Here is a 136752-nt window from a genome sequence, read left to right as displayed (position 1 = left end):
GGGTGCATGTGTTTTCTTTCCCGGAATAATGATAAAGAAAACACAGCCACAACAGGCAGCAGATGGCTGGATGTTTGAGTTCAGATTTTTCATCAAAGAAAAGTACATGTCACATCAGGTGTTTTGAGTGTGGTTTGATCTTGTCATAGTTTTCACTGGACATGGAGGTGTTGGAATGCAGAAAGCATGTCATGAAGAAGCAAAATGAAAATTGGCCCTGTACCAGAATGTATTGCACTTGGATTCTGTTGCATGAAATCCAGTTGCTGGGGTTGCAAATGTTGTGAGCAGTCTTTTGAAGGAACATGCACTCAACATGCATTGAGTTGCTGCCATGTGATTGGCTGATTAAAGAGGAGTTGAACAAGTGTGCCTAATAACTGTGCCGGTGAGTACTTCTATTTCATATATGAACTTTTTTTTAATGAATTAACAACTGCACTGTTAGTCTGTGCAAAGTAATGATCTGTTTCTCAAATGTGTGCTCGCTTGATAACAGAAGAGAGAAAGCTTGAAGTGTTTATTCACTGGCTGAATTGACCACTGAGCACAAAGAGACATAAAATCAATGGCGGCAATGAGAGTAATCAATAATACACATACGGACTTCGTGGTAATTAGATCACAAGATTTAGAGGCTTATTGTGGCTAACCTTATTGACATTTCATTAGACATCCTGTAACATCAATAGTTACGCCCAGTGTGTTCTGCACAGCACTGAAACACCTACCTGTCACTCACCTGAACATCACTTTTTGAGGATAAGCCTTATTTTGTCATAAACACTATTTATTCCAGTGATGGAGTTAGGAGTTTGTCGGATTTTCATTTAATTCAACTGTATGTTTCTTTTTTTTCATTCACTCAGCTGTGTGTCACTTTAGTGCTCGTTTGTTATTATTCTTTTACTAGCCTGCAGCACTTTTTTGCTTTGCTCATGTATGGCACAGATATGTATGGTTAATTTAGCTTGTTATTCGGAATATCTTTGAGATGCTACTGTATATAGTCAGATGACAAAAACTTGTCTGTTTATAAGCACTTAACAATGGAATGATGTAGACATGCACAGTGATCTATCTATCTATCTATCTATCTATCTATCTATCTATATATATATATATCTATATACATGTATATTTATTCATCTTCTTTGCACGCTACAATAATATAATATAATCAAGCTATATAGAAACTTGTAGATCTTGCATTTAACATTTACAAGGTAGGACCAGATTATTTTTTACTATGTCCTGATATGTAAAACCTTAGAGGGTGTTCTTTTTTCTTACTGAGACTGCATATCCATTATTTATATACAGATAATAAAGTAAGTAAAGTAACATTTTATTTGTATAGCACCTTTCAAGAGAAAAATCACAAAGTGCTTCACAGAAAAGCTAAAACATAAAAACAGAAATCAACCAAAAGCAAGTTTAAAAAGATGGGTTTTTAGCTGTTTTTTAAATGAAACCACTGAGTCCACAGATCTCAGGTTATATAGGAAGGGAGTTCCAGAGTCTGTGGGCCACAGTTACAAACGCTCTACCGCCTTTCGTTTTCAGCCTCGTATGTTGGACGACCAGCAAGCCCTGATCACATGACCTCAGGGACCTGCTGGGGATGTAGAAGTGGATTCTGAATTTCATGGGGAGCCAGTGCAACTGGAGCAGCAGGGGTGTAACGTGGGAGTATTTAGAAGATTTGGTCAGAAGCTTTGTGGCAGCATTCTGAACAACTTGCAAATGATCCACAGAGGCTTTACTTAAACAAGTGAACAAAGAATTGCAATAATCCAAACGAGATGAGACAAATGCATAGATAACCATTTCTAGTCCTGAGCGTGAAACAATGGGACTCAGCTTAGCAATATTTTTTAAATGATAAAAACAGGAGTGAACCAATAAATTAGCACGAGTGTCCAAAGTCAGAGCTGAGTCAAAAGTTACACCAAGGTTCCTGATAGAAGGTTTGGCAAAAGTAGCGAGAGGGCCCAAGTTTTCCATAACCACAGGTACCAATTTTTTGAGAGAACAAAAAAGGACTTCAGTTTTCTCCTCATTTAGCTGAAGAAAGTTATCAGCCATCCATCCCCTAATGGAATCTAAGCACGTATGCCAAATCAGTAGTTTGGAAACATCTACTGCATCTAGAAGCATTAAACGGGCTCAGTTATGAACTATTATGAACTGACATTAACCAGAAGCCTTCTTCTTGACAAGGCTCCCCAGTGTTACTAATGTGTGTATTAGGGAAACCAGTAGTTTGCTCAGTTGCCAAAGTGACCACCAATTCCTGTGTGTCAGCTACCAGCACCTCAGCTACTAGTTTGTGACATTAGATTGGCGTGTGAGCAATATCACAATGCTTCACTTCTGGGTGAAGCCAAGCTGCACATACCAGCAGCCGACATTTTAGGATAAACGCTGTTAACAAGGGTTAGACACAACTGACAGGCTTCGAGTTCTTCAAAACCGCAGACGCACATAAATAATGAGACATATTATCAAGCTAAAGGTATTCTGAATTAGGAAGAAAATTCACTCAGAATTCAGAGTGGATTTGGAAGGCTCCAGCACTGAGCACTTTTCTTAATCCATTACCCAGTGCAAAATGCACCTAAAACTGCCTTCAAGAAACTAAAGGAGAAGAAAAAGAACTGATTTGTCAAAAGCAACAGCTCGGAGCTGAACATATAATGTGAAAGCAAATTTATGTTGTTTCAGTAACTCATAATGCAAGTAACAAAAACATATCAATCAGATTTATCAGAACAACCCTGGAAGGTATGAAGGTCACAACTCATGTTCACCACAGAGGTGTGATGCTTCACCGAAGACTGACAGCCCTCAACAGCTCCTTTGTGGGGCTGACCCCAGCATTTACTGCAGGTTTTCACCTTTTTATAATGTAGTCATACAAAAAGCATAGTGGAGTGGGAGTAAAACCTGAATATTGTGGAATTAATGATCGTCTCTGTGCATATTTTTGCAGGAATTTAAATATATTACCTCTGACTTTTTACACTTAATTAACATCCTACACATTACTTATTCAACGCAGGAAGAAAAAAAATTCCCACAACATTAAGCCTTAGTCAGATCAGCTCCTGAAAGCCTGCCAGTGGCCAAGATTTAAGGGAAGTGTGTTCAGTAGCTCTTAATAAATAATTGGTTGCATTTTTCTAAAGACAAATAGGTATAGATCAAGTAGTGAATATTATAACATTAAGCTATTTAGCTTACAGATGTGCCCACTGCTCACACAGCTATACACAGTTACACAGCTACTATGTTTGGATGCTGACATTGCAGTAGGTTTGCAATGTCAGCATCCAATGAATTTACAAAGAAGTATGAGAAGTAGTCACCAATACCTAGAAACTACATTTGTAGATTTGAGGCTACATTAACCATTATTATCATAAAGCCAATGATAAGTTCTACTGCTTCAATTTTGATGTTAAAGTACCAAAACTTTTGTTTGGGATAGCCGATTTGATGTTTGGCAGGAGTGAAGACTGACCAGTTTTGGAAAAAGGTCACGTTTTTATGGTCGGTTAACTTAATTTATGCATCTCTGAAACATTAAGGCTAGATAGTGATGAGTATCAATCAACAATGGTCCAAAGAAGGGACACAACACGAGCCAGCATCAAGTTGTTGAAAGATGGGCATCCTTCAGCTCCACCCTTTTGGAGCCCATTCTTCGGAATGTTGGAGCTGTTTTTGTGACATGCGAAGGATGGACACTGCAAACCAAGGTGGTCGTGACTGAATATCATAGACATTTGTTCTGCTACATTATAAATGACACCTTCATAGAACACCCTAACCCATAAACTTAGAATTTCTGGCTTGCAAAAAAGATCAGACTTTAGACTTTGGACCAGTCTGAAATGGGTAACGTTGTGTCTGTTTTTTTCTTTTTTTGAGGAGTTCTAACTAGAATCGTCAGCTGGAAAAGTACAGCCCGCTGACGAGCACGAGTAAGTCTCATCATGGATAGATTAGTTTTATCAAATACTGGCAGGCAAGGGCATTCATAAGGTCAGTGACCTCCATCTAAGCCAGGTGCACATAAATAAAGCAGCTCAATGTCTGCAACTGACAACTGAGCAAAAACCTGTATTTACGCATTTATTATCTATGTGAAATTTTCATTACCCTTTAGATAGGGTTTCAATTTTCTGGGGATTCACCTCCAAATCATAAAGCAGGATTTATGTGTAAATACTAGGGGTGCAACGATACACAAAATTCACGGTTCGGTTCGGTTCGATACTTTGGTGTCACGGTTCCATATTTTTTCGATACAAAAAAAATGTTCATGCCTTTTTAATTTGTCATTTATTAAAATTATAAATATATATTTTAACTCAAAAGTACAGTTTTTAAATTTAATGTTGCTGAAACAAAAGTAATTAAAAAAATAAATATATCTCAGGGCTCTCAAAATTTCAAAATCCCTGGTAGCCCTTCGGGCAGGGACTCTTCAGTTTTTGGTAGCCCAAAATAAATGTAAGTAGCCCGAATAAAAAAGAGAGCAATTTTTTGATTGATGTTTTGTTTCCTGTTTTGTTTCCTTTACAATATTATTAAAGTATAATATTGTAAAGGAAACAAAACATTAATCAAAAAATTGTTGAAAAACAAATTACAACATTGTATAAAAATTACAATCATAAACTCAAATACTTGGTTCTAATTGAACAGAAATTTCTATGAACTTGTAAGAACTGTGTAGGACATGAATCAGTCTGTGTCAGATCCTGAATTTGAAATTTCCGCTGAAGTCACGGGTAAGAGACAAGTGGAACCAAGATCTAGGCCATTTGCTTTTTGAAGTTTACAAAGGCTGCTAAATTGTGCCAGTGGTAGTTCACTCTTTGCAACATAGTACGCTGTTCTAAACAGATTTTTCAGGTTTATTTTTAGTATGTTATTTGCAATTGGTGTTTGTTCTGGGAAAGATATTGCAGACTGAGCAATAATGCATTTCTTGCATTTCTCATGGCTTCTAATGGGGGCCTTTCTTAAAATGACTGGTCCCAGTAACAAAGGCGCTTGTCGACTCAGAAATCGAGAGAAAACCAACAACACACCCGGCAGAACATTATGTTATTTACACGGGTGCACATAAGTGGTCCGCATGTGCGCATTCGCTGTCAAAATAAAAGACGCGCACCAGATAAGAAGTTGCAACGCGCGTTTGCGTCCATATAAAAAGCACTGTTTTTGTCCGCTAGAGTGGGATTTTCACGGCACATTCCGCACCACATCTCTGTGCGTTCATCATTTGTTTGAAGCCAGCTCACCTCCTGCAACCACTTTTCCGAGAATACGCGCTTCTTTTGTGGTTCGGACTCCTTCTGACATTTCTTTGGAGGTAGAGGAACACCAAAGTAATTGCTTAAAGGAGCTTCTTCGACATCTTTAAGAGTTTTAAACAAATGTCTGTCCTCCTCCAGAAAATCTTATGTATGCAAACACGAGTTGCAACTTCATTTCTTGTGCGCGTTTTCTTGTTTTTTTTTTGACAGCGAATGCGCACCTGCGGACCACTTATGTGCAGCCCCGGTTATATAGCTCGTCATATTGCAGCCACAGAAATTCTTTTGTCCATGAAACCATAAAGCTGCACTTTTTTGCCTTATAGTCTGATTTGTCATAACTTTTCCATTTTGTGGTAAGCTTTTCTTTGGCTGTCACTTCTTCACCCTGACCTCTCTTATTTGGCTCAGCAGAACTAAAATATATATCCTGCTGCTTTTACACACACACACACATAACGGTCAGCGATTCTCTGCGCGATCAACCTCTCATATGTTTAAGCTTGCTGCGGGAGATTTCACTTGTCATGTTTGCATAGTAAGCTAACGATTGATAAGACGATGTCAGAGGAATTGGTGCGCAAATTATCATCACTCACCAATCAGTACTGTGGCTCTCTATACACAGTTCGCGCGATTGCAAAGTGAAAGCAAAAAACAAGCGCAAATTCAAACGCGATTTCAATATGTCACATATTGACAGTGGCTCATCGATGCCAATGACATAATTACCCAGCTACATTTCCGAAAGAATGCAAAAGCATTGACATATATTTTTCCTTCCTACAATAGCCCGACGGGCAGGGAAGAGATAGATTTTGGTAGCCCGACTGGAAAAATCGCTAGCCCCGGGACGTCGGGCTAGCGATTTTGCAAGCCCTGTATCTGATTGAGGAATCACTCATCTTTGGAAAAGAGAGTTTATTACAGAGAAATGGCTCTTTCCAAAATAAAAGCTATACTATACGCTTCTTCTGGGCTATATTCTCAGCAGCATATTGTAGCGGGTCAGGGCTGTTCGGGGTTCTGTTTGTACAGTTATGTTTTGTTTATGTTGCCATAGTGACGGGTGACGCCCTCTCGCTGCGACGGTGTGTCCTTCCGGGGTCAGAGGGCGCCTTGTGTGTTGTTGTTGTTGTTGCTGTGCGGTTGCCGCGCTGAGCAGTTAGCTAGCGGCAGTGTTCTTCTGCAGATGTCAATAAACGGCTGTGCTCCCTGGCTAGCTCACGGGAAGCAAGACCAAACGACACCTCCGTCTCCTCCTTGTCTGAGCTCGCCACATTGGTGTCAGAAGTGGGATGATGGTGGCACCCCATGTTCTGACCCGAGTGACTTTTCCCCCGCCGGTCGTGACCGGCCGGTGCGCCAAAAGAAGGCACCTGGACATTTGCAAAGTGAAAGCAAAAAACAAGCGCAAATTCAAACGTGATTTCAATATGTCACATATTGACAGTGGCTCACCAATGCCAATGACATAATTACCCAGCTACATTTCCGAAAGAATGCAAAAGCATTGACATATATTTTTGCTTCCTACAATAGCCCGACGGGCAGGGCAGAGATAGATTTTGGTAGTACGACTGGAAAAATCGCTAGCCCCGGGACGTCGGGCTAGCGATTTTGCAAGCCCTGTGTTACAGGCATGGCCCTTTAAGGATGAAGCCTGATGGGAAATGTATTCAGGATGTGTGTAGCGGGACTGCCTGGTGTGTGTGTGAAGAGAGAGAGCGGAGAAGGGGAAAAAGTAACGGTTAGCTACAGAAGAGACGAAAAGAAAATAAATAAAAGGAATATAATAACTCCCTCGACCGCCAGAGTTGTGTCGGCGATGCTCGCTGTGAGTAAACTGTTTCAGCCCACTGTACGCGGTGTTCGTGCCTTAGAGAAGAAATAAAGTTCGGTGAAGCAGTTTCCTACGCCTCCTTCGATCTTTTTGCTAGCGGAGTTGACCTGTATAGTAAGCTGTTGCCGGCTACGAGTCAGTTACGGAACCTTCAAGTAACTGCCAGAGGTTTCCTTACTACGGTTCGGGGCCGCGGATCTGGCGCGGTAACACCTGTATCTGATTGAGGAATCACTCATCTTTGGAAAAGAGAGTTTATTACAGAGAAATGGCTCTTTCCAAAATAAAAGCTATACTATACGCTTCTTCTGGGCTATATTCTCAGCAGCATATTGTAGCAGGTCAGGGCTGTTCGGGGTTCTGTTTGTACAGTTATGTTTTGTTTATGTTGCCATAGTGACGGGTGACGCCCTCTCGCTGCGACGGTGTGTCCTTCCGGGGTCAGAGGGCGCCTTGTGTGTTGTTGTTGTTGTTGCTGTGCGGTTGCCGCGCTGAGCAGTTAGCTAGCGGCAGTGTTCTTCTGCAGATGTCAATAAACGGCTGTGCTCCCTGGCTAGCTCACGGGAAGCAAGACCAAACGACACCTCCGTCTCCTCCTTGTCTGAGCTCGCCACATTGGTGTCAGAAGTGGGATGATGGTGGAACCCCATGTTCTGACCCGAGTGACTTTTCCCCCGCCGGTCATGACCGGCCGGTGCGCCAAAAGAAGGCACCTGGACATTTGCAGGACTTTGTGTGGGGCAATGGGGTCGTCGGGGACGACTGACCCCTTAGGTGGGGGGCTATGTAGCGGGTCAGGGCTGTTCGGGGTTCTGTTTGTACAGTTATGTTTTGTTTATGTACCTATAGTGACGGGTGACGCCTTCTCGCTGCGACGGTGTGTCCTTCCGGGGTCAGAGGGCGCCCTGTGTTGTTGTTGTTGTTGCTGTGCGGTTGCCGCGCTGAGCAGTTAGCTAGCGGCAGTGTTCTTCTGCAGATGTCAATAAACGGCTGTGCTCCCTGGCTAGCTCACGGGAAGCAAGACCAAACGACACCTCCCTCTCCTCCTTGTCTGAGCTCGCCACAATATTAAACATATCAGGCCCCCATAAGGAGAATCATGTGCTAACGGCTGTCTAAATGACTCGGGTAAAGTTTGTAGCATGCATGCTTGTTGTTTTTGTCTGCTTCCACTTGTCTTTGCACTAGGATGATGTCAGCGTAAATGTGCAGTCATATTCGTTGTGTTCCCACTAGTGCTGTCAGCGTTAATCTCGTTGAAATGACGTTAACGCCACAACACGGCAAATCTCCGTTAACGAGCTACCCCTGCGTGGGGCTAGATGGCCAACACGTTAACGAGCTAACTGCGCTAACACACTAGTTCCCACCCATGTAATTGAGCATTGCGTGGCACATCCAACATACTGTTTTACTTTAGTCCATGACGCGCTTACCTTCAGGGTCATACGTCACATGAAAACCAAAATAATTCCAAACGCCAGATCTGAATGAGGGTGGGGGAGGTTCAATTTGCCATGTTGCAAGGAGAGCTTAACTTCTGTCTAGCTAGCTTGCCCTGCGCTCTTCCTTCTGACAATGCTGTCTGTGTTGAACGCTCAGTGGATCTGCGCTCGACAGTGCAGCCTAGGCGGAGTAGTCGAACGCAGATTCACTGAGCGCTCAACACAGACAGCATCGTCAGAAGGAAAGTTGATAAAATAAATTACAAATTTTGTATTGTTCGATACATATGCATACCGAACCGAAAGCACTGTATCGAACGGTTCAATATCGATACGAGTATCGTTGCACCCCTAGTAAATACGTACACTAGATAATAAATTAGCAGCCATTTTTTTCAACACAAAGCCCTGGCTGTATATTTTAAATGTTCTCTGACAAGCACCCCGAGTGGTAAAACAACCTTGGAATGTGCATCATCAACAAATTGCCCCTTTATCTAACACGATGGCAAAGTGCTATAGTGTGCATCACGACATGGCTACTGTGTGTGAGTCAGTAGGAAGCAGAGGTGGCAAAGAGTGAAATGAAGAGTGACAGAATGAGGAATAAAGGAAAAGCACAATAATAATGAGAGCGAAGCAGAGAATGTGAGAGAAATGTGTTTTTCCCTCTGAAGGCCACAGTGTCACATAAGCTCATGGTCATGCTCACAGCTGACATCCTTTAGATGAAGCTGTTCTTTTTCAGAACAATAAATCAAGGGTGTAACTTTGCATTAAGTTTGTACTTTTATTGTCAGTATTAAATTGCAGCCTTACTGTTCTGCTCCTAAATAAAAGGAACTTGATACTGAATCGAGGTCATGGGTCCATGCAATTCATCTAAATGTTAAACAGTATCTTGCCTGTTAAGGACACATGTAACACTTCCCTGTTGGGAAAAAGAAGAGTGAAAACATATGTAAAAACAACTGCACACCTTTAAAGGGATAACACCTGCAGCTGTTTTGTAAGAAGGTGTCGAGAAGGAATTTATGAAACCAGCCAGTCTGCTCAAATCAACAGCACAAATCCCCAACTTAAAATTCTTTCGATTTTCCAGTTTAATACTTTTATTATTCAGAATTAAGGGGATCGAGTTGTCTCTACTGGTTAAACAACTCCTTTAGCATTTTGTAATAGATGTTTAATAACAGACACAGCTCCACAGCTGCACCTCTTATCGCTACAGCAGTTTAAATAGGCCAAAGCTGCCACTTGTGTTTCTATATGCAGCAGAACAAAGTGAAGCAGAGATGATGGAAAGGAGGACACATTAACATACATTAGAGTGTTTGACAGTTTTTGAGCGAGCATTTGATAGCAGAAAAAGAAGCACTATTGACCAGGTCAGGACAGCAAAACTACCCAGATGCCAGCGAGACACTCCTAATTGCATCTCTGTGCAGATGTTGCATGTCGATGTTGCTTCACTAAACCAAGAGGTTTGCTTGGCTACTGTCCAGGGTGCTGATCTAACCAAGGGCATATTTGCTGAAACTTTTCAATACATGGACATCCCCCATGAGGTCTTTCAAAATATGCAATCTTGCTTAGCAAATTATAGACCCACCACCCCTTTTTATTTTTATTTTCTTTTTATTGCAGACACTGTGTTTGAGAGCCTGTGGGGTTCTGTGTATTGACAAGGGAGAAAATGCCACCTACCCTGATCCCCTCAGCACGGTTTAGCATTGAAAATGTATAGATATTGGATTCTTCTTTCCTCTTTTTTTCTTTTTTTTCAACACACTCTTGTGTAAACACATTAAAATTAAGTCTGTATCAGCCATATGAACATTAAGCACCCCCAGCAGGTTAATGTTAATATAAAGGTGCTCAGGAATTTTTTTTAAGCCATTGATGGTAATTCCTGTGTGTGTCATGATCCCATGCTACTGCAAAAATTAATAGGTTCTTGTTGAAAAGGCAACAAGGAAATAGAACTGCATATGCCATTTCAAGCCTACAGCTTTTCTTAACGACCACACTGTATACAAATTGCCCTGTTAATGTAAATATTCTATGAAGAATGCCTGAATGCGCTCAGGCATATCAGGAAGTGCTTAAAGTACTGTCATATGTTTTGTTATTTAGGCAGATTTTATAAACAAACCAGCAATATTCATGCAATTTACGCATTTGTCACCTCTTTTCTAGAATTGCCTTTCATTTTTAATATTTAATTTTTATAATAATTGAATTAATTAGCATGTTTTTGGTCTGCTGATGTGTTTGACATGACAGGAGTGTTTACAACAAGTTAAACAGGATTACCTTTGTGTTTCTTTCGAGGACAGGTTGGTTTTTTTCTGTTTTGTTTTTTGTTTGTTGGAAGTTGTTACTTTGCTCAGTGATATCAGTAAGGAACTTTATTGAGTCATCTGTGGATAAATGATAAAGGAAAACAGGTTTGGAGGGGATGGGTGGAGACTGGTGTCATTTACTCTACACGAACTTGCCCTTGAACATAAACACCCGTTGCATTCCTACCAAACAACACCCCATAAAGCAGCAGAGGGATTGTAATTGACCGTGAGTGCAGGGTGCTGCCTGACTAAAATACTATGAGGAGTGATGTGACTTACAATGAGTCAGGTGCTAAGAAAGTCAGGTGGTGGCATTATAACTCCATACTGTGAACTCTTATCACAGACCTTCAGAGGCATTTTCCATGCTTTGTGAAATATACACCCCCTGGGGTAAATTAGTATGAAATGAATAGTTGGTCACACGTTACGAGGTGATAGTGTGCTAGTTACCTGCTATAATAAAAATGTATGGAATGGGAATATAACATGCACCAATACAATACTCTTGTCATTCAATACATAACAGAAAAAGTACACAGCAAAATCTCCAGTGTTAAATTAACACTGGAGAGTGTCTATATGGGTCCACACCTCTGAGTGTTAAATACAACACTGTTGAGTGTTAAATTAACACTTTTGACAGTGTTATATGTTTAAAAGTAACCTAGTCAGTTTTGAAGATTAACAATGGCTAACACTGAGCAGTGCTGATTTTCTAACACTGGAAAATAACTCAAAATGTTAGAAATATTCCAGTGTTAGAAAATCAGCACTGCTCAGTGTTAGCCATTGTTAATCTTCAAAACTGACTAGGTTACTTTTAAACATATAACACTGTCAAAAGTGTTAATTTAACACTCAACAGTGTTGTATTTAACACTCAGAGGTGTGGACCCATATAGACACTCTCCAGTGTTAATTTAACACTGGAGATTTTGCTGTGTATATTTGCACAAGGTTTTATAGGAATTTTGACACAGGATACGTCACATCCTCTATCCTCTAACTTAATTTATTGCTCCTCATTTATTTGTCACTATTTCCATCTTCAGGTTCTCGGTGATCCAGCTCAGGATAGTCATGCACACCTGAGTTGACTCTACTTTAATAAGGCACGAAACTCGCAAAACAGGGAGAGACAAAACATCGACTCCACAGATGCATAGCACAACATGGAGAGACACTTCTCCTTTGTACTTAAAGGAGGACAGGCAGTCCTTTGAGGGTACTAATGTTCACATTTTAAACAGAGAGACCATCAATGAATACAGGTGGGAGCTTTGACACCAACCATCAGTGCAGTCTATAATGCAGTCTTGAGATATTAAATCTCCACTCACACTTTGACTCATTTGACCATAACTACTCGGTGGTGGCAGGATGTGTCAACAACCTTCAAACTCCAAGGTGGCCACATTGCTGGAGGTTAAATACCCTCGAATAATAAGTGAAATGTCTTCATGAGCCTAAAAAAAGTCAGTTACCTTCAGCTTAAGATCATAAACATGTTAAAAAGCTTTTCTCACATTGTGTTTGAATCTACCTAAACTGAAATAGTTTAAAGTTCAACTGCAAAGGTCTGGCCTGTACCTGATGGATTTTAGAGAATTGTTTTTGTTTTGTTCATGTGGTTGATTAAAAATACAGTCTTCTCACAGTATGTATGTGATCATAGTAGGCGATGAGAATTCATTTTCTTCTACATGTATCAAATACATGTCATAAGGTCTGTGGATGACTGTGCTCAATTGTAAGGTTTAAAACTCCCCATCAACAAGCCACTCAGTACTCTAGGCAGATAAGTGCACCAGGACGACTGTAGAGACAAGAGGACAAAAAAGCTGCAGCTGCAAGCAGCTAATTGTATTATTATCACTAAAATGTTGTGTTTTCAATTGCAAACTATTAGGAAAGAAAGCAGACAAAAGGCTCCATAAAAAAGGAGTTCTGAAAAGCCAGGTGTTCAGAAAATATGACTGCTGCCAGGGTCACATTTACCTTTTCTCAAAATGATCATTTTTAAGACTGTGCTTAATTTCAGAGCAATCAAGTTTGAATAACGGCTTCTTTTTTTTCATGCTGCAATATTTTCTTCTTAATTACTTGCATTATGGAAATATCCTGGAATCTGGTAACCTTATGAACCAGATTCCAGGTTATGGAACCTTATGAAAGAAATGTAATAAATTCCTGGAACTGAAAACTACTTGAAATCATTAGAGACAAACTGGGTATATAAAAAATAATTTGGACCAATATGTAAAAATGAAAAAAAAAAAAGGTCGATCTTTTTCAAAAAGAAAAATCAAAGAGACCAAGCAGGAATGAGTAAAACATCGCAGAGGAGCTGGCCATTTTAATGAGCTAAGCTGGAGATTGGTGTGCAGCACTGCATCTCTCAGCATTAATTAGAGTCAGTGATGAGTGAGCATGTTTCTCTGCGCTGCCCCCGCAGCATTCAGCCTGTCTAGTCCTCACCTTAAGCCAGCCTGTCTTTGTAAGTACTGGGAGATGCGAGATGGTGCGTGGCCTTTTGCAACCCCTGGGACACCATGTAACATCTGCTCCCTCCAGCTGTTCCACTCGCACTAGCACACACTCAATAGAAAGCCTCGCAATGCCTGCGCTTTCTCCTTATTCTCATCAACTCCTTTTCTTTTTCTCCACATCTAATTTTTGCCAATTAATCATTTTTCCCCTTTTTTCCCCCATATTTGTGTGTCTGTGTCATTAAATAATGTAAATGGAGAGTGAACTGATATTTATATGTAAATGCACCATCATCTAAGAAAATCTTGCAGTGAATATAAAATGTTTGATAGAGGTCCCTCACTGGATTGGCTTTACATTACTTTGCTATTAATAAATGGAAGCAAAAGCAGTGGTACATTAACTCAAGTACTGTTTGAGGTACTCGTAAGTGAGCCCATTATAAAAAGTATTCTTGAACTCTACTAGATTAGCTTTGCATCACTGAAAAATAAAAATTAATTACTATTTAATCATGATTCACAGGTGAATGGTCATTATCTTATGGCAGCCATAGATTGGCCTTTCAGTGTAACAAACTCGTTAGATTATGTTCTCCTACCCATAAGACCACATCTCTGCCTCAAACACAGGACTCACAGCAAGAGCTTTGGCCAGCTTAAGGGCATCGCCTCAATTTGTGTTTTCTAATAGATTCAAAAATACAAGAGAAAAAAACAGGCATAAAAATTGTATTTACATTTTTTTTTAAATAAATTGGGTGAGGGTGCATGTGCATGTTCCTCAAGCTCAGATTCTCTACCAGAGGCTTGGCAGTTTTAGTGTATCTTAGCTAATGTGCCTGGAATCTGCAGGAGACAGGTTATACCTCCTAATGCTCCTACTACCACTGGGACAACTTTGGACTGTACCCTCTACATCTGCTCCAGTTGTTGCTTCATCCCATTGTACACTGATGTTTTCTAGTGCTCCTTCTTCCTGATGGTGTTCTCTGCTGGCCACATCTATCAAAACTCTACTCTAAATCTATTCTGACTATTGCTCAGCGTATTCAACAACATGCCCTGAACATACTGTATGCATTCATTACACATATTCAGGGTTTGATTTAATACAGTTTAGATTTTATTGTAAACATTTAACCTTCAGTTACATGTATTGTAACAAAACATTTTTAAGAGATAAATGTATTAAAATCTCATTCATGTGGTGCTATAAGCTTAGAGCGTATAAAATATAACTTCTGTGACGCACAGGTGACCGATCCTCTAACTAAAAAATGATAAATGTTTGTGTGAATAACCCTGCGGCTCACTCCATTTACAAACACAGCCTTACTTCAAGAGTTTATGGTCTCAGTTGTTAGTTTCAAGCTTTATTAAAGCAGGATATGTTGTCGCACCAGATATACTGTTGTAGCACGAGTGTACAGCGTCACTTTGTTTTTCAGTCACATCCACCCTGCTTGTCATGTTCTGTATCAAAACACCACGAAAAGACTGAGCTTAAGGCTTCAAGACAGGATTTCACTAACCAGTGGTTGATGTCATAATAAATACATCCATTTCTGATAAACAGTCTATGGCTGAAAGGCATCATGGTCTGCTGTTGGGATATCTGCCCTGACGTATATACACTTAACCCTCTCCTATATGAAGTAGCATACCTTTAAGATAGCTGCACTTTATTAGACAATTTTCAGAGGTTTAAAAAATGTAGTCTTTTATTCAGTTGCTCCATGATTAAACTACTCTAACAAAAGTAGACTAGAATAAGCTTGAATATTGTTCCAGGACTTTTAATTAAAAATATAATGAAGATCTGTAAAATAGATTATTAAATTAAGTACAATATACATGAGATGAAAACACAAAATTATGTGTTTAATTAATGTATAATAAATTTGAAAGTAAATGTTTTCGATTACAAAGACAATAATAAATTAATATCTCACACATTAGTAAAGCATTAATTAGGTATTAAAACTAGTGTATCTGGGTAATTTTGATTTTTCTTGATACAGTTGCTTTCTTTCTCCTGAGACTACCATAATGTGGATGACTGGGAATCTACACAGACATGCTCGCCTTTTTCTTCTTCTTTCTCCCTTTAGGTGTCGTCAAAGTGGATCATCTGCCTCCATCTCATCCTATCCTTACATCCTTCTCTATCACATCAACCCTCTGCATGCCCTCCTTCACTATCTCCATGAATCTTCTCTGGGGTCTTCCTCTTTTCCCAGAAATCTGAGAATTCTGGAAAAGCTAGTGTAACTGGGTAATATTGCGAAAAAAGTCAGAATTCTGAATAATTTCTCAGAATTCTGGAAAAGAAGAAAAAAAGACATGCCCATATTTTTTGTGTGTGTGTGTGGCCCTAATCCTTATCTGTACCAAACCATCCCAGCCTTGCTTCTCTAACTTTGTTTTGAAATCGCTCAACCTCAGCTGTCCCTCTGGGTTGAGAATGGAAAACACGTCTACTGTAATGTGAAACAAAAACCTAAAAGAATACATTTTTTTAGGTCAGGTCTTCTAACCAAACAGACTCTAACATTACAACAATAACAACCCGATCTCGTCTACTTACCATGTCACCTTCATCTGTCATATACCCACATGGCAGGCTGCCTAAACCTGCAGTGACATTTATCTGCACTTCAGCTACAGCCACATATAGTCCCAATAGTGCCATGTAATCTAAGTGCCATGAAGGCCAAAAGCATGCCATGCCTTCATGCATGTTACGTTACGCATGATGTGCAGCACAGAAATAGCCCGCCTTTAAATGAACCATGAATGGTCCCAAGCTTACTGGGGATCTGAAGACAGAGAGGCATCCTAATGATGCAGTCCACATATGTATGTTTGAAGAGATTCTGTAGCGGTCACACTTACGCCATTAGCCTGAGCATGAAGCCTCTGCAACAAATAAATAGACAAATAACAGTAACAGATCTGTACTGAAAGAGGAAGGCATCAAATAGAACAGTTTTGTTATCATGCACCCACACAGTGGACACTTTTCTTAAGCTGGGGCCTGAGTGGGGATCATACTGTTTGTGTGTGTGTGTGTGTGTGTGTGTGTATGTGTGTGTGTGTGTGTGTGTTGTAAAGCCTGATAAGAGTTGCTTAGACATGTCCTCTGGACGTCACAATACCCTGAGGAAGAAGGTGTCACTGAGGAGGATATCAGGCAAAACAAGAACTGCTGTGCTCTGATTCCTCTGTGCTCTCTGTGGCTTCACCTTCCCTCTCCTGTGCCTGACATACATTCCTTCCACTGACCTGTACAATATTTTTCATCCACTTCATATTTGCATCCCATCTACACTTTAGATCTCATTACTTTCTTGAAATTAAGTACTTTATGCAATCCAAATACCAAAGTAAAAATTTCCTTGGATTATTTTTAGAATAAAATAAAATAAATATAAGTAACACCAAAAAGTATCAAGATTTAATATGATACTTATTAATGCTTCACACTAATGTAACCACACATATTGCATTTGTACAGCCTGGTGACTTGCCTACACTCTGCATTTGCCACATCAGGCTGCTGATTTATCACTCTCTCTCTCTGACTTTGGTCCACAGTGGGATGCTGCTGACTCTGGTTATTTTAAGCAACTCAGAATCTCATCAGGGGCCTGAGCCAAGAGGAGAATTAGCCTCATCTCGTAATGACTTCTGTTATGTTTTCTTCTCTTTTTCTTTCTCCCTGTTGGGGTTTTGATTATGCAACTTTGTTCACTGGGACGTAGATACAAACATGACTCAAACTGACATATGGAAAGCACACAGAAAAATATGTTTGTTTGTGTGTGTGTGTGTGTGTGTGTGTGTGTGTGTGTGTGTGTGTGTGTGTGTGTGTGTGTGTGTGTGTGTGTGTGTGTGTGTTTCTAGGACCTCAGGGGGACTCTATGAAATATCTTTTCGTTTTCATATTAATGAAGACGGACCCAAATACTAGCCAAAATCTTTAATGATTTGATGATTTGCAGTATTAGGAAACAAAAGCCCCATCCCAAAACACAATTAAATTGCACGTACTTGTATATGCATTTTCCCCAATAGAAATCCAGTTATCTTAGCCAGTAAATACAGCTAATAGCATCTAATGACACAAGCTACAAAGTGTCAAAACGTGGCTGTTGACTTCAGAAAATGCATTCACAGCTGTTTCTTATGCAGAGCTGTGAATCTTCAGATAACTGGAAGCAAGAAAATAGAAAAAACAACAACAACCCCGAAATGCACTCAGAATACAACCCTCATCGAGACAGCTCTGATGTCACAGGGCAAGATGGTATTGCACTCTGGACAGTGCTAACACACAAAGACAGACAGTAATTCACACTCTCATTCACACTTGTGGCCAATTTAGAATCACCATTTATCCACCATTTAATGCACTTGTTTAGATTGTAAAAGAAGATATAGGGCTTTGGAGCGTGATGTCACGAGAGGGGGCGTGACCAGGATTTTTGGTTGAGGCGCCATCTTCCTGGGCCAAACAAAGCTCAAGCGAAAGAGGAGCGAAAGCACATACATCAGCCATGGTTCGTATTTGCTGTGCGGTCGGTTGTAGTGTTAGATCGCACGACCGGCAAGGGAATAAGCTTGAGAATGGTATATCTTTTTATTCTTTCCCAACCTGGCGGACCTTACCAAAAGAAGGCGTCTAGTCTGGATAGCCGCTGTGAGACGAGCTGACGTGCAGTTCTCTTCCATCTCCAGATATCTGTTGGTGCTCCACACATTTTCATTCCGGTAAGTTATAGATATGTTCATATCACTCTTTATAGCCTATTAGTTTTATTTTTGACGCACTCTGAGCTCATAGCAAATTAGAACAAACATCCTACTGAGTGATTTTGCAGAACTACCTTCTATTTATAGAGTTGCTAATTATTTGGCATTATTGCAGCAAACCAGTCTATGAAATGGATGAAACACATTGTGACTGGGTTCCAGTGCTACAAAAGGGACCTGCTTCAAACATACCACCATGCCAATCAGATTACTTCTTCCATGTGAGGGTGAAGAGGTGACCCTTCTGGATAAGATGGTGAAGGTTTGCTGCGTTTTGGTGAACAGTGTGGTAGTAAAACCAGGGAAAAATGAAACTTGCTCCTGTTAAATATTCTTAAGTCTTGTGCTGTATAAATAGTGGTAATTTTTCAGAAGTAGTGTTAGTAGTGGGTGATATCATGTAAACGCTGTCATGATTTTGCATAAACATTTTGTCATTTGTAAACTATAAACGACATGGATTCTACATTGTAACGGATGTGATGTTCTACAAAGGGGTTTTAATTAAAAAAAAAAAAGAGGCAAAATTAGTTTGTTTCTTTATTCAACTTTTGAACAGTGGTACTCAGTCAGTACATATTCAGCAAATGTAAATTATTTACATGGCAGTGCACTTCAGGCATAAATCTAGACCCCTAGATAAAACATTATGGGTCATCCCACAACCCACAGCTTTACTGTGTTCCAGCAGAGTATCCAATAGCAGTGACAACTCCACAGTAACAGGTGGGATTTTTCTTTTTTGAGGATGGCTCCTTTTACCTTTCAATACGGATGGTCTGTTTATGTTTTGATCAAGAGCAAATTATAAGGAAAGAATGCTAAACAAAACTAGCAAATGTTTAATGTTTTAAGATGGGGAGGCAGACAACCAAATTATCCGAGCTGTTTTCCACTTAGCAATGACAAACCAATGGGTGTCAGTCTCAAAGTTATTGAACTCAAAAATGACAGATAACTTCTCCCCATTATGACTCTTAAATATTAATAAGGAAAGTAAACTAGTAGCAAAACTACACTCATTTTTTCTCGTCTTTAAGAACTTCAACCATTATTTGCACAATTGCCAAATGGCATATATATTTTTACTTTTTTAATTATAATAATCATAGTATTATCTTAATGCACATGCATAATGTTTTAGTTCAGTACTGCAATTTTGCAACTACTATGACAGCTCTGACAGCCCTGCTGTTAGTATAAAAGCATAGCAACAGGGTGAGGCAGGTGTAGCAAAGCAGAGTACGCTTAAGAACAGACTGACATTTGATTTAGTCATTACCAATCCTAATGGAACCACAGATTTTAATGTCACGATCAAAGAATAAAAGCATTGTATGGTGGCTCTTTGGACCCGTGCAACAAAACTTTATTTTTCCCATCTTCCATAATAAATGAAATTCCTCATCATTATCCATTTTAATCATTATCTTTATTCTTTATTTTGTTCTTTCCTGCTCTTAAAATGTAAAATCTATTACATGTGAAGAGTTCAAAGAAAACTGGGTCAGGATGACAGTGGGTAGAGTGGGAAATACCTTCAAAAAGACCCAAAAATGATTGCCATTTTGGGGTGTGAAGCAGGGAATAGAAAAGGATGCAAATGCAGGACTCACAAGGCAGGCTTAAAAACAAACCAAAAGCACATCGGGACACAAGAAGAGACACACAAGACTGGGGTGAACAGACACTGAGGCTTTATATACACTGAAGATAAGGAGACCTCTTGGGAACTAGATATCGCTGAAACTAGGTGAGATAATGACACAAAAGAAAAACGAAATAGATGTCATAAGAGAAAAATTAATACCAAAAGAAAACACTGAATACAGGGAAAACATGGAGCACATAGACTTCACAGCAATACATAAAAGAACACAGGGGAAACAGCATAAACTGAAACTCAAGCAGCTGAATATAACCTACAACTAAGGCAAACAGTAACTACTATATGTCAGAAAATACCAACAACTAAAAGTGAGAATATAAGCATAAAGAAAGCAACCAGGAAATGTCTGCCACATAAAACAATACAAAATTAAAAGGAACTTGACCAACAGCATAAACCCAAATACAACTAGAAATGAAGCAAAACAATGAAACCATTCGCAGAACCCAAATGTTGATACTAAAACTCTGTATAAGCAAATGTCACAACATATATTAATCCAATCAGAGCTGTTTTTGTATTTGTGTTATTTCAGTTATTACATTATGTGTGATATGGTATGACAGTGTCTACAGCAGGTAGGGCTGGAGGGAAAAAAAGGGAAGGGGGGAGAAAATAGGGGAAAATATAATAAAAGGATAGAGTACACATAGAAATGCACAGCGTATCATCAACAGCTCCTGTAAGAAAAGCAAACATACAGCACCTGTGTGTGGAAAAAGATAGATCCAGGAGAACCAGGCCCCCAAGAGTACCGAAGACCCGAGGCCACACATCTCAGTGACATCCACACATCCACCCCAGCAGAAGAAGGAGGGAGGGCCCAGATGGGGTACTCACGGCCAAAGGGTGAGAGTCCCAGAGGACCAGAGGCAAAGGGCACCCAAGAGGCCGGCCACCCTGGTACGAACCAGGGTCTTGGTGGGAACCCTCCCTCTATGTGTGTGGTGATATGGTGTGTACCCTAATGACTGGTGTAATTAAAAAGTTGAAATAAAACTTTAAACTGCATTTTAAAATGTTTTTTCATTGTAGCAACAATCAAAACTGTGAAGTACACATTACATAGATTTGATTAGCATGTACAGTACTTTGCAAACATTTTAGGCAGGTGTGAAAAAATGCTGTAAATGAATGCTTTCAGAAATATAAATGATTGTTTACTGGCCCCAAATGTATTCTGCATAGGGACAACAACCTCAAACATACAGCCAAAGTCATTAAGAACTATTTCAGCATAAGGAAGAACAAGAAGTACTGGAAGTGATGGTATGGCCCCCACAGCGCCCTGATCTCAACATCATTGAATGTGTCTGGGATTACATGAAGAGTCGGAAGGATGTGAGGAAGCCTACATCCACAGAAGATCTGCAGTGTTGGGTGTAACGCGTTAGTATTTAAATTACTTTTCCACTGAAAAAGTAGAGTAACTGATTACTGTTCATTTTTAGGTATTTTAATTACAGTTACTTACAATGTACTTGCATTACATTGTAAAATAATTAAACTCGCTGAATATCATTATTTAATTTCAATAATTTATCTTCTAAACGTAGAAGTAAACTCTGCCACTTTAACATCGCTGTAGTGCAGGTGCACGTCATTTCGCGACAGTTTGCTGCATAGTTGTATTCTAAAGAGGAAGATGTCGGACTCGGCTGAAGCGAGTGGCTGTTTTATGAAATGGACATATTCCCGTCTCTTCACTTTTCTGAAACAAGCAGACAAGAACATTACAGTAAAATGTAAGCTATGTCCTGGGGAGAAAAAACTATCGGTCGCTGTTAATAGCACGAGTAATCTACTGAAGTACCTGACACGAGAGCATAGACGAACACTTCTGAGTGATCCTTGTTCATCATCCATGGATAACACCACGGCATTTTTTTTTCACATGCCTAAAACTTTTGCACAGTACTGTATATCAAGAAGAATGGATGAGTTGGATGAGTCTTTTGTCTATATGCCATCTTTGTGTCACATGACCGTTTGCAGATTGTGAATTTGTGATTCTGAAATTTGCTATTTTTACATTTCTTGTAAGAGTTACTGAGTGCCAAATAAAAAGACCTTTATATATATGTATATATATATATATATATATATATATATATATATATATATTGGACAGGTTATTGAATTGCCATTTGTGAGCTTTGTCTTCAGCGTGCTTTAGCTCATTACACTATAATCACTTGCTTTTTTTAAAACCCTGGAGAACTGACTGCGATAAGTTTATCGGACACATTTACAGAACAGCATGCTTAATTGCACTGGATTGAGTGCATTGGATTTTGCAAAAGAATCAACATGCATTCTACAGAGCTGATATGCAATTATACACTACATCCAAACAACTCATTCTGTATTTAAAAATGTGGACAGCATTACACTTTTCATAAAATTTGTGTGGTCCACAAACCCCATGGGATTGTCCTGATTTCACACTGATTTTGTTTGAACAAAGGAGAGCTCTCCATAGTCTGACATGACCAGACAAATGTACAAATGTGACTGAGTGTGGAAGCCCTGAGTTCAGTTTGCCTCTGGACACAGTTGGATAAACTTACAACCAATATCAGCATAACAAAATGTGTGACGCAGAACTGGAGAGGAGAAAAAACTGATAAAACGACACATAATAGCCTTCTCTCTGTAAGATAAATAGCTGTAAATGTCCTGGCAGTGGCAAGACCGGGCGTTGTAGACTGATGAAAAAAACGCATTAAAATAACAGGTCAACTTGACATCCAAATTCTCTGTAATACTCAACCTGCTAAACTTCTTTGCCATTTTAAAATCATAAACTCTGCAAGAATAGAACCCCATCATCTTTCATATTTCATGTTTATTCATCACATGGAAAAAAAGAGACATGTGGATGGGTTTCAGGCCTTGAGGAGCAGAGCTGAAGAGTGAAGGATTGCAGAGTGGATGTTGGATGACAGATAAAGAGGTCTGGTGAAAAGGAGGCAGCTATGGATGCTGTGATAAAGTTCCACTGTTCTACTTTCAGAATAATTAATTTAGTAAAATATAAATTATCTTCTTTTTTGTAGGCAATAACTTGTTCAGATTCTGAAATATATTTTATCATTCCAAACTGAAATGAACTGTACTCTGATAGTTAAAAACTTCCTCAAGAAATGGACTTTTCTGCCATTACTGCTGTTTTTGCAGAGTCAAAATAACACTTCTAGTCTTTATGCATCCACACAAATGGTCTCAAACTGGTATTTGCATTTAAAATTTCATAAAAGATGTTGTGTTCCAGTTGTCTCCGAGCATGCATAAGATTGGTTTATAATGCATTCAGTTGGTCTAAACAAGTAAAAACAAGATAAACTACCAACTATCAGGAAACAGTGTAAAAACATATTTTATTCCCAAGAAAACTGAAAATTACAAACTGTAAGTACATATTCCAAGCCCACCTTTGCTCCTATCTTACACAAATACAAAGTAAAATAAGCTAAAGTAATAATAATTGCCTCATGGCATCACTCTATGTGTTGCTTGAAGTTTATCATGCCTTCGCATGCATCGACTGTGAGAATAAGATTTCATTCTCCAGTGTAATAGGACTTCGTCTGAGTTCTCTGCAAATGTCGCCTATGCTGCATGAATTTGATACTCCTGGCCATTTACGTCATGACTGGTGTATTTTTATTAACTGCTAAATTAAATGTCTGGTTTAATAATCTACCCACCGCACCCCCTCTATCTTTACACACTCACACCTTTCTACGCTCAGTGAGAAGAGGAATGCATCAGCAGAACCAATTTAAAAACTGACAATGGTTATTTGAAGGCATCACTCACTCAACGCTTCCATCAGTCCTGTATTTATATCATACACATCCCAGTTACCCCATCAAAACACTGGACAATGCATCTGAAATCCATTTCTAAGTAAAATTGAAAACCCATAGATGCTGCAACACAAACAAAAGTATACACGCCTGCAAACACCTATGCACAAACACTCGACTGTGTGCCTTAAGCTATCTGCGTATTTGTCAATACAACACCAACTTGGTGTAGCAGCAGGTAAGTGATTACGGTATTGAAAAGAGGCTTATTGCACCTCAGTCTCCAAAGCTGTTTAAACCTCTCACATGTCGATTACAGTCCAACACAATCCATCCATGGAGTGTGGCTGCTGTATCAGCATTAAAGGTCAACACATCCTCAGAGTGGCCTGGTTATTGAATTCACACTCTGTCAGTTCAATTAGCCATATAATATTGAAGGCTTAATAAATGTGGATAGTATACACCAGCGCATGTGCACACACAATACCTGGTTTCCTCTCATCACTTGCACGGCACATGCAGTGGAACTGCTGGCTTCCATATGCAGCTGACTGGATTTTAATGGAAAATGTTTCATAATTAAAATGTGAAGGTGGAATGTGAAGGCGGAAAGAGAAGACTTATGTACCCAGTCAACATCTATATGGTTGCTTGATTGATTCAGTTTCTCTGGTAAAAACCCTTAAAAAAAGCATCTTACCTTTTGCTCCTTTTCAGGCACATTGTCTGCAGGTGATTGCTGTTTATCATATCATAGCCCCACACTGTGAATAGCACTGCATTTTAAGAAGCATGTTAGAGTTATTGGCACCTGGATGCAGCATCTCTTGTGATATTTGCTTTATGTCTTTCACTTCTGATTGTCCTTCTTTCTTTGTCATTTCTTCTATTATCATAATTCCTTCCACCAGTTTTTCCTTTCCTGTCTTGTCTAATGCTTCCTTTCCACTAAAAGCAACAAACTTAGAGAACAGCCAGCTGTTATAATCACCTATGCTGTCAATGATGTTTGAATGCGTCACTGCATCATTTCTGTGAATGAAAATTTCTGTGAAAAAAGGTGAATCGTGAAGATTCCTGTGATTGTTATCAATTTTTAAGTTTTGTATTTCGTTGTAATTGTGTCTTTCTTTCTTTTCTTTGTTTTGACACTGTAACAATACCTAATGCAAAGAAAACAGAATACAGAAGATTTTAAATACATAAATTTATGCCCTAGTAGAACTTTTACAATAAAACAGTTTTTCTTTTTTTTAAAAAAATAATACTTTCAAATAACAGTGTAATATAGTGAGATTATATGATATACACATATACACAATGTGTCCCTGGTGTTGATGGCTTGATGTAACAGCAGCTATAATATTAGATACCAGGAGATAGCTATCTTTTTTTAACCAATAGACTATGGGTCATACCCTTTTTGGGAAGTTTGCACTTTATACTGTTGTGCTTTGCTTTCACTTGCTTATTTTTCTCTTCTTTTTTTCATTTTTTCTTCAGCTATAAACTAAAAGGTTCACGCACCAAAAATTACTGTTAGTTGTAGGTGAACAAGATGGCAAAGCCCATTTTATTTATATATTTTTTTCATTATATGTAAACATTAAAGACAAACACACACACACACACACACACACACACACACACACACACACACACACACACACACACACACACACACAGATACTTTGTATTTGACCTCAGGTCAGCTGGCAGCTTGTTCCAAAGATCCAAAGAACAAGACCAAAGTAACTTGAAACAAGTTTAGGTCACTTAGATCAAATTCTAACACTTAGATCTAATTCTTAGTTGAAAGATCTGCACCTAATTATTTAAGAGGTTTAACAGGGTTAGAAAGTGGATTGTGTTAAAATGCATCCCTTAAAAACACTTGACACATTTACCCTTTATAGCTCACTGATTGAAATACTTGGGAAAAGAACATTTAAACCCTTCAGTGTTATCACTAGACTTGTTTTTATAGCTTCTATTTTTTTTCTCGTTATGGTGAAAATCAAGTTGAAAAAGCTTAAACTTTGCATTAAAGATGGTGGTTACTCACTGTATTTAAATCTGATGCCAAAGTGCCCTTTACAAGTGTCCATATGTACCAGTTGGGACTGGATGACCCATCTGAAACATCTTAATGCAGATGCCAAAGAATGCCTAAAGCACATCTGAGATACCCGCATCTCACACTCATAATGTGTTGCTTCGAGAATGACAGCGGTTTGTTGTACAGTATGAAATATTTTCCATCTACTCGTAAGAACTGATGTACACAAGAAGAATCCTTTGAAATGAATCTTCTTGTCACCTATGTCACTCAACAAGCAGCTATTGCCAGTCAGGGAGGTTAAATAATGAAAGCTGCATTGCCACATCTTTAATAAGATGAAGAGGATGGATCGCCACATCTGTTACACTGACTGTTTGATAATGACACTATCAATCTCAGCACTCTGAATCAGTTTTAATGCAGCTGACTATATTAATACTATATGTTCTTGTATATTAAGACCACACTTACTACTACTACATGAGTGCATGGCGACCAAGAAGTTGCTGACCCAGATCACATGATTTAACTTCATATGTAACACAGTGATCACATTAATGATGGCATTAAATATAGGAATACAGACTGCATGAGTAAGGACACTTTTGTATTGCAGTCTTTTGCCGTGTCTCTGTGACTGACACACGGGATAATTACAATGATGGGACATAATTAGGACTAAATGCCTGCTGATAGTTCTTTACATTGACAGTGGTTAGGATGGTGCTAAGCCATGCATAGACCAGTAGAGATGCTCCCTGTGGTGTGGCTGTGTATCAAACAGTGCACTGCATATGAGAAGACAATCCTAGCTGAAGTCTAGAGCCGATGGGCATTTATAGGGGACGGCTATTAGATTCTTGCTGCATATGTATAAAATACTCTTGCTGAAGGCTAAACTGTCAAACAAATAACTGTCATCCACTAATTATATTTGGATTTCCAGACAAATTACAGTTAATATTTTTGCTTGCATTTGTATATTATCTGAGTCAGAAACCATAGTTGGAAGAAGCTTGCTAGATGCATGACTGAAGTTGTGTGTTATTTACTTTACTATTTACAAAGCTATCATGTCCTGGTTTGACTGTGAAAATAGCTGGCAGCTGCAATTTGAGGTTTTCATTTGCACTCAGAATTATAACAACCCTGCACCATCAAAAGTATTTAGTGGAGTGTGTGTCTGATGGATTTTCTTTCTAATGGTTTAAACGTCATCTCACGCTCAAGCTGTGCTGCTGTGTGTAAGGAATAGCAACAGGAAATACCACATTAGTGAGGAATTCACAGTCGCTTAAAGGTAAGAACTCCAAGCACACGTGTAATGAATACTTTCACTGTAAGACCAGTGCACAGTCAGACTTACTGTGGGTCATCGTCAGGATCTTATCAGTGTGGTTGCCAGCTTTAAAGGCTCATAATGTGTAAGTTACTATTATTCAGACTGAAATCAATCCTGCACTGAAGGTATGTTAGTCTTTCCTGCAGATTTAATTTAAAAAGTGCAATCCTATATTTTAAATCTCTGGAACAATTTATATAGGACTGCACATTAATTGTCACAATTATTTTCCCTATATTCCCTCATTGCTCCCTCTATGTATTTAAGCCCTGTGTTTCATTTTGTCGGTGTCGCGATCTACCCTTATCTAGCTGTGTGTGCTGTCTACGTAAGTGTCTTTTGTATTCCTAGTTTTGTTGCCCTTTTGAGTTCACGTTCCGCCTCCAAGTGTCTGCACATTGGGTCCTCCTACTACCACTCCTGCCTGCACACAGCCTTCATATAACATTTTCATGTAAGATAAACACTGCTTTCACATCATTACACAATGACACATTTGTTCCTCCATATTCACCTTTAGTGCATCTTTCAGAAGAAAAATACACTTATCAGAAAATTAAATCCACAGTTCTGTTTCACTTTTTACATTGCGTCACATTTCTGTTAATGAAAACATCTTTGCTTCCAGGAAATGCACTGAAATTCATGTGAATAAACACTGTATTTGTCTGCAAAAAATCAAATCTTTAACTTCATTCAGTATACCTGCATGACAGGTGTGACTGAAATTTGTAGCAATGTACTCAACAGCTGTAAGAGCCCTCTGTATATCCCCCTATGATGAGTAGTGCAGGTTTTTCCACTTTGGAAAAAGAACTGCATCTTTCATCCAGCATGTTCACAATTTTCCTGAAGCCTTGGTTACTCACTGTGTTTAGTAGACAGCCTATCTCTGGCCGAATGCAATGCGATTGCGTTGGTGATTCCAGTGTCTTTGTGAGCTGGATGGATATGCTCATGCCCTGTACCGGCTTACTTTTCTAAACGTCTGAGCTGATGTTGGATGATTCACGTTAGTAACCACAGTAGTGTTTTTCTTGGCCTTGCTTTAATAATACTGTGGTTAGTGATGTGTGGTGGTAACCTTAGAATTACACCAGCTGTCAAAGAAGTGAAAGAAAGTGTAATTGTTGCTCGGTGATGAAGGTGTGATGTCAACTGCCCTTCGTCACCGGTTCAGTCAGTGCAGTTAGTGAAAGTGGTAGTCATGCGATTAATTTATGGAAGAAGCAAAAGTCAAGTGATTTCTTTTGTCTGCTATACTTCGAGAACCATAAAAAAAGACCTTTAAGAATTGCATGCTCAAAGTGAGAGAAGTATGTGGTCCTTGAAGTTTTTGCATTGTGCTGAAAACACTATTTAATTGAAATTATTGCCTTGAAAGATAGAAGAGCTCTGTCTGTACATAGAACAAAATTAACCAAATTCTATGAATTGCCATCTTACCGTAGTTGACGGGTTTATAAATGATAAATGGACTAGTGTTTAATTTTGACCACTCAATGCGCTTTCAAGTCTCATTCACCCAAACACACACATTCAATACACATACAATGCTTTTATCTATACCTAAGGACAAACTGATGAATGCACTGTTGTTAACTCGGAGTTCAGTATCTTGACTAAGGATCCTTTTCCACAAGCTGCAGCAAGCTGCATGACTCAGAATCACTCCACTGACCTTCAGATTGGTAGATGATCCACTCTACACCTGCCCGATGTTCTGTTGCAATCACAAAGGTTAAGATTAGTGTTTTTCAACACCTGGGTGAAGGGGTCAAACTAAATGTGATTCACAAGGCATTTATGGTATAAAAAAACAGTGGACTATGTTACCGCACCCAGAGGTAACATAGTCCATGGGCCAGCCCTCCTGTGGATCCAACACCTTCAAGAAGGGAAGTAAGGGTCCCATGCAATGTGGATCGGGTGGCGGTCAAAACACAACGTCAAAGGAAAAGGGATGGAGACAAAAGATGAAAGGCAGAAGCCTTGACAGTTGGATGCTATTGAAGCTCCCTCGAGTCAAACCCACATTTCTTGACTTGCTTGGAAATACCTTGGTGTTTTAGGGCAGGTGGTCAGGAAGAGGGAAAGACGTCTTCTCAGACTCCTGTCCTGGTGACCCAGACCCAGATGAGTAGCAGAAAAAGGATGGAGAGCATTTTAATAGACTTGAAAACCCACAACAAAATTTTTCTGGTAATGAAAATGAAAATAAACAATTATGAACAATTCTTTAAACAAGTTTAAGAAAGCAGCGATCCTTCTGAGGTCAGACTAATGCTTTGACTTTTAATTAATTTAATTTACTTTAATTAATTAAGAAGGTTTCATCATCTCACCTTGATAGCAGCAGGCTCAATGCATTGTTCATGCCATCAAATTCATACATTTCACACACAAAATTGCACTAGCTGAGAACCCATGAAAAGTATTCTGTATCACAACCAAGGACATATGGATTATTCCCCATGAAACAAGCCATCAGTGATCCCATCAAAGAGAAGAGAAACTGTAAATATCAAAAACCAAAAGTGATATGGTGCCAAAAATGTTGCTACTTAGCTATATTGATTCACAGATTTAAAATCTCCATATAGCTTCTTTTTAATATCAGTGACATCACTTTGTTTGCACACTAAGTCTCCAGATTTACAAAAAACAGACTTAACCATCATTTTTGCTGCAAAACAGCAGAAAGTGCACCGCACAGGCCAATCATAAATGGAAGCTCATATTGCGTCTGCAGTGAAAAAGGGTTAAAAGTCTGCAAGCATAACTCTCCAGAGTGGTAAAATTTTAAGAACTGGTTCCGAGAAGCTTTTTTGCTTTTGAGATTTATGGATGCATTTTTGACGCAGATCACACATTAGCTTTTCATCACTGTTAGTCATAACTGCCAGCATTTGTGTTCTTTCACAGGTGGCTGAACAGATGGGCTATTACTATCCATCACACTCAGAGAATCTACTGCAATTTGAATGAAACACTAACTTTGCTTATGCATAACTGTCATGTGAAGTTCAAATTTAGTATGTGTCTATTTAACATTCCCTGCAAATTGCTCAGCTGTGCATGTGGTCCTTATATTGGGTCGCTAATTCCTGTAACAGATGGGTTGAGACAATTTGGCAACTTGGGTAACACCAGGCAAAGATCTAAAAAGAAACTTACCGATCCGTGTCCGACAATTATTCATAATAAAATGAGAATTTCACATAAATTATGTGAGTTTCTTGTAAGAAACAGTAAAACGGATGTGCTAGAAGACTGTCTTCAAATAGAGGTAAAACCTGCAAAAAGTGGGAGCACTGAGGCAGTTTGATGATATCTATACATGAAAAGAGTAATATCACAAAAAAAGATTACGCAAACAATTCAGACAAGTCCCCATCCAATTAGCAGCAGTGTCACAAAGAAATGGGGTCTTGTCTTTCAACAGGTTTTGATCAAAGAATTGTGAGGACAGGTCCATGAATATCAAAAGCCTTGGCTGATTTAAATGTGGCTGATCTCACATTCAAGGTCATTATCTCATGCACCTCTGGATCAGTCAGCACAGCTGCTATTTTTAGATTTTTCGTTGGAAGTCCTGTTATTTCCCCTTGCACTTGTGCCTCCGCAATGTGCACTTGATCTCAAGTATGTCAAAACAGTGAGTCTTCAACTTGATCTTCATTCTTGAAAAGGTGAATGAAATTGGTAATGAAATCCAGCGAGTGATAAAGGTGGAGCGCAAAGATGATCATCAGTCATGCAAAAAAAAAAAAAAAAAGAGGCAAAAATTGCATTTTAAGAGCATCATGTCAACACCATAACCAGCTCCACAGAACTACTGTCAAGTTCTTCACTGCCTATACAATATCAGGTTAATTTTAATATTCTGCTTCTTACTTTTAAGTCTCTCCATAATCTCGCTCCTCTATACTGTATCTCTGTCATCTTCTGCACATTGCCACTCCTTCCTATACTCTAAGATCCTCCTCTTCTGTTAGTCTCATTGTACCATCTGCTCACCTGACCACCATGGGCTTCAGAGCTGCAAGCTAACTGGTCCCTCTTCTTTGGAACTCTCTTTTACACTGCATTTGCAATATTGAGGTCTCCCTGTCTCCCAGCCTTAAAACACATCTTCTCTGGCCTCTTCTGTTTGATTTTAATTATATGATGTATTGACTTTTAATTCTGTGATGTATTGAACTGTTTAATACATACTGTAATTTTGTTATTTATTTGCTGTTAAGTTGTCCTTATACTTCAATGTTTTATTTTGTTCATTTTCAATTTCTGGTGAAAGGGAAATGTGCTAAATGTAAGCAGCTGAAACAGGTTTTCCAGCAAACAATATGAAAATAACAGCTGTGGTGGAAACTGTCTGGACATGCCTGAAAAAATGACGTTGAATATGAGGCAGGAGAAATTTTATACAGGTAATTTTATTGATTTGTTTCCAGTCTGTTGTAATCATACATTGGATATCTGCTATAAGCTTGTTAAAAATAAAAGTAAACTAACTGTAATATCAAACAACATAGATAAGATAAGATAACCTTTATTAGTCCCACACGTGGGAACTTTGTTTGGGAAATAGTGTGTCCAGTGCAAAGATTATACAGATGTATTATAATAGTTGCTTAAGAGGTAGAGTGTGTTACCAATGCCCTACTGTCATAATTCCCATGCTCCTCTCTATACCTCTATATGTCAGTGTGAGTGAGGCACATTATGAGTTTCAAAATTGAAAACAGGATATACAATGAAATTGTCACGATCTGGTTATAGGGACTCAAACGCAGAGCGGTTAGATGTCTCCAAAGTGCAGTTTATTTACAGTTCCAGTGCACAATATATATACAGTGAAGGGAATCCAAAACTCCAGGGAATCACAGGGTAGCTCTCTCACACTCGCTCACGTCTTCTTGCCCACACTCACACACGTTCACACGGCAGGGAGGTCGCAGGTCCAGGGGGGAAGGTGTCAGTAGTACAATCATCCAGCGACGAGAGGATCTGTGTTCCAGCCTCAAATAGTGCTCCCGGTGATGACAGGTGATTGTTGTCAGGTGTGTGGGCCAAGGGCGGGAGCCCACAGTGAGCTCCGCCCAGGCAGAGAGGGAGAGAACCGAAACAGCAAATGTAGCCTTGTGGGGCCGGCCGGGCAGGCACGGAGACCATGACAGAAATTCACGAGCAGCATTCACCACAGCAGAAAGCAAAGTATAGACAGTTAATGCATAGTTATAGAGTATATAGAGTATAATTAATGTAACCAACAGAAACTGAAGGCAGTTATACTAACCTGTAATTGTAATTGAACATATTGGACAGACATAAATACCCATGTAACAACCTCATCCTTCCTGCTCTCCTTGTTTCTACTGCAACTTTATGGTCACTTTTAAAGTTAAAGTATGTAAAATGTTTAGTTAGGTGTAGGGATGGGTATCGTTTAGGTGTTATCCGATACCGGTGCCAAACCGGTACTTTTGAAACGGTGCCGGTGCTTAAACGGTGCTCAAACCGGTGCTTAAAGAATGGAGAACACAAATTTGGTCCAAAAACCTCTCATGTTCAGCTGGGGGTTTTTTTGTAAAAAGATAACAATGTTAGCCTTTTCTACAGCTATGGGGCATATATGGTATCACTCTTGGCTGGAAGCAGCGCTTAAACAATGGAAAAAACACAAACTTTGTCCAAAAACCTCTCATGTTTAACTGTTTTGCACTTTTTCTTTAGTCATTTTAGCCTTTTTGGCCAGGGTGAAGGGAGTATCTGCCATCAAACAAGAAGACAGCCGCATGTAGCTATGATGATGTTTGCTAGTTCACCTTACATGCATTAATTTAATAACGTGGTTAGCTTACTCAACGTAAATTACACACGAACAACATTAAGCTACTCACGCAGAGAAGAACGGCTGCTGCTGTCATCATCATCCGTCATTTCTGCTACACTGGCAGGGCTAGGGGCCAGGACTCTCCTCTTCGGGTTTTTGGGGGATGTTGCTAACTCCGGGTCCGATAACAGACACCACACCCGCAGTAGATGTGCTCGGTGTGAGGTCTCGCAGCAAGCTATTAAATACGGCGCATTTCTCGGCTTTTAAAAAAAAAGCTATGCGTTGCCAAGTGTTTTATCGGATTTGAGGTGTTACCTCCTTTGACAGTATCACAGTATCAGCTTAAAGCACTTGTTGCAGGCTGCTGAGTTTGCATATTTTGCTGTGAAGTACAGCCAGACTTTGACCGCTTCGCTTTGGGTGTTTTTAATCTGTAGCTCTGGTCTAAAAGAATGTACATACCTGGACCCGCCTACTATCCTCGGAAACGTAAAATGATTGGCTAGAATCTAAAGTGTGTCACAGCTCAGGAAAAAAAAGCACCGAAATAAAGCACCGAAATGTGCGCTGCTTTTCGGTCTGGTTACTACCGTTTATGTCAGAACCGGTGCCATCATGGCACCGGATACCGGTACCCATCCCTAGTTAGGTGCCCTACATTCATTAACACTAATAATCGTCTTTGGTTGAGCTACACAAATGACATGTTACAACACAGTTGGTTCTAGTTGGAATTCTGAGCCCGACCGGTGGGGTCGTTTGTTTTATGAGCAGTCAAGGTAAACCCTTTAAATGTCTTCATGATTTAATGTCCCCCAAACAGTTGATTGTGCTCTGAAATCACAACGTCCACATGAATCGTTTTTTTTCAAGTTGAAATTTAAGTTAAATTGAAAATGCACCTGGGAATGGCGTTAAAGACGTATTTTAAACTACTGCAGGGTTACGGCTACTGCTTTTCAAGCCTTAATTTTATTTTAAATTTTTTTAATGGTACTCTCTGGTTTTAATAAATGTTTGCCTTAAAGGATGTTTTATTATTTTGTTGTTATTTATTTAGTTGAGGAAGGTTAATTAACTGTTATTGGATTATAATACATTATTCCCTGCGCCTTAGGGTTGGGGAACGGGTCCTGACTGTCATCTGCACTTATGCGCCGAGTGGCAGTTCAGAGTACCCAGCCTTCTTAGAGTCCCTGGGTGGGGTGCTGGAAGGTGCTCCACCTGTTGTCCTGCTGGGAGACTTCAATGCTCACGTGGGTAATGACAGCAAGACCTGGAGGGGCGTGATTGGGAGGAACGGCCTCCCTGATCTGAACCCGAGCGGTGTTTTGTTATTGGACTTCTGTGCAAATCACAGTTTGGCCATAACAAACACCTTGTTCGAACATAAGAGTGTCCATAAGTGCACGTGGCACCAAGACGCTCTAGGCCGCAGGTCGATGATCGATTTTGTAATCGTATCACCAGACCTGCGACCATATGTTCTGTGCACTCGGGTAAAGAGAGGGGCTGAGCTGTCAACTGATCACCACCTGGTGGTGAGTTGGATCAGGTGGCAGGGGAGGACGCTGGACAGACCCGGTGCACCTAAACGTGTAGTGAGGGTGTGCTGGGAACGTCTAGCAGAGCCCCCAGTCCGCGAGATCTTCAACGCACACCTCCGGCGGAGCTTCAACAGCATTCCGAGGGAGACTGGGGACATTGAGTCCGAATGAACCATGTTCAGCGTCTCCATTGCCGAAGCTGCTGCATTGAGCTGCGGCTGCAAGGTGGTTGGTGCCTGCCATGGTGGTAATCCCCGAACCAAATGGTGGAGCCACCAGGCTGAAGAAGGAGTCCTATCGGGCTTGGTTAGCCTGTGGGACTCCGGAGGGAGCTGACAGGTATCGACAAGCCAAGCGGAATGCGGCTCGGTCAGTGGCTGAAGCAAAAACTCGGGTGTGGGAGGAGTTCGGAGAGGCCATGGAAAAAGACTTTCGGACTGCCTCGAAGAGATGCTGGCAAACCGTCAGGCATCTCAGGAGGGGAAAGCAGTGCTCTACCTGCACTGTGTATAGTGCTGGCGGAGCGCTGCTGACTTTGACTGAGAAAATTGTCAGGCGGTGGAAGTAATACTTTGAGGACCTCCTTAATCCCACTGACACGTCTTCCGAGGAGGAAGCAGAGTCTGGGGATGAGGGGAATGACCCGCCAATTTCCGGAGGCGAGGTCACTGAGGCAGTTAAACAACTCCTTGGTGGCAGAGCCCCTGGTGTTGATGAGTTCCGCCCCAAGTTCCTGAAGGCTCTGGACGTTGTAGGGCTGTCCTGGTTGACACGCCTCTGCAATGTTGCGTGGAGATCAGGGGCAGTACCCCTGGACTGGCAGACTGGGGTGGTGGTCCCCATCTTTAAGAAGGGAGACCGGAGGGTGTGTTCCAACTACAGGGGGATCACACTCCTCAGTCTCCCTGGGAAAGTCTATGCCAGGGTGCTGGAAAGGAGAGTTCGTCCACTAGTCGAACCTCGGATACAGGAGGAACAATGCGGTTTTCGTCCATTGGACCAGCTCTTTATCCTCTCACGGATACTTGAGGGTGCATGGGAGTTTGCCCAACCAGTCTACATGTGTTTTGTGGACTTGGAAAAGGCATTCGACCGTGTCCCTCGAGGTGTCCCGTGGGAGGTGCTGCGGGAGAATGCAGCCATTCGGTCCCTATACGACTGGTTTTCAGTGAATTATTCTTGCACTTGTTTTAAAATAAATCAATTTTTATGTTGACAACAAAAGTAGATATCTGTTAGGGAGAACTTTTGTAGTTGGTAAAGGTGACACTTGGTCAGTGAAACCAGTAGATAATTTGGGTGCAATTCCCAAGGACGTAACCTGCTCCAGATGAGGCAGGTGTACTATGAAGCGAGATTCATGACTTATTGAGCTATATAGCAATAGCCTAAAGTCAGAGTTTTCAGTGTTATGAAAGTGTCTGTCGTTTTAACTGGCCAAATCCTAGTGGTAACTTTTGTTGTACAACTTACCTTGTCAGGTGCACATTATGTTTCAAATTTCAGTTTAATATCTGCAAAACTTGAAACATTTTCACAGATTCTTTTATTTACAATATCTTACAACAAGATACCAAAAGCAACAATTTTTAGATTAAAAACAATTCTGGCTTTATTTTGCTGTCAATTCATAGAATATAAATATGCATGTTATAATAGGTTTATTAAGAATTAAAGTTGGGTGCATGGTTGCTTTGACTCACAGCTGATCCATTCAGCTCCATCTGGCGACTTCACTTCCACCAATTAGTGTAACTTAACTGGAACAGATTCATTATCTCTCTCTTATATATTTATGGGTTAGCCCATATGAGCTGGGAATCTTTTTATTTATGTACTAGCAAAGATAGCAAACATGAAGCGTAAGACATTAAAAATTCAAAAAGAATGTGGACTATACTGGGGCCAAATTAGACATTTGCTGATTCAGCTCACATTACAAATGCACAAATTTAAATGGTCAGAAGTGGACTCCATGTGGGTACCAAAAAATAGGAGAAGCACTGAGGCTTTAAATGAACACATAAGCTTTTGCATTCCATTAATGAAGTGAAAACCTTTTGACAATGCACTCAAAATCACCTTTGCAGGGGTTCCTGTTAAATATGTCGCCATGAATAAAGAATAGCTAACAAAATAAAACCAGTGCTATCATGACTGGTAAAAATTTCCAGGAACATGGATCTCTTCTCACGTTGGGAATATCAGGTAAATAATACACCCAACGTGTCTTGTGTCAATGTTTTGGCAGGTGGAGAATGTTTGCCTTAGGCCCAACCATTTTAATATCAGGCAATGACTGTTCAAATATGACACCTTTCTGAGTATTACTGTTCTTTCTACGAATGCGTGCACACCCATGAAAAGATTAATAAAGTGCTTACTTGCCTAACTAGTTTGATACCTAATTCTTTTTATTCTTGAAAGCCAAAAGTTATCATCTTATGTCCTCTGACAGTGGACTCATCTCTGTGCTTGTCCTGCTAGACCTCAGCGCAGTGTTTGATACTATTGACCATATTATTTTATTATAACAATTAGAGCATGCTGCAGGTATTACAGGTACTGCGCTGCAGTGGTTTGTATCATGTCTATCTAACAGACTCCAATTTGTTCATGTAAATGGAGAGTCCACTTCACACACTAAGGTTAGTTATGGAGTTCCACAGTTTTGTTTACATTATACATGCTTCCTTTAGGCAGTTTCATTAGAAGACATAGCATACATTTTCACTGCTATGCAGATGACACACAACTTTATTTATCCATGAAGCCAGACAATACACACCAACTAGTTAAACTCCAGGAATGTCTTAAAGATATAAATCAAAGATATTTATTTTCCTGCATCTAAATTCAGAATTGATTTTATTATGCTCAACCCTAAAAATCTTAGAAATATGGAATCTAACCAGATTCTTACTCTGGATGACATTACCTTGGCCTGCAGTAACACTGTGAGGAACTTTAGAGTCATTTCTGACCAGGATATGTCCTCCAATGCACATATTAAACACATATGTAAGACTGCTTTCTTCCATTTGTGCAACATCTCTAAAATTAGACATATCCTGTCTCAGAGTGACACTGAAAAACTAGTTCATGCATCTACTACTTTGAGGCTGCACAACTCTAATTTGTTATTTTCAGGGTGTCCTAAAAACTCCCTGAAAATACTGCAACAAGAGTACTGACAGGGACTAGAAAGACAGAGCATATTCCTCCTATATTGATTCCCTCCGGAATCATGCGCAGGCTCTGGGTCGGGAACAATAAAGAGTCTTTATTTACAGAAACACCTGGAGAGCTATTCACAAAGTGGGGGAAAAGATGGGTTCCGGGAACGCACACGAACAGGGAAAGAAGCTTGCACTAAACACCAGTGTTGCCAACTTAGCGACTTTGTCGCTATATTTAGCGAGTTTTCCGACCCCCTTAGCGACTTTTCGACTTTTTTTTTTCTTCTTCTAGCGACTAGCGACAACTTTGGTATTATTGGAGACTTATTTATGACGACTTTTTGACGTGAAAGCGCGTATCGCTCTTACTCTCAACAAGCAGCGGTGCTGCGGTGGGCACCTCGCTCATGCCAAAGCGCTCACAGGCGGAGGATAGTCCTCCCCAGCTGCTATCAGGGCAGGAGATGTTCACCTATGTGTCCGAACTGCAAATGAATCGCGCATGAGCGAAGCCACTGCTCCCGCACTGACTGTAACGCAGTCAGTTCTTCTTTTACTGTTATGCTGTTTTGTGGATCACAAGGTTTAAAACTACTTATAAACACGCACACACAAAGTAACTCCACCAGAGTGCCTATATCGGGTCACTTTTGCCGGTCCAAGCCCGGATAGAGGATCAGGGTTGGAATTGTGACATTAAAAAAAACAATAATTGCTAAAAGAAATTTAATTTGTAGTTCTAAATAAATTCTAAATGCATTTAGGACGTTTTTTACTCCCTTTATGTCTTTTCCACAATGTTATTTTTCTCGCCTACAACGTTGGTTACAATTACATTAGCATGACCAATTATGCAAATTAGGCGATGACGTTATTTAGCGACTTCTAGCGACTTTTAGGACAGCCAATAGCGATTTTCCTTCCTGAGGAGTTGGCAACACTGCTAAACACACGCTCCTAGGTCCACACTCCGACCACGCTCCAGGCCACATGCTCCTCTTCACTCTCCTCCGAGCCACAAGAAACACAAAGCTCGATCCAATTCTCACACACTCGGTCTCATAGGTAACACGAGGACAGGTCCATTCACAAAGATACAAGAAGATTACCACAGGAAGATCGCTAGAAAAACACGAGAATATTAAAAGGGAGTTTTGCCTTCCCACTGTCGCCAAAACACTTACTTATAGGGGTAATGTGGGGGTGAACGTACAGATGACACATGAGCTCTAGCTTTTTCCTCAGACTTTATTCATCACCAAACATCAACTGAATACATTACGCCAAAACCCAGCAAACCCCCTCCTCCAGACCTGGGTGTGAGTGGAGCCCTCTGGTGGGCCACCACGGTAATATCATTGTTGAGGTTTTCTCTGTTGTATTATTGTAGGGTTTACCTCACAATATAAAGTGCCCTGAGGTGACTTTTGTTGTGATTTGGTGCTGTATAGATAAAATAATGCTGAATTGAATTGAATTAAAAATAAGCTGGTGTAGAATTGACTGAGATTACATTAACAAAACAATTTTAATTTAAATTCAGCAGCATGCTTTGCATTTCTCTAGTTTGATCTTTGATCAAAAGCTCTGTGCAGGGATACCAAGATATTAAAGCAAGCAATGAAAGAAAACCTTAAGTGATGCTTATAGAGGATAAGGCTTATAAGGCTCCTTTCTTCTTCCTGGCTTCAATCATGCTTGAACTTCACCTGTGTTATCCATCCCTCATTTGCTGCAGGGCAAAACAATATTTATCTCTGTCCTTGTTTATTCTCCTTTAACATTAAATATTAAGGGATCGAAGTGAGAAATGTAGAAGTGCAGACAAAGACAGATGGGAAGAGAGCTTGGGGGAAAGTTCATATTTCACACCCGCAGGGACTTTAAAAAAAGATAATATAAAAAAAGTTTAGAGGGCAAAAAGCAAGCTAGAAGAAAGAAAGGCAACAAACCATAACTGATGACTTTAACCCTCAGCTCCCATGTCCACATCACTGTTATGGATCCAGAGTAAATAGCAAGCTGTCACACTGTGTAATCACATGGGAGTACCAATTCAAGAATCTGAAATTATTACTTTTCATCCAGTACCCACAATAAATGTCTTGGTATCAAACCTTGTCAGGCTCGGTGTATAGCTGCTGTCTGAAAGGTACTACTGGCTTTGTGCGCTCCTGGAAAAAATTCTGTGATTTGACCACATTAATCCCACTAAACACTGGACACGAGACAGATGTGCAGGTCATGTCTATATCCAGTCCGTTGGACGTCCAAATTCTGGACATCTCGTCCAGAATTTGGACATCCAACCACCAACGGCATTGTGACATTCAACATTTGAACTGAGTAATTTTTTTGGAACATCCTGTGAATGTCTATGACAGGTACAGGAAGTTTAAATCATTAGTAAATGCAATTTTTTTTTTTTTTTTACAAACATCAACATTGTTGTTATCAACATCATACATATGAATACAGATTACCCATAAACAAACACAGTTTATTATGTGTTAGTCTATTGATTTATTTGGTACATGTGGGGGTTTTTTTTGTTGTTGTTTTTTTTGCTATTTTACATTTTCATGTTTTTATTTAATTTAATTTAATTATTTAATCAACCAATTAAGTAACCAGGTTAAAACTGCCATTTATTAAAATGTGTAGAAATATTAAAAACATAGAAATCCATGTTAAAATGTAAAATAATAATAGTTAAAGTATTTAGAGGAGTACAATGTTTTTAATAATTTAAAAGAGCATTTGCATGCATTTATATATAGTTCATTTTTGCAGGTATCCTGTTTTATTTTGAAGAACTCATGACTGTAAGAGAAAGTAAATGTGGCTGTAGCTGGACTGAGAGAAGTTGTGATGGAAAGTATGAGAAGTTTATGCAGATGTGTATGTATGAACTATCTGCTTGACAGCCTTTGTCAATACATGCATTTTGCAAACTCCCTTTGAGAAGCCGGGGACATTTCTGCTCAAAATCCACTGTGCAGATGCTCACGTTTGTTTTAGTGTCAAGAGCCCACGCCATCTTGAAGATCTCAGCTGATCACTCTTCACTCATACCCTATGATCTAGTTCCATTTCAGAAGGTGGCACATTGTTCCACATCATTTTCCAATAACGTCATTTCATTCTCTCAGCCGCAGATGATAACTGGAAACACATACAAAAGAGTAAACAAAGCTACAGAAAAAATAATTGGTAGCCTATAGAAAACATGTCCTCCACCCTCTGGAAACGTGGGACCACAGAGCATATAGAAGCAGTATAAAAACCATGTATAGTTTGATGTTGAAAAAACATCATTTGGACTATAAATAGCCAGTACAGGTCCTACGGATGTCAATGCTAAACGTTCAGTAGATGCTGAAAAAAACAGGTCGCCTGGTGTTACAAGACATGTAACGCCAGCTGAGCTAAATGTTCTTGTAAACAGAGCTTGTTAGTAATATTTAAGAAAAGGCAACTAAAAGATACTGTAAGTATAAATTTTCAGCACTTTACCACAAAAATCAAATAGCTTTGCAACAATGCAGATTACTTAATACACTGTGTAAAACAAAGCAAAAAACAAAAACAAAAAAAAACAGTAAAAACAGTAGCCTTTTGATTTAAATTATATTTCAACAAGTCATTATAGGACCAGCCAGTTGGTTTAACAATTATAGCAAGTCTCCTCCTGCGTTTACAGTTTTAAAACTCATACTATCCATTTGTTTTATCTAAAACTTTGTTAGGACCTAAATGCAGGGCTCAGACAAGGCTGGTAACAGTTCAAAGGCTTTTCAGCAATGCAGGAATTCTGTTTGACGATGGAATGCGACCAGTCAGGAAGGTGCTGCAGCAGGTGAGTGCCAAGCAGACATACTGCTGCCAGAGTGAGTGCAGCAGGTTGACTGATGAGGGTGGAGGGTAGCAGACTGAGGGAGATGAACTATTGGCTAAAGCCTGGCAAGGAGAGAAGGAAGAGAACCTGAGGCACTGATAAACACAGGATTGTGTAGCAAGAACAAACATGAAAAGCTATTGCACTGGCAGCCTGAATGGTCTGGTGGAGAACAGAGCTTTAGTGTTCAAACGGCAGGATTGGTAGGTGAATCAGGGGTGCACAAATGAATTGGCAGCAGGATGAAAAGTGCACCCGAGGTGTAAAATGGTGACTAACAATAACACAGGGAAGAAGAAAAAAAAACAACCCAAGAAATAAATAAATGAGGGAGAAGTGTAGTCTAAACCATCACAAAGCTGTGCCTTTAGGTTTTACCGTGCTTTTTCTGTATTGCAACAGTCCAGTTGCTTCAGTTTAGTGGACACTAATTTAATCCCCCAAATACAGTTTAAATAAAGTCTTATTTTGCTTAATATTTGTCATAAAATGTAATATTACAATAACCATTTCTCAGTGTAGTGGAAAAAAGGAAGATGACTTTACTCCTTAATGCTTAGGGTATTATCAGTGATTTAAACAGTCTTGCAATATACACGTGTATCAGGGGAAGAATGAAAACAACAGCACTATGGTGAAAAGGACTGACATACAATTATAGGAAATGATAAAATGGCTCGAGGTAGGGCTAATCCTTATCATAAACAACTACAGACTGGAAGACTAATAGAAAAGATAAGAAAAGATAGTGAGCCTATGTAGACTTTAGAAATGCAGAAAATAATAAAGCTTCACAGAATCCTGGAAACTAGATGTTATCATGGATATACACAACTGTGCAAAAACCTTGATCACCCTTTCTTTATATTTTGATAGGAAAATAGGGAATAGGTGAAGCAACATGCAAACATAAAAGGAAATATAGTATATGAGGCAAAAATGAGTCTAATGAGGTATTATTAGACTATTATTCTATTATTATTAGACCCAACTTTATTCTTCAGTAAAGCCTGCGAGCAGCTTTTTTCTAATTTCTTTAACACTAGAGCCAACAGGAAGCGTCACTTTGACCTCGTTCTGCAAGAAACAGCAGTAATGGCAAATAAATAACTTCTTGAAGAGGTTAAGTTTATAATTGTTCTCTAATTTTTGAAATGTAACTAAGATTCAGCATTTCTGATGGGGCTTCAGCAAACAGCTGATGGATCAACTGAAGGTCAACTGTGTCTCTCAGGTCCTGCGTCAGGATGCTGGAATTTTCAGGGACATGACTTTTAGATACTGTTCATCTAGTGTAGATCGTTTATTACGGGTGCCACTTCTTCTTTTATCCTTCACTTACCTCATTTTTTTTAAGGGCACACTGCAATTCCAGGTTTTCAGCTAATTACTCTTTTGGAATCACCTTGTTGGTGCAAAAATAATACTTCATGACTGTCAAACTGTGTTAGCGTTGGCACTTTTAAAGTGGGAAATGGGCGCAAATTCTGTGTTTTTGTTATAGGGTGCTAGTAACTTTCCTTTTTGATGAAGCGTGAAGTTAGGGCTGGATCAGGTGACCCTGAATCTTCCTTAGCTATGTTGCAATAGGTCTAGGCTGCTGGGGGATTCTCATAATGCACTAAATGTTTTTCTTCTTCAGTCACCTTTTTCACTCATTATGTGTTTATACACCTGTGGTAGAACTTGACTTAAGTGGCCAAAGAAGTGCAGGAGACAGATGCTGTCCAGTGTAGAAAGTGATTCATTCACCATATTGTGACCAAACAATATTTACAAAAATAAATAAGAAACTCAACTCCATAGTTAACTCAGTACAAATAAACATAACTGAACTTAAACCAAACTAAGCTAAACTAAGGTCAAAATGCACACAGCTACACTGACCTGGTTGTTTCCCTAAACACCTGCATTCATCTGCTTAAATAGTCCATTCACCCCTGGACTATTCCATTAGGTAGGTGAGACAAACATTTCAATACTCAAACCTATACTGCTACTCCTTCCTAGCAATAAAACTCTAAGGTATAGTCAATACATATTACAACAAATTCATTTCTCTACAAGCACTCTAAAATCAGCTTTATTAAATTACAAAGATTCTCCCTTCTTCACCTGGTCTCTTCCTGTGACCTCAGATTAACCAGGAAGTACTATAGGAAATAAAACCATATTTCCTCCTTTTGTTCCTGGAACACAGGTAGGTAAGGTGAGTTCAGACTGCACAAATTAACAGTTAAAATAAATAACATTTTAACTTAACAAACTTTGTTAGAATTGATTTAAACCAAGATGTTATGTTATATAATCTGTAAAAGTGCAAAACATAAACAAACCTGGGATAGTAGATGTTTTGCACTAACACAGTATAGATATGAGATATGGCTAAATCAAAAAGAGAATGTTAACTAAGACTTTGGACAAATGGTGTTCTCACCCACTTTGTCACAACACCTCTCTGCATTTAATTATTAGTTAGGCCCCTCTTCTGTTTGGCCTTCAGTTTGGATTCGGGAGACAGACGCCATCTCTACTTGTAAGATTAGGCTTAAAACTTTCATTTTTGCTAAAGTGTACAGTTAGAGCTGGATCAGGTGACCCTGAATCCTCCCTTAGTTATGCTGCAATACGTCTGGGCTGCTGGAGGATTTCTTCTTCAGTCACCTTCTCCACTCACTGTGTGTTTATACACCTCTCTTCATTTAATTACTAGTCAGGTTTTCTCTGTTTTCTTTGTATTATTGTAAGATCTTTACTCCTTAAAATATAGTGTCCTGAGGCAATTTTTGTTGTGATTTGGTACTATATAAATAAAACTGAATTGAACTGAATAGTAACAAAATGTCAAAAGATAAAAAGACAAAACAATGATTCATCCATTGACTTGGGTACCTTTTACGTAGCTTAAAACAGACAAACAAAAAATACTTCCCTGAAAATGATTGGTTACAAAGAGTGGACTGAAAATGAATGAACAAGAGAGTCTGTCTCCTTTAAGCAAAATACTAAGAAGTAAAGGAAACTGAGGTAAAAAGACCTTTGCACAATGGTACACTACAGTAGAAATATAAACTCATACTGCTTTGTAGGTACTGCAAAGCCACTACTAGTATATTATTTAAAAATCAAAGCCACCACCTTAATTTTAAGGAACTGCCAAATCTAATAACTGAAACTTATGAAAGATTAAACCCAGATTGTAGAGCTTTAATTTATAAAGATATGCAAATCCAGTCACTTTATTGGCTTAATCATTCTCATAAATCATTAACTCTGGGTCTTGAAATCCTAAAAACACTATACTAAGTAAAAAATCAGATAAAATGATGGGTGCCAGTTGTGATTATATTAGAGCTAACCCATGACATTACATAGAAAAAAGTATGAAATGGCAGTGAGATGGCTTCAGAACATGTTATTAAAACACAACAGAATTTATAACAATAAAACAAAAATCTCTGTATGCGTGTGTGAATTGGTGAGTGAAACAAAGGAAAGGTGCAGATCTGGCTGGTGTAGGTGTGGAGATAAGCAGACAGAAGATTTTAGAGCTCAGTGGGAAACTTTGAATTAACTTTCACCCAACATTACTCATAACACAGAGCCAGACGTGCTCAAGCAGAGTCATATTTTACACGAGAGTAGAGAGACAAGAGCACACACAGCCCTATTCACAATAAGGACACCATGTGCTTTTTCATTTATGACACCTGCACATACTGACAGAGGATAATGTTGTCAGTTATTTTCACTTCATAAATCAAGCTTTCAATGCTTGCAGTGCAAATTGTCCACAGCAATTTTTACGAAACTATAAGACAGTAAGTCTGTTACTGAAATACAGGCAGCAACCAAACAATCCAGTTACGTGCAGAGACTGAGAACGGAGTGCCTGGAGATGCACTGTTGTATTTGGAGTCAGGGGACTGCAAGATGAAAGAAAAATGCAATATGAGAGTTGCTTCTTATTAGAACACTGAGAAATCCAGATGTTTAGGACTATGATTATCCAGATGATTGCAAAGATTCAGTAGGGAACTGGGACTCCCTGTAGACTGGCAAAAAGCTAATAAGTAGTATTAGATGCAGTCGCATGCACACGAAAGTTTACATCCTTACAGCTATAACTTCAACAGAAATTAAGAGGGTAAGTAGCAAACAGGCACTGGTAATTCAAATACTGTATACTTGACAAGCTGATCATCAATAAGCATGAACACCACTCTAAAAGCAGTGATTTGGGGAGGTTATGGGGTTTGGAGCATTACAGTGTGTTTTAAAACAATGCCAGACATTAACAATAACCTCAGAGAAACGATTGTTGTTCCACACCAGTCTGTGGATGGTCATCAGGCCATTCCAAATGATTTGAAGGCCATTATTCTACGGTGAGAAAGATTATTTACAATTGGAAAAACATTCAAAACAATAAGTTGCCAATATTCCCAGGAGGGGACATTCCTGCAAATTCACTGCAAGGTCAGACCCTGCAATGCTCAAAGAAAACAGAAAACAGATTACATCTCAGACTCTACTGGCTTCAGTTAGGATGTTAGAGTGCAATCAGAAAACAACTGAACAAGTCTGGCAATGTAATGCACATTGGCAAAATCCAAACACCGCATATCAGCACAAACAACTTATACTAGCTGTAGAATGTGTGTCTGACAGATAAATAAAATGCCAGCAAAGAAAAAAAATCAAGTCGATGCAATGGTCCAGTCAAAGTCCAGATCTCAACATGACTGACATCTTATGGCAAGACCTTAGAAAAGCTGTGAATGCTTACAAATATCCAGCAATCTGTTTTCTTCTGTTTACTGAATTCACCACAGTAGTTGAGCTAGAGCTTTTTCCCAACTGTCATAGGGCAAGAGGCAGGGTAGACCCAAGTACATGTGGCCAATCTATCACAAACACATAGCACCAGGCAACCATTCACACTCACATTCACCAATTAATCTAACCCTGTGCATGTCTTTAAAATGTGGGAGGAAGCTGGAGTACCTGGACAGAACACATGCAGACACGATGAATACATGAAAACCCCACACAGAAAGGCCCCAGGCTGCATTTGAACCCAATGTGTCCTGGCTGTAAGGAAACAGTGCTAACCACAGAACCATTCTGCCACCCACTTACAAGCTTCCTTAGTTTTTTTTTTTTTTTACAAACTGTCCTTAACATTTTCTTCTTTCTAAAAAGGTAAAAAGAAACAAACTATAGATGCAAAGCTTTCTGCTTCATTAACTGGAACCAACTATAAGACAAATTAGTGGCTAGAGTAGCATGTGTGACCTACATAGAGGACAGACATGGAGACATGGACTGAAAATGAGCCAGAGGATTGAGCAAGTGTCAGAAATAATCATCAAAACATGTAGAGAAGCTCTGGAAGGGTTGACTGACTGAGCTGTGGTGTGGTTGAAAAAACAAAAACTGAGACAAGCTTGTTGGGATTTTTTTGTTTGTTTGTTTTATTGTCCTCAGTATACTTAAAGAGAAAAAAATTCAACCACGTAAACAAGCATATGTGTGTCAAACAAACACATTAACAAAATGCATCAAACTCTTAAGGATATTTATGCTGCTATAACTATTTAAAGAATGTTAGCTATGTTTATGTTTCCGTGATGTAGGAGCACATCCACATCCACACACTAGTCATTAGCATGTGTGCGTCTTTGATCTCACTCGGGACACGCTTGCTTGTTTACTCCAGTGCAAGGTCACTCTTATCTCTTTGTCAAGTTGTAAAACTCAATTAGTGATTTATCACTTTGTTTCAGTTGGATGAACTGACATTCAAATTCATCATCGTCATGACTACATTACAGTATGTGGCTTGTGCAAAGCCCACGTTATTGCTCGTCTATATATCACAATAAAAGAGCTGTATATCGCCTGCTTGGCATTTTCCAAATCTACATAATGTTCTGCTTTTCTGCATTGAGTGATATCTTCCTAGAACCTGTGTGCATGTTGGAAACTTGCCCAAGACAGATTAGTTACGCTAATGGTGTATTATGGTGCTAGTACTGTTATTCTGAAGGATGTAATGGTTTGACATTTTTTTTACGTGTTACAGGGAGAAAGGCTGACACATCTCAGCGGCTCTAGGTATGCTTGTGTGTAGCACTCTGCCTACACAGTGACAATGATTGTGAGAACCAACGCTTAGTTTACTGTTCATCCATGCCAAGTCAATAAAGTGTTCCTCATGGGTGATGACACTATGCATAAGTCAAATTCAACGGCTTGAATGGAAAAAAAAAAACATATTTTTTGCAGTTATAGCTCATTAGTCCGCCCACCTTTTCTTCTGCACATTTTCAGTGTAAATATTTAAAGAAAAAAAAAGTAAAAAAGGAAATTTTGGAAAGAAATGGAAACAAAAAGAGAAAAAATATAAACATATGAATATATAGCTCAGTGGTGACCGTTGCTGCTTTTTATTACATTTTTTTATTAAATTTACACTTGGATTTAATAAATGCACAGTCCTTGTCTGCTCAACAGCCTTACAATATTTAAATAAATAGAGATAGCTGTGTAGTGTGTGTGGAGTGTGTAGCTTTACAATACTGAGGAGAACATTCTCTACTGTAAGTGTTTGTCTCAAGGTTATTTTACAGCATGTGTGCTGGGTTCGTCTCTGGCCTATGGCTGGCTACAAAAGGAGGGTTTTATTTGTTTGAAGACATTTTATAATAGATTTACTTCAGTGTTTTTCTCCAAGCATGACATCCCGGTGTATTTCAGACCCAGCAACACGCTCAGACAAAAACTGGTTCACCTGAAAGACAAAACTCCAAAACACAAACTTAACAATGTGGTGTATGCTGTACAGTGCAGCGAGGAATGCCCAGACCTCTACATTGGAGAGACCAAACAGCCACTTCACAAGCGCATGGCACAACATAGAAGAGCCACCTCCACAGGACAAGACTCAGCAGTCCATCTGCATCTTAAGGACAAAGGACACTCTTTCGAGGATGCCAATGTTCACATTTTGGACAGAGAGGACAGATGGTTTGAAAGAGGAGTGAAAGAAGCCATCTATGTCCACTGTGAGCGACCATCTTTGAACAGAGGCGGTGGTTTACGACACCAACTCTCTGCCATCTATAATCCAGTTTTGAGATCCCTCCCCAGACGCCTTAATGCCCACTCACATCCTGGGCCATCTGACCTCAGGAATTCGCATGATAAGGTGGGGCCAGGTTTCACAAAGAGCTCACCCGAAACCCTGGCTGATTGGGACCCACACCCAGTTTCACACCTTGGCTCAGGCGATTAGAGGATCATCAGGGGGTCCTTTTGTCCCTCTTTGGGGGGATACTCCCACTAGGCTTAAATCTGGGACTCCCCACCATTTGATCTTAGAACTGAAGAAGCTTCTCGGATGAGAGGTGAAACGTCTTCAAGCAACTTAAAGAAGTCCAGACGCTTTTCTTTGCAAGCTCCTTTGACTTCAGTGTTTGCAGTTATTGGTGGTTCCTGTCGCAACGCAAGTCTCACTCAGCTTCAAATTAAGGACATCCCGACCTGCAGTAATCACCTAACTTAATAAAACTGGGAATTTTTTTCCTTTAGTTGGTGCAAGACAGCCCCAAACCATAATGTGTTATCCACCATAATGCACTTGTAGTGGGATTATGTTTTCATGATGGTATATTGTGTCTTTTTCATGGCACATAGTCGATACTCCCAAAAACATTCATCATCCCAAGCAAAACATTACAGAACATTTTCCCAGTTGTGTTTTGGATTTCTCTGTTCTTTCTCTGTCTTACTCGCTTTGTCTTCACACCATAATGCCTGTTGATTGGTTTGTTTTAGGGCAGAATCATGCACATAGCTGTTTACAAGGGCTAAATATTAATTAAATCCTTTGGCTGGTAATTTGTGGTTCATTTTTAGCTGATTGTACACTTAGATTTTTCTTTTGAAATCAGCTCAGTGAAGCATAGGGAACGGTATCACAGTAATAAATCATCCCCACTTGTGAAAGATTGTTTAACTGATGAATAGCTAAACACAGACCAACTCTCAGTCTGGAGTCTTCTGACATCTTTTTTTTTTTTGACCATTTTAAGACAAAGATATTTATCTTTCTGAAACAGAGAACAAACACTTTGGAATCACAGATACGGAGCTTACACTGGATAATAGTAATGCTCAAATATCTGTGCAGCATATCTTCCCTTTTCAATTATTATGTTATTATGGTGTTGAATATGTATATGTCACAATGAATACTGTTACATGACATTATATTGTGTGAAAGTTCATTCAATTATGCACTTACAGCTTTTTAAAAAGCAATGAAAATAAAATTCATTTTCCAACTTTAGAATTGGAACCTAAAAACATATGTAACCTACAGAAAAACACTAAAACATAACTAAAATACCCATAAGCCTTGAGAGGTGTGTTATCTCCACTGCACCTGGTTCACTGTCACTGTATGTTTGTTTCTCTTTCTCTCTGTGAAACTGGGTAGTGGAGGTCGGAGGGGGCCCTACCTGACCCTGCAGTGACACAGAGAAAGATAAGACACAACCAGGCAACCAGAAATGAAAAAAATGTGTCTCAGTATTTTTTTTTTTGCTCAGTTGGCTCAGGTGCTGTATAAAACTCTTATAATTTTAGTAAAAACCCTGCAATTTATCCTTGAACCAGTATGTTTTATGAGAAGTTAATAAAAACTCATATTGTACCAAGCTGTTATGGCTGCTATAGGGAAACAGATAAAAGTGATATTATCATAGCACACTGATGCATTATAATTATAACAGAAAATAGTTTATGTAGTAAATACTCTCCAGCCTAAGATTCTGTACTATCTACGCTAAATTTTAAAAAGTTGTGGTTCCTCAAAATCTGAAAATATGCATTCAGTCATGATGATTCCACATCTATTGGTCTAAGAATCATAAGAAGTCAAATGGATTATTGAATAGCCTGACAAGCTCATGGGAAGTGCATCAGTGTATGTCCTAATGTAGTCATGCTGGAGAGAGACACAAGGATTACTGATTTGTTACAGTCGAGTGTGTACTGACATGTGACCACAATTTTCTCTTTTTTCCTCAACAAAACACTCCATGTATTCCTAGGAGCCATTTCTGTTTTCTTCTGGTTTTTGTCAAAAACCACAGATGGTCCCAGCACTCATATCGTTAAAACAGAAAGGAAAAAAAAAAAACAGAGACAAAGACAAAGACACACAATAAGCCAAGTGAGGCACCCATGACCGAGATATTAGGGTTGGTAAAAAAACAAAAACAATTTTAAGGTGTCTGTTCAGTACATACAGCAGCGTGAAAAAGTGTTTCCCCCCTTTCTGATTCCCTATTTTTTGTATGTTTATCACACTTAAATGTTTCAGATCATCAAAAGAATTTAAATTTAGATAAAGATAACAAAAGTAAACACAACATGCAGTTTCTAAATGAAAGTGGCCCACAAGTGGCGCTGTGTGAATAAGTGATTGTGCCCCCCACCCCACCAGCACATCTGCTATAACATCATGTACAACATGTATCACAACTTTGGAAAGCTGAGTTCAATTTCTCTAGCCACACCCAGGCCCGATTAATGCCACACCTGTCAGTCACCAATCAAGAATTCACTTAAATAGGACCTGCCTGACAAAGTGGAGTATAACAAAACATTCTCAAAAGCCAGACATCATCTCATGATCCAAGGAAATTCAGGGACAAATGAGAAACAAAGTAAATGAGATCTCTCCCCCACAGTGAGAATCATTACCCACAAATGGCGAAAACATGGAACAGAGGTGAACATTCCCAGCAGTGGCTGGCCGACCAAAATTACCCCGACAACCTGTCCAAGACATCACAAAAGACCCAAGAACAACATCCAAAAACCTGCAGCCCTCACTTGCCTCAGTTAAGGTCTGTGTTCATAGTTCCATCATAAGAAAGAGACTGGACAAAGATGGCCTGCATGGCAGAGTTCCAAGCCAAAAACCACTCCTGAGCAACAGGAACATAAAGGCTCAGTTCAGATTTCCCAGAAACATCTTGGTAAACCCCAAGACTTTTGGGGAAATACTCTGTGGACTGACAAGACAAAAGTTGAACTTTTTGGAAGGTGTGTGTCCCATTACATCTGGCATAAAAGTAAAAGCTTTTCAGAAAAACAACATCATACCAACAGTAAAATGTGGTGGTGGTAGTGTGATCGTCTGGGTCTGTTTTACTGCTTCAGGACAGTAAATGTAACAATGAATTCTGCTGTCTATCAAAACGTCCTAAAGGAGAATGTCAGGCCATCTGTTTGTGACCTCAAGCTGAAGCGCACTTGAGTTCTGGACAATAATCCAAAACACAAATCCATCTCTGAATGGCTTTAAAAAAGCACAATGAAGACTTTGAAGTAGCCTAGTCAAAGTCCTGACCTGAATCTAATTCAGATGACCTTAAAAAGGTGGTTCATCTTTGAAAAACCCTCCAGTGAGGCTGAATTATAACAATTCTGCAAAGATGACTGGACCAAAATTCCTTCACAGTGCAGTAAAAGACTTATTGCCAGTTATTGCAAATGGTTGAGTGCATTTGTTGCTGCTTTGGGTGGCCCAACCATTTATTAGGATTAATGGGCAATCACTTTTTATCCTTTTAATAATAAACACCTTCACTTAGAAGCTGCATTTTGTGTTTACAAGTGTTATCTTTGTTCAATATTTACATTTGTTAGATGATCTGAAACATTTAATTGTGACAAACATACAAAAAAAAACAGGATCACTTTTTTCACACCACTGTACAGACATAAATACAGACGCAATAAACACTGTAAATGTTCATGAAAAGTCAAATTTATACTAAGCAAAATATAGATCATGAACAAACGTACTTACAGAAATGTGTTTTTAACAGACATTTAAATAACATTTGAGGGAAATATAAAGGAAACATTGGTGCTGCTACCTCAAAAGACTGGTTGTATCTTGGTTTTAAAAGATTTCACGCATTTAGTCATGTAGACACGGTAATTTGACCTGCTGAAACTCAAACTGAACATCAGAATGGGGACGAGAGGTTATTTAGGTGACCTTGACTTTTGGTTGTTTATGCCAGGCGAGTTGGTTTGAGTATTTTACATTCTGTGGTTTACAGAGAATGATCCAGAGAAAAAAAGAAAAATATTAAATAAGACACAGTTTGCTGAAGAGTTGATTAGGTCTTGCTGATGCCAGAGATCAGAGGACAATTTAGTATCCTTAGTACCAACTGAGCATTGTTTAAATGTCACAGCCTCCCAGAATATTGTTGCTGACCATGTCCCTCCTTTATGAACACAATATATTAATCTTTTGATCGCTGCTTCCTGCAGGATAATGTGCAAAACTCAAATTGATTTATTGAACATCACAATAACTTCACTGTCCTCAAATAGTCTCTACAGTCACCAGATCCCATTCCAATAGAGCACATTTGGGATATAGTGCAATGGGAGATTCACATCATAGACGTGCAGCTGACAAACCTACAGGAACTATGTGATGATATTGTGTCAAAATATGGACCAAAATCTGTGATGACTGTTTCCAGCCCCTTGTTGAATCTATGCCAAGAAGAATTAAGGCAGTTCTGAAAGCAAATGCATTCTAAGAAAGTGGCCCATGACTGTAAAACATTCCCAACAGCAATGATGGAGCTCAGGATTCAACCTGAGGGCAACTGTTGTGTATAAAACGTCTTTGTGTGACAGTTCAACTGTCTCAGTTGCACAGAGTAGATTTTTATTTGCTGTTAGGTCCTGATAGAATCTATCTCGGGAGTAATTGATAGTTCTGACTAGAAATAATGAATAGTTATGGATAATGCTTTCGCATGCTGTGTCACGCCATATTTCATTAACTGAAACAGCTGGAAGCAACAAACATTGCTTCAGCTCCTGTTGTCAAACCAGTGAGGCTGACTCCGATAACTCAAGCAGGTAAACCAATCAGTGCTCTCAGATATTCATGGATCAAGTTTGGATCTGAAATGTGGAAAAAGTCACTAAATACTCCGTACAGAAAAAACAAGCTTACTTCGCCATTATCTGGGGAAGTGTTGTGTTTCTGTTATTTTTCCACCCGGCTCCTCCACCTTGGCTTCGCTGGTCTTGGGCGGAGTCTGGCACCAGGGCCAGCCCAATCTCACTTGCAAGCCATTGGCAGCAATTAGCGGTCCTGCATTTAAGGCCAGTGCTGATTTCCACTCTTTGCCAGATCGTCTGCTACTCCCAGTGGTAAATCAGCCTCCATGTATGAGTTCAAGTTTGTTTTCCAAACTCCGTCTCCCTGTGCTACAGTCTACACGCCTAAGGACATATTTTCCTACATTTCAATAACTCCTTGGATCACTGTCCCGCTGGCCATTCTTGCAACATCCACGGCTCCTGTACCACTCACCTGCTCACTTGCTCTCAGGATTCCCCAGATCACTCACCTGCCCGGCTCTCTGCTCCAGCAAACACCTGTCGAAGGAATTCCCCTCCTGTATCCTTCTCTGTTTGGACACCTCAACACTTACCTGGACACTCCCCTTCCCCCTCAAAGCTCCACAGCTCTGCCAAACAAAGTAAGGAGACTCTTGTCTCTTTCCTGCCCCTGTGATTCAGTCTCTTGAGAAAAAGATGTAATAAACCTTCCATTCCTGTGAAACTTCGCTTCTGTTGAGTCTGCTTTTGGGTCTGCCTTTTTGATCCAGCCTTTCGACTGTCTGGCAGACTTATGTTGTTTTTTTGCTTATTTGTCCTTAGATTTTCTTTTTTGCCTGGCATGAGAACATGTGAAGGAACATAGATCACATACTTCACTCTATATGTTCTATATGAAATGGTATATTTGTAACAACCTGCTTCCTCAGGAAAGCAATCAAATCCTTAGTTTGCTAGATTCTGGGGATAAACAGGGTATGGTGGCTGTGATTTTTCTTTATATGCAAACACTTGAGCTAATGACAGGAATGAAGGTGGAAAGGACATATTTTGACTGTGGGTTCATGACTTTGTGGTTACATTACTTTCTAATTCGAGTAAGGACCTGGCAACACAACTCGGTGATAATGTGGTAATAGTGCTGTAATAAAGTGGAAACAAGGAGAGCAGTAATTCGTAAGTTTTTACCAATTAATTACCACTTTTGTATCCAATTATAATTATCCTGTATCAACAGCAGTTATAGTTTGTGTGACAGGCTAGCAACAGGAGGTACTAATGTGGAAAATAGTGAATACTCATGAGGAAAACAAGCTAGCGCTACAGAAGAGGAGCAAGCAAAAAGAGAGCAATGTTTTTTTTTAAGTGGCAGGTAATTTAAAATGCAATTGTTCAAACAATTCAACAAATTTCAGAAACAAAGCAAAGAATTGTGCAATTTCTCACACAGTTTGTCTGCCAACTAAAGTTACAGGTGCTGTATTTCCCAGGAAGAGAACAGATTGTGAGATGGCTTCACTCACAGAAGGTGAAAGATGTAAGAAAGGCAGGACAGGAGAGGAAGAAGAGAGGTTACATTTAAAGTTGAGGACTTCTCTGCAATATCTGTTAAATTGGAAATTTAGAGCTCACATGTAACATTAGGACAAACAGATTAGCTTGTCTTGAATTTACAGCCAAACATTGTGTTGCCCTGGTGCACAGTGGCTGTGTGGAGTCTGTTTAGATGTGGAGACAAATACTAATATAACAAAAATAGTTATTTTTGTTTGTTCTCTTTGCACAAAAATAGTTAGTAGAAATGTTCTCTAAAGACTTTTTACTGTGAGTACATTTCAGAGTCTGTACTTTATCACTTTGACTACTTTTACTACACTTTTAAGTATTTGTACTAAAATTAAAAAATGTGCTGATAATGATGAAGAAGACGTTGGCTCCCCCAGAATAAACAAAAAATTCATTGATCAGGAATCCTTCGCTGCATGCAAATTTTTACAATTCATTCATAAATAAATCATTACATTCAAAGGACTTTAGACTACAAGAAACATTTGCCCATACAGCACTTTATTCTGGAGGAAGCCAGAGTACCCGAGGCACAGAGAGAACATGCAAACTCCGTACCAAAGGGCCCATCTGCAGAAGATTCAAATGCAGATCATTTTTGCTGTGGGTGACAGGTAGCCACTGTTAGCCCCTCTTCTGCCCTGTACTAGAGAAGAATTGCACATACTTATTCCTGTGTTAGATGGGCTATCAGTGATGGGCTATGGGGTATCACCATGTGTGCACTCAGCATTTGTTACCTAGAGCCTGTCTCATCTGTCCTTACAGTTTACATGTCAAGTATATGCACCTGTCCAACACTGTGTGTTGTCTCTATGTCTGTCTACAATGGAACTAACTCTGCTTTCAACAGTTGTCTTATTCTGCAAAATAGTATGCAAAACTCTAAAATCCTCCCTCATGTATTTTTATTTTTCTAGGAAAAGGGGAAATAGGTGCAGACATAAATGGAAATAAAGCAAGGGTTTTACAATTTTAAATAACTTCAATGTCAGCATTTAGTTTGGTCACCCTTATTCTTCAACACTGCCTGAACTCTGTTAGATAAGCTTTTTTGTAATGTTTATACGTAGTCTTCAAGAATAGTTCTCTGGACTTCTTGAAGGACATTCAAAACTCTTCTTCAGAAGTGTTTTGAATGTGTTCGCGACCTTTTGTTCAATTCTCTGCTTAAATAATGGTCCCTGGGACTCTGGGTAGGCAGACTTTGCTCAGTTGTGTGTTTTTATATTCATGTATGCTTTAACTGCAGTATGTTTGGGACCACTGTCATGCTCAAGAATTAAGTTGTTGCTAGTCAGATGTTTTCTAGATGGTACTGGATGGTGGACTGAGATCTGACCGTACTGACTGTACTGCACTCATAATTCCATCAATTTTGTCAAAATTGCCAACAACACTGGCTAAAAAGCAGTTCAAGACCAATAGAGCATCTATCCGTATCTTTTTGGCTCTGTTTAGTCACTTCCTTTTTTACATTTACAGTAATTTGAATCTGAATATGGTGAGGTACAGGACTGGACTGAAGAACTTTGACAGACAGCCTGGAAAACTATTACAGTCTGCCTCCTTTTGAGACACACAACAGTGTATTGTTTTAAATTATTACCACTGTTAGGACATGCACAGGGTTGGTGTGACAGCATGATGATGCTAGGAATAGGGTAAGATGAAGGGAGATGATAAAGACGAATAACTGAAAGAAAAAGACTAAATATGAAATTTTAATTTGAGAAATATTATCTTTTTCATAACCATAGCTACATTTTCAATACACTGCAAGCGATGCATATTAAAAAAGTGGGGTCAAGGGCAAAAGACTGGAAAATTCTATATGTCATGTCACACATTCAAGTCATGAAGACAGATGTGACATCTCAACCAGCTGCGACAGCATGGCCGGCATTGTTTTCAGTCTGTCTTTCTGTGTTTGTGTACTAGTGGTAAAATGCGGATCTGAAGACACCTGCTGTAGCTAAAAGTAGCCCAGAGAGTAGTTTGGCAGATGTATATATATCTGCCTGTATGTGGATAGATTTTGTTAACATGGTGATGTTGCTATTGCTGAGATGCATTCGCTCAGACCCATGAATGCTGAATAAGGGGCACTGGAAATTAATCGTTTCCCACTTTACACCCCCGTCACACAATCTTCTGAAATTTTCATGCGTTTTAACTCCAGCTGAGACATATTTTTATCTTGTGTATGAAAATGTAAATAGTTTATAATTAGTGTGGTCTGCAAATTCTGTGTTGTTGCAGCTTTTGGGACCCCTTTTTCTCCAGCCTTGTGAAATTCTATTCAAGCAACTTGGGGAGCAAATGCACCCACACTAGTGTGACTTTGCTGGTAGCAATAAACTGTGCTAAGGGAGCGAACATTAAGCATGACATTTTGCTTTCAGTTGCACTTCAAAGTCAAACCTGTGCCCCAGTCCACTCCCGAGAACTCCCCACATCAAGATATTCATTTTGTGCGCGTGTGTCATTGTGCCTTTGCATTCTCACGGTTAGCTTTCTGTTTTCATCTTTCTCTCTTCAGTGCCTCTGTCTTTCTCCTGTATAGTATGTTAAATCTCTAAAATTCAATGTACATCACGGGTTAGGGCTAAAAGTGAAAATGTGATAACAGAAAAAAATACTGGGAGGAGAGATTGTAAAGAGGGAAAAGTAACTAGAACGAATCGAAAAATATAGAGACATTAAAACCATTAAAGACTATTTGGGGTAACTACAAGGAGAACGTGGTGTGTTAAGAAAAATGCTGGAACATAAAAATTGAGAGAGATGTACGCATGTGTGTGTGTTTGTGAGAGAAAGCGAGGCAGCAGATGCAGTGTGGAAAATGCATGTGTGTACAAGAGCGAGATTTAAGGGGGGAGAGAGAGACAGAGCAGAGCAACACAGACTGGTGAGAGAGTGGGAGCTGCAGACTGAGAGACAGAGGAGAGTGCTGGAGAGAGCAGAGACCGGCAGCACAAGGCAGCAGCATGTCTGTTTCTATCTGACGACTCTTGGATCTCCCCGAGCACAGCTGTCGGGCTGCTGCTGCTGACGACTTGTGTGCTCACTCGGTGAGGGAGCGCTTGAGCGCCTAGTATACACCAGAGTTTACCAGTGGCTATGCATGTTCAACTCTACTGGTTTTCATAGCACTACCACACGTGTGAGAAGATTTAACCAGCTTTGCACTGGACCTGACTCAACACCCATGATCCCCAGCCAACCCTGGCATACCCTCTCATTAAGGTAAGATGATCATTTATTTTACTGACTGGATGTGTTTGGTGTTCTAACCAGACTCGTACAACTTTTCTGTTTCTTTGCTCAAAGATTGAATTTCTGATTATAAAGTATTGCTGTACAAGCTTTGTAAATTTAGAATAATATTTTTTTTTCAAATAAAGAAACTACATGTAGCCAAGTACATCTTGAGCTTGTCCCAAGCTTGTTCCAAGCTCAAGTTTCACTGTTTATTGTCTAACCTGCTTAACATGTACACACATTTTTATAGACTTGCTTATATCAAGTACTGAAATCCCAAAGCTCTTACATTACCGAATTAACGAAGACACAATCCTACTATATGTTCTTACATCCAAGAGTAACTCTTTTCCTTAAGGAGTTAATGCAATAAAAGGTGACTGGGTGAGCGTGTAAGTGTAGGTTTAAAAGATTATGCTGTTGAGTTATTTGGTTTTCTTGTTTCATCATCTATTGAATTAAAGTCACTTTAAATCTGTCATGTGAATCACAGTAGCTATGGCTAAAACACATTTGAGTCATTTACTCTGTACACCGAGTGTATTTTATAAGATGAAGATTCTATTAAACTTTGATTAACCTTGAGTAACATGGAGCAAAATGTATCCCTGCCATACATGCGACTCGGATTTCCCGGTTGATGTGTCTGTAAATTGTGTCAGTGAATGTACTTGTAGTGAAGACTCTCATAAAACATAAATAGGGATCATCAGTGTCTCTCCTGAGGAGCTTGACCAAAGATACGTTGCTCCCTCAGTAATGCCAGCTGTATCTATTAGAATCTCTCTCTGTCTCTGCGTGCCTCATGTTGAGACTCCAGTGTGTCTAACTCTATTTGCTTTGGTGTTTTATGGTGAGTTTACCATCAGAGTTTGACACGGAAAGGTCAAATGTGAATAAAGACTTTCTCGTGTTAAGGGGCTAAGAACAAATCCTTTATGTTGGTTATCTTATGAGCTAACCAAACAATACTCGATTTGATTTTATCTAATCAATTCTGCTCAGTTACAATGATGCCTTCTTGAACTGTTGTATGACGCAAAAGCTTGCCCAAATAGCTAAATCAAATGTGATTGCCTTCAAGCTTTTTGGTTCTCTAATTTAATCACAGCTCGATAAAATCTTTATCAAAGGTGTTTAGTGCTAAAGATAAAAACAAAAGTATCACAGGGAGAAATCTAACCGCTTGTGAATCTGTTAATTTGATGATCACAGCATCGCTAGACTAGAAAAGCCTGACAGGCAAAGCAAAGACATTTAATTACTTACGGAGGCTATATACAAACCAGCTGCATAATATTTGACTTGTAAAACAAACAAAGACTCTAAAGGCAACTTGTAGCATTAGGCACTAAGACTTTAGCAGCAGTCACATTTTAAGGTTGTTCTTACAGCACAGAAGATACATCAAACTGAAAACAAGTCAATGCCTAGAAGTCTTTGGTGTGTCCTCTAACCATTCCTCAGCAGCTCTTGCAGTGTGACAACATTAGAGATCAGAGCCAGCCTTTACTTCCCATGCACATCACTATGCCCACATCCCTGTCACCTATGCATTGGTTTTCCTTCCTTCCACTAACCTCTGCAGAACATGGCCATCTGACCCTTTCTACCCATCACAGTTTGTCTCTTTTCAAAAATCTCTTAGGTCCTATCACTTACCCACATTTAGCTCTCCAAGGAATGACTGTGTCTAATAGGATATATACCCCAGCTTCCACCCCCTGCACATAACTGACACCTTTGTAACAGTATTAATTAATCTCACCTGTCAGCTTGTAGTTGTATATGTCCTGTATAATGATGAGGATCAGACATGAGAAAAGATTAATGTTAAGGATTCAAGGACCACAAACGCCTCCACTGATAAGATATCAGCAGAGGCAAACAAAACACTACGTAGCCACAGTAGTGATTTTAAAAATGAACATGATAAATATCTGAGATACATAAAAAGTACTGATAAATTAAAGTTTCAGTGAATTTCAGTGGAAGGTTTAGCATTTGAGAATAATGCAGGGTTTTAAATCAAACAGGGAATTCTGTGGAGTATTGATTTGTAGTGGGACTTAAACAACCTGACTAGAGGCAGTTGCAAAGTAGACTTCTTTGTGAAAAAGCTGACGTCTGAATTTCAAATATTTTAATCAATATGAATAGAAAGATCAGTCCGAGACGAGGACCAATTTCTGGGACACATCTTCAGATGAGCCCAGGAAGCTAGAAGTGGTACTCTGGGCGATTGCATTGAAATCTGCCCAACAGGATATTATTCAAAGCCTTCCTACATGGGTCTTCAAGTCTTCAGTTTAAAACTGATCCACGGAGTCAAAAGCTTTATAGATGTCAATAAAAAGCTCAATGTTGCATGCTGTTTTTTATCTGGATAAATTGTATAAGTTGCCACAGAGAGATTAACCCTCTCAGGCTCAAAGTAAACTTTTTGTTGCTAATGCACAACCAAGTCCTGCAGTGGTACTTCTGAGTAAAAAAAACTCAAATAAAATATGTATGTGGGGTAATCAGGTTGTTAGTTTTTAACTGTTGCAAATCGGCAACGCCTGCCTTGAGAGGGTTAAAAAGATATGGCAAAAGCAGAGTAATAAAATCCACTGCTAGCTTTAAAAAGTAAAAGTTTGAGGTTAAAAGGACCTGCCGACTTCCTGGCTTGAGGGCTTCCAAATGTTTGAGGGCTTTATGCACCTGTGGGACTGTCTCTGGAAGAAAATTAAAGGAATAACTTCTGAGAATATTATCATTAGAGCAAACATTAGAGGGAATCTGATAAGTAATGTTAAGAGAATCAGAGAAAATGAAAGTCTTGTTCAGACTGGCAAGAATTTCAGCCTTATCAGAAATTCTTTATGAATCCTCAAAGATCTTTGTGACCTTGTTTTTGTTTCAGACATTTTAAAGACCAAATGATTCTTTAATCTTAAAAATTGAGCTATTAGTTGCAGGTCTAACATGAAGTTATGAAGACATCCCTTTGACTTCAGTGAATTGTGAATCTTTTTGTCTTTCATTTCTGACATTTAAGATCCTCATAATAATCGCTGGTTGATGCCCTACTTATTATGAAAGTATACACCTATTTGTGGCACATGTTTAGCGTGTGTGGATGAATGCGTGTATGTATGTGTCATCTGACTCTGACTTTATTTATTTATAACCCATGATATAACCCAGCTAGTCGCACTCTGTGACTTTATGGAGGTGTCATTTCAAGCATCAGTTTCCACATCAATGTGGGAGGGAAGGCGGGTTGCAGTGACGTGCCAGTGGGTGTGAAAGGCTGAGTCCACAATAAATCAGGTTTTTGGAGCAGATGAAGGAGAACTCCCAAGTACCTTTGTATTAGGAAGGTGATATTTTATATTGACCACTCACCACATCTGCTCTTTCTTCAAGGTGATTACATCATGTTGGTGTCCCGATGTTTCCGGACTACTAATTTTTACTCTATTTGCTCCTGTTATTTTACATCTTTCCTTTAAAATGGGTTGAAGAGTTGCCAGAACAAATTAATGTAATCTATTTAGTTGGGGAAAGTGCTAGCATGCTAGAACGATAGTCAAGGTTACGTCATTGATTATGAATAAAGAGGGCATGCACACACACATGAACACGCACACACTCAAAAAAAGCCTTATTACCCTTGTTTTTATGGTGAGATGTAAGTGGAAGAGGTCACTGACGGTGTATAGGAGTGCATTATGAATGAAGATTCATCATATTTCCAGTGGAAAGTCACACATGTGGTTATTATGTTCACACACAAACTGGCGGAAAGGCTCATTGATCCATTAACTCAGACCTTCCCAAAGTGTGGGGCCCGCCCCCTAGGGGGGGCGCGGCATGAAAAGGGAAAAAAACCCCAAAAACAACACTTGGACACTGCTAGCACGGCGCCCACACAAACTCAAAGCAGGAGATGAAGCATCGCAGAATATGTTTCCAAACCAACTTCATTCTAAGCCAAAGACTTGAAAATATGGTGAAGCATATCTGCCCTTTGGTTTCACCTGCACAAGTGCCAGGTCTCCCCTGCAGAATTGGTTTTCCCTGTGTCGGGAGCACACGCCTGGCTCTCCAAACACGATCCCACAGCTGTTTATGTTTTTAAACTCATTTTGCACAGAGAGACATTTTTTTTGAAAAATGTATTGATAGCAATGTTGAATATTATTACACAGAAAAAAAACCAACTACACGTAAAATAATTACACCGTGACGCCTCTGCCTTTCTAAATGGAGGGACAGTAACTGCGTGTTTATATGTAAGCGTGTAAAACCTGCAGATAGAGACAAAATACTGTTAATCTGACTATCTGCCATTCTGAAATTCATCTCATGTAAACAATAACGTGGCGCACAGCTGACGTGAAAAAAGGCACATACCTTTAACGTTGCATGACCAACTCTGTATTCCTCGTCCACACGTAAACGCAAAAAATGAGTTTTAAAAAATCGCAGTTTTCGGTGATTCCAAACGCCGTTTACGTGTGGACGAAACAGCTGCGTTTTCAAAAATACCCGTGTAGGTGCAGACGTAGTGTAAAAGAGTTAGTAGTTTATTTTCTTACTACCTACAGATTACTTGTATTTGCTTAATTGTTTCCACCAGTGTGTGAATGTGAGAGTGAATGAATAGTGGCATTGTAAAGCGCTTTGGGTGCCTTGAAAAGCGCTATATAAATCCAATCCATTATTATTATTATTATAAATATTTGAGGTGTGAAATAAACCGCAATTGAGCAAAATATGGGTGTGTGTGGTTGTAGGATGTGTTAGCGTACGTTAGTGTTAGCGTGCGTTAGTGTTAGCGTGCGTGTGTGTGTGTGTGTGTGTGTGTGCGCGCAAAAGGGGGGCGCAAACATTTTTCTGTAAAACAAAGGGGGGCCCAGCAAAGAAAATTTGGGAACCACTGCATTAACTTGTGAAACCAAGCGTGTGGCTGTGGGCCAACTAAATCATGTTTCATTTACTTTTGCTAACTTGATGTCTGTCATTTGAATTTCATCTTTTTGCACATTTAATGAAGATGCAGAATGAATGTTTGAGAATCTGACAGGAAATTAAATGATAATCTACTGTTAGCAGTTGATGTATTAGTACATCTTAATATGCTTCTACCATAATTAACTACGTAGGTATAATTGAATTATAATTGCATTTAGTCACTTACAATGTATACGGACAGTCTACTGTGCAGTGTTTTTGTGTTATTACAATCAGTCCAAGTCTTGGGTGATAGAACGGCAACTTGTTTTTTCATTACTCTGTTTGGTCTAATGCAGCAATAATATTTATTATCTTACAGTCAAAGTAATAAAGGTCAAAATTATTTATCGCTTGTTAAAAAAATTCAAACAGTCTTTTTATAATCTTTATCCTTTATATGAAATTTTACAGGCTTAAAACCAAATAACAGGATCAATAAAATAAATCTTTTACATATCTGGCCCTCCAATAACACTGCTCTTCACTGCTTTTCCAAATTAAAAAACAAAAATAAATAAAACCCAATACAAAACCATATAAACAACAGATCACAAATCCCAGCTTCATTCAAGAATGTCTTAAACAGAAAGTTGGAAAATGCTGCTTAGGGCATTATGAGAATCAGAACAAGTGTAAAGCACATAGTTATCTACAAAGAGCTTTTTTAGCTGGAGTCTGATCTCAGAGCTTCTAAAGACCATAACAATTTTGTCAAAGATTTCCCCTTCTTCCCAGCACAAATCAGCAGAAATCACAGGACATGCCCAAGGGATAATGTGACACCGAAGAGCACAATACACTCTTTGCTTTCATTCTCATTTGTTTCTTACCACATTGAGAGTTTAATACATTACAAATACACAGAACGGCTGAGAACCCCAATTTACATCAAAAAGACCCTTTTTTTTCTCTTTAGTCTATTTATAGACTACTTCATTTGAAATCCTTAGCTTTTCCTTGTACGCAGCACTATCTCTACTCTATGCTTTGTATGTGGACCATATGAAATTGCATTTTAAGGACAAACACAAAGAGCTAATAAAAGTTAAGAATTTCTTGACTTCCTCAGTGTGTCCAAAAAAGCATTTCTTTGCAATTTAGTGTCCTAATCTGCAACTTGTGTGTAGGAATGCAGTTTAACAGCATTAATTAAATGAATCCAGTTTGGAGTTACTAAAGTGATTCATTAACCATGTCTTGACTTTTTACTTTTGCTGCATGGGGAAATCATGTTTGCTTCTCACTATCTGCTCTGTTGCAGCTGCGGGCTCAAGTAAAAACAAACACAAGGAAAAGCCTCTCAATTCTCCAACCTACAATGAATATCAGTTATTGAATTGGTAATATTTTGCATGCATTTTACACCTAATGTTTGCTGAAGGCAGACACATTGCACTTCTTGCTTCTCATCAGATGTTAACACTCTGAAAGCTGAATATACACTGTGTAAGGCAAGAGTCAAATGCCCGCCAATAAAACAATTGACATTGAGTGGCTGTAATTTGACAGTAGCTGTGACAACTCATTGAGGTAGTAATGGTTCTTTAAAACGCTTAGTAAAAAAATCACTTCTCTGAGTTACCATATCCTACAATACTAGGTGTGACATCATCACATGAAATAATTTGCCTTTGATTGTGATGATGCCTAGCAACTAGAGTGACAGGCTACACCCATTGCCTAGCAACAGCGAAAAGGCACCTAGAATGAGACCGCCGACCTCTAACTTCAGGGTGCACTTACTTGAGTCCCCAGCAGTGTGCCTGGATAATCGGTTCTTAGAAAAAGTACAGCAACACAAACAGAAGGAGACTGCTCGATTCAGTGGATGTTAGACGTTAGATGATGTGCTTCTATGGTTGAAAAAAAAAGTACACAGAACATTTTATTTTTTTTACCATGGTTTTAGATTTAATTAAGTCAATAGTGGGTGTGCATCACTTTAAAGGCAATTTTGCAGCTGTGGTTCCTGCTTATCACACAAAACAAAAGTAGGGACATTTCGATTTGATGACAGCAACATATCTCAAAAACAGAGTTGTTTGCCCCTCTTTAGCTTCCCCTTTTCTTTTAACAACAGAACGTAAATGTTTGGGTACTGAGGCGATCAGCTGCTGGACTTTTGGGAGAGGAATGTTGTCCCATTATTTTCTGATAGAAAGGTCTAGCTGCTCAACAGTCCAGCTGTATCCATTTGTTTCATCATGCAAATGCCACCAGATATTTTCAGTTGGTGAAAGGCTGCAGTATATTGTTTATGCAAGGCCTTGCCTGAAATGATCTGGATGAGAACATGTTGAATCCAAAACTTGTGCTAACATTTCACCATCGATGGCAAAGTTGAAAGAGCTTTAATTAAATTCTTTAAAAATTAATTAATTAACTAATTAATTAATTTTAAAGTCTTTAAAATTAAATTAGCAAATTACGATTAAATACGTATTAAATAAAAAAAATAAATGAATGAAATTTAATTAAAATGTCAAAATTAAATTATTGACTAAATCAAATTAGTGACTTACACTGTTGCCAAATGGTGATTGAGAATATGCTGCTATCATAAACATGCTGCAAAATTTACAGTACTACAAGCTGATTGTAAGCGATCTCATATCACTGAAACTGCATACAAAACAAAAAAACTGGCATTTTCTACAATTTTAACAGTGAATCAGTCTAAGATGCTGCAGGGTGAAGTGGAACAAGAAGGACCTTCCACACTGAGGTGTAGATGAAGAGCTGCAGGCAACAGTCGGAATCCAACTTCTGAGCAAGGTAACCAGCTCCTTTGACTGTGCCCTGCTGTTTCACAGGCTCACGTTCAGCATAAAATCAGATCATAATGGTTTCCTGAATAAAGAAATAATGCCAATTGCTCTCTCCCTTTCTCATCAAAACATTAGCAATTTCTTTTTGCTTCCCCTAGAATTGTGTAATTTCCAGCATTGAACCATTTAAGCTGTTTTGTTAGGAGCAGCTAATCAGAGTTAAATGTCCAAATAGAGTGTTTTTACTCAGCTGTGTAGCTGCAAATTGGTTATGGGTTTAGTTTTCCAAAACTCTGCAGAATCTGCTATGGATAAAGTTACAGTAATAGCATCAGCCAACTACTGCCTGCAGTAGAAAGACTCACATGTTCAGTCAGTCCAATACTGTGAATTGTTAACCTAATGTTTGCTGTAGTCAGTGAATTTAAGAAATCCATGAGGAATTTCAGTGGCTGCTTAGTGGCTTTTGGTATGTTCGTATATTCAATTCTATATTGAAATTATTGTACAAAAATTTCCAGGTTACACAATGTTCATAAAGTTGGCTGAAAAAACAGTCTTGCTTGCTAGCTTTACAAAAAGAGATCATGTGATGTGGAATTAAATTCTATCTACCAGGCTGAGACTGTGGCCACAGTAATTTCCTACATTAAATGGTCTGTGTACAACATTAAAAAAAAAGCTTCTGTGTTCACAGTCATTTCAGAGTTTAAACAGCACAGAAGTAATTTTCATGTTTCTTTAATTGGTATCATTTTTAACCTCTTAAGCCCCAACGCCCCCTGATACGGGGGCAAAAAGCAGGAGATCAGGTAGGCTTGGGGCTTAAGAGATTAATTGGGATTTGAGGATGTCACAGGTAAAGTTTTCACTGAGGGCAAATAGTACCAGACTATACTGGTACTAATTACGTTCTCTTCTGAAACTCCTCGCCTTGTCGTACAGCCTTTGTTTTCTTTCTTTCTTTCTTTTTTTTTACAGCCTTTCTTGAGCATAGTTTTCTTTTTGAAAAGCAAAATTGCTACTTGAGTTGAAGCTGATATTCACCTGTAAGTCGAGTTCAGCTCCAAACCCACTTCCCTTCTCTTGTGGTTCTCTCGCCCATAGTCACAAGTTCCCTGGCTATTAAAAATTGCCCTCGGCGTGAACACAACTTAAGTGTTGATGTATTTAGTATGGTGCAATATTGACATTATCACAAGTGGCACAATATTCATGTGCTGTGTTGCCTTTTTAAAATTAAATTTACTCACATTACAAGGAGATTAACTCAGGTGAGTCAAAGGTTGAAAATAAAAATCTTTTCTGGCACAGACTTTAACCTTATAACTCTATAATCAAAAGTGTTCACCCAACGCACAGCTTTAGTTAACTATACAAAACAGTAAACCGGTAAATGACTGACAAACATAAATCTAAAATGTTCAGACAGCTCTTTAAGTTTTGTTGTGACATGCTCATATCATTCCCCACATTTGATCTCCTCTTGATGAAATAAACAGACGGTTTAAAAATAAAAGTGTTCTTGCAGCAGTAAGCCCTGGCTGCGCAGCTGCTCCCTACATGTCTGTGTCACAGAGTTATGTGTGTTATGTACTGTATATGCTTCAGTAGACAACATGAACTTATGTAACATGCTGGTCTAAATACCATAACTGATGCAGTGTGGCTACACTTTACATTCTGGACAAATATTATAAAAATGAAAAAAAAAAATGTAACTGTGTCGTAATTGCAACCAAAAAATAAGAATTAAAAATGCTTGAATTATACATATTTGACTGTAACTCTCACATTTGACTAAGCATTGTAGACACATGAGCCCATGCTGCATGCACACTGTGCTTTAAGCTGTTTAATCAGCTATTGTTTAATACGGTTACACAGAGCTGAATCCAGCCTTTGACTCTGACTTGAACATCTGCCATTTACAGTACCCGGATGAGAAATACTGTATACTTTGGCTTATGTACAGCAACGGGTGTGTGTGTGTGTGTGTGGGTGTGTGTGTGTATTAATACCCATGTGTGATTATCTGAGAGCGTAGTCCCCCCCAGGGAAGAAATATCCTAAATGACGAGCAACCAAATGTCAACTATCCTTATCCTCATGTTCTTAATGTATTATGTATGAGGCTGTCACTCTCAGCTTAGACTATAAGGACAACATGAACATGATTTTGCACACATACACCAGCACACTAGCAAATGCATAAATAAAAACACATATACACACACACACACACACCTGTGTGCTATATTCCATCACATTTACACACTCAGTTATATTGGTAATTTAATAGGTTGTGTTCATACTTGCCAGATGTCTGTCTCTGTTCCTCTTTAAATATGGTGCTGTAATCTCCCACACTTAAGAAGCTACAATACAATAACTATATTACTGTGTTTCATATAGCGTGTGTCATATATTGTCTATATGTGATTATTAAAATGTGCCTACACTAATATTAGGCAAACACATTTAAGTTGGCAAGCTGAATAGACATATCCAACAACCTAGCCATCAAGTATAATAAAATCAACACACTGTTGGATTTAGAACTGATTATCATGTCTTTACAGCTGGAGCATGTAGCATCCTGTTAGTATGTGTCTTTTGTCTGGTTTTCAGTTCTCTTCTATCTGTAAATCCATATCCCAACACACAAACAGAAATACTCTCTCTCACACGCGCACACATACATATGGATATATTTAAATATTTACTACTTTGCCATCTTCAAAGAAAAGCAAGTCCAATCACTCAAGTAAAATCAATTTGCAACAGCAACAAATTTGTTCCCAAGATGCATCCATGGCAACAAAAATGGGAAGTACCCATTTGTTGTCTTTCATAATCCTCCCTCCAGTCATTCAGAACAAAGCATCAGCAACACCTATGCAAGATTAAATATATAAAACCAAGAATACCAGATTCAGGTGGAGAAACTGTGTGCACTGCAAACTCCCACATGCGTTATGCACACAGGCTTTCCATTGCCGTAAACTTCGAGGTGATTCATTTAGGATTCAGACAAGCAGTTAGTAGAACAGTCCACATATCTTACAGTGTCGCCTCTTCATCTCTCACATTCTTTTCCTCTGAAAGATTACATTACATCTCTGTGCTATTCTCCCTCTTGCCATTCCCTTTTCATGTCTGACACAGATCCAAATCCCCAGTACCACCCCACACCTTCTATCAACCTATAACCACCTCATTTGTGTCAGGTCTGAGGGTGACACACTGAATTCTTTAAAAAAAATGTAGTAATATGATGCTCACCAGTTTCAGATAAAGAACCAGAATTTGAAAATAACCCAACTGTTGAAAAACTCACACTGCAGCAGACATGTTCCACCAATATACAAATAACTCACTTTGTACCTGCTGATATGAATGAACCTCCTACCTGTTTGCACCTCCAGTCTGTGCACTGGACATCCTACTGGCACAAAACAGTCATCCACACATGTATTTTTCTACAAGGGAAAAATGCATTTCAAGGTCAGGAAAAACAGCTTCCGCTGGCTGTTCCACTCACATGAATAGGGTTTTAAAAGACTACACCGTTTAGGAAAAACATGACTGCCTGTGTCCAATATGCTAAAAATACTCGTTTTCATGCTATAAAAATAAAAGCTGAAAATCACAAAGATGTACTGTATAATGTATAAGGCAGGATCCTTTTGGTGTATGACATCAACAGCTTATCAGCAAACTACAAAACCTTTCTACAAAACCCTGACGTCAGGGTTTTTGTAGAAAATTACTCATAAAAAATATCCCTGCTGACCACAAATGCTCCAAAAGTTATGCAGTTTCGGGGATTACCTAGTTATTTGTACCTAATGATTTGGCATTTACCAAAGGTACTCAGGACTTCATGTCTTCCTAATCTAAAACATCCAGAACAAAAAATATTATTAAAAAGCCTTCACACCATACCGTAAAGATAAGAGACATGAAAGTGCTACAGAGGCCTGGAGAAGTCATACGTCAGCTAAGTTTTATGATTAATTCTTGACACGAGGCAGCAAAAATTAATTAGTGTTCACAGGAAAAAATTATAAATGTCATCACACCAAAATTCTCCAGGAACCCATAAATTGTAGAAATTCATAGAAGTGCTAAAACCACCTGCAGCAGGGGTGTAATTTCTAGTTGTTGAAATCTGTCACTGTTGCCAATGTATCAGAATTTCACAATTTACTTATTTAAAGAGTCTATATACTGCCAAGACTACATGAAGTACTTTCTGAAAGCCTGCTAGAAGATGTGAATGCTGCTTTAAGGCCAATCCATCACTGAAACCAAAGTAGCTGATTTACACCAAGGCAACAGTGATTCTTGAGAAGCTTGGCAATAAGATGAACAGTACGCAGCAGCAGTACCCCCCATGATGGCCAAGATCAAGGTAGCACAGAGAGAAGCTAGCCAACTGTCAGAACTGTAGAAAGGTGTGATGAAGAAAGGGCTGCCTAAAAATAAACCAAACCGGTGCCTGAGGTCCTACGATGGCCCAGGATCCAGAAACCATCACAGCGGCAGACATCCGAGAAAGTAAAAGAAAAAAATACTCTTTCACAGTGTGTCTTGTGTAATGAACATTGTTTGTTGTACAAAGCTTGTGACTGATATATTCTTATGATGTTATTCTATATAGTGGAAAAACAAAAAAATACTGTAAAAATACAAGTCACTGAATAAACAGTATATTTTAGACAAGAATACAACCTCCAGTATCTCATATTATGCCGGGCTCACACTGTGCGATTTTTGGCCCATTTCGAGGCGATTTTTGAGTCGTGCGACCGTTTTGGCGATCGGCCCAATTTTGGCCTTCATCGTGTGTCGTGCATCGTGTAGTATACGTGGGGTAACGAGAAGCGATTAACACCTCACAACCAGCTCCTGATCATCAATCAATTGGTCGTGAGGATTTCAAACCTGTTTGAAATCCTCGCGGCCGTCGTGAGGGTGTCACCGCAGTTTCTCACACTGCGCACGTGCAAACACAAATGTCAGCGAAAAAGACGGCGCAGCACGTCAGTGCAGCGTGTGATCTGGACACAAGCGATGGAGGCACTTGTAGAACTTTGGAAAGCTCATCCGAGCCTCACAAAATTATCACGACCACAACAACCGTGAAAATAGTTGGATAGACATTGCTGCTCAATCATAGCTGCCTGATCAATGTTTTTCATTAGCAATTTAGCAAAGTTGATGGTGGTGGTGTGTCTGTGTGAGTGAAAGACAGAGAGGGAGAGCGAGCGACAGAATTTCTGTTATAACCTTCGTTTTATGGACGCACAGTGTGAGCACTCAGGTCGCATCAGAGCATCGGGCCGTATAGTGTGAGACCCTGCATCGTGACCTACGAACTTCTAACCCCTGCGAGTCAATCGTACAGTTTGAGCAGGAGCTGAATTGCGCGACTGACAAAATCGCACAGTGTGAGCCCGGCATTAGAGACTCATATTTTACTGCCACCTTCTGTTTTGCATTTCTGTGGAAGGGTGAGTTGAACAAAATATAGCATCATTCAAGCAATGCACCTACAAATCTGTGAACCTGTGATCAGCAAAAACACTTTAGGGAGTTTAGGGATCAAGAAATACAGCACATTCATGGCACAAATGATAGTAAAGGAGGTTGTGGAGTTTGCTTTTGTGACAATAGCTTGGAGGAAAATAGAGTGCCACCCCCTCTATTTGCTTTTGGCTGGTGCAGTATCATTGGGGCATTGATAGGTATATGTGTGTCATTGATGCCATTTATATACACTGTATACAATGTTTCCAATCAATCCATTGTCTCTTGGAGCTGTGCACCATTTAGGACGCCAACGCATACATACAAAAAACCAGTTCATATCAAAATTCATATGAGGCTACAATTCAATACAAAATAACAGTGACACTAATATAATTTCACCAGTGTATTGTTTTACTCCTTAGGTTTGACTTAACAAGTTCAGATACAGTGTCAAACATGTTTAGACTCTATTTATCTACATAAAACTGTTGAGACATTTGACCAAGCCACAGTCTCATAATCTCCCGCTACTTCCTACTTTCTGTGACTAGCATGAATTGAGAATCTTCTGTTTGCAGCATCTAAAAGGTTAAGACAAATTTATATATTTACTGTTTATGAATAGTCAGAGAGTCAGAGAATTAAGTGGAGAATAACTGAACTTGACAGACAGATAATCAGATCTGAGTGGATAAATGCGTGACAGTAGCATCTGCCTCGTGACAACCTCAAAGGGGAATATTTGTGTCAAGGGGCTGGGTCTGTGACCCAGCATTTTGAGTTATTTTGTCGTTTTTGATTACTTATGAGATAAGGTTAAGTTCAGGGGTTATTATTAGTTCGTCTTAGTTGAAGTTTAGTCTAGTTTATGTTATCCTCCATGTCTACTTGAGTCTTTTTCTGTTTATCATGTATTATCTCCTTGTCTGTGTAGGTTCCCCTTGTGTCTCTCTCCTCTGTGTCCCTCCTCCTCCCTTGCCCCTCTCTCTGTCTCTTGTGTCAAGCTTGCGTGTTCCAGTTCATGTCTCTCCATGTTTACTGCTTTATTTTGAAAGTCTTGTTTCCATGTTCAGTGTGTTTAGTTTTGCTTCCTTTGTGGTGTCATGTTCAATTCACTACAGTTCAATTCAATTTTATTTATATAGCGCCAAATCACAACAACAGTCGCCTCAAGGCGCTTTATATTGTACAGTATCCTACAATAATGGATATAGAGAAAAACCCAACAATCATATGACCCCCTATGAGCAAGCACTTTGGCGACAGTGGGAAGGAAAAACTCCCTTTTTACAGGAAGAAACCTCCGGCAGAATCAGGCTCAGGGAGGGGCGGGGCCATCTGCTTCGACCGGTTGGGGTGAGAGAAGGAAGACAGGATAAAGACATGCTGTGGAAGAGAGACAGAGATTAATAACAGATATGATTCAATGCAGAGAGGTCTATTAACACATAGTGAGTGAGAAAGGTTACTGGAAAGGAAAAACTCAATGCATCATGGGAATCCCCGGCAGTGTTAATTTGTGTCAGCTGTGTCAGCTGTGTTTCCCAGGTGTTTCCACTTCCTTCATTACCCTTCTGTGTATTTAAGTCCTCTGTCGTCCTTTGTTTAGTGTCTGGTCATCTGTTGAGTTCTTGCCTTCATTTATCCAGGTTTTTCCATGTCCAGGTTCTTATCATGCTCAAGGTTTTATTCTTTGTCTATTGTGTTTAGCATTTAGTTTTCCCAGTTTAGTTCTAGTTAGGTTTGCCTCAGTTTACATCTGCCTTTTGCTTTGTACCTTTTCCCGGCCACAAATAAACTGCTCGCCTTTTGTGAAATTATAGTTTTATTCTAAGTGTCTGCATTTGGATCCTCTTCGACCCTAAACACGGTCTGCCAATGCAAGCTGTGATATTTAGTTTTTTTCTGTCAGTTTTCAGCAATATCACTTCCTCACATTGTAGTGAAAGCTCTTAACAACAGTAACACAGAGGTCAGGGCTACATGATCTATTTTCCTTTGGCTTCTTAGATTGTTTCAAAAACAACGCTACACTACATTTGTGATGTTTATTGACTTGTATTTTGGCGGTTAAACAGTTTGTATTTGGATATTCAAAATGGAGTGAGCCTGAAGATTTCTTCAGGCAGACAGCCCAAGCTGCACTGCATCATACATAGGTAACATGCAGTTTCTTCAGGCCTTACAATTTGGTGTTGTTTTTAGGCTGCAAAGTTTCAAATTTCTCCATCTGACAGTTCTCTCACACCCCCTCCACCTTCATCCTACCATCCACCTGTAGACATTTAACTCTCTCCCTATATGTAATAAGTATCTTCAGTTAACACAACATGAAAACAGTGCATACATTAATGTCAGATAAGTTCAATAAGAAACTAGACAAGCATTGTTTTTGTCTAACACAGATCTTCATGGCCACTCTAATAATTTTGCTTTGATGCACTGACTACAGACTGGTCTTTGGGCTGCAGGATACAAATGCTGACTGAATGAAAGGATTGTTCCCAATGAAATTATTCCTCACTAGACAACCAAACGCATCATAGTTTCAGTTTAATGCATCCTGTCACAACTTTGAACAAACACAAGCCTTTTTTCCTGGCTTTCTTTTAACCAACACTCACTGTAACATTGACACTACAAGTAGAGAACAGTTGCCTAAGGCAACATCTGATAGACTTCTGCTGAAATCCATTGGACTGTACATTGCAAAAAGGGTACCCAGTGTTTTAAGATTTGACTCGTCCTAACGTTGGAACAACAGCTTATTTGTGTTCCAATCACCAATGACTGAATATTTGTGGGGGGGTTCTTTCATGTTGAAATGGACTATAATTTCTTAAATAAAAGTTTTTCAAAGTTTTTTTTTATTAACCAACGTATGTGACAAGCTGTGAGTGAGTACTCTATTCAGGTATAGTGTAACTGTAACATTGTCATTGTGGATGTATATTTTCCCTCAGCTACCTGGTAAATAATCCACCTGGATTGAGATAGCTTTTACTTTGAAAAGACTCAACAGGAATTTTCCTAAATTATGTCCTGTTCCACAGTGCCTCTAATTTGATTGTATTTAGAGGGTTAGGTTGATGCATGACTCATGAGGAATGATAATTGGTTGGTTTAGATGCCAGGAGGGAATGAGAGGCAGAGTAGGGTCAAAGACATTGAATAACTTTTGCTCTTGAGCTACTTAAATCTCAAGTGAATAAATAACTTTTTAAGGTTTACTTTATTTCCTTGTTTTATACAAAAAACACTCATCTTTCATGTTTCTACATAAACATCTCCTCCAGCTAAAGTGGGAAACTGTGTAAAATAAAGTCCCTCAGACTTTTCTAAATTTCTGGCTTTGATTATATTGCATCTCTAGGACCTTGTCTCTTTAGAAGTATAGCCTTATCCATTTTTTATTGGACCACAGGTGCTAAATTTGAAATATGACGGATCAAGAGGCAAAATTCTGGACCTCAGTAATTCCCTGGTTACAGCCCTGAATTCAAGGTACAGCAAATGCTTGGAAGTCAATGGCTTTACTTTGGTAAATCTACTCAATGAGCAGTCTCAAGAGTCTAGTTTAATGTGTTTATTTCAGTATTCTGTCACCATCTGTCCAAGAAATAATCTGCCACTGAATCAGTCTAATGATCTCTTCTCTTCTGCCCCCCTTTATCAATTACTTCATTTCCTTTGGTCAGTTTCATATCAAGATTCAGGGTCAAGCTGTCCGTCACCATAAATCCTGTTTCCTTTGCCATGGAACTCACAATTTTGAATATAACCCAGCTTGTAAAGTAATTAGAAGGGAGTTTAGAAAGGGTCTGAAATTAGAAGTGAAACATCGGTGAAATATTTTTTTTTATAGATGTCTGACCTTGATTCGAGGTGGGTGTAAATTACATTTATGAGCAAGCTCTGGGTGTGAGCAAACACTGGCATCCTGCCAGCACTTTATCTCTCTTGAAGCTTTTTGGCATGCACATGTTCTGCAGCTTTCACTCCATTACCGTGGATCAGCCAACAGACAATGCAAATGAGGTGTAGCTTTTCTCCATTGTAGCCATTTGATTAACCAAAATTAGATTCTTCAGTGTAAGCCTTCCTCTGGGTCACTGCATGCTATAATAAATGACTTCTTCACTCTGCAACATGAGAATAGTGCGGCTGTGCCGTTTCAAAGGGAACAAATCGCTGTTAAAGTATACACTCACCAAACACACAGCTACTACTGGATAAAAATGTAAAAATTGTAAAGTTTTTATAGTCATACGTTTTACATACATCTTTTTTTATATGGCGATTTGTGTTATATATTGGTTGAAGTAGAGAAAACATCAAATATTTAGCATACAGGTTTAATACCTAAGCTTATGTGTGATAAGCTCTCATAAAGTACCAGTCATATAATTCCCAGCTAATCCCCTTTAAAAGTCAGTATCTGTGGGTGATTTTTGTCAAAACTTGGATGCATTGTTTTGCGGTCACATGAGATTTGGAAAACACTGCAAACTGGCAAGTTGTCTCTTCATAAGCACTGGTGCTGGATACACTAACAGGATTGTCTCTATGTGTTGTTGTTCCTTCTGTTTAGGCTGAAAACACTTTGATGTTTGTTTGAAGGCACACTGTGACACCTCTGCTTTTTGTGTAGTGGCATGGCTCCAGGGAATGTTGGCCTATTAGTTAGACTGTTATGAAATTTTCTACATTTTGTGGACAGGAGAAGAACGCTACTGGGACCTTTGATATGTTTTTTTTTTACTATACCATAGCAAGTCTGATTTTTTTTTTATTTAACTGGAATATCTTTTGTGGGTTGTCAGTACTCTAAGTGTAACACAGGCTTTTATCATTGCCAGAGGATGAATTGGGACACTACACTATGTGTTGGACAATGTTGGTATTCTAATGTGCCAAGCCAACATGGTAAAATGCTTATAAACTATAAATGTGATTATAATAACTGTCAGACGATTTGTGTGTGGATTTCAGCATCTAGCTTCATATTTAATGTATGAAGCTAGATGTAAATAAATTAAAAGTTAAGTTCAATTGCAACCTTACCCACAGATAAATTTCATTTTCTTGAAAAACCTTAAAATATCCTTTTTCCAGGGAGTCGGCTGGGCTCACAGGCTTAGCAGGTGACTTTGGGTTGCAAGGCAGTCAGGGTTTGACTCCAACCCGAGGCCCTTTGTTTTCTTTTCTTCCCCCACTCTCTTTCTCCTCTTCACTGCACTGTACAATAAAAGCAGACTTAAATCTTATTTCAGGTGTTATGACTGTTTTAAGTGTAGGATGTGAGAATGGAGCTGACAGGAAGGAGGAAAAGTGAAAGACCACAGAGACGATACATGAATGTAATGAAGGAGGACATGCAGAGGGTTGGCGTGACAGAAGAGGATAGGGTGAAATGGAGGTAGATGACTCTGCTGTTGCAACCCACAAAAAAGAATAAGAAAAAAGAAGCTTTTGTTTCCTTCAGGAAGAACAACTTAAAAGAGGTTTTGACTTTTCAGGAAGAGCCATCAGCGGGTCTGCATTCTTTCCAGCACTATGGAACATAGCAAGTTGTGTACAAAACATGACTCCATGACTCCATCTGCTTTAATTGTTTGTGGTTTGTGATCTTCACTATGCAAAATGCATTGTAATCTCTATTCCTGCTGTAAACATCAGCATAATTGCAAAGTGTGTATATTAGCATGCTGACATTTAGTTTAAAATAAAAAAGCAAAAAAGTTTTAAGTACAAACTTGACAGTTTGACTACAACAGAATATATTTTTATCGCTTTGATTGAAAGTCAGTGTTTTCGGTTGAAAAGCAGAACCGCATACATCATCATACATATTTTATAACTTAAAGTGTATGACATATTCAGTGCCAAGGTTCTGGATAAAGGGAAGAAAGTACTGTGCCAAACAAGGATTTGAGTTTTCTTTGTAACGGAAAGAACCACATCATTGAATAAAGTCATTGATTGTGTAATACTGCTAAAAAAAGATCCCATTAATGTCCTCATTCTGTCATCAGCTGACTGAATTAACTATTATAGTTCAAGAAGACTCCTTTGGCTGAACTCTTATGACACAGTATAGCCTATTGTTCAGCTCCCATGTGGACGTTAAACAATAGCCTGAATGCATGAATCCTTCATATGCAGTGTTCTTATCAAGTCTCCCTCGAGAGTACATAAAGGTACACGTAAAGGTATACGTTCCTTCAAGTACGAGATATTTTTGTCTTGTGTCTTATTATAAAGGTGTCCTCTTTCCATAATCTTTTTCTTAGGGGTGAATAGCCGGGGTGTCAAATCTAGTGTCCGGGGGTCAGAATTGGTCTGATAAAGATTCAATTTCGGTCCGCTGGATGGCTTCGGACAATATGAAGTAGGACAAATTTTGGACTTCCCCCATAGCCATTCACAATACACCAAGATAATTAATTTATCGATTTCTGTGATTTTCCATTTTACTGCTTACAATTTAGGAAGTAAATTTACAACTTTTTTCATTTACTACAGGAGCATTTCTTTATCACGTAGAAACTAAGAGATGCTGTTGAAATTGTCCTTCTTTCTCTTTTATCTTATTGATTAAATGCATAGATAGTTTAAGAAAGAGATAGTTTAAGAGTTTAAGAAAACATTTTTAACAGTGTCCATCAAACAAGGAAAATTGTATATAAAAATGGCACGCAAGTTTTGGATGTGTTTGTATGTTTGGGCCCTTTTTTTTGGTAATCCTTCACAGCCTGTTCTTATAACCAGTGAAATATGGAGATACTTGTAACTTTTAACCATGATCTAAACATGGGTTTGATGTACGTAAATATGCGATTGTCATTAAAGTTTTACTTATTGAATTACAAAATTAAGCAGTGTCTTACGAAATTTGTACACTTTTTGAAACAGTTTCTTCATTGTTGTCTTACACAAGGCTCCTTGTATATTATAAAAGCATTTGTGACCCCCTTTTCCCCTCTCTCTGTGTAACTGGTCAGTTCAGCAGTTCATAGAAAACAAACAAAAATGCTATTGTGTGTTTTGGTTTTATTCTTCCTCAGTGATATCCTCGTGGAAAACAGCAGGCCAAATACTTCATTTGTTGTTTATTGTGAGGTTAAAATAAAGCAGTTATCTGAAGTGTTCAACCTTATCTATCTTGACCTCATCTAAGGAGATCTGTAGAGCAGTGACTCTGCCTGAGGTTACAGTGATAATGTCTTCTTGGATTAATTTAGTAAGTCGTCTTTTACTTTTTTGTTTTCTGTTCATTCCATTGCAGTCAGGATGTTAGAGCCTTGAAGGCTGTTATGCTGAAGTTCATGACTGGCTAACTTGTAATGTAATATAAAAAAAACATTTTATAATTTATTTATTTTAGAACAACAGAGCATTTTGTAGTGAATCGGGGAAATGGATTACTAAAAGTTGTGGTGGCTTGCAGAGATGTGGTTTACATGGTAATTGCAATGACATGCTCAAAAGTGTTTCCTTGGCAAGTGATCCTGTTTTTGAAATGCTTTTTATTTTACCAGAATACTGTCATTGGGTGATGTGATGTTGTGAAATAATACAGTTATTGCCCTCACTGGTCATGTTACATGACTAAACAGCCCCTGACACATTGACACATGGATACAGGATCTGGACTGATAACATCCACAGTGGGAGTCACATGTTTGCAGCAGATCTGTGTGTAAAGTCTTCTATGATCAGGGTTGTTCTGGTGCATCACTTGTACACTCGGTCGGATGGGGATCAGGGCAGTTTTGCTGTGCTGTTTTTTCTAGCTATTCTTGAGCAGTGTGGTGGGGTGCATTATCATGCTAGAGGAAGGTCACTAGTGTCAGGGAATGCCATTCCCATGAGTGGGTTTGCTTGGCGAGAAACAGAGTTTAGATGCATGCCAAAATGAGTCTTGTGCGGATCTGTGATATTTTGCTCGGCTAAAAGTTATCAAGGCTGACGAAAGCTTGGTTTTGCATTTGCTGGATATTGATCTGAAAACTCTTTTCTTGCTGCGTCACGACTGACTTTTTAGCTAACGTAAGCTAAAGTGGCAGTGTCTGTTTTTGTTTTTGACGCTGTCGCCGGTACGAGATTCCGGAATGGCACCACTTACCTCAACATCCAGCTGTGAAAGCTGCATCAACCTGAGCCAAAAAGTGATCGAGCTGGAACAAAGGATATCCACGCTATACCAAATCCAGGGGGCTGAATGCGAACTTGACACGATCCTCCTTGGCAAAGCTCAAACCACCGCTACTAGCGCTGAGCTAGCCGACACAGTGCACCATCCAGCTGCTGTGTCCCAAGATCCCGCCAACAGTCAACACAGGCTCTCAACTTGCGTCGCTGGTGCTTCTGCCAAGGACGAGAACTCCTGGTTTCAGCTAGGGGCCAGACCCAAGGCTCTGGTCAGCTCCACTCCACTCCAACCAGCGCCATGGACCATGGTTGAGACGCGTGGTGGCTGCAGAGGGGGTAGGAGGATCCGTCTCTCGCACCCTCACCCCTCCGGTGCGGTAGTATTGGAGAATAAATTCAATGTCCTGGATCCTGTGGACTTTCCTCCTCTGACCGCTAGCCCTCGCCATCCCGCTGTGTCGCTGAGGTCTGCGCCATCTCCACCACTACGCCCCCGGAGCCGCGGCGGGCAACCCGATGCTGTGGTGCAAACTCACCGCGGAGAGCTGTGCTTTACCCCGGCTCCTCGGAGAAGAGGACCCACGGCGCGGCTACCTGGGAGTCACTCACGCAGTCCGGCTGGCGCATCTCCATCTGAACACCCCCGGTGTCGCGGCGCGGGCGTCTCAGATGGCCAACAGCCCTCGGTGGCACCTCCTCTCTCCACGCTGGTCCTCGGGGATTCCATCGTCAGGAACGTGCGGATGAGGGGGGCGCTCACGCTGTCGTTCCCGGGAGCCACTGTTGTTGACATAGTGGACAGAATTCCCAACATTCTGGCATCCCACCCACAGGTTAACCGGCTCATCATCCACATCGGCACCAATGACATCCCCAAACAGCAATCTGAGCTGCTGAAGTTGGACTTCCTCGAACTCTTCAGCCTCCTTGGTCAGTTGCAGGTGAGTGCTTTTATCTCTGGGCCCACCCCCACCTGTGGCAGAGGGATAGGCCATTTCAGCCGGCTGCTCAGCCTTAACACCTGGCTTTCCTCTGCCTGTATCTCCCACGGCGTGGGTTTTATTAACAACTTTGATGCCTTCTGGGAGAGGAGGCATCTTTTTGGGGCAGACGGGCTCCACCTTAATGCCTGGGGACGCCGTTTGCTGTCCGCCAATTTGGCATTTGGCGTACAGCACTCCCGCACATCGCCACTGTCTGCCACTGACTGATGTTCCCCTGGTCCCAGCTCCTATATTTGTTCCACTTTTAACAGTAATACACAAAACTCTGGACTAGGACCTTTCTCTCCCACAGTCAACACAATACCCGTCATAATCACAAACAGAGAGCAACAGAATTATCATAAATCCAGTAACTCCAAAAACATTAATAACCTCCGGCCTCTCCAAAAATATCAACATCCATTCAACTCTATTGTCAATAATCCACCAGTCTCAATCAGTATGGCACTTTTAAATGTACGCTCTCTGTCGAACAAGTCTTTTATTATTAATGATTTAATTTTAGATAATAAACTTGACTGTTTATTTTTAACTGAAACATGGCTGGGCTCGGATGCACCAGTTGTTCTCACTGAGGCCTCCCCACCAAATTTTAGTTTCTCTTTTTCTATTAGAAGTGGTAAGAGAGGTGGTGGGACTGCATCTTTAGCCAACAACACACTCACCACCAAACAAATTTTATTTGATCATTTTACCACTTTTGAATTCCATGCTATTGTTTTCAGCAGCCCTCCAGTTTTATCTGTCACAATTTATAGACCACCTAAAGACAGCGCTGCTTTTATCAAGGAATTCTCAGAATTTTTAACAAACATACATTCAAAATATAATATGATAATTTTAACCGGTGATTTTAACCTGCACATAGATAATCCTTCTGACCCTGCAACAAAAGAATTCTTAAACATTCTTCACTGTTTGGATTTTATCCAGCACGTCACGCAGCCGACTCACAACAGGGGACACACTCTGGACCTGGTCATCACCCATGGGCTGTCCACCAGCGTGTCCTCTGTTGTTGACTTGGCTGTCTCTGACCACTACTGTGTGTTTTTTAACATCACCGGTTTTATTCAGCGGGAGACCTCGGTGCGAACTGTGAGGAGGCGCTATCTAACCTCTGAAGTGGCTGCAAATTTTACCAGGGTTTTAGACGAATGCCCCCCTGTGATTTTACCTGCACCCTGCGATTTGATTTTTAGTTATTTTAACAGCAAACTGAAGAAAAGCCTTGACTCCGTTGCTCCACTCACCACCAAAAAGATTAACGTAAAACATGCATCACCCTGGAGAAACGAAGAAGTCAAAAAACTCAAAAGAAATTGCAGGGCAGCAGAAAGGAGGTGGAGGAAAAATAAAAATACTATCAACCATCAAATATTTTCCGAGCAACTTAAAATGTACAATAATACATTAAGGAAGTCAAGAAATTCATACTTCGCCAAAATAATCAGTAATAACAAAAATAATCCCAAGGTCCTCTTTTCCACCATAGATCATTTATTTAACCCTGATTTTAAAAGCTCCAAAAGAACCCCCACAGACTCGCTCTGTGAGCAGTTTGCAGACCACTTCAGGGGAAAGATCAGCGCCATCAGGTCTGATATTTTATCTAATCGCGATATGATTGTAAACACATCTGAGGGCTCGATTGTACCTGAGGAGACACTGGACAGCTTTGTCCTGGTTAATGCTGAGAACTTTCAGAAGGTTTTCTCCACAGTGAGACCCACCACATGTCTTTTAGATCCAATTCCTTCTTCACTCTTTAAAACACTTTATGGATTTTTTGAGGCTGAGCTTTTATACATGATGAATTGCTCTCTTCAGTTGGGTGTCTTCCCTGCTGCCTTTAAAACGGCGGTGGTGAGGCCCCTTCTGAAGAAGAGCAATTTGGATTGTAATGATTTTAATAACTACAGACCTGTATCCAACTTACCATTTTTAAGTAAAGTCTTAGAAAAACTTGTTTTTACTCAGATTACTGATTTTCTCAATGATAGACAGATCCTGGAGATATTCCAGTCTGGATTTAGGGTGAACCACAGCACAGAGACTGCTCTCCTAAAGGTTTTAAATGATCTTAGATGTAACTGGGACGCCCAAAAGCTCTCAGTCCTGGTGCTACTGGATCTAAGCGCAGCCTTTGATACAGTGGACCACGCTATTCTTTTAAACAGACTAAAACACATGGTGGGCCTCTCTGGTGCTGTACACAACTGGTTCACTTCCTATCTCTCTGACAGATCTTTTATGGTGAGTATGGATACATGCTCCTCTAAGATCCATAAAATGACATGTGGTGTGCCTCAAGGGTCGGTTCTAGGCCCTGTACTTTTTAATTTGTATATGTTGCCTCTCGGCAGTGTCATCAGGAGGCATGGAGTGAACTTCCACAGTTACGCTGATGACACGCAGCTGTACATCTCCGTGTCTCCTGATGACACCAGACCAATGGATGCCCTTTTTAACTGTATCTTGGATATAAGATCTTGGATGGCAGAAAACTTTTTACAGCTTAACCAGGACAAAACTGAAGTTTTAATTGTCGGTCCTGAGGCTCAGAGAGAGAAACTCTTGTCTAAATTAGAGGCATTTTCACTATGCCCTTCGCTACAAGTGAAAAACCTGGGTGTTATTTTTGACTCTGAGCTTGGTTTTATCCCACATGTTAAACATGTAACCAAAATTGGATTTTATCATCTAAAAAATATAGCCAGAGTCCGCCCTATTCTCTCTCGGGCCAACACAGAGATGCTGATGCATGCTTTTATTACCAGTCGCATTGATTACTGTAATGCCCTGCTCTCTGGTCTTCCTAAGAAGAATATTTCAACTTTACAACTTTTGCAAAACTCGGCAGCTCGTGTGCTGACGAAGACCAGAGGGCGGGCCCACATTACACCGGTTTTAGAATCGCTGCACTGGCTCCCCGTGTGTTTCAGGATCGATTTTAAAGTTCTTTTATTGGTTTTTAAATGTCTTAATGGTCTTGGGCCTTCTTATCTCTCAGATCTGCTTTTACCATACGAACCCTCGCGGATCCTGAGGTCCTCTGGTACTGGCCTTTTGATTGTCCCTAAAGTCAGGACACATACTCACGGAGAGGCAGCTTTTCAGTGGTACGGTCCTCGTCTGTGGAACAGCCTGCCGGAGGAGCTCAGGGCCGCAGAGAACGTGCATGTTTTTAAGAACAGGCTCAAGACCCACCTTTTTAATTTAGCTTTTACTTAGCGTTTATTTATTTTTTATGCTTATTTATTCTATCCTGTTATTCTATTATTAATTTAGGATTTACCTAATATTTATTGATTTTATTCTTATTCATTTTTTAATCTTCTTACTCTATTTATATTTATATTTATATTTATATTGTATCCTGTTCTTATTTATTTTATCATTTTACCCATATCTCCAGTGTTTCCTCGGAGGGCGCTCTCTGCACCGGGGCTGTTATTGACCGTGGCTGCTGGGTCTCTGGGGTCCTCTCAGCCTGGTTGGGGGGCTCCTTGGCCTCCCTCCTGCTGTGTGCCCAGCCCGGAGGCTGCGGTCTGTGACCGGCTCCCGGTGCAGACGGCTCTCTGTTATAATGTTTCCTCACTTGGCTCATGCGAGCCCAGCCCAATTTTTACTCTTTAAGTGTGCGCGTGTGTGTATGTGTGTGTGGGTGGGGGTGGGGGGATATATGTGTATTGAGAGTGTGGGGAGTGCGTTGGAGGGTGGGGTGGGCTGCTTTTAACTATGTAAAGCACTTTGTGCTACATTTTTTCTGTATGAAAAGTGCCTTATAAATAAAGATTGATTGATTGATTGAAAATAATATAGACATGAATGCCAGAAACCAAGAATATCCAGCAGAAAATAGCTTCAGCATCAGCATTATTCACTTGACCCGTCAGTGGTTTTGATAGTGTGGCTGGTGTGCATACAGTACTATACAATACAGTTTGAATACCCAAACAGAATAAATATTCCCCATAAAAGTCCTTAGTATTTGTAACTTATTTAAGTTGGTTCCTTTATGCTTTGCATTTGTCATGACAGAAATGTGTGCATATCAAAAATGTTGATTTCCAATCTGAAATGGTTCTCTGCAGACAGTTGGCATTTCAAAAGTGTGTGGTTATCTTCTCAGACATGTCCAGAAAGCTTCCAGGGTGGTTCTTATTTTTATGATACTCCCTGGACGTTCTAACCACTTGAACTGCTGCACCACTTCCAACTTCTGCTTCAAACTGACCTGAATTTAATGTGAAGGATGATCACTGAGAACCGTTTACAGCAAAAACATTTCAGTTAAACAGCCCACCATAGTGTGGAAGGTGAAGGGTGAGAACCAGGGGCGATTCTAGGATCAGAGCTTTGGGGGTGCTGAGCACCCAGAGAGCTGCCCAGCCAGCCAAGATACACTTTACTTGTCACAATGAGACTAGGGGTGGGTTTTGATAATCGATTTATCGATTAAAATCGATTCAGGCTTGGATAACGTGATGTCGATTCATTAAAATCCTGAATCGATTTTGCCCGAAACGCCAGAATCTCAGGTTAAACCTCACAAAATTTCAACAACCACGAAACAGCTAAAACAGTAAATGGGAGCAGGTACACAGATTCTGCACAAAGACGTAAACACAAAGCGCGGACCCGCCGACGGATCAGAATCAGTGAGATGTGACTTTCTCACCCGATGGCACGGACACGGTCGGGGCTGAAAGCCGACAGCGTGCTGATTCTGATGTTTCGGCGGGTCCGCACTTTGTGTTTACGCCCTTTTTGCGCTGATTCTAAAGCTGTTAGTTTTATCTCTCTCCAAACAATACTGACCGAACCAGCAGCAAAAGAAGATCCCAACTACGCTTCACAAAACCATCGTCATGAATTCCCTCTGACTTTTGCTGTTTTGCTTCCACCACACTTCATGCACAGCTCTCTCTCTCTCTTGCTCTCTCAGTATACTTCAAGAACAGTTTCCCGTTTAAAAATCTGTTTTCTGCATTATTCGCTTGCTTGTTACGCACAAGTCTACCGTTGTTTACAGGCTGTTGGCCGCTGTTTTTTTCCTTTTACTTACTTCTGAAAAGAAAGTCTCATTACTGATGTTCAATAGGCTTCTGAACAAATTTAAACTTTTTAAAATTATACAAAATGCAAAACGCTTAGCCGTGTCTCTAATAAAACCGCTGTAACTTCAGAGGTAATGTTCATATGTTGATTAATGGTTTTCTTTTGTTTTTGATGTACTGCAGAATATTTTTATAAAATCCCAGGCCAGGAAAATCACCTTCATGTTTTTCTGTGTTTTATCTTCAGCTACTTTGACACAAAGGCATCTGCTGTGATGCTCACACCTTTGATAAAGTCTGGAAAGTGTCAGCTTCCTTTTAATAGATACATAAATATGTAAATGTACTGATCTGAATTATAATATTCCTGACTGTCTGAGGCAAAATTTCCCAGATTTAAATCGAATTGAATCAAATCGTGGATCGAATCGATTCGATCCACGATTCGATTCGGCACCTTGTGAATCGGAATCGAATCGATTCTAGAAAACAGTGACGATACCCAGCCCTAAATGTGACTTCTTCCCTGTCTCTGTCAGTTCCTGCATCAGTTATGCATCCAATACAGATGCATAAAAAAACACTCCCAAAACAGAATAAATTATTACAAATAAATTATTACAAAATATATAGAAAAAAATATATATAAAAATAGAGGCAACTTTGCCTGTGGTAGAACGTATACAATGCATGGAAAAATCTTTACTGCAGATACTAATTTGACTAATTTAATAATACTAATTTTGTGTTGTAAGATTTATGAGTTTCATGCTTTCATAGTGGTACTTAGGAGAGCTTGATATTTTTTATCAGGTGGTACACACTGTAAAAAGTTTGAGAAACACTGATAAGTGTATGTGTGCTTTTGGAAAACATTTAAAGCTGCTGTACAGAATCTTTGAAACAAGCTAGCTAGAATATAAACAGAGCACTCTGCTTCTCTTTACAGCTCCTCACGTACGTACTGCGGCAGTCATACAGACAACTGGACGGTCCAAAAGTTGGTCTACCTATTACTGGCTGAGGTTTTAGTAGAGTTGTGGCTGAACAACATAAAAATATATCATTAATTTTCATCTCCCCAATCAATTATAATGTTATGTTGGAATGTTGTTAAAGAGGGTCAAAATGTTTCAACCCAGTTTGTTTTGCAGATTCTGTATAGCAGCTTTAATATAGGGAGAACACAACTTCCAGATTGTGTTGAGTAAAATCAGGTTTTTTTTCTCTTTGTCAGTTTAACAGTTTTTGTTGTGCCTGTCACTGTTCCCTGTCTGTTTTCTTACCTGGTTCTTCCTGACCTTGCCCTTTCTCCTCACATTCCCCTCGTTCCTCTCTCCTTGTTCGGACTGACAATCATACACAAACAGATTGTATTCAATTAGATGAAAAATTACATTAATATGAAAAAAAACTATTAAGATCACTAACAAAAAGTCCTCTCTCAGTGTACTTTCAACCAAAAGGCAAATAACCAAACCACATGAACATCTAATAAAAGATAGAAATATTGAAACACTGATCCAACATTATTCTTGATTGATGGATCATTTGATTTTACACTTTTACCTGAATGTGACTTCTTTATATCCATTATGAACCTGGCTGTCTCTCTCTCTACACACACACACACACACACACACACAACAGGAGTTATAAGGTTAATGGGCATCCAGTCAGTTAGCTAGTTAGTATCTGTAACGTTTGTCCTGTAAAGCATCTACGGGACACAGGTGTGAGGACAGCAATACTTTTATTAATGCTGTGGTTTTCCGTTCACTGGGACACAGTCAATCCTGCTCTCTGCTGTCACGTCCGCTCTTCCGCCTCCGACTGTCACTGCCAACATATAAAGAGTGACAATCACCTTCACTTCTCAGCACACCTGTTCACCCCGCCCCTGCGCCGCCCCGGTAGCTCACTGCGTCACCCCTCCTCTGCAGTCGGCCAGAGACCACACCCACGCCACAGTATCCATTTCAAACAGGACAGCGGTAACAACAGTAGGCTATGGACAATTTTAAGTTTTAGATTTTAAATAGGTTATATAAATTTCAATGGGAGCAACAGGACGGTCAAATGTCACTGATTTTACTACAGAGCAGGACGGATTGTAGGGTAGCAAACATCTTCGTTTTCAACACTGCAGGTTACCTGGGTGCTATGTTTTTCAGCTAAAAAGAAACATGTTCTGACTCCTACCTAACTATATAAAGAGTAACTGAAGGTTAAATGCAGCTAATATGTCCTGTTTTAAGCCAGGCACTCACACCTCTGCTCCGCAAAACAAACCATTTTGGGGGGGCAATGTTCCCTCTACGCTGCACACGTGCGCAATTGCGCACTGCTGGCACGGTCTCTGCGCACACAAAATCTGCATTGCGCACAAAAAAATCTAACCTGAATTGAAAGTAACATTAATACATTAACAATTCTGTTTTGCAGTGTTAGTCAGTAAGTGACTGGCTGCTCCAGTATGGGATTAGAACGATGCCACCTTATCCCATAGTCCAGCCAATAATGCGATTTACATTCGTATATATGCAGCTAAACAACGTCGTTGACAGGCTATGACAGCGTCCTTATGTGCCGACACCGGTGTTTTAGCTAGCAAAGCGGCGTGGCTGATGTGGAGTGAAGCCACGTTAATGACAACGTGGACAACCATTGGAGATGTGTGAGCAGGGTAGATGGAACAATTGACGGAAAAACTGTGGACTTTATACCAGTTTTTAAATTGTGTTGATAGGCCCCGTAAAACCAGAGTTATGATAAAAATATCTGCAATCTTTGGTTTCCTTGCTGAATACTACCGTTGTTTATATTTACTGCGGGAAGAAACGGTAAAAACGGCGTTTTATAAGAAAAAAGGCGCTCTCCACCTGTGAGCAAAAACAAACTCCACCCCCCTCTCACTTTCCTATTCGTCCAAAAAAGTACCATGTCGACCAATCAAAAGATGATATGGCAACGTGGCATCTAGTTGTTAAGAAACGGGGGGAAGTTTTAGGAGTGATGGCGGTGCTTTGAGATGTGAGAGGTTTGAGACGTTAAGCGCAAATCTTGTGTAGTTAGTGTGTAGTTTTGTTGTGTGTGTCAGAACAATGAGGCGACTGCTGAATGTTACAGGTGTTACAGGACTGACACATCTCCTGTTGTCAGGCCTGCAGGTATCCGACTGTTGTTCTCCTTTATCTCATAGTGGACAGAAATATTTTTTGGAGTGGCACAAATGATTTGTGTGGCATCAAATTTGACGCAGAACAGCTGATTGTTCTGTAAATAGTTTGAAATGTTTATTTAAAAATGCCTTGGCTGCATTTTAAAAAATATAGCTGCAAAAACCTTTGTTGTTTGCCAAACTGAGTTACTTTTTTGAAAAAGTAACTATATAATTAATTGCCCAGCATTGGTCATTATATACTATATTTTGCAGACAGGACTCTCTCCCAGACCACAGACTCATACTCATAATACAAGTCAGAGCTTTATAAAAAAGAAAAGAAAAGAAAAAAGTAAGTTGTGTTTTCGAAATTGGAGTTCAAGTTATTTTTACTTCTAATAGTGTTAACATGCTACACAGGTATCTATACTTTTGTTGTTGAAATGTTACGTTTCAACCAAGTACTGTAATCTTTTTATATTTTTAGTAGTGTGTCACACAAACAGCAAATATTGTGAAAAAAAAAGTAAGAAATCTTTGGGGGTGCTTTGATTCATTTTGGCTAAAATCACCCCTGGTGAGAACATTTCACAGTTTGACAATTTTTTTAAAATTCCTACTGAATCGTTTGCTAGCTACCCGTAACTATCTTTCTTACTATTTTTCTTGCTGTTTTGACACTAGAGAAGATCCAGCACCCATTGCAGAGGCACATTGCAAGACTTCCACTAAGAGACGTAAAAACAGCAGTTTCAATAAAGAGAGTTCAGAGGTGCATAAGAAAATAATCCTGAACAAAACTGCAGTTGGGGATTTGACTTAAACAGTTCTGCGTGCTGAGGAGCAGGTGAGAGCAGGTGTTAGAAATAAACACCTGTCCATCACTCATAGTTAGAATCACCATCAACCACCATCATTCTACCATTCAGAATAAAATAACACCTGAGACTTGTGCTTCTCTCTGCACCAAATGCCACTGTTTGATTTCTTTTCGTGCAGAAGCATACTGGAAAAAGGCTGAAACCCTAAATTCCCAAAACACTTAAAGCAATGCAGAGCACCAAAACAATGAGCAATGCACACAGGCACACACACATGCAAAAATCCATGCCCACAAAGACCACAAAACACTGACAACTGCAAGACTTTTTTATAAATCTAATATTCTGACAGTACACAGTTGCAGTAATATGAATATTGACCTTAACAAGACAGAAAAACCCCACTCCACAGCAGACGCTGACAGCTTTTTAATTTAACTAATCACATGTTAACTTTCTGCAGCTGTCTGACACATTCGCTGCCCTCTAGAAAATATTCCCAGCACACATTCAAATACTGAAATGTCAAAAAGGGGTTGGCTATTGATGTCACATGTGACATCAATAGCCCAACTGGCCTGTCAGATGCAATAGAGTCATGATCTACCAGATGTCCAACAGATGACTCATGCTATATTGTGTACTAAATAGTAAATAGTCTGGTACTTGTGTAGCACTTTTCAACTCTATTTGAGCCTTCAAAGGATTTTTGTACAACATGCCTCACTGACACAATCACTTCTTTCTCTACATCTGAGCACTTTTAATCTAAAATTCACACATCAGTCGCATCAGGGGCAACTAAGGTTTCAGTCTCCTGCCCAGACAAGAGGAGACTTGAGCACCCATTATATGTCCTGAGCCAAAGTTGCTCCTCAACTCCAGTCACAAGGGCTGGCATTTGCACTCAACAGATTAGCTTAAAAAGTTGCAGCCAGAACAGAAGAATGCTTTTTCTTTATACTGCCTTGAACCGGACGTTTTTGTGTAATTTTGTACATGCAAGTAAGACATTTGAAGTTTTGGAAGAAAGCAAAAGATTAAATGGGCGAAGATTGTTTTATTAAATTTAAGCTTTTCATTAATGCATTTGTACAGTTAAATTCATGTTTTGCAAACATACAATATTACTTTAATAGCCAGATACAGAGTCTCTGTAATATCATGCACATGATACTTTATGTGCATGATAGCCCAGTCAGAAGAGTGTATCAGTTGATGTCTCATTTGAGACCCTCTTTTTTTCACAATAATAATAAACAAAACTGGCCAGTTACTAAAACAGCTTCACAGAAATCATCTTCTGTTCAGAGTTTGATTATTTTTAAAGAGACCTGATGTGGAAAACAAACCCAGGCTCTAGCAACTAAACTTTGATATTTAATCTTCACACGCCATCACCACAAATGTCCTTCAAGCCAAGGAAATTGGAAAACACTGAGATGATAAGGTAGGCATTTACTTATTCACAGGGGACATATTATTCAAATTCCACTTTTTCGTTCTTTTTTCTTTTCTTTTTTTCTTTTTTCTTTTTACCATAATTAGTTGTGCATCCAGAAATCCAAAAAAATATGAGAAGAGACTGTCCCCGTGTTTCTTTCCTTTCTCCATAGGTCAGAGAGTGCTCCTGAAAGGCGCTCTGTTCAGATGTCAAAAACCTTCCCCTTGTGAACACATCGAAACAGCACAGATCTGCCATAAAATCCACATGATCAGCCACAGTTTGACGCTGTTATTTGCTCACTAGAGTTACTGTTTCTAACTCTTAGTGAAGGAAGCCAGTGGCCTGTTTCTGTCTGCAAGAGTGAACAGTCTTCTTTAACTCCAAGCTGATAACCCAGTGAAAATCTATCAGAAAACAATTTCCTAAACTGCTGGCTGGCTATAATAACAGTCAAATAACAGTCATAAAAAGTGAACTATTTTATAATAAATTGGCCAGAATAACATAATTCTTTTTATTTGCATGCATGAAAACATTTAAGAGTACAAAATATTGTTTTCAGGGGTGTGGTATTTAAAAGTGTGCATTACAAAACCTAATTAATTCATTACTTCACTTCAGCAAAACATTTATTTTTTTAATATTAGCGTTCAGCATGGAGCATACAAGGCGTGAGGAACATAATGTTGGAATTAATGCAAATTTTTATGCACTGATTACAGTGGGTGTAATTACAAACAGAGCTGCTGCAGGCTATACAAAATGAAATTAACACTGTGGGTTACACAGTTAAATTAAAATAAGTTTGAAAGAGTGATCTGCTATCTGTTCTGCTTTACCATTTATTATTGCAGTCCCAGGAGAAGTATTTTCTGCTCGGAGCTATATGTACATTATAAGTTATACAAGGTAAAGAAATAAAAACAAGTAAGAAATGTTTAAATATATGTAAAGTACTAAAAAGTATTCACATTATACTCATTGCCTCAGAGTAAGCCATGGGTGCATGCTAAAGTTTTTTTTCCAGCATGCTCTGACTGAATTGCAATATGATTGAATTATGGGCACAGTTAATAACTTACCTTGTAACTTATCTTGTAAGCACAGTACGAATAAACTAAAAGAAATGGTCAATGCCATTAGTCCTTCTGAAAACACGAGATGGTTGTACACTTCAGGATAAAATAATTCAAAATAATTTGTATGTCTGAAATGACAAATGAATAAAGGGAAAATTGTGAATTATTACGTTTATTAAATATCAAATCAAATCAAATCAAATCACTTTTATTGTCACATCACATGTGCAGGTACATTGGTACAGCACATGTGAGTGAAATTCTTGTGTGCGAGCTTCACAAGCAACAGAGTTGTGCAAAATACAATAATGTAAACAAGCAAAATACAAGAATGGCTACATCTGAAACTAATAAATATATGTACAATATATAATAGTATATGCATTTCTGGATGTGTATACTAAATATTTTTCTACGTGTGTGTGTGTGTGTGTACACATATTTTACAAATTAAATAGAGTAAACAATAAATAAAATATATAAAATAAATAAAATAAAATATACAGAGTGAGACATGTGCAAAACAGTGGCATTACTGTACAGTATGGAGTGCATAATGTTAAAGTTCCAGTAGTGAAGCTGAGGTGTCTATGAAGTGTTCAGCAGTCTGATGGCCTGATGGAAAAAGCTGTCTCTCAGTCTGCTGGTACGGGATCGGATGCTGCAGAACCTCCTTCCTGATGGAAGTAGTCTGAACAGTTTATGGCTGGGGTGACTGGAGTCCTTGATGTTATATATTGATGTTATATGTTAAATATTATCTCTCCATCAATTCTTTAGTATACAATTGGTATCAACATTATATAAATTTTGGATCAGAAGTTAGTATTGATAAAGCACTCATTAAAAGTCAGGTCATTCCTGCTTCATCCCTGACTTGTTCTTTGTCTTTGCATTGTCTTTGCTTTTCCTGAGGACTGCGCTCTTCTGGACAGAGATCTTGGATGCCCTGCCAGCTAGCATCTTGAACCCTGCTGTTATGTGCATGTGATGGATTGTCTGGGGGTTTTCCTGGTGTGGTAGACCAAGAGACTGCTCCTGTTGATCATGTATAGTTTTGGACTCTCCAGGATCAATGTGTGAGGCATTCTTTTGAGGCTTTACTGTAGTCAGTACACAAGATGCACAGATTGGTCAGTCTGGTCTTACACTCTTCAGTGGGTGCTCTATCAGTCTATTAGTAGTTTGTGTTTTCCCTCTGGTGTTTTGCCACTTTCTCAACGCTGCTCATGTAATGACTGAGCAATGTGCCTGTCCAACAGGAGCTTGCATGCCGTGTTGAGGCTATTGACTGATCACATCTGTGGATCCTTGGGGATCAGAACTGTCTGGCTTTTGGCAGTTCTGGATGTGTCTCATCCATTAGCAATTGGTTCATTTCTGTTGCCGAACTCTCATGGAGTGCAGTTTGCTTCTTAAGCCAAGGGGTAAATCTTGTCAGGGCCTAGTGTTGTCCAACTCTTCATGCTTGAGATTCTTTCTTGGATGTCTGCAGCTATGGTGGCTACTTGATTCTGTTCAGGAAGGTTGCTGTGGTCTGTGGGCGTTGTTGTTATGGGTTGTGCCCTCCAATATGCTCTTCCAGTATTGCTCCGTCTCCAGCCTTGGTGGGGCTGTTCTCAGATTATTACTGAGAGTACACCTCGGATGGTTCAGTGGAGAACAGCTTGTCAAGGCTGTGAGTATTTGCTTGGGAGTTTCTAAGGCCTCAGGTATGAACAGCTTGTTGTACTTCTTAGGCCTACCTTTCTTCATTAGCAAAAACAAGTAAATATCATGGTCTGGGTGAGTCACAGGCTGTCTCCCAATTCAGGGTCTGCAGCCTTAAAGTACGCATTTCAAGGCCGATTACGTCACAGCGGCGCGCCGAAGGCTGTCCCAATTCAAAGGCTGCTCGAAATGCGGCCCTGAAATGCGTCCTTCATTTCCCTGAATTTTAAGGCTGTGGCAGTGTAGACTTCGTGGTCCCATATATCCCACAATTCATAGCGCGGCAGTCGGTGTGGATAATTCTGCCGCAGACGGCAGAAGCGGAGCAGCCGAAGAGTAAACTGTGAAAAGTAAGTACTGAATATTATGTCACTTATTTATGTGCAAATGTTTAATAACGGAGAACATTAAACATTACTGTTGGCCACATGTCGGCAAAGTTATGTGACATTAGTGACGTTTGTACTAACTTGGTTTTAAAGCCTTTACTTTAAAATATACGCCGTTCAATAGCTGAGCTTAATCTTACAGAGAATGATCAAAGCTCATGTAGAAACAAACAAACAAATGAACAAAAGATTTTCTCCTTCATTTCTGTCAAACAAAGCTATGACACGTTTCCAGTGGTTAGTATCATGGTTGCTAGGCAACCTGGGCAGCACAACCGAGGCTTTTTTTTTTTTTTAAACTTTATTGACAAACAACAGTATCAGCGCAACAGAGGCTAGACCGTCCCATTTCACAAGCCTCGCACTTCCGGCCTTAGCGGTCTTTGAGTATGCGGCCCTTGAGGATCGTTGAGGCTGCGTACTTTAAGGCTGCAGACCCTGAATTGGGAGACAGCCACAGTCATTCCCCCTCTGGGTGGAGCCTTCATCGCTCCTCCCAGGATTCCCACCTGGAGCTAATCAGATCAGCTGTATTTAAGACGACTGTTCTCAACCAGCCTTTGCCAGATTGTCTGCTAACCAATTCGGATCATGGAAAATACTTAACCAACCTTGCCATAACCCAGACCTTCCCAAAGTGTAGGGCCCGCAGAGCCATTGCAGGGGGGGGGCGCGGAATGAAAGAGGGGGGGGACAAAACGCTTGGACACTGCTAGCACGGGGCGCCCACAGAAACGCAAAGCAGGAGATGAAGCATCGCTGAATATGTTTCCAAACCAACTTCATTCTAAGCCAAAGACTAGAAAATATAGTGAAGCATATCTGCCCTTTGGCTTCACCTGCACAAGTGCCAAGGTAGGTCTCCCCTGCAGAAATGGTTTTTCCTTCGTCGGGAGCAGCGCTGGGCTGTTCAAATCACGGACAAACATTATCCCACAGTTGTTTTATGTTTTTAAACCCATTTTGCACAGAGAGGCATTTTTTGAAAAATGTATTGATAGCAATGTTGAATATTATTACACATGAAAAAAAAACTACATGTAAAATAATCACATCGTGACGCCTCTGCCTTTCTAAATGGAGGGACAGTAACTGCGTGCGTATATGTAAGCATGTAAAACCTGAAGATAGTCAGATTAACAGTTTTTTGTCTCTATCTGCCATTCTGCAATTCATCTCATGTAAAAAAATAATGTGCGCACAGCGTGACGTGAAAAAAAGGCACATACCTTTGACGTTGCGTGACCAACTCTGTATTCCTCTCCACACGGAAACGCAAAAAAGGAGTTTAAAAAATCTTAGTTTTCGGTGATTCCAAACGCCGTTTACGTGTGGACGAAACAGCTGCGTTTTCAAAAATACCCGTGTAGGTGTGGACATAGTTAGTAGTTTATTTTATTACTACCTGTAATTTATTGCAGATTACTTGTATTTGCTTAATTGTTTACTAAATGTTTGAGGTGTGAAATAAACCGCAATGGAACAAAATATGGGTGTGTGTGATTGGAGAATGTGTTTGTGCGCGTGCACGCGCGAGACAGGGGGCGCGAACATTTTTTCTTGTAAAACAAGGGGGGCCCAGCAAAAAAAGTTTGGGAACCACTGCCATAACCTCTCACGCCTGGATGTTGGTCTCCTCTGCTCACCCACAGCTGGTAACATTTCTTTGCATGCTCTTCAGCCTCACCTGCCTGCCTGCCTCCCTACTCCTCTGTTTTGAAAACCTTTGAACAATTCTCCACTGGACTCACCCAGGTCTCTACCTCACGTCCTCCTCCTCCTGCATCACTTCACCTGCAGACAACCGGAACAGTATTCATTCAATCCTTGGAACCGCCCTGACTCTCCTCTCCCTCTGTTTCAGTGGTCTAGACCACCAGCTCTCGAACCACATTTTGGTTGTCAAGCTCGAGCACCTGAATCCAGTCGCCCTAGCCCGGAACCTCACTGTCCATGTGTATTGCATTTAGTTAATCTCGGTCTAGAATCTCATAGTTCATGTTAATCATTCATAATCTTGTTCAGAGCTTTAGTTCATGTTTTCAAGATGCCTTTCTTGTGTTCACTTTGTAAACAAAGCACTCAGTTCATGCTACCAAGCTTCCATTCTGAATCTGCTCTTGGGTCCACTTATTGTTCCTGATGGCCACGCCGTGACAGTAAAGGCACAGTTTAAACACTCAAAGTGAAAAACATGTCTTCAATCACTATATCTAGAATTGCCGTGACAAACAAGCAGGGCATGTGGTGACGAGTCATGTTCACATTTTTGATTAGTAATGAATCATGCTTCTAATTAGTAACAAATCATTCTTTTATGAGATATGGATACACTGTTTAGGCAAAGCATGTGGGCAAATACACACCTGTCCTGTCTAGCAGTGCGGAAGTATGTTTCTTTGCCTCATTGCCGTACCTATATCTGTCTCTCAGCTTGGCTCACGCTTGTCGATAAAATGAACTTTCAAAGCTAATCTTGCAGGCTGTGTTATGTGTGTGTTGTTTGTATATTGAGGAGTGGTGCAGTGTTTCTGAAAGCTTTTTTTATTTGCACTGAGATCTCAGGATATCAACTAGAGAATAGAAGCGCAGTCTGGGCTGCCATCAGCCACATGCCAGAAACAGAAGCAGAGACACGCTGCCTTTACTGTCTTATCTTTATTTCATTATTTAAAGCCCAAGGACTTCTAAGAAAATTACCAGTTCTAAACAAAGTTATATATTTTACTTGCACTCCAGACATGGCTCTTTTTAATCTCTACCTTGTGTGCATGTATTTTGCTCTTCTCACAGTTGTTTCGTGCGGCCTTTCAGGAAGCACAGAAGTGTGCTTCTACTTTATGGAAATGGGAAATGAAATTGGATTCTGACAGATGAGGAATTAGAAACGACAGTCATGCAAGTTTTTTGTTTTTATTTATTTCTTTGTTAGTTATTTTCTTCTGATTTGCATTGTTTTTACTGTAAACCAGATGTTGACCACAATGATAAATGGTGAGAGACTGTGTGTGCTTAATTACTGCGAGCTACATTGTATTACATCTCGACCCTTATCACAGAGCCAGAAGTGGTCAAAAGCTGAGAATGGAAGATAAAAAAAACATTCAAAATCCCAGAGATCAACAAATTAATCTGTCAATATTGAATTGACTTTCTTATAGAATTTAAGAAAAAATATTATTAGAGATTGATTTAGTGTTTCTAATACGCCAATGTTACACAAATGTTAAACTTATTCATTTTGTCTTGTACCAAACTGAACTTTATACATAGTGCACTGGTGGCATGTGTCACTAGGTGTTGAGTTTAGTGTTCTTTAATTTTTGGATTCTGGGCTTTTTGTTTCTTAGTTTCTGGTTTTTGATTTATTTCTAATGAAGTTTTTATTCCTTCCAGGGTTTCGAGTTTTATGGAGTTCAGTTATCACTTTAGATTTGATTCATATCTAAAGTTTGACCTTTGTAAGAGCTAGTTATGCTTTTGGTATTTGTTTCTTTAGGTTTTTTCTAATTATAACCTAGCAGGCATCCTTTTTTGGGTTTTGTAGCATTATTTTTCTTGATATTTGCTGATTGGAGTCCTCATGTGCTTATATTTGTACTTGTAACCTTGAGTTTTTTTTACTTCTTCCTAATTTTGACAGTTTGTTTGCAGTGTTTATTTCTCTTTCTGTTTTATCCTTAGTCTTTCTCTGTTTATCATTATTCCCACAAAAGGATTTAAGCATTGTTTTGAATCTAGAGTCTTTGCTATATTATAGGCTTTCTATTCTTAGGGTTTGGATTACTGTTTTGATTTTCATCCTAAGTCATTTTAAAGCCTTTTAAATATAGTTATTGTTAATATTTGTGGTATTAGTTGCACTCTCTCTGTCTCTCTGTCTCTGTCCCTCTCTCTGTCCCTCTGTGTGTCATTTCTATGTTGGTAGGTAGGTGTAGTGTATGTATCCTGTAGGTTGTTTTTGTGTTGTATTGGTATGAATGTCTGTGTTAGTGTTCCTCAGTTTTACAGTGTTTTACTTTGGAAGGTTTATTTTCTTTCATTTTGTGTGTAAGTTTTACTTCCTGTCTCTGTGTTCACTGTATTCTGATAGTTATCACTGCTTCTCATTACTCATCTGTTTTCTTTCCACTGTTTATGTGTCTGTGTATATACAGCCTAGTCATCCTCTTGTTCTTTGCTGATTTGTACTGTGGTCTTTGCCTGCTGGCATGCCTTCCCTGGATGTTCTAGTTTACTCCTCATTTCCTTTGGACTCGTTTTTTTTTTTCTAAATTGTGTCTGTTTTCATTTATTTTTGTTTTTTTTTTGTTGTTGTTGTTGTTTTTGTTTTTTGTAACAAGGATAACACTCTTGATATTATGACAATAAGTCTTCAGGTTTAGCTTTCACATTTGAGGGACTAAAACTGGTCTCCATAACAGTTGTGATGTCTCCTTTAGCAGATGGATGTATGGTCAGTCTTAGTCTCATTCAGTGTTTTCTTTTAATTGCATAAATGTAGGTTTGCAAAGAAGCAGGAATTCCTAAAGGCTCATAAATAATGTAAATATTAATGTGATACAGCATGCATGAGGCCAGTTAAATGCATTTAACATAACCAACTCACATAGAATATATATTTATGTGCAACTCGACTTTAACCTCACGTAATTTACCTTTAGAACACAAGACTCAGACCTGACAGAAGCATGCTGTGGTTGAAGTGTAGCTTCTCAAAAGCTGCCAACAGTGGCAGCAGGTGGATGGTGGATACAGGCATGCAGGAAAATAACGAGCAAAACCCTGAAGTTTTTTAAAAATACCACCATACTGCACAATGTTCCATTAACTTTTAAAATGAACATATATGCCTACCGTCAACCAGTTAAACTTGAGCAAACCCTCAGCAAGAGTATATGCATTGTAATAGAAACGGTAAACATATTCACAGTGTATTTAAAGTGTGTATGATGTTCTAGAGAGTTTCATTGCAACAATACTGTGTTTATATGGTGGCACATTTGTGCAATGAACTAAACAAACCTCTCATAAGAGATGAAGGAAGTAGTTCACTGCTGTCGTTTAATTGAAGACAGCATTGAAAAACAAACTAACAAACAACAACAAATTTGTTTACCAATCTGAACAAAACCCTCCGGCAAATCTGTCTCCTGTAATTATTTTTGGAGGAGAAACTGGAAATTTGTAGCAGCAAGTATGTTATGAGAAGTGACTTTTTTATATATTAACATAAGAATACATCATTAAAAAAGGTATCTGCCATGTTAGAAAATTATTAAATCTATTCTGAACATGAAAAAATGTCTTTAGTTTTTCCTGCAAAATTGAAATATGTACGCTCACGCCAACTAAAGATGGAAACTTTATTTTGAAACACTCAAAGCACTTGAAATATGTTATGTAAGGAATACGGCATTGGAAAATGTTTCTCCCTCCATCCAGTAACCCATTCCTTTGATCTTTCCTGTTGTTAAAATATTTAGAGCACTTCCCCTGAACACAATACAGCATTAATGTTTGCCTTGCAACAAGACTGGTTGTATCATAATTAAACTGGTTTTAACAGTAACTGATAATTCATTAAGTGCACATCAATCCGCATTAATCACAATTTTCTCAAACGAATGTTTAACATTTTGTAGAAAGTTGGAAAGAAGCAAATGTATCAGCTTTCTAATTTGTGAAACTGCATTTTGGGACATAAACATTTTTCTCTCGTTGGCAGTCTCCTTTTCACCTGTGACAGATTTGTTCCTTATCCCTTTTCTTTGCATGCTGCTCTTTCAGCATGTAATGAGATTCAGGTTTGACGTTGTCTTTTTACCAAACACCTGCATGTTGTTTGGGATGTATTCAGCAGTGGTGGTTTGTTGGAGAACTGCCCATCAAACTGAAATGTTTTCCTTCTTTCTGTGCCATGCAATTATCATATTTAGATTAACCTACTGAAATTTAAACAGGCAATTATTCATAAGTATATTTCTTTGCTGCCTTTCAACTCAGAGGTTGGAAAGAGAGCACATTGTAGGAAAAAGCCAGCAACATGAAGATGATTTATGAAGGAGGAGAAGAATCTTTGTTCTCCTTTAGCCTGAAACTCTTTCGTACACATGGCAGAACTTGCTATTTCTGAATGATGCTGCTTGAACCCTGGTTTTCGGAGGTAAACAATCAAAAACTCTTTTCTTGTTTCTATGGGAAATGAAGCCCAAGTCTAGCCTGTTCCTTTTCACTCACAAACACACACACAAAACAAACAAACAAGATACATCTGTATGTCTTTGCCACAAAGAAAAAAACCCTTGTGTAAATAAATACCCAAGCCTTGTGTTTACAGCACCCCAAAGCTTAACTTGAGGTGAGCAGATGGGACAGTAAAATGGTAAATGGCCTGTATTTGTATAGCGCTTTTCTAGTCCCTAAGGACCCCAAAGCACTTTACACAACCTGTCATCCACCTATTCACACACACTGGTGATGGCAAGCTACATTATAGCCACAGCCACCCTGGGGCGCACTGACAGAGGAGAGGCTGCCGGACACTGGCGCCACTGGGCCCTCTGACCACCACCAGTAGGCAACGGGTGAAGTGTCTTGCCCAAGGACACAATGACTGAGACTGTCCAAGCCGGGGCTCAAACCGGCAACCTTCCGATTACAAGGCCTATCTACTGATCGGTGTGAATATAATTTGAAAAAAAAAAAGATTTAGTGTAGTACAACTAAAAACATGGTTTACCTAAATGTCATAGCTCACTTTGCACTTGTTCTTGGACAAGCCATTAAAAGACAAAATGTTTCGATTTCCCACATTAATTTAAAGTAATTTAAATCAACAGTCAGCATTTCCAGAGATTTCTTAAGCAAAAATAATCAAACAGAATCATGTCTTGGTTGAATGTACCTGACACGTGGCTGAAGTAATGATGATCTAAGAAGCAGGAACAGTTCAAAGACTTTATTGCCAGGTGTGGGATCCCACAAATCCTGGTGGATTTGTAGTGGGGGCCAGGGCCGTGCAGAGAGGTTTAAAGGGGCGGGTGCTCAAAGTTAAAAAGGGGCACATTGAAACAGGGTGAATAACAACAACACACATTCACCAAGAATCTAATATGGGCAACAAGGCAAAGCAAACGTAGCCGATGGTTTACCTGATGGGTACAATGTTGCTGTTGAGGGGTTGCTGTGGATAGTGCTGGAGGGCAGGGCTGTGTTGATCTGAGACTGTAGACAGTAAAAAGTCCATAGGAGAGATGGTAGCTGATTAAACAAGTGTCATGAGATAATAACAAAATGCAAAGATTGGTGACAGCGCTTGGAACCATAAGGCAGCAAAAAACTGTGAGAAATAAATTAGGCTCTGCCTGTGAATCACTCTTTGCTTCTCTTCTTCCTTCCATCCCATCATTTCATATATCACTCTCCACTTGCTGTCTATCTGAGAACAAGGCACAACTTGCTATTGCAATAAACTATAATCTAATTATCCACACCTAACAACTCTTGCACTTAATCTATAATAAAATGATGACAGAAAAATTTTATAGCACTGCCTTTAGTAGCCTCACACAGCTCCTACTGTTTCCTCCTCATGTCCTTACCAGGCATGTCTGGACAATGTTATATCATGAGTAATAATTTAAAAAAATCCATTTACATAAAACAAACACATGCACGTGCACACAGTGACATTTTAGACCTTCTTCAGAATACTGTATGTACTATGGGCATCCATGGTGCTGATCCAGAATCCTTACATTATTATTTATTACTAGAGCTACAATAATAAAGCAATGAGGAGGGGGAAGTAATAAATATGAAATAATGTCATTATGATGATTCCATTTGTTTCACTATCCACTCTGTGCAGGGGCAAAGTTTATTACATTTTTAAACTGTAGAGATACAATCATTTTACTGCTGTAAAATCCAAATTTTGTCTTATTTAAAATATAAATCTAATATAATCTGCTTCTCGGGGCGATCGTGGCTCAAGAGTTGGAAGTTCGCCTTGTAATCGGAAGGTTGCCGGTTCGAGCAACGCTGTTGCACACACAGCATGCTCGTTTGTTTCAGTTCGTTCGTTGCAACAAGACAGCTTACCAACGTGTACGTAATAAGCTGATACTCCTGGGTGCTATACACTACAGTTTACGCTGTACACCTACTTACTGGTTTTGTCGCATCAGTCTGTGTCTCTGAGTTAACTTGTGTTTCTCCTACAGCTCCGGACCGCAACAAATGCGCGTGCTCTTTGTGAGCTCGTTCCCGGCTCGTAACCAGCGCGTTCTGCCGTCAAGGGCGATCATTGGTTAAATGTGATCATGTGACTGATGCAAGCCAGATCCTTTTATTTAGCAAAACTGTGATTAATAGTTAAATATTATTGTTGAGGGGCACAGACAGGACTCCGCACGCGCACACACACATTAAAAATAATAATAATATTTTTTTTTAAAAAGTTGCCTCAACAAAAGGGCACTTTGGGCACCCATCAGGAAAGGGGCGGGTGCTCAAGCCCCTCTCCCCCCCCCCCCGCACGTGCCTGGTGGGGGCAAACAAATCCAACAAAGGAATACTGACAGGGATGTCAAAAGCAGGTTGTGGATCAAAGGGGGAACAGGCACAATGAAAGGGAAGAAGGGATGTGCAAAAAGAGGAACAGGTACGTTGTAAAATATCATGTAGGAACTAAGTGCAGTCTGCTTATCTTTAATAACTGAAGTTTTGTTACTTTAAAAGGTTTGTTAATTTTAAGTTTAGTTAACTTAAAACATGACCCACTGTATTGGATCTGTGGCGAGTCCAGTCCAGTCCAGGATCTAATTAAATGATTAGCCAACTGCTAATAGTTAAAATAGTACACCCTACAGTAACTTCAAAGTGAAAAAGTCTGAAATTACTGCAACTTCAAGATGAAAATGATTTACATATAATATATATTAACTACACATTTGCATATAGTAATTAATTTCATGAAATTCTGTTGTTTATACAGCATACTGGCTGTGTGCCAGCACAGCTCTCAGTCTACAAGTCTTGCCAGCAGCTATTCTCATTTAAAAAGGAACCAGCAGCTATGCAGCAGGATCAAAGCTTTGGATTCTGCTGTTACTCGACCCCCCACATGCAAACCTGTATTTTCATGTGGCAATGTTTCATAACCTAAGATTAAGTCTGGGCCTGGGTTGCTCATTAGAGAAATGTGCCAGTCAACTGATATTTACTTAAATTATAATTACTGATATTTACTGGTAACTGAATTAATTGAAGCACAGTGGGATATTCCTGTTGCTCTATTTTCTTTGTCACCCCAGAAAGGCTTTAAGACATCAGGAAACAGATGCATCCAGCTAACGTCAGTTACACTAAACATGGCCAAAAATCCACACTGCTTACACAAGTTGTGAAGTACACCTGAGCAACTGCTCTTTAATGCAAATGTCTAATCAGCTGATCACATGGCAGCTATGCATTTAGCAATCTAGACATGTTCCTCCAGGCATTCCCATTCTGTCCCTTTGTGCATGAGAATCACAGACCTGGGTAGAAAGCAAACGAGTTCTTTGTCAAAGTGACCTGACTTTCATTTCAAGGATTATCACTGATTCCCAATGTTGGGCTGCACAGGCTAGCTATGCCTGCTTTGTATCAGGCTAGGAGTGGAACCTGGAGCAATCTGACTTTGTTTATTTTTTAAATTGATTTTCAAGTGTTCAAGAGCCTTGTGAATCAGTCCCCCAGGCTGACACTGTCGCTGAGGAGTTTTACTCAATGATGGAGCATGCCAGTGTGCCATCTTGCACTGGCACCCAGCAGGGCACAACAACACAGTCTTCGCTCACCATCAATTTAAGTCAGCGTAATTGCCTCCCTATTAATTCTTTTTTACTTGTGTGTTTTTGCTTGTGTTTTAGGATTGAGCTGTACATTTATGTACTAATACTGAAGTAATTATTCAAACCTAATCACAGGGTGGCAAGTGGAAATGCACAGGCAAAACTAATGAGAATTTTAAAAAAAGGCCTATAAAGTGGTCGCGGAAGATGACAGAAAAGCAGGTTACACGTGGGATGAAATAAGGGAACAGCTCTTTACCTATTTCCAGGGTTCTGACAGTGCCACCCTTGTGCACCTTTCAGCCCATTTACAAAAAAGAAACAATGCACTCCTTTACATTTCATTCATCAACAGTTTATGTTATACTAGGATATGTATACGAGTGAAGAACAAGACCAAGGAAGCATTTCCTTCTCAATTTAAACTCCTCTGTTCTAACAGTTACAGTTTATTAGATTTTCTAACAACTGGTATCAAGAAATATAGTAGTTCTCTCAGTAATAATCTGACAAAAATATGACAATTATAAAGCTAAACCATCATCATCTAAAAAGACAAAAAAAAAAAAACAACTTGATAAATCTGCTTAAAATGTTACCTAAATTATATTGTTGTTAAAACTACAAAACAATACATGTGTTGGTATTCAGAGAAGATTTTTTCTTTAATTGCACAGATTCTGCATATTTTGGACAGATTTATAGACTCCCCACCACCAGGTATCTTAAAAACTTAATGAATAGGAATGGAGACAGATGATGTCAATAAAACACACCAGTGATTTTCAGCGGCCTACAAATTCAGTCCTCAAGATATTCAGTCACTCACACTGACACTAAACTATTGTCTCTATGAGTGTTGTTTTCAGTTTAAGGATATTTAATTTAATTTATTTATTTAAAAGGAAAAATGCAGTTTAACGTAGTTCCAGTATGGAGAATGAAACTGACGTGCTGCACATAGAGTTTATGGCTGTTGCTACATTTCAACCCTTGTCCCCATTTTAACATCATATTAACAGAAGATGTAGATGGAATTTTTTTTTTACTCTGCCTTCACAGCAATGGAACTGATATCAGGCTGATGAAAAAAGAATGAAACCATATTTATGTAAGAGAAACAGGCTGAAATAGGGTGCTAGAGGAATGAATAGCCTTAGGGATAATGGAACATCAGGTTAAATGATGAAGACAAGAGGTTGTGGTAGGGAAGAGGAGCAATGGGATACATCTACAAACATTTTAACTTCTTTCTCTTTTCGTTCTCCTTCGCTCATCAAGAACCATATTGCAGGAAGCAACAACAGGAACAGAGTTGAGGAATGAAGGGAATAACCCCAAATGGAGCTTGTCTTGGGTAGTTTATCCTCTGTCCTCAATAACTGATACACAGTACTGTGCAGTCACCTTTCATTTCTTTATGTCTTTCTAGGGAAACATCTGCAAATATCTATGGAACTACAAAAAAAACAGAGTTTGTTCAATTCTACTAAGCTTTAAAGTCTTTCTGTATGACCACCTTTATTCTTATCTAAACTATCTTGTAATTTCTTTTAGTAATCTTCTCAAGGCTTCTTCAAGGACAAAGCTCTTCTTTGGATGTTGTCCTTGAATGATTCATAGGTCAGTGTTCAGCAAACAAAAAAAAGCTTTCCACTCAAAATGGTCAGGCACAAGGACAAGAGTGAAAATGAGTCGTAAAAGCAGAAAATGTTCAAAGAAAAACTTTAAAAGACCTCCAGAGTGCCTGGAGAGCTATTACTCACGTACACTTTAAATATTGACAGAAAGTCTGGCTCCTTGGAAGCAAAGTACAAAGAAATGTGGGTTGACTCGTGACTTTTGCACAGTATTGTATGTTATTGATAAAGTGGCCCTGTCAGAAGTGATGTAGCTCAAGCCTGGATTGAGCTACATCACTGGACACTGAAAATACTGCTGGCTCTAACTGCTAATGTTGCAAGTATGAAACTGCATTCACAGTGACACTTACTGTGAGTTATGATGTGTTATATCCACAGTTCTGGCTCCCTGACAACCGTGATTTTTCAAAATCTACCAGTGATGTGACCAGAAGGAGCTCGGGTCACCTTTCACACCTTAAACAAGTTCATGTGTTGCAAATGGAAAGCAACAAGGAATGCATCAGCATTTTGTTACTGGGTTACGGAGTAAAGAATGATTGATGAGTTTTTAATCATAGAAGGGTAAGACACAAACACTGGGAAAGAAAAAAAAAAGGGGGGGGGGGCAATCATAGGACTGGATTCTTCATGTTCCATGGCTTTCTTATCTGGATGTAGGGGGGAGGAGGGGGGCTTTGGGAGATAATCACTCATGTCCTGTTTACATAATCGTGCTTATTTGTTGTAACTAGCTCCCACTGTATCATTTCCTTCTGGTTTAGACTCTGCTCAGTTCTCAAAGATGCATCCCTCGGGCTGGGTATTTTATTTATGCTCCTTTTTGTGCATTTGGATTTAAAGCATACACACTTTAGGGTCAATGTAGCAAGATTTGCAATTATTAATAATAAGTTTAACTAGACTTGTAATGGCTCGGTAAGTGCCAAGCTTCTAGTTGCTTGACCTCACACAGCTACTAGGTGTGTGTGTGTGTGTGTGTGTGTGTGTGCCTGTTTCCTCTCTTTTCTGTCTTTTAATGGACTTGTAAATTCTTTTTACTTTACAGCTGGACTGATGTAGAAACCAGAAAGACCAGTTGATCCAGTGTGCAGCTGTATAGCTTTATCAAAATCCAATAACTTAACACTTATCTCTGCCTACACTGAGTGGGCTTATTTATATTTAAGAGTACCCAGACAACAAAGTGAAGTAGAAGAAATAAAAATGTGCAAAAAAGAAATGAAAAGGAAAAAAAAATTCTGGTTAATGGTCTGGTCATAAAACTTTCTCTACATCACATGCACGTTTCCTTGAGCTTGGCAGCATCAGCAGTATTACCTGTACCGCTGTATGTGATTGTGCAGTAGTGAGCCAGTGTGATACCCTTTATAAATTAACCGACAGCAATTCAATTTTTTTTTTCAATTGTATTTCAATTAATTTTTATATAGCAACAAATAACAACAATAGTTGCCTAAAGGCAATTTATATTGTAAGGTAAAGACCCTACAATAATACAAAGAAAACAGAGAAAATCCCAATACTCATATCATCATGGAAACTGAACCCTCATAGGGGGTTCAGTTTCTGTGTCTAACGTAATCATCACGCTGTAATCAGGTTTCTGTAAGGCAGAGTAAATTGATTTGTTGATCAATTATTAATTCATGTACTAACAGGGATTTCGAAGAAAGAGATCTAATGTTTAATAATCCACATTTCACTGTTTTACTCTTTGGTGCAGCTGTGGATACAATATTGTTCTTTCTTTGTGATTTTTTTTGGTTTTTTGAGCAGATACAGTCTCTAAAGGGTTTTGTGGGGATAACAGGAGGAGAGAAACTGCAGAGAGGCCCAATAGTCATATTTTGGGGGGTTTAATGAATTTAGCCAGATTTCTAGAATTGAGAGATGCTCCATCTAAAGTGGGATGGTTGCAGTCTCTCCTAAAAAAACAGGTTTTCCCCAGAAGGTTTCCCAATTTTCTTCAAAGCCCACATTGTTTTTTTGACACCACTCAGAAAATTTAAGGAGAACATGCGGCTAAAAATACCACTCCTGGTCTGATTGGGGAGGGGACCAGAGAAAACTGCAGTCTGACATTGTTTTGGCAAAGTAACACAGCGATTCAATATTGATTTTAGTGACCTCCGATTGACGTAACCAGGTGTCATTTCTGCTGATATGAATTATAATTTTACAGAATTTACGTTTACCCTTAGCCAGCAGTTTTAAATTTCCTTCAATGTCACCTGCTCTGGCCCCTGGAAGACAGTTGACTATGGTTGCTGATGTTTGTAGCTTCACATGTCTCAGTCCAGAATCGTACCAGAGTTTGATCCCCAGTGGGTGTGTCACATAGTGGGGAAAAACAATTATACACATGAATGGGCTGGTGGTGTACCAGGGACTTCTGTTGAGGCTTATGCTTCCTCCTCACCCAGCCATTCTGTTTCCCCAGCTGCTCAGGACAGTCTTTCGGGGGCTTGGCTAGTTATGGGTTTTTTTTTAAGGGTGCAAAGCCAGGTCTCCAATTCAGTGATCCTGACCTCCAGAGGTGCAAACAGGCTACACTTATTAGCCACTTATTACTGGCTCGGGCCAGTGCTTAAAGAATGAAGAACACAAACTTTGTCCAAAAACCTCTCATGTTTAGCTGTTTTTTTGTAAAAAGATAACAATGTTAGCCTTTTCTGCAGCTATAGGGGATTTATGGTATCACTCTTGGCTGGAAGCAGTGCTTAATCAATGGGGGGGGGAAAAAACACCAACTTTGTCCAAAAACCTCTCATGTTTAGCTGTTTCCCTCTTTTTCTTTGGTCATTTTAGCTTTTTTGGCCAGGGTGAAGGGAGTATCTGCCATCAAACAAGAAGACAGCTGCATGTAACTATGATGTGTTTGCAAGTTCCCCTTACATGCATTAATGTAATAATGTGGTTAGCCTACTCAACGTAAATTACACACGAACAACATTAAGCTACTCACGCAGAGAAGAACGGCTGTTGCTGCCATCATCATCCGTCATCATTTCTGCTACACTGGCAGGGCTAGGGGCCAGGACTGTCCTCTTCGGGTTCTTGGGGGACGTTGCTAACTTCGGGTCCGATAACAGGCACCGCACCTGCAGTAGATGTGCTCGGTGTGAGGTCTTGCAGCAAGCTATCAAATATGGTGCATTTCTCAGCTTTTAAAAAAATGCTATGCATCGCCAGGTGTTTCATCAGATTTGAGGTGTTACCTCCTTTGCACAGTATCACCTTAAAGCACTTGTTGCAGGCTGCTGAGTTTGCATCTTTTGCTGTGAAGTACAGCAAGACTTTTGACTGATTCGCCTTGGGCATTTTTAATCTGTAGCTCTGCTCTAAAAGAACGTACGTACCTGCTATCCTGCTACTATCCTTGGAAAGGTAAAATGATTGGCTAGAATGACATCTCGAGAAAAAAAGCACCGAAATGTGCGCTGCTTTTCGGTCTGGTTACTACCGGTTATGTCAGAACCGGCCATAATGGCTCCGGATACCAGTACCCATCCCTACACTTAATCTGGCTGATGAATCTTCATTTGTAATATTACCAAGTCTGTATTATTAAGTCTGTAATTAGGCGCCATTCTTCTTATTTTGCAGCGCTGATATTCTCCGTTGAGGAGAAAAGCATGAATTTGTTTGTATACAGAGGTATCCATTGTTTAAATGTCCCGGGCAGTCAAAAACGAGGCAGAGCTGTCGAGAAATGCTAGGAGCTAACTGGGTGCTGGGTCATTCAAATATATTAACTGTCGCAATGTTGGCAAAGAGAGGAAGTGACATAAGATTTGCGCATGCGTGGTACCGATCGGGTTTCCGGTAGGGATCGGGTAGTGACAGGCCACTAGGAGCAGCCTTCGAATTGGGACAGCCTTTGTCGCCTGGCTGTGACGTAATCGGTCTACAAATGTGGCTTCCAAAGGATGTGGCCTAGGTTTTGAGACACAGCTACAGTGAGTGATTACTGTGAATATAATTAGCAGGTGAATCAACAGAGAGTGTGCTTTGGATAATGCACGTGAACATTGCACTGTGAAATAAGACATTGTTTATAGTTTTTAAATTAAATTGGCTATGCAGATAAGCTACACAAAAACACCATTGTGTAACAGGTACAGGAAATTGTACTCTACTGCAGAGAGAGCCATTTTCTATTTTGCACTTTGGCCATTCAGCAATTCACTTTGAGCAAAAGTCTGACATTAAACACTTGACAAAAGAATTAAACCTGTGGCAGTGATTAGGAAAACGCATCTACTCCAAATGAAAAACGCACCTTGGCAAACAATGCACACATGAAAACATGAACGTGAACGAACTTTAGCATTGCAAATATAACCCTGGTAGCTCATCTCTTTTTAAAGATAAAGTTGCAAAATATAAGAATATGAGAGAAAAATGGTAGCTGTGTATCCTTTGAGATCACTTCAGTCCATCCACCCTCATCCCTTACAATTTTACAGCACAGTCACCATTGTACTGTAGTATTTTTTTGTCTTTCATTTTGTAATTACACAATTAATTGTAATTGTAATTTTTAAATATATTCTTGAAATTCTGGATAGTCTTCACAGAGGCGTGTAAGACAAAAATTAAAAAGTGTACAAAGAAAGCAGGGCTTTGTCTAAAATATATGACTGTGTTATTACTGCTTTAATAAAGTATTCCAAAGTGTGTATGTTTTTGTTGGCAAAAAGCCTTTTTTCAACAAAGGATTGTTTGCAGTGTTTCATTATGTCCTTTTATCTCCAAGTGTTTTGACAAGGAGTGTGTAAGTCCAAGCTGAAACTTAAATTACATTTCTTGTTTTTTAAGGACTTTGTTTCTTTCTCTCTCCAAGTAAGGAAACACTTAATGTCTCTACTATTTATTTATTTATTAGTTATTTATACCTTTACTGTATTACTGTGATCTGCTCTTTTTGAATGCACCTGGTCAGTAACCTAAAGAGTTTAGAGACCAGTATGCTTTACATTTTATTAGTGGATGTGGAAATTGAGTATATATCCCTGTTCTATGTATGTCGCTGCTAAGTGGTCATCTCTGTATGTCTGCAGACCTTCCTATTGGTTGAATTTTATATACAAATCTCTTCTTCGGTTGCTTCTTTCCAATCTGTTTGCATATATGTGTAAAATGTACAATCAGCACAGCTCTCACAATATTTTACAAATGTTTCTCCTGAGAATCAGAATAATTTTAAGAGGGATAAGGCTTTTAAATACGCTTGTCCTGTTTCAAGGACTTCAAATTGTCAGGGCTGGTAATGAGTTTTCAATCATTTTAAAGGATTGATTAAATAGTTCTTTTGGCGAGTGTTGCTTTTTCTTGCACATGAATCAGATCTTTGTATTTAATTGCCTGTATTGAATGTCAGTTGAATTGTTTCTTAACGTGTGTAATAATTGTTGCAATTTCAACCTTAGATCTCTCTGAAAATTGCATTTTTATTCTGAATGAGACTGCATAAATAAAAACTATGATAAAGGTATGAAAATCATAATAAAATAGGGGGGAAAGCAGGAAAGTTCTTTGCAATCCTCTTCATTCCAAGGTGAAATGTTCATTCAAAGGCAATCATTCATTTTCTGTTCATCTAGTAACTTTGTCTACTACAGTATGCCAACTGCATACTGGAGATAGCGCTTCTGAAGGATAACTGCATGAAAACAAAATGAGGCATACAATAATAAATTATCGCTTCAAGCTGAAAAGGATATAGGCCAGTTGGATGAATGAGTCCCTAAGGAAATGAACAAGATCATCATTATTTAATCTCATACTGGCATCCAGTATTGAAGAACAATAGGGTTGGTTTAATGTAGCAGAGAATATACATCACTGAAAAGAACATAACTGTAAAAGATTCATGTGAGTCCAGTTCTCTAATGAGTTTGTTCTAATCATTATCAGTTTTGGTTTTACAACTGACCCTGTTACAACCCTGTGGCACATCTGGCTAACACCTTGGCATTGCACCTTCCTAATGAATCCAACTTATCTCAAAAGGTTCAATTCTGAGATTGAAGGCAAACCCTCTCTGTTTCCAGTTTACGTTGCAATTTTGGCCATTTCTTTAGCACTCGTTGGTGAGCGTTTGCAGTACAGATGACTCGTAAGCTGGAGAGGAAATGGCGTGTCACAAATTTAGAGGATCATCATTTAGCCTGGAGAAATAGTTTGTTGCTTTATAAGAAAGCCCTCCGCAAAGCCAGAACATCTTACTATTCGTCACTGATTGAAGAAAATAAGAACAACCCCAGGTTTCTCTTCAGCACTGTAGCCAGGCTGACAAAAAGTCAGAGCTCTTTTGAGCCAACAATCCCTTTAACGCTAACTAGTAATGACTTCATGAACTTCTTCACAAATACAATTCTTATCATTAGAGAAAAAATTACCAATAATCATCCCACAGATGTAATATTATCTACAGCTACTCTTAGTACCATTGATGTTAAGTTAGACTCTTTTTCTCCAATCGATCTTTCTGAGTTAATTTCAATAATTACTTCCTCCAAACCATCAACGTGTCTTTTAGACCCCATTCCTAAAAAACTGCTCAAAGAAGTCCTGCCATTAATTAATTCTTCGATCTTAAATATGATCAACCTATCTCTAATAATCAGCTATGTACCACAGGCCTTCAAGCTGGCTGTAGTTAAACCTTTACTCAAAAAGCATCTCTAGACCCAGCAGTCTTAGCTAATTATAGGCCAATCTCCAACCTTCCTTTCATATCAAAAATCCTTGAAAGAGTAGTTGTCAAACATCTGCAGAGGAATGGCTTATTTGAAGCCAGTTTCAGTCAGGTTTCAGAGCTCATCACAGCACAGAAACAGCTTTAGTGAAGGTTACAAATGATCTTCTTATGGCCTCTGACAGTGGACTCATCTCTGTGCTTGTCCTGCTAGACCTCAGTACAGCGTTTGATACTGTTGACCATAATATCCTATTAGAGCGATTAGAACATGCTGTAGGTATTACAGGTACTGTGCTGCAGTGGTTTGTATCATATCTATCTAATAGACTCCAATTTGTACATGTAAATGGAGAGTCCTCTTCACACACTGAGGTCAATTATGGTGTTCCACAGGGTTCGGTGCTAGGACCAATTCTGTTTACATTATACATGCTTCCCTTAGGCAGCATCATTAGAAGACATAGCATACATTTTCACTGCTATGCAAATGACACCCAGCTCTATCTGTCCATGAAGCCAGATAACACACACCAATTAGTTAAACTGCAGGAGTGTCTTAAAGACATAAAGACCTGAATGGCCGAAAACTTTCTGCTTCTTAATTCAGATAAAACTGAGGTTATTGTACTTGGCCATGAAAATCTTAGAAATATGGTATCTAACCAGATTCTTACTCTGGATGGCATTACCTTGGCCTCCAGTAACGCTGTGAGGAACCTTGGAGTCATTTTTGATGATGATATGTCCTTCAACGCACATATTAAACAAATATGTAAGACTGCTTTCTTCCATTTGCGCAACATCTCTAAAATTAGAAATATCCTGTCTCAGAGTGACGCTGAAAAACTAGTTCATGCATTTATTACTTCCAGGCTGGACTACTGTAATTCATTATTATCAGGATGTCCAAAAAACTCACTGAAAAGCCTTCAGCTAATCCAAAATGCTGCAGCAAGAGTCCTGACAGGGACTAGAAAGAGAGAGCATATTTCTCCTGTTTTGGCTTCCCTTCATTGGCTTCCTGTTAAATCCAGAATTGAATTCAAAATCCTGCTCCTCACATACAAGGTCTTAAATAATCAGGCCCCATCTTATCTTAATGACCTTGTAGTACCATATCACCCTATTAGAGCACTTCACTCTCGCTCTGCAGGCCTACTTGTTGTTCCTAGAGTATTTAAAAGTAGAACGGGAGGCAGAGCCTTCAGTTTTCAGGCCCCTCTTCTGTGGAACCAGCTACCAGTTTGGATTCTGGAGACAGACACTATCTTTACTTTCAAGATTTATGTTATGCTGCAATAGACGTAGGCTGCCGGGGATTCCCATGATGCATTGGGTTTTTCCTTTCCACTCACCTTTTTCACTCAGTATGTGTTAATAGACCTCTCTGCATTGAATCATATCTGTTATAAATGTCTGTCTCTCTTCCACAACATGTCTTTATCCTGTCTTCCTTCTCTCACCCCAACCGGTCGCAGCAGATGGCCCCGCCCCTCCCTGAGCCTGGTTCTGCCGGAGGTTTCTTCCTGTTAAAAGGGAGTTTTTCCTTCCCACTGTCGCCAAAGTGCTTGCTCATAGGGGGTCATGTGATTGTTGGGTTTTTCTCTGTACCTATGAAGCGCCTTGAGGTGACTTTTGTTGCGATTTGGCGCTATATAAATAAAATTGAATTGAATTGAATTGAATTAAAGTCAGCATCTTTAACTAAGGATGACCACAGCAAACTGCAAGTGACCAAAGCAATCAGATTGAGGTTTTCAGTGCAACATTGTATTCTTCCTTTGTGATTGAGTTCACCTAGCTACTGCTAGCAACCTCCCACAACCACTTCCCAACCGGTCAGGGAATAAACATTTTCCTAGCAACCAGTGATGACCAGGCAGTAGTTAACCAGTCGCTAGGCCTGCATAACTGGGGCATAAGGGATGTCACAGCAATTTTAACATATACACACCACATATAGAAGATGATAAAAAAAGAAATGTTGAAAAGTGAACATAGAATTTACATGCAAATCCTATTCTGTTATAATACTTCAGTAATGATTAAACCAATAATCAATAAGTTCTTTGATAGTTTAAAATTAACAACACAGGCATAGAAGGTTGCAGAATCTCAGTATGTAATATCAAAACCCTTTGTACAAAGAAGAAAGAAGGCAAACAATTGAAGACTACATGTTACCAAAAGTGATTAAAGCAGTAATTTCTTCCAAAACAAAACATCAATTTATCTGTTAGCAGGTTGCCTCTTATTAGCATGTTTTAATTATGAGCAACACTAATGCTAATTCAATCATGTGTGTAATAGCTCTTCCCTAGATAATTTTATTCATTGTGAATCAAGCATTTCACTCAGGAAAATGTGATGTTGTTTATTTACGCTGTCCTTATCACAGTAGCGAGTAACATTAAAGCACAGTGTTGCTGAGAAACAAGATATGTAGAGTTAAATGTATTGTCTGTTACATGCAGCATATATAAGAACAAATAAAGCAATTTACAGTATTATAAACAACTCAAGAAAGGCTGGTTTTGCTAATCTTCAAAGCTACGATTTAAATTTTGTTTTTGTCTTTTTCTGAGAAAAAAATATTTCACCCTCATTTTTAGAAGCTTGGGGTTCTTGGGATTTATATATCAATCACTGACTGCTTCAGCATCATTGCCCTAAAAAAGTGTTCCAACTGCATAATGTTGGAACACAAAGGTTAAAAAAATATGCTATTTGAATAAATAAATGAAATCAAAATCTGTCTTTAAAACACCAAAATATTCTTCTTCATATATTCATGTACACGCACATATGTTTTTGTATACTTATTTCAAAAATGATATTAGCGTTAGAAGTAGCTGACATTGCATCCTGTGCAGATTTGGTTCCTGAAGAATAAACACTCAGGTCAAAGGTCAAACTCTTTTCATCAAATAAATGTGGTTTGTTGCCTGAGAGCGACGCCATGCCATAGAGAGCTAAACACCACTATTCCAAAGACTCAAGACTTGCAAATTCAAATATGTGCAACTTGTTATTCCCCTACTGCTGTCTTTGATATCAGACTCAGGGGATCAGTGAATGAGAAACAGTCATCTGTTTTCCAAATAACTTCAGAAGAAAAGCTGGACTCTTTAGTGTCCAGCTCTCTTAATCACTTTTCTTTCCACAAGGGGATTCAATGATATGTGAGAGTTGCTTGGATGTTTTCATTTCTACAAAATTTTCTCTTTGTCTCATATTTCTTCTGACTAATCTCCATCATTCTGCCCTCGATGCTTCTGACAATTTCAGTTATAGGATTTCCCTCATCCTACACTTGTCCTTGCCTATTTGTCCCAGCCTACAATCCTTTTATAACATTTCCACCTCCCTTTGTCTCCTTGAAAATTTTGCCCTCGCTCTTTGTTGTTGAACCTTGTGTCTGTACATGTAATTCGTGAAGACTGTAAGTTCCGGTTGTGTGACAGCAAGGCTTAAGCTGTCCAAGACGTTCTCTACAGTGATTAGCTCCAATTCCACAACTCGGCTAGAAGCTGACAATCATGTTATGACTTTCTCTTACATTTTATTGCACTTTCCCTTTTCAAACTAATGGGGGTGAGCATGCATTCCTATCTTGCTGTACGTCCCTCCCCTTTCATTTTCTCATTTTAAGTGTCTCTGCCTTGACTTCATCTTCTCAGACTGCTAATCCAGTCTTGCCCCTTGTACCCCTGACATTGCCGCAAGAAGAGCAGATTGTAAAAGGGAGGAAGTGGGAGGTAACGTAAATAATCACAAAGACAGGCAGACGTGGTGTCATGTGAAGGTCTGTTCTGTGTGTGTGTGTGTGTGTGTGTGTGTGTGTGTCTCTCTCTCTCTCTCTCTGTGTGTGTGTACAGTACTTCTGTTTTGAAGCTTGTCACTTGTATGGAAAGAGGGCAAGCTGAAGTCAAGACAGTTTTAGCACCCTTCACAGTGTTGATAAAAAGTCAGCAGAGAGTTGTTTTCTGTTAGATGTGACCCCGATTTAAGGAAATGGTTTCACACTAAACTATCACATTCTGTGAGATCTTATGAACCTTCATACTGGTCTCACTGATAACATATAATCCATAAATCACCTCCATAAATCAGCATGCTTGATATAGATCAGCTTCCAGTGCCAGTGCTTGTCATTCTCATACTCAAGACTGCCAATAAATTGCTAAAATATAGAAAGAGAGAACCTAACGTGGAACATTTCCATTATTGATCTTTCAAGGTAAAACCAGTACGTATAACCATGGTTAAAAAGAAACTACACCTTCCATTAATTCTAAAGTTTTACATATTACGACATATAAGAAAATATCTGATCCACAGTGTGATTATTTATTTAACAAAAACTAAGCCAATGTACAAAAGCAGTGTATGGAAATCTAAGAACACTAACAGGCACTTTTAGCAGCAATAACTTGAAGTATTATTTTTCCATATCAGTCTTTCACATTGCTGTAGAGGAACTTTGACCTGAATTCATGGTCAGCTCAGTGCCTAATTTGCCCAGATCTTGTGGCAGCAATGCAAAGTCCAGTCATTTCACTGCTTATATTCTCACATTTTGAAATTGTTTGAGAATAACTGCATAACTTGGCTCCAAATCTGCAGCTACTATTATATTTGTTTCCTATGAGAGTCTGACAAAAACTGAACAGTCAGTTCTTTGGCTCTTTTCAAACTATATGCAAAAGCATAAACATGCAATTAAAGATGAGGGATTTAGAAATCTTCAGCAGTAGACCCAATAGATTTAGATGGTAGTCTGATTTCTTTTATTTTTTTTTATTTTTTTTTTTTTTTTGGATAAATCTTCTGCAGTAGCAAAGATGTTTGTTTGTTTGTTTTGTTTCTTGTTTTGTTTTGTTTTGTTTGTTTGCGTGCTAAAGAAAACCTTCAATTTTATCTTTTCAATAAAGAAACCTTCAAATCCTGTCTTGTGTAAAGAATTCATTTACAACTTTTCTAATCTATTTCTTAGGCAACCCCAGATGCTCAGCCCTGCTATTAGGTATCTTTCAGACCTGACATAAACCACCTATTATGCTGAAACAATGAGCAACCTTGTTGCTTTTGTTTTGGGTTTGGGTTTATAACAAATATATGAAGTACAGCTTCTACTTCATTTGCTTGTTATTACTGACAACAGCTAGATTTTTTGTAATATTTAGTTGTAACCTAAATAATGTGTCATTCTAGTAGCCCAAGACCTGAAATGATCAACAAGATGAACCTGAATTATTTAATAATACAATAATATAATGACAGAGAGGTGGTGATATGATTTCAAGTAATCTCGGTGGAAATTCCTGCTATTTGTGTCTTACCTGACTTTGTGGTGTAGTTTCTTAGTTTACTCATAAATAATTATAGATGGTAACAGAAAACATTTTTCCTAATATTTTGTGCTAAAAAATTGCATATATATGAATCTTTCATTCCTCCTGAAGAGTAATAGGTGATTGTAAGCTAAAAGATTGTGTAGTTTACAGTATTTCCTCCACTCGATAATGCTGTTTGAGTGCATCAGGCTTCTTATCAACTAAACCTGTAGATGGTCTGACTTTATAGCTGCAGTACTTTACTGCAATAACAAATATTAATAACTCGTCAAAAGAACCAAAACAAACATGAAAATGTTTTAAAAATGGATCACACCAAATTGTTAACATTTTAGTAGAGAAGGTCTGCATAGCTGCGTCTCTGAGGCCCAGGTATGCTGTATGTCATTATTTGATCTTTTCAATTTTGCCACATTCTTCATTTAAATGGTTCATTTCCTGAACAGACTGCCAATTGAAATATATGTTTTTGAAACCAGAGCTACCAACACACTTTTTTATTAAGAATAATATAAATTTTAAATGATATAACGGAGAGTGAACAGCAACACCCAAGTGTTACAAATAAAGTATTTGTCCATACCTATTTGTTTGTCCAAACTCACATCTTCTCATGTACCCTAACCAACTATTTCTTCTTTTTAGCCAATAAAATCATTAGTATCTCCTCATTCATGACCCATAATCGCAGTCACAAACAACTCAGGTTGACCAGTACAGTAGTTTACCTCCCTTCGGGCCATAGTTATAGACAGCCCATGTGAAAATATCCTTGCTTTAGCACAAACTTTGTTCCAACATGTGATGGTAGAGTATTTTTTTTTATCATTTGCAAACATTTAGAATCAACTTGCTGATAGTCCAGCCATGGTATGAAGTCTGAATACAAATGTCTGAATGCTGAATATTCAGTGTTTATTCATTAAGGCATAAAAAACCTTAATGGAAGTTTGGCTTGGCTCCCATGTACACTTAACTTGTTGCACATACTCAGAACTGCACATAAAATGTAGTCTGAAAGTCTGAGTGCACAACAAGAGCACATTTATTCCATCATTCATTTTCAAATGCTGTGTCTTGGGATGTTTTGCTTTACGCGAAACAGGAAAAGGGTATAAATATGCATTTGTTTTTTTTCATGTGTGAGATATCCATTTGGTGCTGCCTTGGTGATAAGTCGTCAAACTTGAGTCAGGTTGAGATGAAGGAGAATGAGAAGCAGAAGACTTAAGCATTCTGTGGATTATTGAACTGATTCTGAAATTTCAGGTCAATCAAGGAGACTGGAAATGCAGCATACTTTTGCTTTGGGATCACATTACATGAATGGAATAAAAAGACAAGCTATAAAGCAGAATTTGTTTTTGTTTTTTAACAGCAACGTGTTCAGTGATGATGACAATTTAACAATTATTTTTGCTAACAGTAATTGTTATTATGTAATTGTTCACTTATCAAGAGGAAAAAAAAACCACTTTGTTTTCAATGAATATTAAAAAATGCATCTTAATTTGAAGAAGTTCATGCACTAGAAGTTCATCAACTTATTTTCATTAATTCATTAATTCTGCTGTTCATTGGTAAGTATTTTCCTCTTGCTCTCGCTACTGGACTTGAGGTCAGCATACATTCACTCTGGGTTCCTTTATACCTCTGTGTTTGCATGCTGACCATTTTCTTCGTCACTAAAAACTGTAATCAGCTATCTGCTCATCATACAAAAATTGAACCACCATTCTCTGCACCTGATTATAAAACATGCAAAAAAAGATTGCCTCTTTTTTTTTTTAGAATCTCTGAAAAACAAATTTGTATCAATCAACTTTTTAATTCTCAGCTTGGTCCCTGACTCCCTGGTTACCATCCCTCTTTTGGCTACTGTCCACCCAATTATACTTGTTCCCCATTTTTAGTTTTATTTTAGTATTGTCTTCTATTCCACCTTCAAATTGTACGACCCTGTCAAGGTTCAGTTACAGCTGTCCGTTTCAAAATGGGCCTGTAGTGTGTGGCAGGGTTAGACCGTTAGTCTGGTATCTTCGGGTAGATCACTCTAGGATATATCACTATGGTAGCCTATGCTCCACATACAGTATAACCTGCTCCAACTTGCTCTGTGTTCAAGCTCCAGGCTGAAAACCATTACCATTTTCCACAAATGGGAATGCAGTGGTTTACTTTCCCCAGACATAAGACAATACGTTCTATTACTGTCTCATCAGTCCTCAAAACATTATTCCAAAAGCCTATCATTTCATTTTTAGCAGAAAACAGATGTGCACATGTGCTCTTTTTTGGGACGCAGTGCTTTATTGTTGCTCAGTATTCTCACGATTATTGACACATGAACATTAGCAAATATGGGACAGGCTTGTAGTTCCTTGTGAACTCTTTCTGGAGTGACGTTTGATCGCTCATGAAGAGCAGATCAATAGTCTTGAATTTCCTTCATGTGTATACCCTGTCTAAGTGGAGTATTTATCAACTATGTGACCAGCCTTCTCCTTTTTTTCCATCATGGTATGAAGCGAAGATCAAATTTTATTAGAGCCTTCTTTCTTAAATAAAAATTGTTTCCTACGAACAGTTGTCACTAGTGCCATTGAAAACACCTAATTCTAATTTAACCAAACATACTGATAAATCTGGGATTCACTTATTATGGCCCTTTGCAAACGTGAAGTGTATAATTATTTTTCTTAGGTAGATGAACAAGTGTAATGGTTTCACATAATTTGATTAATTAGGTTCTCACATTTAACTTTTAGGACTTTAAAATATGATGTTTCAGGTCATATTTCTATTTAATCTTAAAAAACAAATGAAAAGGGAAAAGGCGAAAAATCATATGTCACAAAACATGGCTGGCTTGAAAGTATACATATCAGCTGATGTAGTAACTACAGCTTGTCACATATTACATCCAGCAGTTTATGAGAAAAAAATCATATTAAATACTGAAATTGCATATCTCAATACTTATGCAAATACTACAGCAAGTGTTTACACTTACACACAAACTTGAGCAGGACTGTATCTACTTACAAGCTATGCTTGGCCACATAAGGGCCACATAAAATTGAATTAGAAAACCCACACAAAGAAATCTCTGGCTCTTTGAAGATAAATTCTAGTGTGAATGGTTATAGGGATTTATACACAAGCAGCTCAACTCTTAACCCCAGGTGATTTAACTTGCCTGTGCCCCTCAGTACAGGTGAAGTAATTGAGTAAATAGAAAGGCTATGAATATATTTCCATCTTATCTCCGCCCATAATTTTCTGTAGAAAGCTTACCTCAGCAACTTGTGTTGGTCACAATGAAAACTGTATTGGCAGTGGGTCATGCTGTGTATGCACATCTCTGCCGGCCTTTCAAGATAAGAGTGATTATGAAGTGAAGGGTGGCATCGGATTTCTGCACCATCTTCTGTTCTCTTCTCTGCTCTAGTCTTTGATGAGACTGCGCGAATTTTCTGAAGGTTTCAAAAAGAAGCAGGGGGAAGCATTAAAGCCACTTGCCTATTCTTCAGTAGAATCACAATATGCAACCAAAAGACTTTTGGTCTCTTGAAGTATAGCAAGAAAAATAAGTTACAAGGGTAACTTTTTTGCACATCCAATGGATGCATGAGCAGGCTAACATCTGGAGAACTGAAAGGACAAGCCAGCACTTCAGCAGCATGCCTGTAAACATACTGAAAAAGAATTACATGACTCATCAGACCACCCTCACTGTCTTTCGTTGACCTATGGTCTAGTCCTGATGTCCATCACAAGCACATTTAAGTGTGAAACAAAATGGTTTGCAGTATGCAGTTTTGGCACTCTTTTCCTTGGGCACCAATGTCCCCGTTGTTGCTTCATCAGTTGATCTTCCTTGGACAAGTTTTGGAAGGTACTAACCATGAAAATTAGTAGCAGCCCCCAACATGACTTGACCCATGTAAAGTCACCTTAAGTTACAATCCTTATCCATTTTTGCCCTCCAACACATCAACTTCAAGGAATTCTTACTTATGTGGCTGATATGTTTAATGACTGTCTGATGTAAATGATGAAATATGCTTGATATGGCCTCCTATTTACACAGTGTTGATCAGGGTGAATTATTTTGTTGTTGTGTTCAATCCTCCAAAGATGTCAGTATGTAACATTTTAATGCAGATATTTTTGCCGTTGTGTTTTTTGCTTTGTGTTTTTTTATGCCTGAGGGTGAAAACACATATTCTGTGTTTTTCTTCCTTTTTATTATACCTGTCTGTTTTTCCCTTTTTGTTCTAGATGGGAAATGCCTCCGAAACATTTCTGTTCATGTCTAAAATATCAAAAGACAATGACTTCCTCATGGGAACTCTCTACACCATTTTTGGTGAGTGATTTATCCCCCCAAGGTCAATCCTTTTAATGTGGACTCAAATTCTTCAGCTCTTTACATTATATTGCTCTGTGTCCTAGGTGTGCTGTCGGTGCTTGGAAATGGCATCCTGCTGTTCGTGGCCTATAGAAAGAAGTCCTCCTTGAAGCCAGCAGAGTTCTTTGTGGTAAACCTGTCCATCAGTGACCTGAGCATGACCGTAACCTTGTTTCCATTTGCAATACCTTCAACCTACACACACATGTGAGTGAGAATTCAGGTTTTCAATTTTTTTTTCAAATTTCATCTAGTCCTCTTTTATGTCATCTTCACATTTTTATCTTCATGAGAGACAAGGATAGAAGGAAAAAGACAGATGAAGAGTGAGGTTAGAGGAGTGGTTTGTAAAGCAAGGCTGTAGCTGCCGACGAAAACCAGGGCTTTAACAGCCTGAGCAGTAGTTTACGACATACATTAAAAGACAAATTAAGGTTTTGTAAGCAGATGCTTGCAGACATAAAATTATCATATTTGATTGTTTATGGATACGACCGATAAAATACAAATAAATGCATTTTTAAAGGATTTTGTGATTTTTCCATTTGTATAAAATGGAGGTGGAAATATACTATCATGCTAGATTTGCAACACATTAATGGTATATCTGATATTGTCACTTCAACAATCAAAATTTGAAAAAACCCTCCACATTTATGAAAACGTTGATATTCTAATTTTGAGATCATTTTTGTTTGTAATTCTTGCTGTGTGCTCACAGCATAGACCTTGGGAAGAAGCAGTAAGTGATTTCTGACTTTTTGGCCAGAGTTTTGCCTCTGAGGCTTTACAAGGTTGTTGAGCCCAACTGCAGCCTGAAAAGATGACTACAGATGCTACTCAAGGTTGGAAAAAATGCTGAAAAAGACACAAGTAGCATAGCAAGGCCCTGTGTAGTGCAGATGAAAAGCCAGAATTTTCAGTTTAACTCTGTGTGAAGTTTCCAGGTGTATGATTTTAAGTAGTATTTGTGCAAAAAACAATAAACAATGCAAATGTCTTTTTAATTCCACTGTCATTGAGCTTTGGACAATAACATGTTTCCTATTTTTGTAATATTTTCTTTGTGTTGCACTGATAAAAATGTTTTAGATAATGTGGAAAGCATTTATGTCTCCTTTGTTCATGCATCCTACATAATACCTTTGTCTGTCTTCTGTCTCTTCTTATGATTGTCTGCCTGCTGTCTTATTCTCTGACCATTTGCTGCTGATAGCTGTCATATGCACCATTATTGGGTCAGAGTGCTTCACCGCATGCTACAGTTGAATATGACCCAGGAGACCAGAAAATGTATTGCAGTCTCATTGACTGAAATTCACCAAAGGGAATTTGCAGGCAAACCCTCACTTAATATCACACAGTAACACATGTTCTGTTTTCTTTCTCTTTCCATTCAGGTGGTTGTTTAATGAGACAGCCTGTACTGTGTATGCCTTTTGTGGTGTTTTGTTTGGCCTGTGCAGTCTGACCAACCTAACGGTGCTCTCCTGTGTCTGCTGGCTCAAAGTCTGCTGTCCTAACTACGGTAACAACACCAGTTTTTAATGCTTTACATTGCAATTCAGCATAAAGTTATTATCGTAATAGTGAAACAATGCACTATTTTAACACTAAGGAATTTAGTGACCTGCGAGAATGACCCAAACTGAGGCAATGAAGAAAATCAAAGACATGGTTGTTTAGGGTTATTGTGAAACCAGTGAAATAAGATTCTGTGTGAGTCGCTTTAATGGCATGTGTGATCCCAGTGAGTTTGCTTGAAATGTAATTCCATTATTGGTTGTTTTCCATGGATGATCTACAGAAACCTTTTAGCAAGTTTTCAGGTGTTTTCCATTTAACATTTTTTTCATTCTGCAACTCATTTTGAATCACAACCAAACTTATGCTCACTCACTCACATGAACTACTTTGCTGTGTCAAACTGTTTCTCTATGGGAGTTCTCAGGCATAAGATGCAAGTGTCCCTGCCTCTTTCCAGTATCACTTCACAATAATTATTTCATGATGCTTTATATTGTAACTAAAGACTCTACAGTATTATTCCAAGGCCCCCCAACAATCCAACTATCCCGGCAGCCACTTGGCAGCAGTGGGAATGAAGAACTCATTTTAACAGGAAGAGACCTCTGGCAGACCCAGACTCAGGGAGGGAGAGCAATCTGCTGTAGCCATTGGGGAGTATGAGAAGAAGAGAGAAAGAAAAGCATAGAGAGACAACATACACTCCAAACACATACACATTGCAGTGCATCAAGTAATATTCTTTTGTTAGACGCAGATAACATCACAAACAAACCCAGAAGGTGTTTTGTTTTGTTCTTTTTTGTTGTCGTTGTTGCTTTTTAAGTGGCTGCCAAAGCAGCAGCATTATTGGATGTTACTAGAAAAAGTCTGCATTGAGAGGAGTGGTGGTGGAGTATGCTAGTTTCTTGTTTATACTCCTTTTGGATATTTGAGTTTGGAGCTTTGGCTTTGTTTTAACCCTTTTATTTGTTTCATTTGTGGCTATTTTTTATTCTCACCTGACTCACTGGTGCCTCACATCAAGACAGTCCTGAGTTCAATTCCACCATCAGGCCAGGGCCTTTCTGTGTGGAGTTTGCATGTGCATCTCCCTGTGCTTGTGTGGGTTCTCTCTGGCTTCTCTCACAGTCCAAAGAAATCCAATTATTGGGGTCAACTGGTAAATCTAAATTGCTCATAGGTGTGAATGTGAGTGGTTGTCTCTACTGTTAGGTCTGTGACAGACTGGAAACCTGTCCCGGCCCAGGGTGCCTCTTCTCCTAAGACAGCTGGGATAGGCTCCAGCCCTGAATTTGATTGAGTGGATGAATGAATGGATGGACTTAACTCATTGGTTAGGTTGTGCTGTATAGAGTACTTCCTTAGGCAAAGATAGAGAAAATAGGCTTTGGCACTGGAAATTACCTCAATGCATGTTTACCCCTTCCATTAAAATGATATGCAGGAGTCTATTACAAACATGTGAGTGAGAGGTTTGTCTCACTGCTGCCTAGACTGTGCACATAAGGCACTGACAAAAAAATGGCACGTGGAGCATATCTGTGAGATGCTACCAAATTGACCCAACATCAATGTTTCATGCCCTTGGAATGAGACCAAGCTAATGCATCTCTTTTTTTTTCCCTGTTTCAATCCTGCACATTTAACAGATATTTCTTCTCTCTTCATTGAATGACATGATTAAACACTTTGTTCCATTCTTGTTACAGTTTAGGATGAACAAGTCATATCTGATATCCGCATTTGGCCTCTTAGCCACTAAATACCTTACCTTATTTATTTGACTTGGTCAAGGAATCAAAGGGCTGGCTGTAGCTTAGGAGTTTGGTCTGCATTTTTGTTGATCTATAGATTCATGAGAATGTGAATGTTAGTGTCATGATCCAAGCAGCCAGGAACACACAGGCACAAATGTAATCTTCAAAAAAATGGACAAGATGATTACAAAAATTCAAAATAACAAAAAATAAAGTTTTTAAGAACCAAGTGGGCCCATAAAAGAGGTTAACTTCACAGACCGCTACTCAAAAATCACATAACTCAACAAACTGACCTGCCCAAATGAGAAACAGCTCCAGTTATATAGCAAATGAATAAACCATTATATACACCAAAGGTGAAAACTAAAGAGATAACAGATAACCATCATTCAAGAAGAACCCCATTCCCCCTGCATGATCACAATAGATGGTCCAGTCCACTTTATTGGCTTCTGCATTTAAACCAGCTCCACCCTCAGCCTCCTCTTTCAGCCAAACCAGGAAGGACTAAGTATCTCAGTTGTGTGGTTGCATGCATCCATCACAGTTAGATAGAAAGCACTTGGGGATAGAAAAAAGTGCAAAAACCAAACTATTTACCAATTGTTTGCCTGAAAGTTGGGAAAAATGTATCTGTGATCCTGCCACATTCACATCACCAGTAGTTATTTCCATTTACTCAATAGTCACTTGAAGTCACCAAATGGTCTCTGGTCCAAATTGCTTCCAGTGTAGATATTGCTTAATTCCTCCTTAGCTCTAAGAAGACCAAGACAAGTTAATGTTTCAGAAGGGTTTTTTTCTTATTCTGTATCATACATCCCCGAAGGTTCTGTGTGATATATGTATATGTTTAAATTATGAATAATGTGGCCCTAACAACATGTCCTAACATGTTGTTAAGGCCACTATGTCATGGCGCAGTGGCCCGTGGAAATGGGATGGACTCAAGTGCAGTTTCAAACCCGGAGGCCAGAGGTGTGGTGTAACGAAAAGAGACTTTATTTACAATGCTCAGAGGCTAACAGAAATTGCAGACTAGAATTAATGAACATAAACTAGATGTCTGAGGCGAGAGAAAATACTGTGACTATAACTAGATGGCAGGGATAACTGGGTGCAGGTACTGGGCAGGGGAAACTGTGGCGGGCCAGGGCACTGAAACAGAGGAGAGAGCAGTCAGGGGAATCCCACAGAGGGCTGCGAGTAAATCTAAGGATAATACACTGAGCTGTCTTACAAGCTTGCAGGTGGGGGTTGCGTGGAGGGGGGAGGCAGGAGAGGTCCAGGTGGGTGCTGCATGCAATGCAGGGAGGTAGGCAGGAGAGAACGGCAGTTCCAAAATGGGGAGGGATTACCGGCGGCTGCAAACTTGTATCCAGGAGAGCTTGGTAGGTGGGTTTCAGAGGCTGACGAGAAAACAGAGGAAATAAGGTTAATACAGACGTGAGGCCGAGAACTGACTAAAGTTGGCAGATAATCTGGCGAAGACCAGTTGAGTGCGCCGGTCATAAATACTGCTGGTACGATTGCCATCAGGTGAGGAACAACAAAGACTCCACCCAGTGGGGAGGAGCCGATGCTGTGGGAAACCACCCAGACCACGACACACTATGCAAAGTGACATTATTCCTGACACTGACAGTTCTCATAAATGTCACTTTTAATCTCGTAATCTAACTCTATAACCTGCTCATATAGATGTGAAATTCTATGTTGTACAAGAAGCTACTGTGTACTGTAACACAGTACACAAGTTTAATAAATGAATAGGTCACCTATCCAGGGTGTACTCCTCCTCTCACTCTATGGTAGCTCTAGCCCACATTAAAAAATTACACATTTACCAACAAACTAGGCACTAGGCACAAATATTATGAGTATTATTTTTTTGACAGTAATTATTTTGAAGTTTGGCTTTGCCCATATTGATCCTTGTTAATAATGATGTTTGTTGCCCCCCCCCTCCCCGAAGGCAAAATCCTTGATTCTGGAAAAAGAGACTAATCAAAGTACACCAGCAACTCAAGAGTTCATTACACAGTGTAAGGGGGCATGCTGCCGTAATGTTAATTTTCAAGGCTATAACATCTTGCAGCTGCATCATATTTATTGAAGAAGATGTTTGTTGGGCCTTCAAATGTTCCCCATCTTTAAACATGTATTTTCCAACAAGGTCTTATACTTGAAAAATACACAATTATTCACAATTTATTGGCAGCATGCTTAGCTTCATTCTTGTAGGGATTACTAATAAATTCAGAGTTGTGTTGGTCTTTTACAGGATAGTACAGTACTGAAACCTGAGTCATTTTCTTTTCCTAGAAGAGATGGGCACCAATGTCCCCACTGTTGCTTCATCAGTTCACCTTCCTTGGACCACATTGCATTTTAATTTTAACATTTTAGATGTGATTGAAACTTTCAGCTTTAATTTAGAGAGTTTAAAAAAAGTATTTCATTAACTTATTATTCCAAAAATTTGAAAATTTGGTGTTGAAAATTCTAGTGATATATTTCCACTGGAATTCTCAATAAACAATCCCAAGAGTTGTCGATGTAAGTGACAGGGGTTATCTATAGGTTGAAAAATCTAAATAAACCATCAGATTTATGCTCCTGAAGCAAAGGTTTCAATGTTTGGTATATTTTTTAAAAGAAGGAATGCACTGCTCAGCTCAACAGCCAAAAGGCATGAGAGACCACAGAAGAGAACTAAAGTGCGTGATGACAGAATTATTTCCATGGTTAAGAAAAACTCTTCCATCTCCACGGTAGTTTGCGTGTCATTGTCAAGGTTTATAATCAAGATATGTCTATAGTCAATATATGTCTTCATGACTGGATAACAAGAGGGTTTCCTCAAGGTTTATATTAGTAGTTACACTGAAGATTATGAAGGCCAGAAGTAGCTGTACTATTTTAATGGTTTTGTTAAGCCCCTTGAATTAAAGCTGAAAGTCTGCGCTTTTTTCACAATTTATTTAATCATCCACTCTGGTGTGTACAAAGACAGAAATTACAACACAAAATGTGTCATTGTCCGAAAACAACTAATGACTGCAGCTTTAGCAGCAAGAAAGGCTTCTATAGATGACTTGAATGAATCCAAATAACTTTAATACATAAAAGTTTGTGTTTCCTGTCATTCATTGTGTGTTTTAAAATGTTAGTTGTTCACATGTGCATTTTTACCACTTCAGATCAGTATGATTTGTTATAGAAAAACTGGTAATTGTTCTTAAAAACTGTAATGAATGTAACATTTCAGTATTTCAGTTACCTAAATATCATGAAAGCATCAAAGGCATCTTTATTCTGGGTTAAAAATCAAGGTGTTGATTCCTTGATCTCAAGCTTTCAAAACTGTTTGCCAGGATTGTCTGAAAGCTCTTTTAGTTCAGCTACGATGGTCCTTACGTGTTCACTTTCAAACCTCTTCACCGTTTCTTTATTATTTATCTGTATTAGCTTAACTCAAGGTCTGCTTCGTATTCATACAAGTACTTAAGGTAATCATAGAGTTGGCTGCACAACAACAACAACAACAATAATAATAATAATAATAATAATAATAGTTTCTTCTTCAAAGCATCAGCTCTTCACACAGGTTAAAGTGAGTAATTTTAATTTTTTCAATATATACCAACAGTCTCTTAGATCATCTGCTCTCAGTGTTATTGCTATGCGAAGCTTCACTAATCATACTTCTACTCACCTTCTTTTATTTGTGGGTTTGCATCCATAGTCTAAAAGTTTTAGATAAAATTCCCAATGAGTTCAGATAGAATAATGAGATTTTTTTCCAGTCACAACTAAAAGGGTTCAGCTATTTGCTAATTAGCAGCAGTAAAAGAGTAAAAGTAGACCGATTATTGAAAACAAGACCAGATTTAGAAATGCTAAAGTTTTGAAATTAAATTCTAAAAACAGGAACAGAATTAGGGAAGAGAAACATTTATTGCAACATTCATGTTTGTGTAGCTGGACAGTATAAACCAGTTAAAATTTCATTGTGTCATATATATTATTTATTCACAGTTAGCATTTTGTTTTTAATCCTGGATTTTACCTCTTTAGTTCTCACCATCATGCTGGTGTTTGTACTGCTACAAATCTGATGGTAATATGGTGCCCTTTCCTCTTGAATCCATAGAAACCCAGGGTTTTATGGGAAACTATAAACTGAGGGAAATTCTGCTGCTGCACTCCTCCACAAAATGTTAAAAAGCACAGTTACGTTCTGTGGGCTCTGAGAATTTGTTGTTCTACACAGTTGTCTATGACTAAGCCAAACCAGCACAAATAGCTGATTCTGGGTCAGTGTAACATTTCAATACACCGTTTGCACATCCAAAAAGCACTGAATTCATGGTTGATAAAGGTTAATTTTCAAGACTTATCATTTACTTTTATGTGCTTCATTAAACCATCCTTTTCTTTAATATTTGAAACTTTGATAATCCGAAGCAGCACTTGACTATAATTCATAATTTATAATTCATAAATCATAATTTTAAAAAACACTGAATATGCAGGCATAAATTAATTGATAACCTGTAATTTAGTTTTAATTAGGAACCCTTATTACTATCCTCACTCGATGAATGGGTGTGCTGATTAAGTGCCAGATTTAAGCAATATTCTCATTTATATCCTTTGCGCACTTGCCCATACACACTGCAGGGATCACAGAACTGGGGGCTGCATCGATCATCTTTATAGTCCACTAAATAAAACCCTGCCTAACAGGCATGTTCTAGTACTATAATATAATAGAAAAGCAGGTCAAGCTGTTCAAGAAACAAAATCAAAACAAATGGAAAAAAGAGCACAGAGAGCACAAAACTAATGTAGTGCTGCCGGATGAGTTATGAGATGCAGGTGGAGATTATATACATCTAATGAAAAGTGTCCACTTACAGTATATGATGCAGATATTTCAGGATTTGTCCTAACTTTGGCTAATAGGCACATTATAATTGAAGGCTGTGTTATGAAATAGCTCTTGTCTGTTTTTCAGTGGCGCGCAGTCTATAATGCAGAAAATAAAAGCCAAGAGACTACAAGCTTCACAAGCAAATGTGTTTGAAATGCAAATGAGCACAAATAATTACACTGTCATATATTTTTTCCTGCAAGAAACTTTGTTCAAATGTGTTGTTTTCTTGCTTTTGTACACTGTTACACAGCCCTCCTAGTCAAACAAGCACACAAACAAAACAATGTGGATGTTTGGATCCAGACAATAATTGCAAACATGCAGTGACAGGAGTTTCACACCAACTTATCTCATCTGCTAGCAGAAGGTTAGACCAAGAATAAGTGTAATTTATTGACTCAGAGCAAGCCTCCAACATATTTGTGCCTCAGAAATCCTTGGTCTCACGCTACTTTATGTAAGAATGATTCTAATAGCTTCCAGTGGGCTAGACTATAAAAGGGAGAGTTGTGGACTTTCTTAGAAATAATAATTCCTTCATGTGCCACGTGGATAGCTGGAGTTCTGATTGGGAAAGGGGTGGCCAAAATCAGATAAAAGACAACTGTAATTGCTGACACAGTTGAGTGAGTGCCTTGGGGAAAAATGACCCCCCACCATCAGCTTGAACCATAAAAAAGGGCTGGCATCCTGCTGAAGGGGCTGTGTGGTGTCATGAGTAAGGTTTCCTCTGTTCTCATCTTCACTTCACTCACAACAACTTTAGAAGAGTGTTGCCAGTAGTGATGTGCGAATCAATACTGAAATATCGATTCCTCCGATACCAGTCATTTATGTTCTAGAATCGATTCTCATATTAAAATATCGATATTTTGGTAATTTAGGGTAAATTTGTAGTTTATCTTTAACAGGAACACAGTGGAAAGAAACTATATAATTGTCTACTTTTGAAGGAACTACTTCCTGTTCTGCCTTTCATAGTCATGTGCGAAATACGGCTGTATAAATGTGTCGCAGCCCCTTGGCGTGCGCACTCACAACAATGACTGAGCGTAAATGGAGTCATGCGTGGACGTATTTTACCTCCACAAACAGCCGAGACGTGGTTTGCGATACATGTGGCAAGACAGTGAGGTGTTGTGGCAACACCACTAACCTCGTCAAACACCTCACAGTAAACCATATCACAGAATATGACGAGTGTATGTTGAGGCAAACTGAAGAGGAGGAGAGGGACAGGTGCTGCTAGGGCGAGACAGACGTCTCTCACGGAGTCCTTTAGTGCTGCAGGCAACATTTTCAAATAGGCACAACTTCAGTTTTTTTATTTCTATATGATAATTCTGCATTATTAAGCGATAAGGACAAGTAGTCTGATGTCCCGTAATCATTATGAAGCTATAATTTGAGATACAGTAAAAGATACAATAAATAAAATACGTTTTTGTACAAAGTATCGGTATCGGATCAGTATCACCGATACCACCCTGAATTTTACTTGGTATCGGATCGGAAAGGAAATCAGTGGTATCACACATCACTAGTTGCCAGGGTTGTTTTGGCATTTTTTTCTGAGCCCCTTATTTGCTGGATAAGTGCAGTACTACTTGTAGTATGTTAATAAATCACAGTGTATCTTAAATGGAGTCTACTATATCTTCTTTATGTCCTTATCTGTCAATAATCAATTCTAAAACTCTTTTCTCTTGTCCTCCCTCTGCCTTCTCACACTCGTCTTTAGGTAACAAGTTTTCATATGTCCATGCATGCCTGCTGGTTGCAGGCATCTGGTGCTACGCTGGAGTCTTTGCTGTCGGTCCCCTGTCGGGCTGGGGAGAGTACGGGCCTGAGCCTTATGGTACAGCATGCTGCATCAACTGGCATGCGCCGAACTATAATTCTGCAGCTATGAGCTACATCATCTGTCTCTTCTTCTTCTGCTATATTTTGCCCTGCACTATAATTTTTCTTTCCTACACATTCATCCTGCTGACTGTCCGTGGCTCACACCAGGCTGTGCAGCAGCATATGTCCCCACAGAACAAGATCACCAATGCACAAACGCTTATCGTTAAGGTACGTGCATTATTTTCTTTTCAAATGACTTATACTAAATATTATTTCCTTCATGAATTCATGTTTGCATTGCATGTTATTTGCTGTGTTGTGTCTATTTTTTAGCTTTCAGTGGCAGTTTGCATCGGTTTCCTGACAGCATGGAGTCCATATGCTATTGTGTCCATGTGGGCAGCGTTTGGTAACTCAACAACTGTACCACCTATAGCTTTTGCTGTGGCAGCTATCTTTGCCAAGTCCTCCACCCTTTACAACCCTATCGTCTACCTGGCTTTCAAGCCCAATTTTCGCAAGTCCTTGTGTCGAGATGTAGCGAATTGCAGAAGGAGACTCTGTGGATGTTTGTGCCAGGGTGGCTCTGCAGAGAAGGGAATTTGCAGGCAGTCCCATCACAAAGAAGAATGCAACTCTACAAGGTTATCCAATGGGTTACCAGAGAACCACAGGACCTGCAGACACTGTCCTTGCCCAGAAACAGACAACGGTAATAGAGAAAATTGTATAGACTACAGTCCTCAGCAAACCGCCAGGATTCTTCAAGGATCCGCACACAGTGAAGTGGCTGTCAGCCAGCTCTCCAATGAGATGCAGAGTGACTTTCTCTAGAGGAACAAGTGGAAAATGAAGTATGAAGCAAAAAGTGGCACGAATGAAGCCCAAATAACAGTAAGTGCAAGTTGGGGGGGGAAAGTGAAAATGCAATCAAACAAACAAAAATGGTAAGACTGATTTAAAAGAAAAAAAAGTTTAAAACTACTTTCATGCCTCAAATATGTGATACTGCCAAAAAAAAATATGTGGTTAAAAGCCAATACAGGAGGATAAGCAAGCCAAACATTTCACTGGTGTGTGCATCAGCATTTTATCAGGTCAAATGAACAAGTGTCAGCAATTATGTGATCAGTTCAAGTGTAAACCAAGACTGAAGAGTCACCATGCAAGTCATTTTACGCTGGGCTTGGAGGGAGGAACTGACGATGAAACTTCCTACTCCCTGAACCACACTTTATCTGTTTATTACGAGTACTGTATTTAAATATTATGTATTTATGTATGCCTCAAATTGAAGGACCACAGGGTTATTGTTATTGTTGTTGTTGTCTTTGTTGTTGTATCTAAAATGAAAAGAGTGCTTTCACCTCATTGTCGAGGAGAAATCAAAACCTCTACTCCTATAGTTAAAGCAGACACTTTGGGTGTTAATACAAAGCACTTAGGGAAAGATTTGGCTTGGTGAGCCACCTTTTTGTCCAGAAGGTACATCTGCAGGGAGGAGATGTTGTCTTCTATTTCCATTTTTCCTAGTCACCTCTGTCCAGGCAAGAAGATTTTGATGGAGTGGAGAGTGTCAGCTGTTTAGGCATTTCAGCCATTTTTTATAATAAGCCCTTTTTCAGTGACTCAAAAGTAATTGGACTAACTAACATAATTTTATTGTTTTCAATACTTCGATGAAAATACGTTGCAGTCAATCATTGGCTGAAATCTAGAACATGGACGTCACCAGGTTGTTGATTTCACTGGTTTTAATGTTTTTTCTGATATGTCCGTGTAGGTTCTCAGTAATCCAGGTCATGGCAGTCTAAGGAGATTGGAAAGTAAGCAACTGGACTTCTTTGTGAAGGTCTTTCACCTGTCATCCAAGCCGCTCCTTCAGTTCTGAAGTTCAGAACTGAAGAGGTGAAAAGTCTTCATGCAACATCTTCACAAAACTTAAAGAAGTTCAGCCACTTTCTTTCCAAGCTCCTTAGACTATCTCTCTGATAGATTTTATATGACTTTTTAGCCTAATGTACAATGAAAATATCAACATTTAGAGTGAACAGCTACCAAAAAGCATGTTCAGCAATTAACTCCAATTCTTTCATCAGTTTTAATTTGTCGTAGAGTAACGATGGAACAGGTCTCATCTGGGCATGAAACCTTTTGACAGTAAATCGTCCAGTTACATTTGAGCCTCTAAAATTGGGGGACATATAAAATTGAAAAAAATAAAATAAAATACAATACAATAAAAATGACTGTAATTTCTGAACTTAAACTTTAGGTTATTGCAGTTACTTTTGTTAAACTTCTTGTCTGATTTAAAACTCACCGTGATGGTGTGCAGAGGCAAAATTGCCAAAAAAAAGAAAACACTGTCCAAATACTTATGGACACTACCTGTTTGTGATCAGAACTACATCGAACTCTGTCAGTGATTCTGTTTGGGTGGTTTTAGCAGTTTCTGAAGACCAGTTTGAAAGAGCAAAAAGAAATTTCTTTGTGCAGAATTTCTGCTGCAAATGAATTAGTATCTTTTATGATATTAACTGTGGAAAAGACTCATTAAAAGGCTGATTGATGATTTATTTATCTTGAATTCCAAGCCTGGGATTATAAGGTTGCCTTTGGTGGCAGAGCTGGGTCATATTTTCATTCTTTTCAAAAGGAAGAAGAAAAAATAAATAAATAAAATGAAAAAAAAAAAACACCTGCAGCATTTAGAACTTAGAAGCTTATTTTTCATATTTTGGGTTAGGATTTTTTTTTTTTCATGTCACAGAAGCATCTCTACAATGTAGCCCAACTAGCCAAGGAAAAAGTGAGATGGTTATTTGGTTTAAAACAAGCACTTTAGGAAAACAAACTTTTTCATTATCTTTGGTTGCCTTAAGGCTTGGAAAGAGGCTTTAATCAGGGTACTAAAAAAATGTTGTCCTGTTCCAAATTTCCGCAAATAAACAAGTTAGTGTGTTATTATTACTGGCTTCACTGAGCACCAAACCTATGAGACTAAGACCCAAAATTGTGATAAAGCTGAGCGATCTTTTAATCAGAGCCATTTTAACAAAATGGGAGAAAAAAGCCTGCCTGTGGATAGAACGCTTGCCTTTAGTACTTCTTTTGCTTGTTTTTAATGTGAGAGACACAAGGCTTTGCCTCAGCACCCATCAACATTATTTTAATAAAAAAATAAAAATAAAAAAAAAGCATAGTGAGGATGGATGAGGTTAACTGAAATGTTTGTCCAACAAGCAATTTTATACCCCCTCCCTCCCGACAGCATAGGCCATCAACTCAAAAGTACAAAACGACCTGCCATGGGCAAAATTAATTAGATGTGCTGGAGTGCAACTTGTGATTAACTGGCATGACTTTGATACCACGATTCCTTTCTTACAGAAAGGCTGAGACCGAAGACTGCAGTTCTGTGCAGTTTACACACAAGTGCGCACACACACACAAAAACTACAAAAGCATTTCAGATTTTCTGCTTTCACGTTCAGTTTGGCATGGAATAATTAGCTTAAAGTCATGCAAAACAACCAGGTCAGCACATGTGGTGCATTCTGCTGTTTGCTACAATAACTCCTCTAGCCTCAGTCGGGACAGTTTATGGAGAAATGGATTCAAAATTACTAATACCACCTGAACTATAATACTCCACATGGGCTTTTCACAAGACACTTAGCCCTGGGCTTAGACGCTTGTTAGCTCAAGGCTTATTTCTCAGTTGTGAACTTACGTTGTGTTCAGGCTGACATTAGCACTGCTCAGTTTGCTGAGGCTAGAACACTGATACGTGGGAGATTCAGCAGAATTATGTACTTCTCTTTTTGGTGTTGTGCATGTAAAACTTTGTGGTGAGGTCTGTTGAATATGAAAATGAATATGCACAGCCGCACACAATATTATTCAAATGTGGACGATGCCGAAAACAGCAGCTGCACAGTATTTCCTCACTTGCTCTGGCACTGTGCACAGGCAATAAACTGTATAACCTTGGACGAGCCAGGAAAGAAAAGGAGGGGGAAGTCCAATTTATTTTAAGCAGCTTTAATAAAATTGTCCCAAAAAACACTGCCAAACTTATTAACTATTTCAAAATCCAGGAATTTTTAAAATATTAGCAGAATTCTTTCTGAAACACGT

General features: G+C 39.1%; 1 protein-coding gene and 1 pseudogene across 3 annotated transcripts; one reads left to right on the top strand and one right to left on the bottom strand.

Moving 5' to 3' along the window:
• The first annotated feature begins 57621 nt into the window (after window positions 1–57621).
• Window positions 57622–135800, top strand: opn7b (opsin 7, group member b). 3 transcript variants are annotated; one of them, XM_040007813.1, is made up of 7 exons: window positions 57622–58409; window positions 66096–66203; window positions 122400–122487; window positions 122574–122736; window positions 123930–124057; window positions 132503–132837; window positions 132943–135800. In XM_040007813.1, exons 3-7 carry the CDS (start codon window positions 122400–122402, stop codon window positions 133441–133443), a joined length of 1215 nt encoding a protein of 404 aa, XP_039863747.1. In that variant the 5' UTR covers window positions 57622–58409; window positions 66096–66203; the 3' UTR covers window positions 133444–135800. The 3 variants fall into 3 exon arrangements, with proteins under 3 accessions (XP_039863747.1, XP_039863746.1, XP_039863749.1); XM_040007812.1 differs by lacking the exon at window positions 66096–66203 and having other exon boundaries at window positions 57624–58409; XM_040007815.1 differs by lacking the exon at window positions 57622–58409 and having other exon boundaries at window positions 65895–66203.
• On the bottom strand, window positions 107871–109562 carry LOC120718872 (annotated as a pseudogene).
• Window positions 135801–136752: the final 952 nt, after the last annotated feature.

This window comes from Simochromis diagramma, unplaced genomic scaffold (genome assembly GCF_900408965.1).
Source record: "Simochromis diagramma unplaced genomic scaffold, fSimDia1.1 OVJJ01000545.1, whole genome shotgun sequence".
Classification (NCBI taxonomy): Eukaryota; Metazoa; Chordata; class Actinopteri; order Cichliformes; family Cichlidae; genus Simochromis; species Simochromis diagramma.
The sequence above is the reverse complement of the archived record's forward strand: the minus strand, read 5'-3'. Positions and strand labels throughout refer to the sequence as shown.

Coding starts and splice junctions, on each gene's coding strand:
- opn7b (XM_040007813.1), top strand. CDS start 122,400: ATGGGAAATGCCTCCGAAACATTTCTGTTCATGTCTAAAATATCAAAA. Junction 122,737..123,929: donor CCTTCAACCTACACACACAT/GTGAGTGAGAAT, acceptor CTTTCCATTCAG/GTGGTTGTTTAATGAGACAG. Junction 132,838..132,942: donor CACAAACGCTTATCGTTAAG/GTACGTGCATTA, acceptor TCTATTTTTTAG/CTTTCAGTGGCAGTTTGCAT.